Source organism: Lampetra planeri, chromosome 47 (assembly GCF_965212315.1).
Source record: "Lampetra planeri chromosome 47, kcLamPlan1.2.h2, whole genome shotgun sequence".
Lineage (NCBI taxonomy): Eukaryota > Metazoa > Chordata > Hyperoartia > Petromyzontiformes > Petromyzontidae > Lampetra > Lampetra planeri.
Window position 1 is genome coordinate 9,045,022 of NC_136153.1, and position 136,383 is coordinate 9,181,404.

General features: G+C 51.1%; 3 protein-coding genes across 8 annotated transcripts; all 3 read left to right on the forward strand.

The window, feature by feature from the left end:
* The first annotated feature begins 1,073 nt into the window (after positions 1–1,073).
* On the forward strand, positions 1,074–60,326 carry LOC144733589 (type 2 lactosamine alpha-2,3-sialyltransferase-like). Of its 5 annotated transcripts, XM_078615611.1 has the most exons (13): positions 1,074–1,266; positions 13,056–13,192; positions 22,217–22,321; positions 39,727–39,760; positions 41,829–41,903; positions 42,105–42,152; positions 45,186–45,328; positions 47,421–47,490; positions 48,112–48,207; positions 49,421–49,607; positions 51,573–51,710; positions 55,484–55,633; positions 58,045–60,326. In XM_078615611.1, the coding sequence occupies exons 3-13, from the start codon at positions 22,219–22,221 to the stop codon at positions 58,174–58,176; spliced, it is 1,176 nt and encodes a 391-aa protein (XP_078471737.1). In that variant the 5' UTR covers positions 1,074–1,266; positions 13,056–13,192; positions 22,217–22,218; the 3' UTR covers positions 58,177–60,326. The 5 variants fall into 5 exon arrangements, with proteins under 5 accessions (XP_078471737.1, XP_078471738.1, XP_078471740.1 ...); XM_078615612.1 differs by lacking the exon at positions 13,056–13,192; XM_078615614.1 differs by lacking the exon at positions 22,217–22,321 and having other exon boundaries at positions 1,075–1,266.
* Positions 60,327–62,444: 2,118 nt separating this feature from the next.
* Positions 62,445–88,057, forward strand: CENPI (centromere protein I). 2 transcript variants are annotated; one of them, XM_078615329.1, is made up of 21 exons: positions 62,445–62,913; positions 63,527–63,618; positions 64,735–64,863; positions 66,285–66,403; positions 67,543–67,650; positions 68,182–68,230; positions 68,657–68,703; positions 69,116–69,217; positions 70,092–70,220; positions 70,630–70,803; positions 71,893–72,013; positions 72,440–72,534; positions 75,401–75,518; positions 78,385–78,449; positions 79,806–79,915; positions 80,427–80,562; positions 81,705–81,829; positions 82,467–82,512; positions 82,789–83,028; positions 83,935–83,988; positions 85,056–88,057. In XM_078615329.1, the coding sequence occupies exons 2-21, from the start codon at positions 63,582–63,584 to the stop codon at positions 85,173–85,175; spliced, it is 2,124 nt and encodes a 707-aa protein (XP_078471455.1). In that variant the 5' UTR covers positions 62,445–62,913; positions 63,527–63,581; the 3' UTR covers positions 85,176–88,057. The 2 variants fall into 2 exon arrangements, with proteins under 2 accessions (XP_078471455.1, XP_078471454.1); XM_078615328.1 differs by having other exon boundaries at positions 62,446–62,913; positions 63,530–63,618.
* A 4,638-nt stretch (positions 88,058–92,695) lies between these two features.
* Positions 92,696–120,114, forward strand: LOC144733422 (transcription regulator protein BACH2-like). Its single transcript, XM_078615327.1, has 5 exons — positions 92,696–92,869; positions 111,873–112,116; positions 112,898–115,186; positions 117,160–117,366; positions 117,792–120,114. Exons 2-5 carry the CDS (start codon positions 111,889–111,891, stop codon positions 118,227–118,229), a joined length of 3,162 nt encoding a protein of 1,053 aa, XP_078471453.1. The 5' UTR covers positions 92,696–92,869; positions 111,873–111,888; the 3' UTR covers positions 118,230–120,114.
* Positions 120,115–136,383: the final 16,269 nt, after the last annotated feature.

Genomic DNA, 136,383 nt, shown 5'->3' on the forward strand with positions numbered 1-136,383 from the left:
ACCCCACCGCACGTGACCCCACCGCACGTGACCCCACCACACGTGACCCCACCGCACGTGACCCCACCGCGCGTTACCCCACCGCGCGTGACCCCACCACACGTGACCCCACCGCACGTGACCCCACCACGCGTTACCCCACCACGCGTCACCCACTCGTGACCCTACCACACGTGACTCCACCGCACGTGACCCCACCACACGTGACCCCACCGCACGTGACCCCACCGCGCGTTACCCCACCGCGCGTGACCCCACCACACGTGACCCCACCGCACGTGACCCCACCACGCGTTACCCCACCACGCGTCACCCACTCGTGACCCTACCACACGTGACTCCACCGCACGTGACCCCACCGCGCGTTACCCCTCCACGCGTTACCCCACCGCACGTGACCCCACCGCGCGTTACCCCACCACGCGTTACCCCACCACACATTACCCCACTGCAATGTGGCGCGTCACTCACTGACATTGCTGGCGGATCGAGGTGGTGGTGGTGGGGCCGGCGGGGAGCTGTGGGGGGGGGGGAGATTTACCAAACTTCCCCCCATTGTTGTCAACCGCCGCTCTGGGAGATCGAATCTGAAGCTTCGCGACCTCTGGACGGCAAGTCCAGCCAGCGTTCTCGTAACTCATCCCACTCAGCGTCATTAACTCAACGCATTCGTCAATGACGCTGACGTTTCTTAGCGGGGCCCGAGGCAAATCCCATTGGAAGTATTACATCTGACGATACTGTTACGTCAAAGCGCGTGCCCCCCCCCCTCCCCTAAAGCACGGGGCCCGGGGCAGTCGCCCAGATTCGGCGTGTACCCTAGGGGTGGCTCTCGTTCCATCACAAATCCACGCGCTTCACTCGCAACGTCGCCTCACTGCGACTCCGAGTCAGCTTCTCATCAGAAGGCATCGGCGGGGGGGGGGCTGCAACCTCTCGCTCCGCTAGGGGGCTCCACGTGGCGGCCCCAGCGAGGAGCCAGCGGCGACGTCACGGAGGACCGGAGAGCGGCGAGGGAGGAGGGCCGGGTGAGCGGTGGTGGTGGTGGTACGGGAGGGGGTGGGGGAGTCGTGCCTTTCTTTTGAAACAAAAGTAGGCTGTTCTTTTTGCAAGCTTGGAGGCATATATATACACGAAGAGCAAGCGAGTGCGCTGCGTTTTCGCTCAACACGGATCGAGTTGAGGGCTTTGCGTGGCTTTGTGCTGCCGCCGTGGGAGAGCGAAGAAGAAGAAGCCCGTCGTCGTGGTGCCCCCCTCGCCGTGCCGGTGAGTGAAGCCGCTGGCCGCGCGCTCCCTCCACTCCGAGTTGGGTCCATGCGGCTCCCCGCGCGCGGGTCCCGTTGGGCTGTCGGGTCGAGCCCAGAGCCGGACGGGCGGTCGGACGGAGGGTTTCAGAGAAAGGAGGCGAGTGGGGAAGACAGAGAGCGAGAGAGAGAGACAAAGAGGAGTTTGATAGACAGCTGCGGATAGACAAGAGGGAGGAGAGACGGGGGGGGGGAGTCGAGAGACGAGAGAGTTGCAGGGAGCTCGACACGCGGTGAGGGGGGGGGAGTTGGCACTCGCCAGAGAGCTGTGCAAAGGGACGGGAGGTTGGTGCTGGACGGGCGGGGGGGGGGTCCCCATCCTCGCCCGTCTGCGAGACGCCTCGGGGCTGCTCCTCGCGAGTGCAGCGCGGTCGTCTCGTGCCTGACCCCCGCACGCGGCTCCCCCCCCCCCCGTCTCGCCCCTTCGACGCCGTCTCGTCTCTCCCCATGCGAGCCCAACGTGGTCTCACACTTGTTGCTGGAGACTCGACACACAGTATCGTGTCTCCTCTGTAGACTCCACACGCAAATGTTCAGAGTGCGTGCTGTGTCTTGTGTGGTCATTGTCTCGCGCACACGGCAGCACCGCGCACGCACACTGCGTGCGCGGTGCTGTGTAAGAAACAAAGACACTGGGCTGCTGTGTCATCGTCCATTGAATAGGGCGATCCAGTTCGAGACACCCCAAAAGAACGATTTCCCGTGTAGACTTAACAGACTGTTGGGGCAAGTGCTGTTAGCGAGCAGCACCTATGAAGGCCGGCACGGCACACGAGGGGGTGGGTGGCCAGCACCACGCCCGGCCGCCTTCGTCTCCCCAGTGGCGATGTTTACACACCGCACCGGGTACTCATTTGAGGCTGAGTCGACCTAGGGGAGGCCCAGGACCGGTTCAGAGAATCGTCACCGGTGTTGGCCGTGAGCGGGAATCGAACTCGAGTACGCCGGGTTCGTAGCGCAGCGCCCTCCCCGCTACACTCCCGCGATACAACAATAATCACCACCACGGCACCTCCACCACCATCATCATCATCACCAATCACAGGCGTGATCGATCCAGCGCCGGACGAAGGGTTCCCACGAAGCTTCCCCGGCCCTCGCTGATCCCGGCGGCGGCGGCGGTGGTGGTGCGTCCTCGCGAGTGCACGTGGGCACACGCACACACACACACAGACACACACACACACACAGACACACACGCACACACACACAGACACACACGCACACACACAGACACACACGCACACACACACAGACACACACGCACACACACGCACACACAAACAAACACACACGCACAGACACACACGCACAGACACACACACAGACACACACGCACAGACACACGCAAACACACACGCACACACACACGCACAAACAAACACACACGCACAAACACACACAAACAAACACACACGCACAGACACACACACAGACACACACGCACACACACACGCAAACACAGACACACACGCACACACACGCACACACATACAAACACACAGACACACACGCACACACACGCAAACACACACACACGCACACACACGCACACACATACAAACACACACGCACAGACACACACACAGACACACACGCACACACACACGCAAACACACACACACGCACACGGACACAAACACACGCGGGCTGCTTCCATCGCTCCCTCTCCTGCCTCCCACAGGCATCATCCTCCGTCGCCTCTCACGCATCTTCATCGTCGCCGTGCGCATCGAGTGTGTGGAACATTCACCGTCGTGCTCATTCCCGTGGCGTGTCAACCCCCCGTGCGGGTTCACCCGTGTTCTTGTTCAGGGACATTTGAGTTTTCAGGTCCATACGGCGGACAGCGGTTTCAATATGGGAATGTTTCTGTCTATTTGTGTTGTGTTTCTCCCTTGTGATGGAACTTTGTAGGATGAGCGTTGAGAATCGTAAGGGGCACGGGGTGACCGATAGGGTATTGGTCTGTAATAAGGTGGGCACTGATAAGGGGTTGACAGCATTTTATTTTACTTTCTACGTGACTTTACCGAAAAAACCTAAGAAGATGATTCCTTGCAGTCACGAAAGCTTCAAATCTAGAATTAAGGGGTTGACAGGTTTGCATTCCAGCTTGTCCCATGCCCACAGTATGTTGTTGTACCTTCGCTAATTCACTGTAACGGCACTTTGGTTCAAGCGCTTCATGAATGTAATTAAGAGTGTGATTATAGAGGTAGAGCGTCGCCTTCTGCCTTATCTCCCACCCATCTCAAATCCACTCGCTACATCTTGGAACAACTCTGCTGATTTCACGCGTTTGTCCAACATTAGCACTGTGTGTTGGGACAAAGTGTTGGCAAGAGAGAGGGAGACAGAGAGGGGCGTTTAGACACGAGTGGGGCTACTGTGAATGGATCATTCCCGTGCGTTCCGATCGGCTCCGACGGTGTGGTGCACGGCGAGAGTGAAGTTACGTGGACATGAAGCGTAACACATTCGCAAATAACTAAAAGAAGAGTTTATAATCGGCGACCTTGGAGTGATGGCCCTTCTTCAGAGTGCGTAGAGACGGGCAGCAGAGAGAGGTATTTTACAGACCGTCCCCGACCTACAAACGGGTTCCATTCGTGAGACCCATTTCGTAAGTCGGACAACAATAACGTACCGTCCTGTAGTCACGAAAGCTTCAAATCGAAAAATAACGAACCGTATTTTGAATGCCCATACGGTCATTGATACAACTGTTCAACAACAACAAAATCAAGCATTGTTAAACTCACAAATTAAGAACAAATATTAATCATCTACATATAGCACTGTAAACAGTTCTGCGGTTCAGTTCGCGAGTGCGAGTTTACGCACGCAAGTCAGAGGGTTAAAACAATACATATCTTATGGAAGCTGGTTCGTAAGTCGGGCTACCGTGAGCGTTCGTAAGTCGGGGTTTATGCATTGGGCACGACTTTGATACTGCACTTTGCACCGAGAATGGTCACACTATTAGAGACTACTCGGAACTAACTATCCCTCCATGTACGTCCGTTTTAAGGCGACATGCCGCGTTATGGACGAAATGTTGTTCGAGTTCGTTGTCGTTGCTGCTGCTGTTCGTGCTTTGTGCACGACTGCCAGACCCATCAGCAACTGCTGTGCTACATAGAGACACACTTGGAAGATGCGTGATTCTTTGTTCCTTTGGTTACACCGTGTAGGCTAGTTAATTACATTATCACGAGCTATCTTCTGTCCACTGCTGGATGAAAGTTTCCCTGCCGCACTCCTTGTGCGACGGAGCTGATGAGTCTCATCTTGTCACCCCCCCCCCCCGCTGTGTTATAGCCGTGTTCGTGCACTATTGGAGTTGACGTAGCAAGCGCTGTCATGTTCGCGACGACATATTCAACAATCTGCTTCCGCGGTGCTGATATTGTGCACTGTACACCGGTAATTTATTTTTCATTAGAGCCATTTGTGGTCATTGCAAAAATAAAACAAATTTCCTGTACTCGTGATTATCCTCGTGTTCAACCAGGAAATCCTCACCGAGTCTCAAGGCTCATTTTCAGGAAGGTCCTGCTCAGGTTTTTGTAGTGGGCTGTGATGTAGCTACGTTTGTGTAATTCCCAATTTAATAACTTGCAGGTATATTTTCAGCATTGGGATGTTTGAACTCTGCAGACAAACTCTTGGGGCACATGCGTGGTATGCGAGCGCCTACGAAGGGCGGCACGATACACGCCTTTGTCTCCCCCGTGCTTATGTTTACACACCAGCTTCTCACTTAAGGCTGAGTCGACCTAGGGGGAGGTCCATTAATGGCTCAGATATTCATAACTCGTGACCGAGGTCGGAAATCTAATGGGTTCTCACACACGCGTGCTCATGGGAGCAGACTCACACACACACATCACTCGCCCCAAACTGCGCATGCAAAATAAAGTCGTGATCAGAATATTGCTACAGTTTTGCTACTTTAGGAGATGCAGGACTATGTTCTGCTGTGGCCCGTGGCCTACATGTGTGGGTGCAATGGTTCACTGCATGCCAAACAATTGACAAACCATTGGCAAACCATTGCCCATGCCAGCATTCTTTGTGAATGCGAATATTGTATTCACCCCCCTGGGGCATTTCGTGTGTGGCTCTCAATGTTGCTGATAATACCGTTCATTACTTGTGCTGAAGTGGCAGCTATGTGTTTTTGCTCAATATTGATTTGCCCAGGAAAGGCTTGCTGAAGTCTCAAGAATAGTTTCCAGGAGAGTCCTGCTCAGTTTCACGTTGCGGTTGACGTTGCTGTGCACTTTCCCGCCTATCGGTGTGATCTGCAGGTAATTTTGACAAATGGCCTATGCTTGTTTAGAATTATTTCCAGGGATCTTTAATATCTGCCCGTGAAGCAGAGAGTGTGTAATATTTAATGTTTAGTACACTCCTCAGTATTAACCAGGGCGACCGTCTGGTTTGAACCGCAAACCGCTGTCCCAGTAGCGTCCTTCGCGAGCCTCCTCCTCCACAGAGGACGATCTCGACATCGCTTGTACCGGTCATCGGCAAGTCCAATCAGCTCCACATCCTCCGTTACGGCACCACTCCATCTACCCAATCAATCAGAAGCTGCTTAGGTAATCGGTAGCTGAGCAGCTCAATGAGGTGGCTCACCATCGCGTGGACATTTATAGCAGCCAAATGTTCTAAACGCGTCACGTTGATTCGAATTGTGGAGGGGAAAACCCGGAGGACCCGGAGAAAAAGTCCCCGTGACCACGGGCAAATATACAGCAGGCGTCAGGGTCGGGATCGAACCCACGATCCCCTGTACACCAGGCGAGGTAGTCAACGTCTCACCACCGTTTGAGATGCGATGTAAGTTGCTCTGAGGACACCACAGCACGTGCCATGCCCCGGCCTTCATAGGTGCCCGCCAACAGGACTTGTCCCGATAGTCTGTTTAGAGGCTACCTGGGGTATCGTTGTCCGTGTTACCCGTCGGTGCTGAGCCTCACCTTGCCTTGGGCTCCGGCGTGAGCGAGTGGACCAGGACCGGATTGTGTTGTCGCAGACTCCACATGTGCAGCTTGTCATCGGAACACACGCTAACCAGCACTCCCTGAGACACACAACACAGATCCCCCGTATACCCTCAAGAGACTGTTGGGGCAAGTGCTGTTAGCGAGCAGCATCTTGAAGACCGGCACACGAGGGGGTGGGTCGCCAGGACCATGCCCGGCCGCCTTTATCTTCCTAGTGCTGATGTTTAAACAGTGCACCATGCTCCCAATTTTAAGGCTGAGGCGACCTTGGGGAATCCCACGCACTGGTTGAAGTGCTGTTTGTTCGTGAGCGGGCTTTGAACTCGGGTTCATAGCTCGGTTCGTCAGCGGCTACGCCAACACTCGCCACACACGCACATAGCTCGGTTGAAAACCCGTTTCTTTGGAACTGCTTTTTATGCTTATTTTTCTTCCTCCGCACCTACGATTAGCACGATGGGCTACGTACAGTGCGAAAGAAGCCCAACATACATAACAACAACAGCCACCAAATGGATATATATTCATTAATGTTTAGCAACTTGCTTAACTTTTCTCTACCCTGCACTTGTATCGTCGTGCGCGTTGTTTGTTGATGTAACTCGCTGACCCCCCCGTGTGCCCCGTACTGGACATCCATGAGAAAGAGCTTCATGGCTCATCGGATTCCTCCGCCAGGATAACTGCTGAAGATTCTGATTGTGAAATTGGCGGTGACGTCACCGCGGCGCCCGTGCCAGTCGAGGTGTACGTTGAGACCACGTGAAGCGTCGAAGGCTCGCGTTGACTGAAGGTCGCACAGTCTCACAAACAAAGACAAAGTCCCTGTGTGTGCACCTTACTCGCCATGAGCAGTGGGGCACCGTTGCAGGGAGTGTGAAAGGTCCCGCACCTGGCCGGCGTGCTCATGACTGGCTTCTCTATGGCGGGAGAGGCCTCGCTTAGAATCGGTTGAGCAGCATTATCTTTTCATCGGGTCGTCTCGGCCACGATCATTCCCTCCCTTCTCTATGCTTGCGAAACGTGGACCCCCCCCCCCCTAATGGAACATCTGCGCCGGTTATAAACATTCAGATTGTCATGCCTACTGTCCATCCGAGGTTTAACCAGGCTGGATTGTGTGAGGAGCTCACAAATCCTTGAAGGATCGAGACACAGTCCCATCGGTGAGCTCCTCCGGCAGGCAAGTCTGCGTTGGCTGTGCCATGTAGCCCGCATGCCCAGCCACCCAAACAGCTTTTGTTCGGCCAGATAGAGGGGACTAAACGGGCACGGCACAGGCTAGAGAAGAGATGGAATGATGTGGTACAAGAGGATATGGTGCTGAATGGACTTGCCAATGACGTACCAGCGGTGTCAAGATTGGCCTTTGTGGAGGAGGCTCGTGAAGGAGGCTGCTACTGGGCAGTTGTAGGCAGTCGCCCTCCAGCAATAATGGAGGGCAGAGGAACGACGCTCACAACAACGAGCGGAGCGCCGGGCGGCTAAAACACAGAAAGTTGGTACAGGGGGTGCATCGGCCACTCATCTCAGTCAGTCGACCCGTGGCACCTGCTGGGTCTGTCCCGTGACCTTCTGCCAGCGAGCGTTCGAAGCTTCACGTGGCCTTAATGTGCTCATAGCCTGGCAAAAACATCGTGATCGCCACTTAGTGGTGAATGGCGGTTGTTGTTGTTGTACCTACAACCTGTAAAATACCCAGCACTTGGCTGGGAACTTTATATCAGAAAATTTCCACTCTGTCAACTCTCCATGAGTAACGGGGCACCCTTGGAGAGAGTGAAAGAGTTCCCATACCTGGCCGGCGTGCTCATGACTGGCTTCAGTTTCGCGGCAGAGGCCTCGCTTAGAATCAGTTTAGCAGCATTATCTTTTCATCGGTTGCGTAATGCTGTGTGGAAGCTATCTGGCCAATCACTCCACACCATGCTCTCCCGGTGTTCTCAGCCACTGTTGTAGCCTCCCCTCTGCTTGTGAAACGTGAACCCCTCCTACAGAACATCTGCGCCGGTTTGAAACATTCAGGCTGACCTGCGTACGATCCATCCTGGGTTTTAACCAGACTGGATTTTGTGAGGAGCTCGCAGATACTTGAAAGATCTGGACAGGGTCCCATTGGTGACTTCCCCCGGCAGGCAAGGGCTGCATTGTTTGGGTCATGTAGTCTACATGCCCAAACAGCTTTTGTTCAGCCAGATTGACGGAGCTAAACGGGCGTGGCACGGGCTGGAGCAAAGGTGGGGTTGATGTGGTAAGAGGGAATGTGGAGCCGATTGGACTTGCCGATGAAAAGCTACCAGCGGTATCACAGTCTGTGGATGAGGCTTGTTAAAGAGGAGAACTCGTTGCTTTACCGTCAGTGAATGGAATACGGGGGGGGGGGGGAGGATGTACAGTTAGAACTCCTGTTATCCGTGATGATGTGTGGGAGAGGGGTGGGGATATCGTTGATCCTATTGTGAGGTAGTGCACGCATGTACTGGATCAGATGAAGACGAGAAGGGGCGAGAATGATGAGAGCTGTAGGGGGACTCACACCACGAGCGCGGCGTGCGGAGCAGCATCGCACTAACGACGCAAACAGAATTAGACATTTACACAATATTTACACAAGATTTACACAAGAGCAGTGCATGCTATGTTGTCGATTCAGCAGGCAGCAGCAGTGGAGAAATCCACAAATTTAAATGCAACGTGATTATATTTACGCGATCTAATCCAAAATAACTTCTATTATCAATAACATTGGTCGCGAAAGACGACGTTTTAAATAATTATAAATGTTTGATAATGTAACATGTACTAATAGGGTTTATCCCCTTTTTTCTGGCAACAAAACTGACACCTTTTTGCAAGGAATCATGCTTACATTAACCACAATACTTGCAGTCAAATGCAAACAAAAAACAATACTCTGATAATTTATGCATTGTCCTTGAAACTGATTGGTCCACACCAGAGACAGCTTTCTTTAGAGCCTAGTCTCATATGGTGTTCGACCAGATGACGCCAAAAGGCCTGTGGCCGGCCTGAAGAGTACGCAGGGCTCCCGTCATAGAAATGTGTGATCTCGGGGGGGGGGGGGGGAGTGTCACCTCGTCTTTTCGAAACAAGGGCGATCTGTGACCCGTTTCACCTGAATGGTGCTTTCTCCAGCGCAGAGCGGTCCGGCTTTGGCGTGCTTTACGCCGCTGCACACTGGACAACTTCCGTATCCCGAATCGAACCATCCATAAACTACCACCTGTTTACATTCTCGCAAACAAATATGTATGCAGTCAGACTTGCATTAGTAGGAGCACGTGGCCGTTTGCCAATGCACCGCCGCAGGCCGCGTTGGCTGAGCGCTGACACGGCACACACACAGAGAGAGAGAGAGCTGGGAGCCCTCGCCTCTCGCTTGGTGACGAGGCTCGCGGCTCATTGGTTTCCACCCCGGCGGCCGCCCTGGTCCAACACCAGCAGGGTCGCACGTCAATGGGAGTTCACGTGCCGCCCCGGTCCAACACCAGCGGGGTCGCACGTCAATGGGAGTTCACGTGCCGCCCTGGCCCAACACCAGCGGGGTCGCAAGTCAATGGGAGTTCACGTGCCGCCCCGGTCCAACACCAGCGGGGTCGCACGTCAATGGGAGTTCACGTGCCGCCCCGGTCCAACACCAGCGGGGTCGCACGTCAATGGGAGTTCACGTGCCGCCCCGCTTCGCAACGGGACGTTACATGTGCGCTCGTTGGGTGCAGACGAAGGCGGCCCGGGGGCATTGCCCTTGCTCTGGCCCACACCGCGTGCGGTGCCAGCCTGAGCAAACCGAGCACGAGGTTAGGCCCCCCCCCGCCGCCAAGCAGCTCAAGGGGCTTTTCTGGGCTCATAGAAAATTAAAGGGTCCCTCGATTATCAGCTCGAGGTTCAAACCTTGACAAACACGACGGGCCAATTGGCAGAACAAGGGCAGCGGCAATGGGAGGATATCCGCCAATACAAAAAGATCAACAGGGCAGGTCACATGCTACGTGAAGCAAGAAAAACATAAATACGCCGTGAGAAAAATTCAGGTTAAATACCTCCCCGCACCCCCAGGGGGTCGCGACGAGCCAATTCAACAATGCACGGTGCGACGCCCTCTGATCGTGTCTGAAACTCCCGTTTCTTGTCTCGCTACGGTGCCTAGGAGATGTTAACTACCTCGCCTGGTGTGCAGGAGGTTGTGGATTCGATTCTGACCCTGACCCCTGCTGCTGTTTATTTGGAGTTTGCGTGTCTCTCTCTCTCATCGCCATCATCACGGTGCCTAGGAGATGTTAACTACCTCGCCTGGTGTGCAGGAGGTCGTGGATTCGATTCTGACCCTGACGCCTGCTGCTGTATATTTGGAGTCTCTCTCTCCGGGTCTTCCGGTCCCCCCACTCCCCCTCACATTTATAATCGACATCCGTTTAGAGTATTTGACTGCTATACATTTCCACGTGATGGTAAGCTACTTCGTGAAGCTATCATTTGTGGCCAGGTCGCTTCTGACAAAGAACTGTATGGCTCAGTGAGCCTTCTTACTTGATAAAATAAAATTAAAATGTTAGTTTAGTTTTAATTGACCTCCACAGTTCATCTCTGTCCTCCCTCTCGGGATTCGATTGAAAGTGTGGGTAGACTCCCTCCCTCCCCCCACCCCAAATTGATATCTGCTTCGGGCCCCCAATGTGCCAGCACCTCCACTGTGAATCATCATCAGCCATGGTCAATCCACTGCTGGATGAGCGCCACCTCCTCTCACAACCCTGACGATGCGACGGCGCAATTCGGCGCCCGCACGGGGAGCGACGTCGTCACGGCCGACTGGTGGGACGCCCCGTCCCACCACCACGCGCTCCATTCCTCGGGCCGCCGCTGCCACGTCTTGTGTTCTTGTCCGGTCCGCCGTCGTGATCCCCGTCTGGAAAGCAAACAAACCCTTGCCCCTATCCGAGTGCCGTCGTGGTGATCGAGTGCGCGCACCGGGCCCGGGTTGGGATTGCATTGGCTCGGCCACGCGGTGTGTTTACATGCCCGCGGCAATGAGGGTCGCTTTCACAGGCAGCCCTGCGGTCAATTGCTCCCTGTCGACTTTGCAAGTGTAGTGTTGTAAAGGACGGACTTCTAAACTTCTTTATGGCACACACTGTTTATTATCTTAATACACAGTCCCTATCACACTAAGGAGGTATATGGTCCCCTCACCCGTTATCCTGAGGTGACACAGCCTCCGGACTTTGCAGGCTATCTAATCTCCCTGCTATCCCAGCGTCCGCTGGCTGGACCTAGGGGATCTCTCCCCGACCACTGGTTACACTGAGCCCTAGCCCTGATAAGGGCTGGAGGGCTTGGTCCAGGGTCCTAGATGTCTTCGGCCGACTTGGGTCTTTGTGTAGCAGAACTGGCCAAGAGCTCTCAGCGCTCTGGCTTTTATACCTGTTCGTGGCCGGGTTGTCCAATCCCCGGCCACCTTGTGGAACCCTCCGATTGGTCCTTCCCAATCTGGCGTTTGGATCCTACCTCACCCCATTTGACCCTGACCGTTTGATTGAGCGGGAAAACCTTGTTTACGATCTGCTCTCTAAGTTTGCGAACAGCGAGTAGGTAACACCACTACACAAGCGTTCAAAGGAAGAGTCAAAGCAACAGGGCAGAGAGGGCTCGTGTAGAGAACGCACCCGGGCTGTGGGCCCTGGGACACTGGACACGGGGAGGAATACGTGTTCATCATCATCATCGGTAGCAGGAGCAGCCATGGTCATTCCACTGCTGGATGAACGCCTCCCCAAGCTGCCGCAGTCACCGCCTCTCACGGTGACGGCGACGCGGCGATCCACAGGAACCGATGTCATCACTCCGCCTCCTCGGTGCACGTCCCTTCGGACGCATTAAGGGAGGCGCCGTCGTAAAGAAAGGCACCCAACTGTTGCGGTTTTTTAAAACTCGTTCGAAGACAGACTTGTGTAGCCTCTCGTGGAGATTGTGACGTCTTTACCTGCATCGCTTCGGATTTTAATCCACTTCTCGATTGAACATCTTGATCCATTATTTGGCAATATAATTACCAATGGCGGGTTTTTTAAATTGCGGATTATCTATCGCCGTTTTCACGCCGCGCTCGCGAAGTTCCCTCCTGCGAATGGCTGCGCACCAAGTGGACGCTCGTTGACGAGACCGCATTCGTGATGGGGATTTTTGTCGCGTGACAGGCACGGCCGGCGGTGACTCGGAGCGATGGGGGGGGGGGGTAAAACACCGGTGACGGTCGATTGAAAGTTTGGGGGGGGGGTTTCGTAATTTACGACAAGAACCCCCTCGAAGACGAGGCCAATCGAGTGGACTGCCATCGCCTTGTGATGGAAGATGTTTGGCACTTCGAAGCGAATAAAATATTTACTAAATCACTTAGAGGTGGAGTGGTGGCATAAGTGCGCACGCGTGAGGTGAGATCGATTGCTGCAGACGATGGCGATGATGACCCCATATAATGGTCTCTTAATTGTCCGGCACTGTCGACTCTTGGTGGCTGGATACCCGCGACAAATAAAATAACAACAACTCACCACCTGCTGAGTCACTGATGAAACTAATTGCCGACAAATGCAACACAAATTGATGGCGACGACGACTGCGCCGATGCCGTGCGCCGGCGTAAATTTCGTGCAACGCAGCGAGCGGACTAACGCCGTCACTGCCTCGCCCCCCCCCCGCCCCCTGTCGCTTGCAGTGGCGTGCTCCGCGCTGTTGGGTACACCGCCAGCTGCTAGGAGGGTTGGTAGAGATTACGGCGGGGAGGAGAGGCACGCGGCCAGAAGATAACGGAGCTTGGAGCCGCCCCACCCACCCACCACTGCATTATTCCAGGTGAGTGTAAACCGCTTTCCAGCGCGACACACCAACGTAACCGTTCCCCCCAATCGCCGTCGACTGGAGGCGCTCGAAGTAAAGACGTGACCTGACCCCGCGTCCGCTACGACGTTGCCTTGGGAACAACGTCTGCGGATGGAGCCCCTCCCACGAGGTGAACGTCCATCCCACGGCGTCACCCACCAGGTGAACGTCCATCCCACGGTGTGTCCCGCAAGGTGACCCGAGACGGCCTCGTCCCGAGTCGTTACGCATGGCCACGGCTGATTTGCGAGCATCGTGCCATCGCATCGTCGTTTATTTTCTGCCGTTTCGTGGATGGTGAGCGGGGGCTTATCGACCTCTCTTTGATGGTGTGGCTTTTATTTATTTTGTAGTTCAGTGGAATGTGACTCGCCTGTTGATCTCCTTGCATCGGCCATTGCCACTGTCCCTACTTTAACCCTGAGTTACGTCGTATTATTATTATACATTTTTATACTTAGAAAGAACACGTTGCCTGAATCCAAACCGGTGCTAGAAATGACGGGGGGGAGGGGGGTGTAACAACTCTCTGATGGTTAACCCGCGACGCTTCCACCGATGCCGGGTGCAGTACGGCATCGCATTCATTCACCCAAAAAAAATCCACGTCGGCGACAAAAATTTGCCTGCAGCAGAGACACAATGTCACCGTGGCACGAAGGCAAACTTCATTTTCAACATGCCTAGATCCACTTTTTTTTGCGTGTGCTGTGTGTACATGTGTGTGTGTTTGTAAGTGGGGAGCGGTAGTGTAGCGGTTAGCGCGCTGCGCTATGAACCCAGCGACACGAGTTAGATTCCCGCTCACGGCCAACACCAGTGACGATTATCTGAACCGGTCCCGGGCCTCCCCTAGGTCGACTCAGCCTCAAATGAGTACCTGGTGCGGTGTGTAAACATTGCCACTAGGGAGACAAAGGCGGTCGGGCGTGGTGCTGGCCACCCACTGCCTAGTGTGCCGTTCCGGCCTTCATAGGTGCTCGCTAACAGCACTTGCCCCTACAGTCTGTTAAGGCTATATGGGGGATCTTTGTTATCTTTGTGTTTGTAAGACAAAGATCTCCATAGGTGCTCACTCGCTAACAGCACTGCCACCAACAGTCTGTTAAGGCTACACGACACATCTTGGTTTTTTGGAATGTTTGTAAATACGACTGGGGCTGTCATCTGGAAGGTGTGGTAGCTACACGTGGTCTGCATAGTTCAAGTGTTTCAAAACTCCCTTCCCATGGAGTTTCCAGAAATGCCATACCAGAAGGCAGTAGCCATTTGTGCACTCAAAATAATCTGTCCATCCTGTGTAGGATAGAGCGTTGCCCCCTTGCACGCGCGACTTTTCAAGTTCCGGTTTCCTCCCACGTGTACGAACACTCAATAAACGGATCAACAAAAACATCTCAATGTGTAGGGGAAATCGCAGAGCCTCGGGCAATTGTTGGCACCGGCCCTCCGCCTGGCTGTTGTCTTCCGCTCGCGTGCGCTGCGTCGCATCCCTCGAGTCGTCCTGCCTCTCTTGTCAAGAGTGAGCCACCAGCGCCGTGTGCGCCGCTGCTGTTTTGTAGATGACGCGGTTGTCGCGAGTGCTGGGCGGGTGCGGTGTGCAACCTAATGAAATGATGATTGTTATCGTGAAAAAGGCCGGCGCAGCACACAATGGGCTGGGTGGCCACCACCAAGCCAAGTTGCCTCTCCCGAGTGCCGATGTTAACACACCCACCGTACCACGTGCTCGTTTATGCCCTCGGGGAGGCCCAGAACCGGCTGCCTGTGGGGGGAATATTTTTGTTATTAGTTTGTGAGCACGTGTGGTCGCGTGCGTTGGAACATTCAAGAATTTCTGATCAATCGGAAGCAGATATGTTGCACACTCCAAATGAAGGACGTGGGCAGGTTCTCCAAATCGAGGGCAAACACATTGATTGTGGTCAATCTGTAAGATGCAACATCACGTGTGTCACACACAGCAATCCTCAACTGAGTCGCCATTAACCACGTGACTGGTTAATCAATAACCCTGACAGCCCCCCACAGGCCCAACTCATCAATCGCATGCTGGTGTGCACTGATGTACCGCACAGCATATGATGACCATTGGAACCTCCTTTGCCAGTAGCAAAATATGCTAATTGGGTTTTGACCCTTTTATCTGGCAACAAAACTGACACCTGTTTTTTTACAAGGAGTCATGTTTGCATTGAGCACAATACCTGTGGTCGGAATTAAAAAAAAACACAACTCTGATTATGTATGCATTGTCCTTGAAATTAATTGGTCCACACCCGAGACAGCTTTTCTTAGAGCCCATTCTCACATGGTGTTGGACCAGGGCAAAGTAGTAAGTGCACTTCACCACAAACGTCGGTCACCTGAGTTTACTTTCCAACCATGACTAACATCAGTGAACAGCCGCAGACCCAATTCAATAGGGGCCACTCCAATAGGAACCACTTCAACAGGGACCACTTCAATAGGAACCACTTCAATAGAAACCACTTCAATAGGGACCACTTCAATAGGAACCACTTCGATAGGGGCCTCTTCAATAGGAACCACTCCAATAGGGACCACTCCAATAGGAACCACTCCAATAGGAACCACTCCAATAGGAACCACTCCAATAGGGACCACTCCAATAGGGGCCACTTCAACAGGAGCAACTTCAATAGGGACCACTACAAGCAGTGGATTGACAAAGGCATGGAAATTGAATGACTATGAAATCGACGCTTAACCATTTGGCCTAGTAAAGTCAACAGGAGCTGCCACTGCAGTTATCAATTAAATCCTTGTCTTTGCCATAGGGACGTGTAATCTACAGCCGTGAAACTCAACTCCAATACCTGCGAATGCCTCTGAGCTCGTGTGCAGGGTGACAGTGGAGTGTCCGCCACTGATCAGCTCCGCATCGGGTTTCACCACTGTGCCATACAGCGCCGCTGGCGTCTGATTCCGGGTCGTTGCCGGGTGCTGTTTCGGCGCGACGTCCGACGTTTTGCTCCACGTGCCGCGTTGGGAGCTTCTTCAGAAAGCGGGAGCAGCTTCACGAGGGAATTTCCCGGCACGGGGAGTGAAACGTCGGACAAGCGGAACGATCCTGAAAAGCCCAACGGGCAGCACTCGTGTTGTCCGCCAGCCTTCCCACCTCTGTCATTTCACACTGACGGGCAGAAACTCCTGTGCCCACAGGGGATCATGAGCCGTCAAGAGCACCCTTGGTCCCATGTTCTGCACTCTATGGCGGCGCGATGCCCCAGTAAACCCATGGTGTCGCTGGGCTGCAACATGCTCAGACCGGGAAGGAGGATTCTTCAGTCAAAACTGGCCCATTGTATGAGTAAGTTTCAACCGCACCTCCGATCGCCACGCTTGGCTTGGTACGGTGCGAGAGAAGTTCAGCATGCGTACGCACACGGGCGACGACAAAACTCTCCGCCGTGGGTTTCTGGTCGCCGATATTGAGATTCATAAACACATTTCTTGGCACGTAACGATCTGGAGGTTGAAAGTATTATAGCCGGCGTGGCATTATACGTTTACGCACGTGGCAATTGAATTTGTGTTGGCTGTGTCGGTCGGGTGGTGGAGGGGTTTCACGGCACAAATCTGACCAGATCATTATGCAGCAGCCTAACTGCCCAAAAAATCTCTTATGAATCTTAAATGACGGTGACTGGATTGAGTTTGGTTTGCTGGCATGCCCCCTTCCTCCTACGCGAATGACTCCGGCGAATCAAATTTGGGTTAATCGCGCAGCTTCGCGTGGCACTGCACGATGCCCAACGTTTCGCTCATGGGAGCTTCTTCAGGAGCCGGCAGTCACCGAGGCTGCGGTGCGCAGGGCCAGAGTAACGCCGCGGATTGAAGGGACCTCAGAGTCTACGGGTCCCTCCCAGAAGTATGCACACCGCATTTTATCAACGGTTTAACGCAATAATGTGGCACTAGGATAAATCCCCCTGGTGATTTGCCAATCGGAAGGCGTTGTACTTGTGTTACGACCGGCTAAGTGCCACGGTTAGACGGCAAGTGTTTTGTACCCAACGTTGATTTGGCTTTTTCCATTCGTGCATCGCGGCTTGATTTGAAAAGAAAAAAAAAACCCCGAGCTGAAATAGGCAAAAGTGAATGACGGTGATGAGATTGGCATCGAGGCGTGGGTGGGGATTAAATGGTACAAGGTGGGAATTGAACGAACGTACCAACAGGGCCCCTCCCCGCCGACCAATGAAAGAAGACAGTCGCGGGGCCCCCCTGGTAGTCAATCCGTCCTCGTGGGTGCTGCCAGCGGCGGTGGTGTTCCACGAGAGGGTGGTGAGCGGCGCGGCGGGCTTGAGGGCGCTGGGTCGATTCTGTCTCTCGGCGCGCGGTTGGGACGACGGTGCGAGTTTCTTAAATACACCCCCCACCGCCCCCCCCTCCCCCACCATCATACACATCACAATACATCATCATCAGCCATGATCGATCCACTGCTGGATGACGCCTCTCGCGATGGCGCGACGCGGCGATCCACAGGAACCGATGTCATCGCTCCGCCCTCCTCGGGTTGGACGTCCCCTCGGACGAGCAGCCGAATCCACCGCTCCATCTCCCCTGTGGCTGGGCGGCGTCCCCCTCGCTCCGCCGTCACCCCTTGTCGCGCTCGCCGCATGTCGTCGTTGCTCTCGACCCGTCGGCCATCGGCTCTTCCAGCCGTGACACGTCCGGTCACATATTGTCACGGCGCGCACGCGCGAAAAAAATAAATGTATTTTCAAGAAAAAATTCAGATAATTCTGCCGTGGTGCCTGTGGGCCAATTTGTCCTTTGCAAAGAGGCAACGCAGCCTTATTTTGAACGTCGCCTTGACCTTTGTAAGTTGCGTTCTTGCGAAAATTTTGCAGATGTTGCGAGGGTGGTGGCTAAGCGAATGGCGGTGAAGCGAGAGCAACACCTCCAGCTCGGAGCGACATGAACCTTGTGCGCTGTCACTCGTGTAAGGTGTGCGGTAATCGCACCTTCTTGTCTTGGCAAAAAAAGATGGTGATATCACGGACACTTGATGCTGCCCACGCGATTTAATCATTGAAAGTGACGAGAAATCTGGCGGCAGCAATTACGTTAATTTTTTAGTCCTTCGTAGCTGGTGGTCTGGATGAGGCTGAGAGACTGTGTACACGCAACGCCGCACAATCGCCGCATGTAGTCACATCTGCTCGTATGTAGTTTGTAAATAAATAGTCACAGAAAGTATTTATGGAGACAGGCGATGGAGGCTCACTTGCTTCAATGTTTCACCGGCCAAATCGTGTGCGGTGGGAAATCTTGTTGGCGGAGGGTGTCAAAAAGTGACGCCGCAGTCGCATTAACAATGAGGCCTCTAATGAACGTCGACAAAGTCATTGACGGGCACTGAGGTTATTTGACATCTAAATAGAGACGTTGCAAATGCACCGCTGTGCCGCGCGCCGGCAATGCTGCACGAGCCAGGGCAACATCCTTCCGGCTGCAAACGACTCAATTAGGCAATCATCGTCCCCTACTGGCAGGCTGATGCCCGCTTGCAGGCCCGGTGCTGAGTGACCTTGCGCCGCACAGAGACAGTTGCCACTGGGGGTGGGGTGCTTTGAGACGCCCGGGCGTATTGGGAAGGTGGCTCTATCAGAAACGAATTGTTGACGACGTTCCTCTTGCAAATGTGTGTGGGAGGTGTGTCCATCAGTGTACCCAACAGTGCGTCCCTCCGTCTCTCTGAGGATTGTTACACACAAACATTACAAAGCCTGAACCATTCGCCAAAGAAATGCTCCCCTCCGCTTACCAAGTGCGCTGCTCACGCATCTCTCTACTTTTACGGCAAGGTTGGCAGCAAACTGCTTTAAAAGAAAAAACGCATCGATCTGCGCCGAGTTAGCGTCAGGCTGTGAGAAAGAACAACGTGCTGCATTCCTATTGTTCTTGTTGTTTGATATTCTTAATAAGTGTAGCTGCTCGCGTGGCTATCTCGCGCTTACGCAGCTCACGGCGAGCGCCCGAGATGATCTCGCGTGGTGCACGGACACAATCGACGGGAAAACTGCAGCAGCAGCATCATCAGTAGCGAAACCGCCGCCTTCGAGTTCCCCCCCCCCCCCCCCCCCGCTAAGACGCGATCGCTCCCGTCGGCCGAATTAATTCTCCGCAGAAGAGATCCGGCCCGCTGTCCTACGCCGGCCGGATTCGTGGCAATTCCCCCCCACAGACTTCCAAGCCGTCGAGTTGACGGCAGCGGTTCGCCTACCGACGGTGGGTGGACCGTGCTGCTGTCGGGATGGAGGAGGAGGGGTGGACGCAGGGGGGAGGGAGGATTAAGAAACTCGCACCGGTGATTCGACCGCCGCGCCCGCGAGGTCGAACCGAAACGGACCGGATCGGACCGGCGACCTCGGGGATTGCGAATCGGGCGTGGGGCCACCCCGTGAACCCCGCTGCGGCACCGCGCCCTGTCGCGGTGCCTTCCGCGCCGCTCGGAGTGCCGCGTGTCCCCGCCGTGCTGCTGCGGTGCGGGTGGCTTGGGGTCCCGACTCCTCCTGTGCCATTGCGCCTTTCCCGCTCTGGTGTCGTGGGTGAGCTGTCGTGGGTGAGCTGTCGTGGGTGAGCTGTCGTGGGTGAGCTGTCGTGGGTGAGTTGTCGTGGGTGAGTTGTCGTGGTTGAGCTGTCGTGGGTGAGTTGTCGTGGTTGAGCTGTTCTGGGTGAGCTGTCGCGGGTGAGTTGTCGTGGTTGAGCTGTGCTGGGTGAGCTGTCGCGGGTGAGTTGTCGTGGTTGAGCTGTGCTGGGTGAGTTGTCGTGGTTGAGCTGTGCTGGGTGAGCTGTCGTGGGTGAGCTGTCGTGGGTGAGTTGTCGTGGGTGAGTTGTCGTGGTTGAGCTGTCGTGGGTGAGCTGTCGTGGGTGAGCTGTCGTGGGTGAGTTGTCGTGGGTGAGTTGTCGTGGTTGAGCTGTCGTGGGTGAGTTGTCGTGGTTGAGCTGTCGTGGGTGAGTTGTCGTGGTTGAGCTGTGCTGGGTGAGCTGTCGCGGGTGAGTTGTCGTGGTTGAGCTGTGCTGGGTGAGTTGTCGTGGTTGAGCTGTGCTGGGTGAGCTGTCGCGGGTGAGTTGTCGTGGTTGAGTTGTCGTGGTTGAGCTGTCGTGGGTGAGTTGTCGTGGTTGAGCTGTGCTGGGTGAGCTGTCGCTGTCTCACACCGCGTCGGGGTCGTGATCTTCTCGCGAGGCCTGCGAATGTTTGCGCGGCGGCGATGCTGTGGGGTGGGGGGGGACAACACACAACGCGCTTTATTAATGTAAAGAGGCCTGCATGGGTCTTTGGTGATTTGACACTCGATGGAAAATATTGTTGTGCTCATGCGTTTTAATCCGTTCGTTCACAGGGTGACCGAAAGTTGTGTGCGTAGCTTGGGGAGCAGTAGTGTAGCGGTTAACGCTACGCTGCGCTATGAACCCGGCGACCCGGGTTTGATTCCCGCTCACGGCCAACAGCAGTGACGATTATCTAAACCGGCCCTGGGCCTCCCCTAGGTCGACTCAGCATCAAATGATCACCTGGTGTAGTGTAAACATCGCCACTGGGGAGACAAAGGCGGCCGGGAGTGGTGTTGGCCACTTACCCCTCGTGTGCCGTGCCGGTCTTTATAGGTGTTCGCTAACAGCACTTGCCCCTACAGTCTGTTAAGGCTAAACCGGGGATCTCTGTCTTTGTAGACTGAATGAGCGAGCGAGTGAATGGGTGAACGAAAGAGGGTGAGTGCGTGTCCAGAGCCATACAAGTGAGTGAGTGAGAGCGAAAGACTGACAGTGGGTAAAAGGGTGAGTTGGAGAGCGGAGTGAGTGACTATGTCGATGAGTGAGATGGGCGAGCGGGTTCGAGTCAGCGCGTGAGGCGGAGAGCGAGTGGGAGAGTGCGAGCGAGTGAGTGACCGATGACAAGTATGATAAACATTGTGGATGTATTAGGAATGTATGCGCAGGAGCTTCGCTTCAGTGGGAGCTGCTCTCCGGGAGCCGAGCTCAGGAGGAGATTGTCCCACCTGAAGGGGGCTCAGAATAAACAACAACTCCGTGAGGAATACATCGCAAATTGACGCACGAACGAGCCGGGGTCGTGGGAGTGAGGGGTCGGCAGTGAGTGGCCCACGTGGGACGTGTCGATTGAGCCGTTCGGTTTGAAGAAGAAGAAGGAGGAGGAGGAGAGTCGCTCATGGGACGAGATCACCACTCCGATGTTAAGCGAGCCGGCGGAGGCGGGGGTGGGGTGGAGAGCCGACGGACGGACGAATGAATAATTGAGACGCGCGTGTGTGTGTGCGTGTGCACGTGCGTGTGTATGTGCGTGTGTGTGCGTGCGTGTGTATGTCCGTGTGGGTGTGCGTGTGTGTGCGTGTGTGTGTGCGTGTGAGTGTGTGCGTGAGTGCGCGTGTGTGCTCGTGCGTGTGTGTGCGTGAGTGCATGCTTGTGTGCGTGCGTATGTGTGCGTGAGTGTGTGCGTGAGTGCATGCTTGTGTGTGCGTGTGTGTGTGTGTTCGTGCGTGTGTGTGCGTGAGTGCATGCTTGTGTGTGTGTGCGTGCGCACAGACGATAGCGAACTCGGGAATCCCGGCGAGCGCGCGCCCGACTGCACTTTGCCCCATCTCCCGCCATCGGCCGCTCGGCTGCCTCTACGCCCCCCCCCGAGGCAACATTTTCCTGCCCCCTCACGAACAACAACAACAACGCGGCTTTGTGGCTTTCTCTCGTCGGCGCAGTGGCAGCGAGCGAGAGGTGGGGGGGGGGTGTAGTGGAGGGTCGTGGGATGGAGGGTAGTGGGGTGGAGGGTAGTGGAGGGTAGTGGGGTGGAGTGGGTGTAGTGGAGGGTAGTGGGGTGGAGGGTAGTGGAGGGTAGTGGGGTGGAGGCTGAGCGATGGTTTCAAAACGGACGCGGCGATCGACTGGAAGCCCCCTGGGTCCCGGCTGACGTTGCGGTGCCATCTCCACCCCCCTCCCCCCCCGCAGGGATGAAGATGAACAAGGCGGTGCGGGTCGGGGTTGTGGCGCTGGTGCTCGTGTGCCTTTACAACGTCTTCCAAGTCACCACGTGGCTGGGAGCCTGGGCCGAAGGTACGTGGCCGCGGCGGAATTCGTCGAGGTTGTCCATCGTCGTTAACTACCTCGCCTGGTGTGCGGGAGGTCGTGGGTTCGATCCCGACCTGACGCCTGCTGCTGTACATTTTGAGTTTGCGTGTCTCTCTCCCCGTGGTCACGTGGATTTTTCTCCGGGTCCTCTGGTTTTGCCCTCCGAATTTAGAATCGACATCGCGCGTTCAGAGTGTTTAGGCTATCATTTGTGGGCAGGTCGCTTCCGGGACTTACCCGGGTGGGTGGTGGGGCACGGGGTGGGTGGTGGGGCGCGGGGTGGGTGGTGGGGCACGGGGTGGTTGGTGGGGCACGGGGTGGGTGGTGGGGCACGGGGTGGGTGGTGGGGCACGGGGTGGGGCGCGGTGTGGGTGGAGCGGCACGGGGTGGGTGGTGGGGCACGGGGTGGGTGGTGGGGCACGGGGTGGGTGGTGGGGCACGAGGTGGGTGGAGGGGCACGGGGTGGGTGGAGGGGCACGGGGTGGGTGGTGGGGCGCGGGGTGGGTGGTGGGGCACGGGGTGGTTGGTGGGGCACGAGGTGGGTGGTGGGGCACGGGGTGGGTGGTGGGGCACGGGGTGGGGCGCGGTGTGGGTGGAGGGGCACGGGGTGGGTGGTGGGGCACGGGGTGGGTGGTGGGGCACGGGGTGGGTGGTGGGGCACGAGGTGGGTGGAGGGGCACGGGGTGGGTGGAGGGGCACGGGGTGGGTGGTGGGGCACGGGGTGGGTGGTGGGGCACGGGGTGGGTGGTGGGGCGCGGGGTGGGGCACGGGGTGGGTGGTGGGGCACGAGGTGGGTGGAGGGGCACGGGGTGGGTAGAGGGGCACGGGGTGGGTGGTGGGGCACGGGGTGGGTGGTGGGGCACGAGGTGGGTAGAGGGGCACGGGGTGGGTGGTGGGGCACGGGGTGGGTGGTGGGGCGCGGGGTGGAGGGGCACGGGGTGGGTGGAGGGGCACGGGGTGGGTGGTGGGGCGCGGGGTGGAGGGGCACGGGGTGGGTGGTGGGGCACGGGGTGGGTGGTGGGGCACGGGGTGGGTGGTGGGGCACGGGGTGGGTGGTGGGGCACGGGGTGGGTGGTGGGGCACGGGGTGGGTGGTGGGGCGCGGGGTGGGTGGTGGGGCGCGGGGTGGGTGGTGGGGCGCGGGGTGGTGGGGCACGGAGTGGGTGGTGGGGCACGGGGTGGGTGGTGGGGCACGGGGTGGGTGGTGGGGCACGGGGTGGGTGGTGGGGCACGGGGTGGGTGGTGGGGCACGGGGTGGGTGGTGGGGCACGGGGTGGGTGGTGGGGCACGGGGTGGGTGGTGGGGCACGGGGTGGGTGGTGGGGCGCGGGGTGGGTGGTGGGGCACGGGGTGGGTCGTGGGGCGCGGGGTGGGTGGTGGGGCACGGGGTGGGTGGTGGGGCACGGGGTGGGTGGTGGGGCACGGGGTGGGTGCTCCCAACTCTTCTGAGACGGCTGCCCACGTGAGGAGGCCACAATATCCGCGAGGGTGGTTCTCTGAAGCGCTCGCTCCAACGGTGGCTCGGACAGCAGTGGCGTGAGCTGAGCGATTGCAGCGCTGCGCCTCTGCCTCTTGTTGTACGCACGCTGACAGTGTGTAGCTGAGTTGAACTTGATCTTCGGTGCATGCTTGCGTGTGTGTGTAGCAACGCCAGGGGAGCGGTAGTGTCGCGGTTAGTGCTACGCTGCGCTACGAACTTGGCGACGCAAGTTCGATTTCCGCTCACGGCCAACACCGGTGACGATTATCTGAACCGGTTCTGAGCCTCTTCTAGGTGGACTTAGCCTCAAATGAGTACTCGGTGTGGTGTGCAAACATCGCCACCGGGGAGACAAAGGCGGCCGGGCGTGGTGCTGGCCACCCACCCCCTCGTGTGTCGTTCCGGCCTTCATAGGTGCTACTCGCTAACAGCACTTGCCGCAAAAGCCTGTTACAGGCTATACGGGGGATCTTTATCCTTGCATAACAACTTTCGTGTCTCGCAACGCATGCCACGGTGAATGTTGCGTTGTTGTTTTTAATTAACTAGAAGAAACACGACCCCCGAGAAGGTGTAAGCAGATGTTACAAACTGAGAGACGCGTGCTGATCTGACACAACAGAGCGCGGCCGTCAGACGACAATCCGCAGCGCCGCGTCTCGCGCTCCGCACGCGCTGGCGCGGGGCGGGGGGGGTCAACAAAGCGCTCGTTCGCGTTTCACTGTTTGTGCAGACGAGGCAATGATGGGTTAACGCTTCGCCTCTAAAGTCACCGAGGCGGCGGCGATGTCGGTGGCGCGTCCGTCGTGAACTCGTTTATCACCGTACGCGTTCGTGTGTCTGTGTTGATGCGCTTGCGCGTTGGCGCGGAGCGGTGGCGCGGCGGTTAGCGCCGCTGCGATACGAACTCCGGCGAGCCGAGTTCGATTCACGCTCAACGCCGGCGACGATTACCTGAGCCGGTCCTGAGCCTAGGTCGACTCAGCCTGAAATGAGCACCTGGTGTGGTGTGTAAACATCGCCACTGGGGAGACAAAGGCGGTCGGGAGTGGTGCTGGCCACGCACCCCCTCGAGTGCCGTGCCATGCATTCATCAGTGACACTGCGTGACCCTAAAAGGAGAAGTATATAAAATGTGACGTTTCGGGCAATGGGCCTTCTTCCCGACGCATACGGAGAGAGATGCCAGGGAGGTGGAGTGGACCGTTCGAGTTGGAGGCCTGTTGTTGTTTGTTTGTGCACTTCTTCCAGCGCAGTATCTCAAAATCGTTGACTTTGTCAGGTTAATGGATGATCTGGCAACTTGCGGAATTTGCTGCAGTCGCTCGCTCACCTGGGGCATGGTCAGTCGCCTCCTTGTCACTCTCCTGTCACTACTACGACAGTGACTCTCCCCGTGCACTTCAATTACTCCGCCAGACTACTTCGTCTCATCCATACACTGTGTTAAACCACATCACTCTGCGAGCCACAGCACACTCACCAACAACCCACTCACCCACTCACTCACCCACTCACCAACTCCCTCGCTCACCCACTCACTCACCAACTTCCTCGCCCACCCACTCACCCACTCACCAACTCCCTCGCCCACCCACTCACCCACTCACCAACTACCTCGCCCAGCCACCCACTCACCAACTCCCTCGCCCACCCACTCACCCACTCACCAACCCCCTCGCCCACTCACTCACCCACTCACCAACTCCCTCGCCCACCCACTCACCCACTCACTCACCCACTCACCAACTCCTCGCCCACCCACTCACTCACTCACCCACTCACCAACTCCTCGCCCACCCACTCACCCACCCACCCACCAACTCCCTCGCTCACCCACTCACCCACCCACCTGCCCACCCACTCATCACACTGCAGGTCACCTCACTCCTCTGTCTGCTTCTTCCCTCGCACTGCTCCACTCTGAAATCAACTCCCATCATCATCATCGTCGTCATCATCATCGTCTCACTGCAATAACCTCGTTCACTTCAAGAAACGCGTAAACTCTCGAGTCTACTGCAACTTCAAGAGTGCCGTTTGTTGCTGGCCGCTCGGCGTTTTGAGCCTTCCGGTCTGCGCTCAGCAAACTTGAGATTTTTTTTTCGTCTGTTAAACCCACCTCAACCGCCGGCAAAGTCACTGAAGAGGACGGGGCTTAAGAGATGTGCTCAAACATGACAGCGGTCGGCATGGAGACTGGCACCGCTGGCAAATCAATGCAATAAATATAATCCATTCCGCCCTCCGAAGCTCCCTCGAACGTCCACAGGGCCAACGTCGGGCAGGAGATGGCGGTTGTTCTGAGGGAGGAACGCAAGCTGCAGGTTGTTGTCGTCGTCGTCGTCGTGAAGATGGTCACCCCCGTATGCTGCAGGGGGAGTTGATTCCAGTGGAGGGGGGCAGCGCGAGAGCGAGACTGTGCGCAGCAGGGCGAGGGGGGGGGGCTTAGGGATGGGACAGTGGAGACCGGCAGCGTGGAGGACGGGGAGGGTGGTGAGAGACGAGAGACACGAGGCAGGGTCGGGCAAGTCCAAGCGTCGCCTGGCTTACAGTGGGCGACTAAGACCCCGTGACGTCGCTGGGAAAGCATCATCGGCTATTGCACGCCAATTCACTGACTTGCACCGCCAACGACTCGGTGGGGATCACAGCGGCAGCCACTGCAGGCGCCTGCAGGATCTCTGCCGACCGTGGAGCCTCGCAGCGCCCTCACCGTCGTGGTGATAGCCTTGCACTGTGACAACAACAACGACAACGGCGTGAACACCAAGAGTACTAATGGATCTTATTGAGACGCAGTGGAAGCGCCTTACATATAAATTATTGCTGGATCCCTGTCCTTCCATTCCACGTGTGGAGGCGGCGTGGGGCAGGACAATCGCAACACGTGGTCTGGCGTCAAAATTCCTCCCCTCGGCTTCCGCGAAACTCCAGGGTTGATATCTGCGTTGCGCTCCTGGCGTTTGGTCGTCTCTCGCGTGCCAAGAGGCGTGAGCTCAGAACCGGCCTGTCCCCATGCCATTGTCATTATTGCCCTGGAGATGCCTGAGTCTCAATGAGTCTTTTATGGAGGGTCCTGCACTGAGTTTGTTTGGCCATTTCTGGTCAGGTGTTTTAATTCATTAATTACATTTTTGAGGTCACATTTCGTCCTGCATTTTCCCACACGAGGGAACATCTCATTTTCAGGCGTGTCCAGGACAATGCACTTCTCAGTTATCCCAAGCTGCGTTCCTGTTGTCCAGGAACATCCGGCTCGCAATGCGGTGGCTGCAAGTTCACATCTTGGGCACTGTCACAGGGATTGGGAATTTCCACCGCTGGCTCGGAAATAAACTAAACTAAAACTAAACAATTTTAATGTTAGCAGGTAAGGCTCACTGGTCTACATAGCTCTTATTCAGAAACGACCTGGCCGCAACTGATAGCTCAACGAAGTATAATACTCTTAAAGCATGTTTCTAAATGTGGAGGGAAAAAACGGAGGACCCGGAGAGAATCCACACGACCAGGGAGAGAACATGCAAACTCCAAATAGACAGCAGCAGCAGGCATCGCCAAGGTTGAGTGTTGACACCGTGGCGACCGTGCTCACTTCCACGAATACCGTGGAAGTGAGCTTTGCCCGCCGCTCATTAAAACAGGGGATATTTACTTTGCCTCTGCACGATGTTTAAACCGAATTAGGCTAATTTCAGCTTTTCTATTGGGCCTCCAAACAATACTTTTCCATATCTCGCCCTCTATAAATACCCCGGGGTGACGTGGAGACGCCCACTGTGTATTGTGCTGTTAAACAGAATTTAGATGTATTATGTTCCGTCTCCCCAACATTGAACGTTTAATTACCATCGGCTAATTTTTTCGTCACATTTTAATCCCAGTAATTTTCAACTTTACAGTGCCTGGGAAAAGTGTTTGGCTGAGATTCACAGATGCAGCAGTTATGTAATACAGCAATAATATCCTCATGGGACCTTGCCTGCGAGTAATCAACAGGTTCCCTAAATTAAAACAAATTGCTCCGATTAGCACGGCTGGCTACGCACGATGCGAAAGAATTCAACATACACACAACTACCGCATGGATGCTGCCGCGACAGTGGTTTAATGGTTGGCGCAGGGAGGGGGGTCGGTGGGCTCGCGACCCAGCGTTCGCTGGTTCCGCTCCATGTGCCTGATGCGGCAGTTGGAACTTCGGTGCAAGTTCGTTTAGTTCCTCCGCTCCCGCCCTCCCCCCCGAGCGCCGTTTCTGTCGTCCCAACATCGATCGGTGAGTCCCATCGGAGGTCGTGGGTGGTGGGGAAGAAGTGTGCGGGGTTCTTCCATGTCTTCCAAGTCCTAATGGGGCCAGCGTAGAAGGAGATGAAGAAGTGGACATGCCCACGAAAGTGGCTCTCCTTGAATCGCTTTAGCAAAGGCCCTTTTTGGCGGCAGTGGCATGAGCAAGCGGTTGCAGGGCTGCGCCTTCACCTTTGTTGTTGTTGCCTCTGATGACGGTGTGACCAGGCGCTTCGAGACAACTGCCGCGGTCGCCACAAACGCCGTGCTTATTTATTTATTTACTTCTTATTGAGGCAATGTGCGGGCTCGATGCATCACGCTGTGACGCACGTACGCACATCGCCAGCGCAAGCCGAACAGGAGATAGAGAGAGATGGGGGGGGGGGGGGGGGCTCGCTGCCCCTTCACCGTGCCCGCTTTATCGGTGTGCGTACGTTGAACTTCTTTTGCACCGTACGTAGCCATCTGCGCCGATCGGAGGCGATGACGAGCTGAGATGTCCGCTCAGTTTGCGAATTGACCACAGTGTGACGGCCGGGGGTGGGGGCGGGGGGGTGGGCCGATTTTGTTACAATACAAATTTAAATTTTCGCTGAACGATGGAACGCGATGCGACTCGAACCCGTTAGCCAAGTGGGAACCATCCGCTGGGATGAATTACCTCTCGGCGAGATGGATCTTGTCTCTGTTTTTTACTTGTCAGGCCCGACTAAGCATTAAGTTTCATGAGTATAATTGTCGTGGCCCAGGGTTACAGAGTGACGTGGGCTGTGACATTTTTTGCACTGCAGTGAGGCATTGAATTGAGCAATACTCCCCAGTGATGCAAGGGCACACACACACACAACTCGTGCACGCACGCTCGACGCGGAATAGATCCCGCGTTGAGCCTTACAGACTGTCGAGGTAAGTGCTTTTAGCGGGCACCTGTTGGCAAGGGCGCACGTGCAGTGGCGTTGCCAGCACCGCGCCCGCCTTGCCTCTGTTGTCTCCCCCATTACTGATGTTCATCACCACCACACCAGGTATTCATGAGGTCACCTAGGGGAGGCCCGGGACTGGTTCAGAAGTCACTCACCACCGATGTTTTCCGTGGCCGGGAATTTAATCCGGGTAGCCGGGATCGCAGCACAGACGCACAAAGACAAAGATACGCCGCTCTGCGGCCTACGTGGACTTGGGGCAAGTGCTGTTCACGAGCGCCTGTTGAAATTGACACGGCACATGGACGGTGGTGTGGCCAGCACTACACCCGACCTCCTTTGCATCCCCATCGCCAATTATTATTATTATTATCTACACTCATCATGTCCTCATTTTAATACTGAGTTCCCCAAGGGGAGGCCCGGCATCAGTTCAGATGCTACGTTGATGTGGCCAGGGATCAAAAGAAGCAAGTCACCAGGTTCTGTGTTAGAATTGCACATAGCCCTGTGACAGACTAGGTGCACTTTGAGGCCAAGTGAAGTGTGGAAGACTCGCTGCTGGTATGTCATGGACAGACCCAGGTGCCGTGGGTTGACTGACAGAGATCACTGGCAGATGCACCACCTGTACTCCCCACCGTGCTAACTCGCTGCGTTTTATCCGCCCGGCGTTCCGCTCGTTGTTGTGCGCGTTGCTCCTCTGCCCTCTGTTGTTGCTGGAGGGCGACTGTCTCCAACTACCCAATAGCCTAAACGTGCCAAACCCATTTAGCCCCATCTATCTGGCCAAGCAGAAGCTGCTCGGGCATGCGATGGCTGGGCATGCGGGTTACATGACCAAGCCAAAACAGTCCTGCCCGCCAGAGGAGCTCACACAAAGACAAAACTACCCATGTAGCATTCACGGACTTTTTGAGCAAGTGCTGTTAGCGAGCACCGATTAAAGCTGGCACGGCACAATAGAGGGTGGGTGGCCAGTACCACGCCCGGCCACCTTTCTCTCCCAAGTGCTGATGTATATACACCGTAGATTGTACTAATTTAAGGCTTAGTAGACGCAGGGGAGGTCCACGAGCAGTTCAGATATTCATCACCGATGTTGGCTGTGGGCAGGAATCGAACTTGGGTCACCGAATTCATAGCGTAGTGCGTGGTGCTAGCCACCCCTCCCTCTCGTGCGCTGTGCCAGCACTTTCCCAAGCATTCTGTCGAAGGCTATATGGGGGATTTTTGTCTTCTTACACGCACAAAAGACGAAGACACACACATACATGCACTCGCCCGCACACGCACAGCCACAAACCATCACACTCGCTCATGCACACATGGCAAGGCAATACTTCATTCAAATGCAAGTCTAAGCAGGCCTTTACGCACGATTGGAAAGTGTTGCCCATGCAAGCACATCGAGCAAAAGCAACAAGGAGCCAAGTGAGAGATCCTCCACTCTGCAGCAGCAACAACAGCGCACACAGAGAGGCCGCCCGGCGCGGGCGGGGGACGTCGCGCGTGCAGAGGATGCTGGGAATTCCACGGCGAGACCGGGCAAAGCGACTTTTGTGAGTTTTTGGGTGCACAGCTTTTTTTGAGTGCCGCATTGTGGAAAGGCGAGAGCGGTTGTCTTATGAATAGATTGGCCTCGGCCATTGGAATGTGGAATTTTTTATAGCTCGCTTAGGGCTACCAAACAAAGATTAGTTGTTCACCCCACGGTTAAAGGTGCAGCCCTGAAATGTCTCTTTGCTCGTGCCACTGCTGGCAGAAGGGTCCTCTGCTACGTGGAACTTGAGCGAGCCTCTATAGAGGTGGGAAGATGTTAACTACCTCGGCTGATATACAGAAAGTCGTGTGTTCCATCCCGACCCAGACGCCGTTATATTTGGAGTTTCGATGTTCTCCCCGCAGTCGCGTGGATTTTTCTCCGGGTCCTCCGGATTTTCCCTCCACATTTATTATCAAAATGCATTTAGAGTATTTGGCTGCTATAACCTTCCACACCATAAGCCACTTCGTTGAGCTATCATTTGTGGCCAGGTCGCTTCTGAAAAAGAGCCACATAGCTGAGTGGGGCCTGGGCTGGTAATGAAGACGACAACAACAACAACAAAGAGTTCAGATCGTAGCGGCCTCTTCTTCCACAATGGCCAGGCGGCTTGCAAGGAGGTGGCAGTGCCCACAACTCTGCCCCCACCATTGTTGACCTGCCGATCGACTGAACTTAGGGTACCCATTCAACCTCCTGGGTGGACAGAGGCGGGAGGGTGGGAGATTTAATAAACTGTTCCCACTGTGTGTGTTTGATTGAAGGAGTGGGTGGGTGAGTGGGTGAGTTAATGAGTGTGTGAGCGTATGTTTGAATGAATGAGTGGTTGGGTGAGTGAGTTGGTGGGTGAGTAAATGAGTGAGTGTGGGAGTGGATGAGTGAATGGTTGAGCGGGTGTGTGAGTGGATGAGTCAATGGTTGAGTGGGTGAGTGTCTGAGTGAGTGGGTGAGTGAGTGGGTGAGTGTTTGAGTGAGTGGGTGAGTGTTTAAGTGAGTGGGTGAGTGAGTGGGTGAGTGAATGGTTGAGTGGGTGAGTGGATGAGTGAGTGTTTGGGAGTGTGGATGAGTGGATGGGTGGGTGAGTGAGTTGGTGAGTGAATGAGTATGTGAGGGGATGAATGGGTGGCTGAGTGGGTGTACTGGAGCGTCGGTTGTGTTTTGTCTTCTTGTCAGATCGTGTGTTTCCCCAAACCGGTTCTCAGTTCACAAACTTTCGCTTTTCGAGGAAGAATGTGAAGATTTTTTACAGAGTGTCTGTGTGTGCGTACTCTCGTCGTGTCTCCACGTGTATATCGTTTTAAATGGCCGTCTCTGTGTATACCTCTAAATCTGTCTCCCCATCTGTCTGCCTGTCTCTCTCCTCTGCGTCTCATTGCTGGACCGAGTTTGCCATCTGTCCCCTCGCTGCCCTCTCCCTGTGACTGCCCTTCGCTGCTTCTCTCTCGCCCCGCTCCTTGTCCGCCTCCGTCGCAACCGTCAACACCTCCACCACCGCACGCTGTCCCCTCGCTCCCCTCTCCGCCCGTTGCCACCGCTTTGGCAGTGCCGGATTACCGTCGTAGCTCAAGTAGCTACACAAGTAGCTACACATGTAGTAGCTACACATGTAGTAGCTACACATGTAGTAGCTGCACAAGTAGTAGCTACACATGTAGTAGCTACACATGTAGTAGCTGCACAAGTAGTAGCTGCACATGTAGTAGCTACGGGGGCCCCGCATCTTGAAGGGCCCCGCGCTAAATGCTTTCAAGCTATCAATTCCGGTGCAGTGATTCTGCACTTGCTCTATTACTATAGTACTATACCACCTTAAACTTTAACAAACGACTGGGTGTTTAAGGTTAGAGATTTGTCGTATTATCCGGCTGCATAGCAAATAAAAAAATACAATTACTTTACTGTGCAAGTTAAACGTTTGTGTTTTAATATTTACGTGTTTATTTATTTAGGGCCCCTTTATAACATCATATGCTACAGGCCCCGCGCTTGCTTCATCCGGCACTGGGCTTTGGCAGTGACCCAGAAACGAAGTGGAACTGCAGCGGCTCAGCAGAGTTAATGAGCAGGCGGTGGGGGGGGTCACGCGTGCCAGGCTCAAGGCGAGAGAACTCCCACGCAGCAGACACCGCGCGCCGTTTCGAAAGCGGTGAGGACAGAGGCTCGCGAGTGAAATCTCGTGGGGGGGGGGGGGGCGACCCTGGCTACAGCAGGCAGGCGGACAGGCTTCAGAAGTCCCGTGTGTGTGTGTGCGTTGTCTATCTGTGGGAGCGGTGGGGCAGCGTTTAGCGCTGCGCTGTGAACCCGGCGAGCCGAGTTCGATTTCCCGCTCGCGGTCACCAACACCAGTGACGATTGTCTGAACCGTTCTTGGGCCTACCCTGGGTCGACTCAGCCTCAAATGAGTACCTGGTGCGGTGTGTGGTAAACACCGCCACTGGGGAGACAAAGGCGGCCGGGCGTGGTGCTGGCCAACCCACCCTGCTCGTGTGCCGTGCCGGCCCTTCTCATTGCACCTTCTCTTCTCACCCTAAGTCTCGCCTCCTTGGCCTTCCCAAGGGTATTCGTAACTGTTCTATTGCCCAAGTGAGAAAATAGCAACTTCAATTATAACGCACATGAGCAGATCTAACGACACACAGAGGTGTGCTGCGCCGCATGTCCAAAGCGGTCTCAGCTTCATCCCGACCACCAGCTCTTATAAAAAAAGAACTGAACGTGTGGTCAATTTCGTCATTTAGACCACCAAAGCTCAGAATGTCTGCGAAACCGTGGCGACACCCACTTTGCTGTTGCTGCTCCGGTATTTCCTGGCTACGTCGCTGCCCCTTTGGGGTCTGGAGTGTACCAACTCACCACGGCTCTCGTAAACGGTGTCTCTGAGGCGCACATCCGTACTCCAAGCAAAAACTGCAAACTATAGTTTTTTATTTGACCAGCTAAGGGTCCACTTTTTCAGAAGCGACCACAAATGGCCACAAATTATTGCTTAAACGAAGTGGGCTAATCACGTGGAAATGTACAGATGGCAAATACTCTTAAACGCACGTTTCTAAACGTGGATGGAAAAAGCGGAGGACCCGCTGAAAGAACATGGAAACTCCAACTATCCAGGCGTGAGGCTCGGGATCTAACCCACGATCCCCTGCGTACCAGGCGAGGGAGTGAACGTCGAGCCACCGCGGCACCCCAAACAAACCATGAAACCACGGGGTAATTATGTGAAACGTTTGTGTCCTTCCTTATCTCATTAAAACAGCCTCTCCTAGGCTGGGGCAGCTGGAGAGATACGCAGGCTCGTTTAACGAGCTGGCTTGTCTGGCTCTCAGCATAACTGAGCCAGCTGCACGGGAGGAGATAGGGATCGTGAAAACGAGCCCGCGGACGTCACGGCCTGTTGTGTCGCAGGACATCTGGCTGTGGTCAGGGCTTCACAGGCGTAACTCGCCAACGACTTCCGCTGACCCAGCAGCAGCAGCTGCAACAACCGTTCAACGAGCATGGCCCTGCTGATGAGACTCAGAAGGTCAAAACCAACGCAGAGTTGTGTTGGTGTAAACAAATGCCCGCTGGGTAATATTAGTCTGGAAAGCCAACGGTCGGATGGGCTAAAGCCCATTTTTGTTTTACTTACGATGTGTGTGGAGAAATGCACGATTTGGAATTACACTGAGGGAGAGAAAGAGGAACTTTGTCGATTAGAGGGCACAGGCCCAGGCAAGCAACGCTGCTCGCACTCTCAGTCGACAGATACAAGTCGGACCCGGGCGGAGCGCCTAGCAGCTGGAACGGGGGGGGGCTGATCGAATCGTAATGCGCAGCCAGGAGGTGGAGCCATGAAATGGGCTCCTCGTGTGCAGGTGTGAGGCGGGTCACTGTGACGTTGTAAGCCCGTGTGAGAGGTAGCCCTCGTCCAGCAGTGGACGGACCATGGCTGATGATGACGATGATGTGGAGACAGAACACATTGCTGTTTATATTTTTAACCCCCCCCCCGCTGACCTATGATGGTCCATAACAAGGCATAATGAGATTACACACAGAGAGTAGATTCAAAGGTTGGGAAGAACGAGCGAGCGGTTGTCTGCCTGCCACGCTGCGAGACGCTCGGCACGAGTGGTGGGTGGCGCCTTCGAGGAGAGCCGTGGCTTCAGGCAGCGCTGAGCCCCGGCCTGGAGGCCTCCAGTGATCGGTGGCACACGCATAAAGGGGCCACGCTTATCGGAGGCCCTCATTAACTGGAACCGCATTTGGCAAACGCTGCGCCGTGCTCTTGCCAGCGACGCTGGCGACGCGACGGGGTGAGTGCGCGTGGCACCGGCAGGCGTTTGTGTGTTGCAGATAAGGGGAGACCGGTGGTCAAACGGTGCGTGAGTGATTGGACGACAATAAGAAATGAACATGCCCGTATTGTAAACTGGAGGCATTCATCCAGAAGCGGAATGGCCGTGGCTGATGGCGATAATGATGGTGATAGCGAGAACTCTATCCACCGTCATCGTCAGCCATGCAAACCCACCACTGGATGAGGGCCTCTACAAGCCGGCAGCCACCTCTCACCACTCCTTACGAAGCAACAATTCTCTCCGCACCGTCAACACGGGGGCTGATGAAGTTGTACGACCGTGTGAGAGGTGGCCATGGCTTGAGGAGGCCTTCATCCAGCAGTGGACGGATGATGATGATGATGATAATGTGGAGACGGAACACGTGTCCTTTTATATTTATCTCCCATCTCCCCCCCAGGGAGCGTTCCATTCTTCGGCGGCCGCTCCCGCTTTGAGAGTCTTTGGCTGCTGCTATGCATGTCCACGTGATGAAGAGCCGCCACTTCGTTGAGCTATCATTTGTGGCCAGGTCGCATAAAAAGCTGCATAGCAGCTCAGTGGGCACCTTCCGTGGTCAAATAAAACACAAAGTTTTTCGTTTTAATAGTTTTGCCGAGTCAACCTCGGGAAGAACCAGAGCAACTTTGTCGTGAACCCATCAGCGTGGACCCTCAAGTATCTCCTGTCCTACACGTGGGCTCTCTGCATCCTCTCCGGCCTCCTCCCGCACGCCAAAACTCTCTCCATCGGTATCATTCGCCAAACATCCCGAAGCAGCACCGCCTCCTTCTAGTTGAGTTTAATTTTAGTTGAGGCTTTGATGCAAACGCAAATGGAACGTTGAGCGCTCTGATGTCAGGACTGTGCGGCGTTTTGTCGGCGTGATGAAGAGATAGAGGCGCAGCCCCTGCAGTTCCTCGTCCATTCAAGCCACTGCTGGAAGGATGGGCCACCGCTCGAGAGAGATCTCTGGAGAGCTCCAGCGGAGGGTGATTGGCCTGCTCTTCCCTTTGGCGGGCCAAAGACATCCTTGGAGATGGTGTCAGTCGTCAACTGCGGGGGCGATCAGTGACACCGACGCGAGGTAGACGGGCGAGGCCGGTTGTGGAGGAGGGTCAGAAACCTGCGCCGTTTTGTTTTATCTGCCTGGCCGGGAGATTGAACCAAACTGGTGACTTCTGTGTGCGCTGCCTGTCACGCCAGCGTGGCGGCGCCCCGAATGCTTTCACGGCACTGCTCGATGTGGGTTTAGAAGCCGTGCAGCTGACACCGTTTTCGAATGTCGAGTTTTTATCCAGATTTGTCATCTCGCCGTATATCTCGCCGTGCGGCATCGTGACACCGATTGGCATTCTGCTGCCACCGCTGTCCCGAATGCAGGGCCGAGGAGCACTTGCGTTTTAATGAGCGGTTGAACAATCGGCAGACTTGAGAGATCGCATTGCCAGAGTGTCCTGGAAGCTGCCAGACATCTGCAGCTAAGTGCTCTCAGCAAATGGCAGCAATGAACCCATGTTCAGACAGGCAGTCAGCAATTTCTATTTGTGTCTTATTGATCTTGGAGGGGCAATGATTATAATAATGATTATTATTTAATACGCTTGCTTACCCAAAATACAGGAGGGTCCTCCCAAGTTTTCGCAGTGGAGGCGATGTTGCCGCTGTGTGGGATTCGCAGGTGACTTTGTCGGCATTGGGAGATTTTGTCCAACACCAGTTACGTTGTTTGTTTTTAAACTGTGGGAGAATACTGGACAACCCTTGAGGAAACCAATACAGAACAGGGGGAGAGAACATACAAACTCCACTCACTCATGACTTAAAGATTTCGTGACTGCAGGAATTCATATTCTTGGGTGTTTCGGGAAAGTCACGTCGATAGGTTCAAAGAAAATAACAAAGAATAACAAAAAACTATGATGTTTCGCTTGTCGGCGCTTCACGTTGCGAGCCAAACACAGAAGGCGTTCCGCGTCACCTGATCGTTTCCAGCTGCCTCGGTAGCGCCGTGCTGGGGCCACCGACGTGTTGACACAAGAGGAGGAGGAGGAGAGGCGTTTTGGGTTTTTCCCTCTTGCTTGCCCCTTGCAGGCCCACGCCACGTGGTGAAGCTTAGAGGCTGACACGTGGTTTATGTGTTACCGAAGAGAGCCGACGGAAGAACGGCGGCCCCCCCGCGCCCCCCCCCCCTTCTCTCCACTGTCCCGACGACAGTAGGGGGACCGCTCTCGACGACCACGTCCCAACGACGACGATGACGAGAAGGTGGAGGAGGCACAAGAAGTTGTGGGGTCGGGGTAGTGCGGTAGCTCCTCCATGAAATGGGATGACCAGGGAACTGCACCGCCACCAATGCGGTGAGGCGCAGACCATCAAGTGGATGTCACCGATCACTGCCCGGCTACAGCGCGCGTGGAGCGTGGAGCGAGTGCAAGGGCTCGAGCAAAACACGGAACGTACAAACTGGCGCCTGTTGCTTTATCTCAACGCCAAATGGAGGAAGCAGAAGAGTAAAGAAGCCCTTGTTAAGACGCTAATGCTCTCCCCGAACGCCCCAGCCTCGCCGTAAAGATTAGCATGGCGAAGATAAATAATGTCAGTTATTAATATTAATAAACACTATTGATAAATAATATTAGTAAATAATATTAATAAACACTATTGATAAATAATATTAGTAAATAATATTAAAAAATACTATTGATAAATAATATTAGTAAATAATATTAATAAATAATATTCAGGCTGCAAGAGAGGTGCCTGGGGCGGCTCGCCAGCGGTTGCCCCTGCAGCAATGAACATGGACATGGAGAGAGAATTCATCGCGGAGACTCGTGCTGGAGAGCAAATACAAACAAGAACGAGCCGAGGTGAAACGCGTTGAGAGTGCGGCCATCCCTTCAGGCGGTAGTGAAGGCGTGACCACAATAACAACAACAACCGCCACCGCCGCATTGGCACGAGGAACCACGAAAGAGCAGGGAAGGTGGCAGCAGCAGCAGCAGCCAGGCGACAAGCCGGCGCCGCCGACAATTTGCCAAAGCTTTGCGGTCCTCTACATAGAAAGGTGTCATCGGCCACTCGATGAGAGTTTCCGTGCGTGTAAGAAAGCCATGAAGAAAGCCATGAAGAGAGCCATGCGTGCGTGGGGGGGGGGCAGCACTCTGCTCCACGCCGGTGAAACGGGTGGCAACCAAATTCTGTCGGGCCGCGTTTTCCTGGTGACCCAGGGCAATAGCGGCTCCTCGACGCCAATGGGAAGGCAGTTTCACAGCCCATCTGTGTGAGATCCACCGACCCCCAACCCCCCAAAGTGCTGGCTTGCAGGCGTGGGTCACCGCCGCCCGGCTGGTGGTATCATCAATAATACAGCCACGTGTTCAGCTCTCTCGAGGTGGTGGTTTAGCCGAGGCAATGTGGTGGTCACAAGACATGCACACACGCAAGGCATGATGGGAGTTTGTGTCTTCCCTCTGTTTGTAAGCAGCGCACGTGTGCCTTGTTGTTGTTTCCACACCTGGCTCTGCTAATGAGGCTGAATGTTCGAAACCAGTCCAGAGTTTTCTCTTATGAACCCAGCGCTGCTGAACTAATGTTAGCTTAAGTATATCCACAAAGCTAAATCTGTCTGCAAAGTTGACACGGGACACATGAAGTGAAACTTTGAGTCATCCGATCTGTTTGTGGGGCATGTGCGGTCACCTGTTTGGAGTTACGCATCCACGATGTGGGATGTTGTGTCTGAGACGATTACTTTTGTCATCGCCGCAACCGAATGGAAGCTATTTCACAAAAACACACGAAAAAAGGTCAGGTTCAAACAAGGAGACGTTGAATGTCGAAACCGTCACAGGAGGTCTGCGTGTATTTGGGCGTTTCCCCCGTTGCACGGGGGCTGTCGATGCGGTCGAACGTCGCATAGAGCGTGACTCGCCGGTGATGGGAGGCATAAAATGGAATTTGTGAACATCCCGTAGTAAAAGTTCCTGCTGCACCACCACCAGGCACAAACACTGCGCTAAGTGTGGGCGGTTGATCGGTCGGGGCGGGAATGTGACGCTCGGATACGTGACGATCGGGTACGCGAATGCTCAGGTACGTGACGCTCGGTTAGGCGACGTTTTATTGCGTGCATTTTTTGTTTGGACTGCATTTAATAGTGCCAATTAAGTGGCTTATCATGTAGCCATTTCTCGCAGCCAAAAACTCTAAATGCTCGTTGATTGTAAATGTGGAGGGAAAAACTAGAGGAGGACCCGGAGAAAAATCCACGCGACCACGGGGAGAACACGCAGATTCCAAATAAACAGGCGTCAGGGTCGGGATGGAATCCACGACCTCCTGTATACCAGGCGAGGTAGTTAACATCTCGCCACCGTGGCGAGAGATGCGTGATAAGATGGAGAGATACGGTGCGATAAGAAAAGAGGGTTGCAGACAAGATCAGGGAGCATTGGACCGTGCATTTTGGAATTGGCTCGTCACAATTCTCTGCGGTTTCACTGGTGGTGTGGAAAGGTTTTTAACTGTAATTTTTTTTCACGGCGTATTGCTTTTTTTCTTACTCCACGTGGCATGTGACCTGCCCTGTTGATCTGTTTGTATTGGCGGATATCCTCCCGCTGCCCTTGTTCTGCCAATTGGCCCGTCGCCACCGTGGGTGCCCACGGTGGCGATGGACACCACGGAGGCGAGATGCTGGAAAGCTGGGAGGGTTGGGGGACAGGTGACGTGACCCCCGTTGGTGGATCTCCCCACCCACCTACCCCCATTAACGATGACGCTCTGCGGTTCGTGTGCTTTTTTTCTTTTTTATGGTGTTTGCTGGCAGGGCGAGGGTTCAGTCTGCAGGACCGCACACAAGAGTGAGTAGAGCACGTGGTGCCTAACACGCGCCGCACGCCACTTGCAATGCCGCGAGAGGGTTGGTGCGGTAGCCCCCCCCCCCGCACCCTCTCGGCGGTTGCAGCGGTTTAGAGTCGCACAATTCGCGATCGGAAAGGTCACATGACTCCCAATTCCTCGTTGGGATGGTGGGCGGGGGATCAACCCGGCCTCAATCGCCATCAACATCGATCCAGGCTTCATACATTGAGCACGGCATTGCGGGAAAGTCGAGAGTGGTTGTCCTGTGGAGAGACTGGCCCACCTATCACGGGAATGTGGAATTTTTAAGCATCCAGCTGAGGACCGCCAAGGGACGATGGGGGTCGTCGTGGTCTCCGGCAACTTTCGATCGCTGAGATACTGGACTTCGGTTTGACGCTAACAAAAAAAAAGAACGCAAAAGGTGTAGCCGTGCATTTGCTTTGCTCAACCGCACTGCTTGAGAAAAGGGCCCGCACCTGAAGGAAGCTCTCGAGAGCCTCTCCAGAGGGTACATTTTGGGCCAAACTCTTCCACGCCGACGAAGACGTCTTGGGAAGAGGCGGGAACGCCGAGCACTTTACAGCTGCACCGCGTGCGGTCTGCTAAAGTCGACTGTGGCGAGACCCATTTTTGTGGTGGGGGGGGAGAGGGTCAGTTCGAGAATCCCGCCACCGTCGTTTCGACCACCACGCCGGGAGATAGAATTGATAACCGGTGACCCAAGTGCGCTGACCGCTACACACGACCTAGACCGCACACACGCAGAGAAGCATCGGGAAGGTCACCTTCATATTCTGTGTACGTTCTGCTCCGCTGTGTGGCAGTGAACTCGGCTGCCCCCCCCAGCCTCATTATCCTAAGTTCAACACCAGTGCCAACAGGGATTGATCCTTAAGTCAACCTCATTCATACCCAGCAGTTTCCAGCAGGGATTAAGAGGCTTCGGCAGAAAGTAAAACCCATGGCATGTGACTTATAAACACACACACAGAGAACCATAGACAAATATCCCCCTGTGTAGCCTACGCAGACTGTTGGGGCAAGTGCTGTTAGCGAGCGCCTGTTAAAGGCTGCGTGGCGCACTAGGACTAGGTGTGGCCTTCATCGTGCCTGGCCGCCTTTGGGTCCCCCCCCCCGCCATGCCAATATTTACAGACTGCACCAGATACTCGTTTAAGTCCGAGTCGACCTAGATGGAGGCCTGGGACAGCTTCAGACACCGCATGCCCGTCATATGGTGTTGGGACTCGTGACCGGGAATCAAACCTAGGTCGCCGGGATAGTTGTGCAACTCTCCAAAAACAAATGTATAAAAGCCTCAGGTCGTCTGTGTAGCCTCCGTAGACTGTTGGGGTGTGTGGGTGGGGAGTGGGCAAGTGCTGTGAGCGAGCAGCCTGTGAAGGAGCGTGCGGCGCACTCGCACAAGGTGTGGCCAGAGCCGCGGCCCCGGCCCACTTCGCTTGCCGATGTATGTTACACCCCGCACCACCGGCTACCTATTTAAGGCTGAGTCGACCTAGGCAGGGGGAGGGGGCGGGGATGTCCATCCATAACGGTCGCTATAGGTTGGCCGCGGGCAGGAGAATCTCGAGTTATTTCGCCACGAAAGACAAAGACTTGCAGCAAGTGCTGATAGCGAGTAGCGCCTATGAAGGCCCTGATGACACACGAGGGGGGTGGGTTCACAGCACCACGCCCGACCGCCTTTGTCTCCCCAGTGGCGGCGTTTACCACACACCGCACAAGGTACTAATTTGAGGCTGAGTCGACCTAGGGGAGGTTCAGGACCGGTTCGGAGCAGCTAATGTTAATGTGAGTGGTGGGCAGCGAACGCGGCGGTGGTGGGTTTTCCACCAATCGAAGGGCTGCCAGGTAAAAAATGAACACACACACACGTACACACACACGTACACACACACACGCGTACACACACACACACACGTACACACACACGCGTACACACACACACACGTACACACGCGTTGCGTGCGAGCGGCCACCTGAGTTGTGTGAGCTGCGTGGTGCGTTCGCTGTGTAAACCCCCACGCCCCTTTTGTCGCCCAGGTTTGACAAGAGGATCGTCGTGCCCATGTGCGTGCCCAGTCACGTGCAGGAGAAGTTCAAGGCCTCACATCCTGGGTAATGATCATCATCATTTACATAAAGTTTTCGTGCAGTTCGGTATTTGCGCCGTTTGTTAGAGCGCAAAAACGCTTTGCCATTTCATATTTTTTGTCATTTCAACACCGGTATTTGTGCCAATCTTCACCTGTATTTGTGCCACATTTGTGCAATTTCAACACCGGTATTTGTGCCACCGGTATTTGTGTCATTTGTTAGAGCGCAAGATGCGCTGTCGCGAAGGAAGGCGCCGCTGCGTTACCATCGGCACGGTTTGCAGGATCTTCACGCAGTCATATGGGGGAGCGATGGTGCTATCCGCAGCCCTAATCGAGTTAACTTCTTGGAAGTGTTTTGTCTTTTTTAATTTGGAAAATTTGGACCGTGACAGCCGGCACACGACGGCCTACTCCACGTTTTCCTGAACGACGTCACAGGAACCTTTAACGTTCCGCTACGAAGAGGGTGGCGAGTCAAAACGTCAGTGGGCATTCTTCCCCAGCCGGCGGTGATGACCAAAGTCAACCGTTACAAATGCCATCTTCTAAGATGGCCAAGTCATCCTGTTGATGGACGTTTAAGCCCTGATAGGTGGCCACACAGACATACACACACTTTCCACAGACAGAATGGACGAGATTGACAGATACGCTTTTCACTGGATGTGTCCTTGTTGCCTTTGCGGATTTACTTAAAGCTGCATCGCTCAGATGGCGTCGCGCTCGAGTGAAACGCGCGCGTGTGTGCGTTCACCTGCGTGCGTTCATCCCTCTGTGTGTGCGTGTTCACCTGTGCTCGCTGCCACGCTGCACTCAATGACCCCGCACTCAGTGGCACCCACCGCATCGTTGCTCGCTGCCTTAAACCCACAAACGTCAACGGTTTGAACAGCGGGGAGCACAACCGGTGCATCTGCCAGTCGTCTCAGTCAGTCAACCCATCGCACTTGGGTCTGTCCCGTGGGCTTCTGTCAGCGTGCCTTCCGACACTTCGCGCGGCTTCAAAGTGGCACAAACGCCGTGGTGACGTCACCCGCCACTCAGTGGCGGACGGCGATTTGTTGTTGTGCTCGCGTGTGTGTGTGTGCTCGCGTGTGTGTGTGTGCTCGCGTGTGTGTGTGTGCTCGCGTGTGTGTGTGTGCTCGCGTGTGTGTGCGTGCTCGCGTGTGTGTGCGTGCTCGCGTGTGTGTGCGTGCTCGCGTGTGTGTGCGTGCTCGCGTGTGTGTGCGTGCTCGCGTGTGTGTGCGTGCTCGGGTGTGTGTGCGTGCTCGCGTGTGTGTGCGTGCTCGCGTGTGTGTGCGTGCTCGCGTGTGTGTGCGTGCTCGCGTGTGTGTGCGTGCTCGCGTGTGTGTGCGTGCTCGCGTGTGTGTGCGTGCTCGCGTGTGTGCGTGCTCGCGTGTGTGTGCGTGCTCGCGTGTGTGTGCGTGCTCGCGTGTGTGTGCGTGCTCGCGTGTGTGTGTGTGCTCGCGTGTGTGTGCGTGCTCGCGTGTGTGTGCGTGCTCGCGTGTGTGTGCGTGCTCGCGTGTGTGCGTGCTCGCGTGTGTGTGCGTGCTCGCGTGTGTGTGCGTGCTCGCGTGTGTGTGTGTGCTCGCGTGTGTGTGTGTGCTCGCGTGTGTGTTCGTGCTCGCGTGTGTGTGCGTGCTCGCGTGTGTGCGTGCTCGCGTGTGTGTGCGTGCTCGCGTGTGTGTGCGTGCTCGCGTGTGTGTGTGTGCTCGCGTGTGTGTGCGTGCTCGCGTGTGTGTGCGTGCTCGCGTGTGTGTGCGTGCTCGCGTGTGTGCGTGCTCGCGTGTGTGTGCGTGCTCGCGTGTGTGTGCGTGCTCGCGTGTGTGTGCGTGCTCGCGTGTGTGCGTGCTCGCGTGTGTGTGCGTGCTCGCGTGTGTGTGCGTGCTCGCGTGTGTGTGTGTGCTCGCGTGTGTGTGTGCTCGCGTGTGTGTTCGTGCTCGCGTGTGTGTGCGTGCTCGCGTGTGTGCGTGCTCGCGTGTGTGTGCGTGCTCGCGTGTGTGTGCGTGCTCGCGTGTGTGTGCGTGCTCGCGTGTGTGTGTGTGCTCGCGTGTGTGTGCGTGCTCGCGTGTGTGTGCGTGCTCGCGTGTGTGCGTGCTCGCGTGTGTGTGCGTGCTCGCGTGTGTGTGCGTGCTCGCGTGTGTGTGTGTGCTCGCGTGTGTGTGTGTGCTCGCGTGTGTGTTCGTGCATGCTTGTTCATCCCTACGTGTGTTCGTCCCAATGTGTGTTCACCCTGCGTATGTTCTTCTGTACGTGTTCGCATGTATGGGTGTGTTCAACCACATGAATGCACGTGCGTTTGTTCAAGTTCATCACACCACCCCATCACACACGTGGAATTCCAGCCTTAAGTAGGTGCTCGCTAACAGCACTTCCCTCAATATGAAAAATAAGAACAGGTTTTACCCTTTCTGGCAATAAAAAAGGATGTGTTAAGATGTTCAAACACCAAGTAGATACCTTTTGCGAGGCAGAAAGTCTGCATTAACCACACGTACTTGTGGTGAGCGTGTTTGAAGGCTCAAAAAGGGATATTTATATTGACGAGAGTGGCACAGTTCAGGGATGGGACGCGTCTGAGAGGACAAGGAGATGGAGTGATGAAATCGGCTCACGTGCAGCTGGATTTTTACACCGCCAGATAGTGAGAGATGGCAACTGCTGACGGAGGCCTTCATCAGCGGCAAAGTTTACAACGCAGTTACATAAAACGTTTGCATTGCCGCCAAATAAATGTGTGCAACATTTGACCACCGGTCTTCCCTTATCTGTAACACACAAACGCCTGCCGGTGCCACGCGCACTCACCCCGTTGCGTTGCCAGCGTCGCTGGCAAGAGCACGGCGCAGCGTTTGCCAAATGCGATTCCAGTTAATGAGGGCCCCGATAAGCGTGGCCCCTTTATGCGTGTGCCACCGATCGCTGGAGGGCTCCAGGCCGGGGCTCAGCTCTACCTGAAGCCCAGCGTCTCACCCACCGCTCTGCCGCGCGTCTCGCAGCGCGGCAGGCAGACAACTTCCTTTCTCAATCCGTACCGACTCCGGGCAGCTGACTGACAGAAGAGGCGGGCTGACCAAGCCAGACAAGCCAGCTCGTTCAAGGAAGCCCGTATTTCATCCTCCTCCCCCCGGGCTTTACGACCGGGATATTTGCCAAGATGTTGTTTGCTTTCACGCACTCCGATGTAAATGTTCACGGCAGAGACGTTTATCGCGACATCGGAGGCCCGGGCGCAGAGCCGGTGCCGTCGCTTCAGCCTTCTCGAGCGGCGGCGTCCGCGTGGCCGGTGCGACTTTTGCAGGGTGGACTTGAGCCAGGCCGGCGACCCGTTCCTGGGAGAAAAGGACATGGAGAGGTTTCGATACCAAAATCAGGACATTCGGCGCCACAGGAAGGCCTGGATCTACACAATGGAGCAGCTGCCCTACAAGATAAGAACCGTCTGTGAGTTTGTATTTATTCAGGGAAACCGCCGCAGTCCCAGGGCAGTTTGTTCATTATCGCTGGGAAGCACCACGGGTGGCGCAAGTTGTCAGAGTGCTTGGCGGTAACGATCGGAAGGTCGCCAGTTCAAATTTTGGTCATGGGCTGAATCGGCCAAATCATCATCGTCATCGGCATCAGTGTCATCATCATATGCATCATGATGCGTCCGTCATCTCGTCATTTGTAACGAGTTTGTGTACGGTATCGTTTTTTGCGTTGAACAGGGCACCGTAGTCTCTGTGGAGTGCTCTTGACAATAACATCTGGTAATTTATCTGCCTGGCCCAGACCCACGATGTTGTAACGGTTCTTGCGAAGTATGCTAGCTGCAAGCGAATTCGGCTCGACAACAATATCGGTTCGGAAGGCTAATCAACTCGGCCAATGTGGTTCAACAATGTTTTTCTTTCTACGTGGAGACAGAATTGAGTTAGGTCATCACCAAGTAGCTGCAGCCTTCCCCTCTGGTGCTGAATTATCGCCGATCGGCATTCCAGGCATACCTCCCTCTGCGCCGCACACAGCGGAGTCTTAACGTCCCGAGTGATTTATTGTTCTTGACGGCGTGACTCTCATGCAGCACGAAGTGAGGTGGGCACGTGGGGATATGGACGTTTTCCTTGCTCCTTGTCCAATTATCGCTCGCTTGTCGTAACTGCCCTGGTTAACTTTACTCACCCACCCACCGACACACTCACTCGCCCACCCAACTCACCCACCCAACTCACCCACTCACCAAATCTCTCTTCAATCACTACCACAATGGTCTCCATTCCCATGACCTTCCATCCACACTGTTCAACCTCCACCGAACTGCAGGTCCCAACAACTCACTCACTCACCCATTCACACAATCACTCACCCACACTCACCCATTCACACAGTCCAATCAGGTCGTTAAACTAGCAACTGCGATTTTTGAGGAAGTGAAACTTTTCGCTGAAAGTGAACCGCGCAGCTTTTCGCAACGCGATGATTCAATATGCATTTTGCGGTTAGGTCGCAATCACGACTTCACCAGCGGTTGTGTCACAGAAACCCTCCCGGCTGCCCGACGCGGCCAAACTAAAACAGAATCATCGCACGGCTGCGCAGGCGTGTAACAACGTGACGACAAAAAACAAGATTCAACTCGCCGCAAAGTCCGAGTGCAATTCTCACAGCCCAATTTTGTGCTAATTTCGCACGGACCACGAATGTCAGTGCGGAGCGCGAGTAATGCGTGGGGTGCATTCACCATCGCAATGCCGCACTCCGCCTGCTTCACGGTTGACGTTAAAGTGTTCCGTGACGTCGTTCAAACAAAAAAGTCGGCTTATTGTGCGCCGGCGTTTATGGTCCAAATTTGTTTTAAATCTTGGGTGAGCGGTTTACACAACACAGCAGTGTCACCCCTTCACCGCGACGCAGCTGTGGACTGCGCCTGCGAGAATCACGACCGCACCTTCCCGTATGATGGCCGCCCTGCCCTGGGAGCGAGGCACGAATGCCAAAGCGTACGAAGTATTTGAGTGGCTTCCGGGGGGGGGTGGGTGTAGGCAACTGTGGTTTAAGCGTCACCACCCCCCGCTCCCTCCACTCCCCGCCCATGACAAACGAGGTTATTATTTCCCCCCAAGGCCGTGGTTTTGTTGGAGTGGAAAGTAAAAGTGCGCCTAATTAAATGCCTCAACGTAAACAAAATTTCACCCCGTCCCTCCAATTTTAAATAAAGTCACAGAGCCCAGCCGGCTCCGTTCCTGAAACCTGAATATATTCGGAATATTCTGAGGGGTTTAACCAAGGGTTCACTATGGCCATATCGGGGCCCCACTGAGCTCATGCTTACGAGAATTGTATTTTTTCTGGGTTCAAGACCCGAGTCAGCACGACTGAAATGCTGGGCCTCAAGCTCTGGGTCTGGGCGTGTCTCTCTCTGTCTGCCCCAGGTGGTTAATAATGGCCATGTGGGGGCCCAACTTATTTAATATGATATCAGATGTGTTTTGAGTTGTATCACTTTAATATCTCACAGCTGTATAATCACTTCGTCAATGCCTTGTGATTTCAGCTGACAGCATGAACATGAGATCCCTTTTGCAACTCCTGAAACATCCACTTTCCGTGAACAAATTAACAAGGTGAGCAGAAAACACCGTGCGTGAGAAGTAAAGTTACGGACAACAGCTGACCCCTGCCACGGGAATGTGGAATATCCACCGGGCGCGTGTCCACGTGCTGGCAGCGAGCACCGTGCCGACGCTCGTCTCCGGCTCGTGCCGCGTGCCGGGAGGCTTCTTCAGGGACACCTGAATCGAATGCCAAAATGTTCACGTTAAAGTTGAATGGCCGCTCGTGGCCATGTTGGACGTCGTTCCGAGCGACGCGTGGCACGGAACCGCAGCGCGCCGGTCAGCCGCGACATCAGCACGACTGCGAAAGCAAACGAGGGTGGCGCTACGTGCAGCTTCCGCCGTGTTCGTGTTGCGTGCTCTGCTGCGGTTGTAATGATCGTAACAATTTGCCGCCTTCATCGGGAGAGCCGCACTGAGTTGCGGGACTCTTTTCTGGAGGGTTCTGGCACGTTGGGTTTTTATTTTAGAATGTGGTGTGGGTGCACTGTTTGTGGCGTGCGTGGTGTGGGTGGCGTGGGTGGTGTGGGTGGCGTTGGTGATGTGCGTGGTGTGGGTGGCGTGGGTGGTGTGGGTGGCGTGGGTGGAGTGGGTGCACTGTTTGTGACGTGCGTGCCGTGCGCTCCGCAGTGCGCAGTGCCGGCGCTGCGTCGTGGTGGGCAATGGGAACGTGCTCAAGGACAGCGGCCTGGGCAGCTGCATCGACTCCTACGACATCGTCATACGGTGAGACGACGACGATGATTATAATAATAGCAATACTGATTGTTAGAATCACGACGGTCAGAACGAATGGAATTTGCGCAAGGTGATCACCGGTGGGCGGGGGGAGGCGACACCGCTTTGTGGTACCCGGTCGATGAGACGCTCAACGTCGAGACCGGCTTTGCTCCTGCCAGCGTGCGTTCTGTTGCATTAAACGCTACTGGAAGTATGCAGAAGGATGTGCGGCTGACGGGATAGGTTTCACATCGTTATTTATTACGTGGAGGGGCAGATTTGGGAAGGAGGATGTGTGTATTGTGTGTATTGGCTGCTCTAAGGAAAGCTGTCTCGGGTGTGGACCAATCAACTTGAAGGACAGTGCATACATTATCAGAGTTATGTTTTTTGTTTGCATTATGACTGCAGGTATTGTGGTCTATGCAAACATGACTCCTTGTAAAAAAAGGTGTCAGTTTTGTTGCCAGATAGAAGGGTAAAAAACCAATTATCATATTTTTTTACTGGCAAATGAGGTTCCAATGGTGTAAATGCCGACCCCCGTTTGTTTGGCTCACGCAAGATATCTTTAACATCGACTGTGAAGCGGACAGGGGTCGTGGGGCGGCGAGACCAACTCGCTGCGGTTTAGCCGCCCGCCACGTCCGCCAGTTGTGAGCGTCACTCCTCAGCCTCAAAGTGCACGGCCCAGTTAGCATCTTCACGAGCCTCCTCCACTCGAGGCCAATCTTGATGCCGCTGACACCAAACCATCGACAAGTCCACTCGGCTCCAGATCCTGCTCTACCACACCAGCCCGCTCAGAGCTTCTTCAGCCTGTGCTGTGCCCGTTTAGCCCCCTCTATGTGGCCACACGCACACGGAGATCCCCCCCCCCCCCGTGTAGCCATGAACAGACTGTTGGGGCAAGTTCTTTTGCGAGCACCTAATCAGGCGGGCAAGGCACACGAGGGGCTGGGTAGGCCAACACGACGCTCAGTTGCCTTTATCTCCCAGTGCCGATGTTTACACACCGCATCGGGCACTCGTTTAAGGCTGAGTCAACCTAGAACAGACTCAGAACCAGTGTAAAATATTCGCCACTGTTATCGTTCACGAGCGAAGACTCGAACTCGGGCCGCCGCATTTGTAGCAGAGTGCACGAGCCGCTACACTACTGCGCACCACGCGCGCCACGCGCACGCACAAGCGCCAACGATCTTCTCGGTGCGTGCAGCATGAACGACGCGCCGCTGCGCGGGTTCTCCCGCGACGTGGGGAACCGCACGTCGCTGCGGCTCTGCTACCCGGAGTCGTTGCCGGACACGAGCGCCGAGCACGACCGCTCCTCCTTCCTCGTCTTCCTGCCCTTCAAGTCGCGCGACCTCCAGTGGCTGTTGGCCGTCCTGCGCAAGCAGCCCGTGGTGAGTGCCGCGTGATGGGGACGATGGTAGCGGCAGAGGGCGGGGGGGGGTAGTTGTTGGTAGGGTCCGCCCCCTTGTTCACGCCGGGGCATCTCGGAGCGATTTACTCACGGGATACGCGACTGGCATCGCGTCTCGTCGCAACGCCAGCATCTACGCTCAAAGCTGCCATAAGTCTGCCAGTAGTGGGCGATGATTGGCACGTGGTCTAGCCTAGGGGACCCCCAGTGACAGCTGTCCCTGTGTGGCACGAGGTGACTCGGCATCTGCATTTCAAGCTGCCATAAGTCTGCCAGTAGTGGGCGATGATTGGCATGTGGTCTAGCCTGCTCTGGTGGGGGATGCCGGCCTGCGCCGTAATGGATCGCCCACTGGACCTGCGCTCACAGCATGGCATTTGGTCTGGAATGTTTGGAATGTGCTGCCCCTTACCGCACTGACCCGCAGGTCAACTTATAGAGACCTCGGAGTTAGCTCCGTGGTGTCCGCTTCCCTGGGCCATTCTCCACTGCTCTGTGAGAGTTTCCGAATGGATCCTTCGCTTCTCGACGCGATGCTTATAGCACGACGGGATAACTTGGGGTGTATTTTATTGCGGACACGCAGTACTATAATCCATCACAGATTTTTGGGCTTGGCCACGTGACGATATGAGAAAATGTAGCAAGCATATAAGTATCTGTAATAGAGGTTATTTTTGGGTTGGATCGCGAAAATATGAATGTGTCGTTAAACCCGCCACCACCCGACAGCCAATTAGCAAGGTTTGTCACGTAAACAGAACGGGCCAATTCGTTACTAGTTCAGCACACCGGTGAATTGGAGAATGAACCCACAAAATGTACAATTGTATCTGATTATATACACATCTACAAAGTACCTAATTAGACAAGTATCTGATTAGATACATTCATTTGTGAGAATTCTTCAACTGAGCCGGCGAGTGAGCTGTTATGATAAAAAGTGATCACGCTGAACACTGTCACACGTGACAATTCAATGAGTTTCAGTCCTCGCGCAGTGCAGTGAAGGGGTACTTTAGAGACACGAATTTTCCCAGATCATTATGTGTCGTCTAATCCCGGAGGCGTTCAGTAACTCACAGCACGGGAGAGGATTGGATGAATATCGGAAATGAATAAATGTACAACGCCAAGAAATTACGGCCGAACAAAATACGCGCAGAAAGATGGACGCAATAGCTGTGAATGCTGAAACCAGCATGGCAATGTGTCGTGATGAGCGCAACACCCAGTCACCTTTGTCTCCCCCAGTGCTGACATTGCACCGCCCATGCTGTTTACCCACCAAAAGGTTGCGTTGACTCAAGGCAGTTCCTCCAGGCTGAGTTCGCAGCACGCGTCACCCATGTTTGTCCCGGCTGGGAGGGAGTGACTTTGGCCACTGGGAATACGGCTTATTGAACCAGCCGGAGCGCCACCACTCCCCGCTAATCACACGCATGCACAAAGATCCCCCCGTACAGCCTTTAACAGGCTGGTGGGGCAAATGCTGTGAGCGAGCGCAGATGAAAGCCGGCACGGCACATGAGGGGGCTGGTTTCCAGTGGCGATATTTACACAAAGAGCCACGGACTCATTTGAAGCTGAGTTGAACTTGAGGAGGTCCAGGACCGGTTGAGATCATTATAATCGACACTGGTGTTGGCAATGAGCATAAATCGAAGTTGGGTCGCCGGGCAGAGCGCGCAGGATGCTCATCACTGCGCCCCACAACCACCACCACCTAGTCACTACTCCACCACCACCAACACCACCATCACCACCACCACTGCTTAGTCACTACATCATCACCACCACCGCTGAGTCACTTACACCACCATCATTGCTACTATCACCACCGTCACCACTACCACCATCAGCGTAACACGAGTTGTTCGTGCGAAGGTCACCGACACGCTCCGACTGATCGCTACTGATCTCCGTCCGGCCTCGTTGTCCGTAGAGCACGCACGGGTTCTGGAAGACTCCGCCGAAGGCAACGTCGTTCGCGAGCGACCACATGAACATCATCAACCCCGATCTCATCAAAGTGGCCGGGCAGCACTTCGTCGGAATCTCTCCGGAGAATCTCATCTCAGCGGTAACGCCGGGCGTCTAGCACGCACGCACAGACACACTCACGCAAGCACGCACAGACACACGCACGCAAGCACGCACGCGCGGCGTGATGGAGAAACCTCCGCTCCGAAATCCCGCGAGGCATCGCGTTGGAGAGCGACCCCGTGCAGAGCTGCTCTTTGATTTCTCGAGTCCGAGGGCGCGTCTCCCCTTGCATTTCCCCCGCAACACAGTGTTTAGAGTCACACGAGCGGCGATCACACCGCAACGCTCAGTTCCCACAGCCGACGTTGAGACTGCATTGGTAACGATGGTGGATGGAGGGGGGCAGGGGGGGCGATTTTTTGCGTAGTCACCGTTGACCGGGATGATATCGTACGATACGAAATCCACAATGAATCCTCTAGTCCGCTTTCCTAAATCGGGATTATCGTTGTTGTTTTGTTTTATTTATTTCATTTATTTGCGTTAATTTCTCCCGACCAAATATTCACGAAATAAAAAAATCTAAATAATAAAATAGGAACAAACTCAACACGTGTGTCAATGACAACACCGCGTGTGCGTGCGTGTGTGTGCATGTGCGTGTGCGTGCGTGCGTGTGTATGATTGGGTGTCACGTTGCCTGTTGGACAAGGCAGCTTCGGGTGACGTGATTGTTCTGACTTCCTGGATTATGTCATGAGGATACTTGGCGCAGTTTCAAGAGAAGCGTCGCGTACCCACTTCGTACTTTTGTGAGGATTACTTTTCAGCTTACCGGTGAGCAAACCTTTCAACCCCTGATCAGTGCCCTTCCTTATTACAGACCAATTCAGACATTATCAGTCACCCCGTGTCATTTATAGATCTCAACGTTCATCCTACAAAGTCCCATCACAAGGGAGAAACACAAATATATTCGTTTTGTTGTTGCCTGTATTGAAACGGCTGTACGCCGTATGGACCTGAAAACTCAATTCCCCTGTACAGGAACACGGGTAAACCGTGTGGGTTGACAGCTATGATGGGTGACTGAGCTGAGTGATTAACAATCTGCGCACCGTGAAACGTTCGTTGTGCACCACGTGACAATGACGTGTATTTGGCCGCGTCTGGTGGTGGAGGGTTTTTCGTGGCCTAACCCCACAAATCAATTATGCATCACAATAAAGTTCTAATGAAATAGCTAATTGCCCTTGAAATTATGTGCTTTTTAAAATGTTTTCCACGGTGATTGGTGACATGATGTTGAACGTCTTTTGCCCGGAGCCAACCGTGCTAATCGGAGGTGATGTTTGTACGAATTTTTTTTTGTAGTTTCTTGTGAATGACATTAATGTATCTTTTAGGCCACCGGCTCCTCGCTGGGTGGCTGCTGCCCGCTTGTCTGTGGTTCCTCCTCCTGGCGGTGGCGCGTTCTGAGTTATTATCATCGTCACCGTCATCGTCACGCGTATCCAACAAAAGGGGGACCGTTGCGCCAGGTCGTGCGACCTCTTATGACGACACCGGCCGCGGAGGTTTTCTCTCGCTGCCCCTCGCGGCATCTCGCGGGCGACTTGTCTGCACCGCCCACTAAATTGAGGGCACGACCACGGGGGGAGGGGGGGTGGAATGGGGGCGCCGTTCCTGCGTGAGGTGGTAATCCGCTCCGCCGGGGGGGGGGGCTTCAGTGGATCGAGACGACGAGCAGTGGCGGTGCCCCGAATAACGACGGCCGCCCCCTTCGAAGTTGAGTAGCGGCACGCGCGCGGCGCTCTAAACGCGCCGTGGATCGCAAAGTCGCGACGATTAAACAGCTGCCGCTGCCTCAGACAATCAATCGCGCAAGTTGAACCTCGGGCTGGCGGTTGTGGTGGAGCATTTGTTAAGGGGTTGTGTTGTTTTTAACGATTGCCAGCGAACTTAATTTACACCCTCTCAGCCAGCAGACCGCAGACTTGGTGAGAAATGTCGCGCGACGGAATCGCTGAGCTCGCACCTGAGAGGTGGTGCCGCGCCTTTACCCCCCCCCCCCCCCGGGGCATGTCGCTCGACCGAATGCCCAACCCCAGCGCCCAGCGCTCAGCACTCAGCGCTTCTGTCAAACGCTGAGGGATGCGCTGGCCGCCCGCCAAATGTGGAACTTCTGGTTTTGGTCCTCGTGCCGAGTTGTTTGGACAGCCGCGTACGTACGTGTGAGCTATGAGTGTGTACGTACGTGTGAGTTATGAGTGTGTACGTACGTGAGAGCTATGCGTGTGTACGTACGTACGTGTGAGCTATGGGTGTGTACGTACGTACGTGTGAGCTATGGGTGTGTACGTGGGCAGTTCGAGCGCCGCGCGACGAATCCAGCGCTCGATTCCCGCTCACGGCCAACACCAGTGGTGACGATTATCTGAACCGGTCCTGAGCCTCCCCTAGGTCGACTCAGCATTAAATGAGTTCCTGGTGCGGTGTGTAAACATCGCCACTGGGGAGGCAAAGCATTCCCTGTCCACATCCATCAGCCATGCAGATTTCCACACGGCCCGTATCTGATGGGAGAGCCGTTCGACATCTGTCAAATTCACTGGGATTGGTTCAGGCCAGCCTCGGTCTCAGTGGCTCGTCAACCAGTTCCAGAGTTAACTTGTGTTGATCCCATGTGCTGCTGGCATGATGCACTCCCAGAAGGCCGTGTTGGCCGATGGGATGTGTATCAAAATAAACACAAAAACGTTTATGCGAAGAGACGGATACGGCGAGGAGGAATGTTTCCAGTTATTCGTACCACGGTCGTCTTTTTGTACTGCTTGTTGGTGTGACGTTCTTACCCACCACGTGTGTCGGGCCTCATTACAAATTCATACCTCCGCCCATTGTGGCAGTTATCGCATACTGGGGGCACATTCTGAAGGTTGAAAGTTCAAACACCGGTCAGGAATCGACTAAACACATTATACCTTCATGGTGGGACATACTAAGTATTAGATCATTTTGGTGCTATAAATGTCCAAATGATGGGCCACTTTGTTGAGCTATCATTTGTGTCCAGGTCGCTTCTGAAAGATAAGTTCGTACCTCAGTGGGCGTGGCCTGGTAGCATGGGGATGGTGTATTTTGTGTTTGTATCTGTGTTTGGGTGATTTGTTTACCTTTCTTGTACTTGGCACTGCTATCGTGTTGTTGTGCTCTTTGTTGTTGTAACCCGCCCCTACTGGACATCTGTGAAAATAACGAACTTTATAGCTCAACGGATTCCTCTGGTCTCGTCAATGTTATAATTCTGATGATCCCTGCACAACATGAGCGTGTGGCTCCCTCTTGTGGACGAACCCTGGTGCCGGCGCCGTTCGTCCTCCGTCGAGCGGAGCTTGTGAATCCTTTCTTCTGCCGGACTGTCGGTTCGATTCCTCGACCAATCGGACGACATGAAAGTAGCTCAAAGTCGTGTTTTTCTGGGTTAGATCGCGTAACTAAAAATGCGTCGTCAAACCCGCCACCATCCGACGCAGTCAGTTATCAAGGTTTGTCACCTAAACAGAACGTGCCAATTCGTTACAATTCCAGCACACCGGTGCGTTGGAGAGTAAACCCACAACATTTACATTTCGAGTACGACGTTTCGCCAGTAATTACAACCGGCATCATGATGGCTCTACTCTCCCACACACCGCTGTGCGTTTGTGTAAACATCGCCACTCGGGAGACAAAGGCGGCCGGGTGTTGTGTGGGCCACCCACCCCCTCGTGGGCAGTGCCGGCCTTGATCGGTGCCCGCGTACAGCGCTTGCCCCAACAGTCTGTTGAAGGCTACACGGGGGGGGGTCTTTTTGTTTTTATCTCACAGCCTCTGACTCCCACAACGGGCATCATCGCCATCACGATCGGGCTGCGTCTGTGCGACGAGCTGCACATCGCCGGCTTTGGCTACAACGCCAGTTCCCCGGACAACCCGGTGCATTACTACGGCAACGACACCATGTCCTTCATGAACAAGGTGCGCAGGCCCCAGCGTCCGCACTACGGGGCTCCCGTGTCCCTCTGCCCACCGGAGGGTTCATCGTCATCATCATCGTCGTCGTCGTCGCAATCATAATAATGATGCCAAACTATAACACGCCACCGTCGCCGCACAGCTCTCGCCCATCGCTCTCGTAGAGAGAGAGAGAGGACAGCTCAGAGGCGCGAGGAGGAACCGCATCACGTGGGGAAGGCAGCAGTGGCGGCCGGGCGGTTTGACCCGGCGCTACCAACAACTGCCCAAGCTCTGTGGTCCTTTGTAGAGTTGTTATTTGCCAATTGACGAGTGTTTACACGCAAGTCCCATACGGACGGAACTGGTGGAGTCCACATTTTTGCTGCACCACCTCCTCCTGGGAAGCCAGACTATGGCTCACCGACGCCCACGACAAGCTAGTTTTGTAAAAATGCGTGTGACCCACCAGCCTTCACCTCCACAGTGCTGGATTGCAGGCATGCGCCACCACCGCCCGGCTAAAGAATGTCTGTATCTAGTCACTGAGCCATCCTCACTGAGACCCTGGGTCTGAGTGCCTCTCTCTCTCTCTGTCAGAGGGTTCATAATCTCTGAGCCAGAACCACTGCATTCACCCTCTGACAGACAGAGAGAGAGAGAGACCTAGGGTCTCAGTGTTGCTGGCACAGTTACTGATATAGACATTATGAACCCTCTGACAGACATGGAGAGACACTCAGACCCAGGGTCTCAGTGTTGCTGGCACAGTTACTGATGTAGACATTATGAACCCTCTGACAGACAGAGAGAGACACTCAGACTCAGGGTCTCAGTGGGGCTGGCACAGTGTCTACATCAGTCACTGATCCAGCACCACTGAGACCCTGAGTCTGAGTGTCTCTCTCTGTCTGTCAGAGGGTTCATAATGTTTATATCAGTAACTGTGCCAGCACCACTGAGACCCTGGCTTCTAGACGTGGAGGAATGTCCCCGGCAAACCATGGCCCAAATAATCCCCATGATCGCACAACAAGGAGAGACCCCCCCCCCCCCATCCAGCTTTGGATTGATAAAACGGGGCTCTATTTGAAAGAATAGGTTTTATCCTTTCTGGCAATAAAACAGGCGTTAAGGTTAAAACATCAAACTGAAACCTTTCATAAGGAATCATGTCTGCATTAATCACATATACTTGTGCTGAACATGCAAAACAAAAACATGCTCTGATAGTATATGCATTGTGTTTTAAACTGATTGGTCCACACCAGAGACAGCTTTCTTTCGAGCCTAGTCTCACACAGTGTTAGACCAGAGGACACCTAAAGGTGAACAGCACAAAGACAATGCCACCATTAGGACATTGAGAGCTGGGGGTGAGCAGCTACATCATGGGGCCTCCTTTGCCAGTATCAAAATACAACAATAGGTTTTACCATTTCTGGCAATTAAACAGTTGTGTTAAGATGTTAAAACACCAAACTAAAAATGAAAACAAATTAAACATGCTCTGGTAGTACTCTGGTAGTGTATGCATTGTGTTTTGTTTGCATGTTCACCACAAGCAATGTGGTTAATGTAGACATGATTCCTTGCAGAATGTTTCAGTTTGGTGTTTTAACATCTTAACACCTGTTTTATTGCCAGAAAGGGTAAAACCTATTATTTTATTTTGATACGGCAAGGGAGGTCCCATGATGGGCTATATCTGTACTGTGATTATAGAATTACATAGTGATACGTAGAAATAATGATACTCGCATATATATATTGTGCGCATAACGTAACCAAACGTCTCAGAGCACGTTTTTTTTTTACCTGCGGAACTCCCTATGAGCAGCTCGTCCGGACGTGTGGCACAAAGGGAACAAAGCATCTTGCCTGTGAGTTGGCAATAATATACCGGTAGGGGGCGATCTTGCCATTCGTTATATCAATTGGTTAATTTCAGAGTGATTTTTTTGTCACATTAACATGACTATTATTCTGTTTGTTTACCCAGGAAAGCTTCACTGACTCTTCATGACTGTTTTTCAGGAGGATCCTGCAAAGGTTTTCACAGCAGGAGGGCGATGCTCACTGATATGTGTAATACCAAATTACTAAACTGCGGTGTAATATATCAAATTGAGCAAATTTGTCCAGTGACGCTGGCACACGATGGCCTACTCTTGCGAATGACATCACAGGGTCTTTGACGTCCCCTGTGAAGCAAGCGGAACATCTTATTTCATGCTTAACATACCCGCAGCATTAACCAGGGCGGCCGCTGTGGATCGAACCACGAACCTCTGCGACAAGCGACGAGGACATCCACTGCCACGGCTGGGCCGTGTCTCCGCCCCAGCGATCGTTCAGCATTTCCGCTTTGCAGCGAATGAACGAGAAAGGCATGTGAGCAGCTGTTGATCGCCGTGCCCTTCCTTGTCTTGCAGTCAACGACCCACAACATCACGGCGGAAGCAGCTTTCATTCACAATCTCGTGGAGGACCAAGTTATCCTGGACCTGACGAGGCGGAGCAACAACCACGATACTCGGAAGAATGAACTGTGCAAAACCACGTGACGTTATTTAACAAAAAAAATTACGCGATTTTTTTTAGCATAATATTGAAGTTTTTAAATGTATTACCAATTCACATTCCAACGATACTCCAATGACGACGACGATGGCGACGATGACAAGTCTGACTATGTCACGAGCTGATGAACGCGTTGTTTACGTAAGAAACCGCTCGACGCGAGCGGCACGGCAAATGAGAAAGTGGCCGTAGAAGACGATGTCATGGAACTAACTCTGAGGTCGCTTCAATTGGTGTCTAATCGACGCTGGACGGTGGAGCGTTCCACGTGCCGTGCGGCAGTCGGTAGCGGTGCTCGGCATAAAGCAAACCAAGCAAGAGGCCTCGGGGGCCCCACGTAGCTCAAGGGGACCCGGAATCATGACCCAGATTAATCCCATCTCCATATTGTCTACATCTCTCTTCTCTCATCTCACTGTGCCTATTTCATCTGTATCCCTCTTGTCATCTCACTACATCCCTACGTCATACTGCTTTGCACTGGCTTCGGGAAGCTAATGTGATTGAGCTTATTGGCTTGTGATTGGTCGATCGCACTTTCAAGCCAATTTTCTAAATGATGGTTTTCACACGAAAATAAAAGCTATCCACGTTTCCCCCCCCCCCCACCCCATTTTATTTAATTTTAGGAAGCTGTTGTCCATTTCATTTTTTCTTAGAACGGAAAAGAAAAGTGGAAAATTCGTTGGAATGTATGGAAATGAATGTGCCGTGTGGAAGACGGCATAATACCGCCGCTGCCTTATCTGTAGATGCTCAAGAAATGTCAGCGGTGAATGTCATGAAGAGTGACTGCAGTGTCATACGAACGACACTACCTGCAACAGAAAGTTGCGGGGTTTTTTTGTTTGTTAAATCGTCGTAGCAATTAAGTTTTATTGATTGTAAATAATGCAAACCTTAGACATATCACGTCACCACGTGGGTTTTCCACGGTTGTGCCGCCGTGTGGCTCCTCCGGTGTGGGTTTTTTTCGGGTTGTGTTGTTCGGAAAAAAACGATGTTTGACGTTTTTGCTCCCAGCAGTTTCTGAAGAAGCTCCCCAGCAGCGCTTGTAGCGAAACGTTGAGCACCGTGCAAAACTTGCCGGAACAATCCCACGGAGAACACAGCAGAGAGCCATGTCCTGTCATATAATTTAAACAACTATGGATTTTATTTTTACATCGAGACAAAAGTAGCTCTCTCCGCTGTGTTCTTGGGTCATACTGCGTGCTGTGTGAGCTGTTCTGCGTGATGTCCGACGTTTCGTTCCAGAGAGCATCTTCAACAACCGAACAACACGTGGGGGAGCTATGCGGCACAATCACGAAGAGCCCTCGTGGGCGTATCCAAGACTCATTTTACAGGGGGCTACTGCTTGGAATTGGGCGGCCAATTCCATTTAAGAGTTCAGACATTTCTGAAGTGATCACATACCTGTCAACCCCGTATCGGTGCCCTACCTTTATAAAAGACCAATTCAGACATTATTGGTCAACCCGTGCCCTTTACAAATCCCAACGTTTATCCTACAAAGTCCCATCACAAGGGAGAATCACAAATAAATAGACAAATATTTTTTGCCCGTATTGAAACGGCTGTACGCGGTATGGACCTGAAAACTCAATTACCCTGTACAAGAATACGGGTAACCCGTATGGGTTGACAGGTGTAATCTTATCCCTACTGAAACTAAAATAAACACATTACCAAAATAATGTGAAATACAGTACAACAATTTGAAAACATATCGTCAAAATGTCTACTTGTAGGAATCCGACATTATGGCAAGATAGTGAATTGGGCTGAGCCTGGTTGTGTTTGTATCAAGTGAATGATTAGGAGTGTCTCTTGTCATTAACTAAGGAAAACTAAAATGTGCGTATATATTGTCTGGTGTATTGCACATTTTTTACATTAATGTATTTTTTATTATTAGAATTATCGTCTCGCTTGTTTAAATGTCTAGTGCCTTAATATTATATAATGTGAAAACCACTGACAATGCTACTGTAAATCTGTTGGAAAGCTGAAGGGTTATTGAGCATAGTTTCATAACCCTTCGTTGTCTCTCTGTTTAGTCATTTTCTGCTGCTAAGAAAATTGTGTTGTTTTTACAATTTTAACAGATGATTAAACAGCACCGGCTTAATTGTTTGTCCTCAATCTTGATTTGAAGCTTTCGTGACTGCAGGAATTCATACTCTTTGGTTCTTTCGGTAAAGTCACGTAGGTAGAAAAATAAAATAAAATATCACGACGTTTCGATCGCAACACAAGCGGTCGTCCTCAGGCGGAAAAAACAATCCAGCAGTGGAACTGCTGAGCCAGCGAGAGAGCTGTTACAACAAAGAGGTTATAAATGTGGCGAAGGGTAAACAGGCGGGGTCTGAGCTGGAAAGGAATTCCATCCCCGGACGCAAGCATGTCAGTTGTGTTAATGGGGGAGATTAAAGACTGATTTTAAAGTCACACACGCACACACATGCTGGTCCAGGTGCAGGGCCGGATTATCGTAGTAGCACAAGTGTAGCTCCACATGTAGTAGCTACACATATAGTAGCTACACAAGTAGCTACTACACATGTAGTAGCTACGGGCCCCGCATTTTCAAGGGCCCCGCGCTAAATGCTTTCAAGCTATCAATTCCGGTTCAGTGATTCTGCACTTGCTCTATTACCATAGTACTATACCGCCTTCAACTTTTACGAACGACTGGGTGTTTAAGGTTAGCGATTTGTCGTATTATCTGGCTGTGTATCAATTACACAATCAATCTTTATTGAACGTGCCAATGTAGGCACCGGTGCACATTACAATGTAACGGGGGGGGGGGGGCATGAAGAAACAAGGAATGAATAAGGAATGAAAGGGGTAATCCATCACGCCCTCAGCGGCTAACATCGACTGAGCGAAGTAAGTTGCAACCGTGCGTAACGAATAACATTAAAAGGTAAAACGATAAATACATGCTTGGAATTGGGCGGCCAATTCCATTTTTGAAGTGATCACATACCTGTCAACAACGTATCAGTGCCCTACCTTATTACAGACCAATTCAGACATTATTGGTCAACCCGTGCCCTTTACAAATCCCAACGTTTATCCTACAAAGTCCCATCACAAGGGAGAATCACAAATAAATAGACAAATATTTTTTGCCCGTATTGAAACGGCTGTACGCGGTATGGACCTGAAAACTCAATTACCCTGTACAAGAATACGGGTAACCCGTATGGGTTGACAGATGTAATCTTATCCCTACTGAAACTAAAATAAACACATTACCAAAATAATGTGAAATACAGTACAACAATTTGAAAACATATCGTCAACACGTGGCGAGACACGTGCCCCCGAGATCGACAATCGCTGCTGCACATTGCCCACTGCTGATTGTATTTTTTTTATTTTCGCGCGGACTACGTTTCGTTCTAAGTCACATTTTTTTTATCCTCTTCAGTTTATGTTTCATCGTTCGTTGCTTGTGGTTATTCCGACTCGGCCGCCGATTTGCAGCGGCGGGCTTTTTAGTGCGCGTTGCCAGGACAAGGCGAGCTGTTGGCACCAATATACAATCCCAACCCCATGCCTCCCCGCAGCTTGCTGCCAATAACCCCGCGCTATTCGTCACCAAGTGGCGCTGACGTCCCACGGCGCCTGTGCCAGGCTAGGTGCACTTTGAGGCCGCGTGGAATGTCGAAGGCTCGCTGCTGACAGGTCTCGGGGCAGACCCAGCAGGTGGAACGGGTTGGTTGACTGAGATGACCGGTAGATGTACCACCAGCTGTACCCCCTTAATGTGCCGAGCTAGGTGCAGGAGGTCTCGGGACAGACACAGCAGGTGCCACGGGGCTGGCTGACTGAGATGACCGATAGATGCACCACCAGCTGTACCCCCTACTGTGCCAGGCTAGGTGCAGGAGGTCTTGGGGCAGACCCAGCAGGTGCCACGGGTTGGTTGACTGAGATGACCGGTAGATGTACCACCAGCTGTACCCCCTACTGTGCCAGGCTAGATGCAGGTCTCGGGACAGACACAGCAGGTGCCACGGGGGCTGGCTGACTGAGATGACCGGCAGATGCCCCACCACCAGCTGTACCCCCTTAACGTGACAAGCACTGCGGAAGCCGCACGCTGATTGGTGCGGCTCGCCGGCCAATCGCTCGCCACCTTAGTGGAGTAGCGGAGATGGAAGGGGCGGGGGGTGGGAGGAGGGTGAGCGGGGGGGGGTAAGACCTCATCAACCCCCCCGGAAGTGACGTGTAGAGGAACCACCTCGGCTCGACCAATGGGCTGCGAGGAAGGGTTCGTGTGTTTGAGCGCGAAAACGGCGGTTGGCGCTCGACTACTCCCGCGAGTTGCCATCAGCGACTTCACTGCGACCACCACCACCACCACACACCACTACACATCACCACACAATCATTACTAATTCCACTAACTACTACTACTGCTGTGCAAGAGACAGACACCCCACACCGTCTAGCCTGAAGAGACTTTCTCAGGGCAAGTGCTGTTGGCGAACACCCACGAAGGCCGTCACGGCACACGAGGGCGTGGGTGGGTGGGTGGTGAGCACCAACGCCCGGCCGCCTTTGTCTTCACCAGTGGCGATGTTTACACATCGCACCAGGTACTCATTTGAGGCCGAGTCGACCGAGGGGAAGCCCCTGGAGCGGTTCGGATAATCGTCACCGGTGTTGGCCGTGAGCGGGAATCGAACTCGGGTCGCCAGGTTCGTCGTGCAGCGCTCGTCACCGACTACGACTGTACACATCGCATCACTGCCACTCACCTTATCAATACAATACTTGCAATACACCTCATCAATGCACCTAATCAATACACCTCATCAATACCATACTTACAATACACCTCATCAATACACCTCATCAATACACCATCATTACTACGACTGTCTTTAGTGAAGGCCTATCAATATCTAAGACAATGCTAGAGCATTGTTTATTTGCATGTTCACCACAAGCACTGTATGCGCTTAATGCAGACTTGATTCCTTGCTAAAAGGGTATATTTTTGGCTTTTTAACAACTTAACCCCTGTTTTATTGCCAGAAATGGTAAACTTCTTATTTTGCATGCGATGTTATCGTCACTGTAGCCGGAGTTGGTCTCAGCGGTGGTCCGAATATGGCGCGCTTTGATCACAACAAACTCATGCGTAGGCATCTCTAAAATCCCTGCCAGAACATCGTGCACACACATTGCGTACTCATGGGAGACCTTGGGGTTGTGTACTATACAATAACATTTCAGGTTACAGTATATGGCATCCAAATACAACCGCACCTCACGTTGGGAAGAGTAATGTGTTTGTTTTTGTACAAGCAGGGTGTTTTGCAAGGAGTGCAAGGTGCTTCGGGAACAACGAACGAAATATCAGATGGCGGAGCTCGAGAAAGCGTTGGCTTATTTAAAAGGTGAGCCCTCGCCTAATCAAATCATTCCCTCCCCTTTGTGCCACTTTTCATGTCTACATTTGACTTTCGATTATCGGCTTTAATTACGGGGAAGATGGCTGCTGATAATCCAAAAATATCCATTTGCCGCCTATCTCAATGCCAAAACCCACTAGTATAGGTATAAATTACGTTTCAGGTAAAGTTTGCAGTAAATAAAAGACCGATTGATGCGCATGCTCGGTGACAGCAGCAGAGCCATGCCAGCCAACATTAAACTCCACCCACTGTTGTAAATATGTGCAACTACTGTACTGTAGAGGCGATCACGTGCGTTTTGGATTAACCGGAGCAACACATTTGTTCGGATTAAGCACATTACTTGTAATAAACATTTCCAAGAATAGCAATGTATAACGGTTTTTATATTTTTTTGGGCTGAAGGGAAAATCCACTAGTTATTAATTTATGGCAAATTCTCAGATGCGCGGTTAATCCACAAATCGGATAAACCGCACGTGAATAATCGAGAGTCTACTGTATAATGCTCTTTAAATCGCGGATGTGGGAGTTCATTGGTGGAATCTTAGCGATGGTTCATCTTTAATTAGCAATAATAATTTTTTCAGTAGATTTACTCATTTGTGGAGTTTGTCTAAGTTTAATACAACATTTAAGCAGCCTGGTTGGATATTTGTGTTGTGGGTTTTGCTCTTTTGACAGTGGAGTATATGTCACTATATGTATTATTTTCACTGTGCTGAGGAGCTGTGGAAATACTCAATATTATGCAGACTTCCTTAGTGGCCAGACTTCTGACTTGGTTTAGTCGATAGGGGTCTATCTATTCACCCTATTCTGAGTCACATTGTTGGGCGATGATTCGATTTATGTACCTGCATGTACTGGATGGGTTCACGTGAATCGATTTATATTTAACATATAGTAATCAAACATTGATGTGCAAGTCGACCGTTGTATCGTAAGATTAATCATTTATGTTAATCCATACATTAATGCATTGATACAGCCCGAATAGCCACTCGGTATTACTAACGGAAAGCCGCTGAGAATAAACTGAGAAGGGAAGGGAGGGTTGTGACTGCCACAGCTTGACAATGCGCTGCCCTTGTCCAGAACCTCAAGATAAGAACCGGATGCTGCTAAATTTCCATCTCGCCATTGTGGAAGCTGCAGCAAGACGGCATGGCCTGGAGCCTCACGATCTGCAGGAGCTGCTCATCACAGCCCTTTCTTCAAAATACAGTGAGTGGTGACACCCACAGAAGGCCGTCTACAACATTTTATTCATCGCACAGGGCTTCTCAGTCTGCATATGCACCATGTGACATGTTTTCACGTGTCCCACCATTTCTCGTTTATGCATGGAAACACTGGAATTTTTGGCCTTGTCTTTTCTTGCTTAATTCTACCTGCTTATGAGTGTTCAGCCACTGAGCGCCCATATTTTTGGTGCCTCACGCTGAATTAAGGCCATGAGCTGGCGAAAGTGTGATGCTCAATGTCAGGAGGTAAATGGTGCTTATGTTTAAAAGTGGATTAGAGCTGATCCCCAAGAGTTTTTACCAATCCATTTCAATATTAATAGCATTTCCAGTCCAAAGTCACTAAAAAATTCACATAACTGATGTTTCCTAAATCGGCTGTGCACTTGATGCTCTTAAAATGGATGTTTTTGCTGTATAACGCTTGGTCCAGTTTACGATGGCCCAATGGTTTCCGACGGTCCGATTTATGACGATCCACATTTTCGACATGTATATATGCCACCACTGATCAATTTACAACTGCAGCAACTTGATTTGCGTTGCATCTTCCAACATGACTTCCGGTGTGACTTGACTGTTATTTGTGGATTTTACCTTTTAAACCCTGCTAAATATGGCTGATAAAATAAAAAAAAATATCGGAAAGTGATGTTTCTACTCTTTCTACTGTCTGGAAAAATCGCGTCCGATTTACGACAATCCAATTTACATCATGGGACCTCCTTTGCCAGTACCAAAATATACTAATAGGGTTTTTCCCCTTTTTTGTACTGGCAAAGGAGGTCCCATGATGTAGCTTATCACCCCGAGCTCTCATTATTCTGATAGTGGGTTGTCTTTGAACTGTGCGCCTTTTGGCGTCATCTGGTCGAACACCATATGAGACTAGGCTCTAAAGAAAGCTGTCTCTGGTGTGGACCAATCAGTTTCAAGGACAATGCATAAATTATCAGAGTATTGTTTTTTGTTTGCATTTAACTGCAAGTATTGTGGTTAATGTAAGCATGATTCCTCGCAAAAGGTATCGGTTTTGTTGCCAGATAAAAGGGGGAAAACCCTATTAATAAATCCAATTTACGTCGGGGTTTTCAGGAACGTGTTGTCATAAGAGCGGGTACCCCCTGTCTTAGACCTTTAACTCTGCCTGTAATATATGCATCCTCTTTTCTTTTTACTGTGGTCTGTAACCTGTTTTATTGTGATTACACAGAGGGAGAGAGCGAATTGTCGTTTGAAACGTTATCCAGCAAAGGCAACGACATCTCTTCTCAATTCTTGATTGTACTGCTCAGCATTGCCGCCTTCGATTGTTACAGTAATGTGTCTCAGAAAACAATTGGATGGCCGTTAAAGTGCGTTGAATGTGATTCATTTATATGTACCGTTTGTGTTTTTTAGGTCTTCTAGTGAAATATAAGATGGTGAAATGTCTTATCCCGTCATCCGTGGTTTTGGGCAGCACACCAGCCATTATCATCTCATGGATGTGCACATTAAGCTCCACAAACCACGTGCAGGTGTGTTCTCTAATAAAGTACTCTCTCTGAGTTCTCAAGTACTTTTCAGAAAGTGACAACCATAAAATAAAGCTGAATATTATTGGTATAATTTTCCTAACAGCACAGTTAACGCAGCAATATCCTAATTGACTGTTTATTTTTACTTGAGCAACGACGCGTGTTATTAATATAGCAAGTTGCATATATTATTTTTTATAGAACTTTGCATCTTTTCTCTACATTTCAAAAGAAGAGTGGATGTCTAATGTTGAGAATTCAATTGCTTTAAATTCACACAATTAGGTACAATTAAAATACTGAATTTATCACCGCGAGAATTTGCACCAAATTTGTGAAGTGCCAACACCTGGAAGGCGTATGCACATAAAAAATTGAAGTAGAAATTGCGTGGCTTAGTTCGTGCCTCATATGCTAATTAGGTTGAGAAGTCACGGGATCACTGCTTTGTGCTCCGCACATTCCCAAGACGTGGAAAAGCACTTTTAGGCGCAAGGGCCGGGCAGTAGGGACACTTTTTTGAGCGAACAAAGCGTGTCACTCAAAAAAGGTGGAAAACAGCTTTGTATCTCAGATTTGAATTGTTTTCACTCCATAAATGTAATGATATCATACATTGCAAACGAGGTAGTTTTTTTTATTATCTTAGTCATTGCTAGCATAGGTTTTTATATTGACGATTTACGTATTTTTTCATGTGGTTTTTATTTTTTCCACATAACTTGTATTTGAGTAAACTACTGTTTAAAAAAAATTGTCTAGTAAGTTAAACTGTGTATTAGGGTGGTGTTCACGTTCAACTTTGGTGTAGAGAGTGTGCTGGAGGGTGCGTGTAACTGCGTGTGTGGGGAGCGGTAGTGGAGTGGTGAGCACGCTTCGCTACGAACCCCGGTGACCAAGTTCGATTTTCGCTCACAGCCAACACCTGTGACGATTATCTGAACCGGCACTGGGCCTCCCTTAGGTCTACTCGGCCTCAAATGAGTACCTGGTGCGTTGTGTAAACATCGCCACTAGTTAAACAAAGGCAGCCGGGCAAGGTGAGTTGTGCCGGCCTTCATAGGTGCTCGCTAACAGCACTTTCTCCAACAGTCTGTTAAGGCTATACGGGGGATCTTTGTATTTGTGCCCTTTTCTAGGCATGGCTACTGCGGTGGCTGGTCATGGTGTTTGACCTGATTGAGGAGAAGGAGACACTGCACCTCCTTTATGGGATGATATTCAACTTCGTGCGATACGAGAAGCTGGTGAGGAAGCCAAGCGCAGAGCATCTTTTTTTCATCTGTAGGCTTTCATGACCAGTATTAACATTCATCATTGGTTTATTTTGGGTTAGCGAGCATTTCCATTGTAGTAAGACATTTAATCTGTCCTTTAAGGTCAATATTTTGATCTCTCTTCACATCAAGTGTGAATTTAATTATTCTGTATCCATAATAGAGGGTTTTTGGTTAGAACGCTGAAATATATATGTTTCGTTTTCTAAAAATGTTACGGATCATGTGCTATTTTCCGAAAAAAACGTCGTACTCTAATTGTAAATGTTGCGGGTTTACTATCCAACACACCGCTGTGCTGTACCCGTAACGATTTGGCATGTTTTGTTTACGTGACAACCCTTACTAATTGGCAGTGTTGGGAGGTGGCGTGTTTAACGATACATTTATATTTACACGATCTAACACAAAAACCTCTATTATGAATAATGTTGGTCGTGAAAGCCTGCTACTGTTAAAGTGATTTTGAATCATGAATTGCTCTGCTTTTTGTGCTTTCAGAGCTCCTTTGCATGTCACCTACTGTACCTGCTGACACGCAGAGAAGATGGTGAGTGAGCTTAAAGGGAGGTTTTGACCCAAACAAACAGCTTTTATTTCACAAATTCGTAGGAGCCAGTCCTGTCCGACACATTTTAAGTGTCATTAATGAAGAAAATTAAGTGGCTGTCACCTTCAGGAGCACTACTCAACTGATGTAACTACCTGCCAAATGTTAAAATCGCACTGTGGGACATCCCGAGAACTCTAGTGACCCCCAGATACCATTTGTCTTTTTCTCACTAAGTTTCAAGTTTCTATCAGACAGCTGAGAACTCATGTATCTGCATGATAAGAGGAATTAGATTTTTTTATTGTGTGTTCCTTTAAACTGCCAACTAATTACTAAGTGGTCATTCTGATAAACACTACACCAGTTGCTGCTGAAAGCTGTGCCATTAATTTGATGTTCCATTTGTTCCCATGTGCTTTTTAGTGAAACTCTTTCGTGTTCAGTTGCTTCTGTCCATCCACACAAAAATGGTAAGCACTGCTGAGCACCCAAACCTAAGAGTTATAACAATTCAACTTAGTAGAGGTTACATTAACATTACATGTGATTTAATTATGGTTAGTAAAGAGTGTATACCCATGGATCAGCCTTTTAGCACAGAGCCAAAGGTTTAATTCACATTAAAGTTGCATAATGGCTTCTATTTTAAAAAATAACTAAAGAGCCATCTGCTGTGAAATGAATGTTAAACTGTGATATAATCTCTGGGGTTCATAAAATTAGTACTTTGCAGCAAATCAACAGCGGTCATTGAAAGACACCCAACCAGTGGAGATGAACATGGCCCCAATGCTTGTTTTGAGCAGGAAGACAATTTAGCGGTTTAAAAAAAAAGCTTAATCTAATTTTTTCTTGATCATTTGTGCTCTTGTTGTTTTCCAGGGCTTGAAGGACTCTCCGGCCCCTCACTTCCTGGGCCTCTTGTCTTTATTCAAGGCCTACTGTCCCACGCTCATGTCCCTCTCACTGCCAACTCGCAGCAGGGTATGTCAACGCACACACGAGACCAGATGGCATCAACCCCCAGCCATACCTTATGCTGTTCGGCTATAGTATGTGTCAGAGGCAAATGTGATGTGCATCAGAAATACATTTATATATGCCAGACAGATGAGTGGGTTTATCAGTCTGATCCAAGTCACATGGCATTGCCAGTGTGATTCCTACACCGCATGTGTAATGTCTACTTGCGGGAATGTTACAATTTGTAATGACCGAGGCAACAGACCACTTACCTGACAGGGTGTACATGCAAACGAACAGTCAGGAAGTCCATTAAGTCAATCAAGGCCTCTGATTGGTGCAAGGAGGCCTCAAAGATGATTGGTTAGGATAAGATATTCAAAGGGATTTGAGGAGAAATTCAAACGTGAAAGGTGGGAATGAGGGTTGCCTGTAGGTGAGACGGTTGGCAACCATTGGAGAAGGAGAAGGAGGATGGGGATTGGCTGAGGGAAATGTGGTGATGGAAGCTTTCAAAAAGGGGGCTCGGGGAATATAAAAGGGGATAGCGCAACGAGAGGGGACGCATGGAGAGAAGATGAAGTTCGTGCCTCAAAAACAGAAGTCCGGGCCGAGGAATATTGTTGTGTCCGTTGTTTTAACCTGCCCCTACTGGACATATGTGAAAATAACAAGCTTTCTATCTCAACGGATTCTTCCAGTATAAATACATATTCTGATTCTGAAGTAACACGTTTTCATAAAATCACCTGCAATCGCCTCGTAAAGAAACGCACCTCTTACTTAGCAATGTGATATATTTACTGCTGGCTCAGGAATGCCAATAGACATAAGCACCATACAATGCTTTGATGCTGTTGTTTGACTTTGTTCTCTCTGTTCTATTTATTGCCAGCAATATTTCCGTAGCGAAGACAAAAACTGGATCGCAAGCCTTAAGCTGGTGCAGAACAAAAACAAAACGACAGCCGCACACAGTGACTTCTCGACGGCTGGGCTGTACGGCAGTCCGCCCGCTCAGAAGGTGACCTTTGGTTGCTTTGATACCACATTGCACTCTACGACTGCCCAAGCTTTTTGCTTTTTCTTGGAACTGTTTTAAGAGTCCAGGCTTCTGCTGACTTCTGTCGTTTAACACGTTTGATTAGCAATGCTCTGCAATATTTGGTGAATAGGTTGAGATGATTACCTTGCCTCATTTGATCAAGGAGCTAATCCTGGTTGATGAACCCATTATCCCATTGCCGTGTTGTAGATACCAATGCCCTGCTCGTGTTTACTCTCCTATATGTATGTATGTTCAACTTCTTTAGTATGTAGCCAATTGTCCTAATCGGAGGTGTGTAATCGTGCCTGCTCTCCTTTGTCATTTCTGAGGAGGGAAAGTGGCATGAGCGGCGTATACCTTGATTTGTTGACCCTATGCTTTGCAGGCTGTGGGGAGGAAGCGTACTCGCACCGGAGTCATCCCTAATTTGGCCAGCTCAGAGCTCACCAGCACCAACAGATACCAGATGGATGACGGCACAAGTGCAGATAACGCCCCAACATCATGTCTGCTCATCAGGACCCTGCCGGACCTTCTCAACAACATTCACAATCTGGAGGTCAGCACCTATAGAAAACGACTATATTTTTTTTTTCTCCCATTGTATTGCAACGTTGAGAAAATAAAGTGGGCTTGGGTTGGGCTGATGGTCAAAAATAATGACGGATTGGCAGCCAAGGGGTGGAACGCTTCTGAGCTAACATCCACCAAGGAGATGACGCAATGAAATTGCTTTGTGTGATGGTGCTAGGTAGATTCTTACATTACAGGATCATGAGAGATGGTGGCAGCGAGGTGATGCTGTGGGTTGATCAAGGTTGATTATGATCCTCTAATACAAATCTGCTATTGGAACTCCCTTAAACTGCAAAGTCAAATGTTTGAAATTATCCAGAAGTTAAAATCCTGACATTTTCACTTCTGCATTATTTAAAGTATGTCAGGCCTGATATCCTCACAGGTTATATTTACCACATTTTTTACTCAATTAGGATGTTCTCATCTTTGAGTTATTTATTCTGCACAAATGTAGGCTACGTTACAATTTTAAAAAATATATATTATTTTTTTGTGAAATCTTAGGTGATCGGTTGAGGAGCATTTGCCAAACTTTATTACCTTGCCCATTCATTGGTGGTTGTCTCTACGGAGAGACTTGCTCCTGCCCAAAAGAATCTGGAATTTCCACCACTGATGAAGGGTCTCCATTGCAGAAAGCACGACCTCAGGAAATTCCTAATCAAGTCACTTTTGACTGACTTGAAATTTCCATAATATACATAAACATTTATTTGCCCCCTTTGTCAATGCACTGCCGAATTAAGGATCTTAAAGCTGTCTTGCTCATCTGCTTTGTTTGGCCTTACCTCACCACGCAGGTCCGTGTGGGTTAGTGAATAGGGAGGGGCATGTCTGATTCAGCCTTCTCTCACCACCGATCCTAACTTTGACCGTGAAACAAACTCAGGTCGACGGGTTCATAAAACAGTGTGATAACCACTGTGCCACCGCTTCTCGTTTGTAAAAAATATATGTATCCTTGCAACGGAGGAGATGTATGTTATAATTACGAACTCTTGCTATTGGCTTGTGGAGGCATTTTATCTTCTGTTGATGATCGTGTGACGGCTCGTCTCTCGTTCCACAGTTCCCAGCACAAATGGCCTCGGTGCTGTCGTCCCCCATTCTCATCTCCTTCCTGAGCTGTGCCATGGACCCCGTATCCCAGAACCGCATCGACTTCTGGCTCTCAAACACCCTGGAGGAAGGTATGGCTCCTGCGAGTAGCACTGCGCGACTGGGCGTGTGCCTTCAACTCATCTCCACCGCGAAAGCACAACCGCTTACGTTGTCCTCACCTGAAGAAGGATGCTTGTGTTGCGGCCCGAAACGTCGTGATTTAATTTAGTTTTCATTTATTTTATTTTTTACCTACGTGACTTTACCGAAAAAAAGAGTATGAATTATTGCAATCACGAAAGCTTCAAATCTAGATGTAATCTTTGTTTGCCAAATCATGTCTCGGAGTAATTCGAGATAGGTTATTTTTTCTTTGTTGATGTTTTGCTGAAATAACCGAATGGAAGTGATTGTTGGACATTGTGAGATTCAATCCCAGTCATTGATGCCCCTGAAATTAATTTTTTTACACGTTTCAAAGGATTCACGATTAAATTATTGTGTACTCATGGCAGAGTTTCTCTACTGCGAGGAGGAGGACACAGAGGACACCCTGCAGCGCAAGGCAGCATTCCTGAACCGCATAGTTCACACGCAGGAGATGCTTAAGGTACACGTCTCGCAGGCCTCTCCAGTCCCTCACCATGCCCCTGCTACAGCGCCTAACTGTTCTTGGGCTAAAGGAGAATCACACTCCATACACAGTAATGGTGGCAAAGACTTACACCAAGGTAAACATCCCCATGTAGAAAGCACAGAGATGAGTGGAACGGCCTTGGAAACGTGAAAGGTTGGGGTACAAATATCAAAATTCGAAGGATCTCTCCCCCCCCCCCCCTTTCTTTGGGGAGACCATTTGAGTTCCTGAAGAAGCTGTCGGCACGTGGAGTGAAACATCCGACATCAAGCTGAACAACGCGCGGTACAGCCCGAAACACACCTGAGAAATATACAACAGCACAGCCGCGAAAACTTATGCAGGAGGTCACTTTTATCTCTCGAAATATCTTGCACAGTCTGAGAAACCCACTTGCTGTCTATAGGGAAATTTCAGTCTGTGAAAAACCCACTTGCTCTCAACTTCCTGCAGGCATTGGTTTTCCCAGCAGCCTGATGCAAATGAAGGCTCCAATGGTGGAGCCAGGATTTTTAGGTAGGGGGAGCAACCCCTCCAGCAATGAAAAATGATAAGAGTTGTTAGTAAGTAAGGACTTGTCCCTTGCTTTTTATTATTCGTCGCGTGTGCGGCGATGGCGCAGCCATCGATCGAGGGTTGAAATCGAACCGTGTGTGATTGGCATCGCGCTCGCTGAAGGTATTCCTTCAGCAAAGTCGTGTACTGTATACGCAACTGCGCACAATTCTGTGAGTCACTTATAACTGCTTTGCCGTTACTTATTGCCAATTATGGACTCAGACTATCGTCCTATCATCTCATAGAGTCCCTGGCAGGTAATAATATGCTACACAGTGGCAGTGGGGGTCGCAAAATTCCGATTTATTACTAACTAGCTTCACTACCCGGCTTCACCCGAGACTTGGATTCTTGTATTGGATTAATACACGGCCTACGCGGAGGGTTGGGGGGATGCGTGACGTCAGCAGGCACACTGCGTGACGCTGCCACATGCGGGTGACATCACAGATGTAACGTCACCGCTCACTTGCCGTACAAAATATATCCATTATTGCGCCCCCCCCCCCCAAAAATACAAAAGTCTCTTTTTATACTTTTTGTATTGTGTACAGTCCGGAAGCTGCCCACATGCCAAATTTCAAGTTTGTTGCATATTGGGAAGTACGCTAAACATTTCGAACAGACACACATTCACAAATTTCCATTTTATATATATATATAAACCCCAATGATCCGATCGAAATTAGGGATTTCGATCGGATCATTGGAGGGGCACGTGCCACCCCCCCACCAGTGGAAGGCTCCATCTTGTGACCCATTAACTCCTCTTACATGTTGCTGGATTCCAGAGTCTACGAAATCCTGCCCGTCTAGTGGAGTAACCAATGCATAAAACATTAAGGCTATACAGGGCTGCCCCAATGTGTATCACATATACTACTTAAATAAGGGATATATTGGGTATCATTCTGCAATATTATGTAGTTATTATATCGTATTTTTATTATAGATTTGGAAAATATTGATACAGTAAAACCTTGAATTGCGAGCATAATTCGTTCCAGAAACGTGTTTGTAATCCAAAGCACTCGTATAAATTTAACCGTGGCTGGTGTGAGGGAGATGAGAGAGAGGAGGAGGAGGGTTATTGTGTAGGACGACTGTCACTAACGGAATCACTGCCATTTGTTGGCTCACTGGAATCTTTTTCTTTTTGTGCGACTTTAACAAGGAACCTATCCAATGACACTTGCTTTTGCCTCCTTTTGAGGAGGCAAAAAGCATTGTTGCAATACCGTTACTAAAGAACAGTCACTACAATTGGACACAAAATAAAAAAATGCTTTACGCACACATGTGGTCACAACACTATAGTAAACAGTATACGCTCGCACGGATGTTGACTATACGAGTGAGGCACGCTGACTGAGACCGAGCATGGGAGATGATTACCCACAATTCCGCAGCGAGAGAGAGAGAAGAACCATCGGCTCAGTTGTGATCACGTGATGCTCGGCAGACAAAGCGTATACGTACTACTCGTATTGCAAGACCTCGCTCGTTTATCAAGTTAGAATTGATTTAAAAAATTTGCTCGTCTTGCAAAACACTCGCAGACCACGTTACTCGCAATCCAAGATTTTACTGTATTTATAAAGCCAGACTCAAGGAGACAAAGCATCTGACACATTACGTGCTTCTAATAAGAAAAAGAAAGCAGTTATTTTCATCCCACCAAGTTGAAGATGTGCTAAGATATTTACATTAGTTTGTTGTTCCCATGTTCACTTTGGTTTAATGAAGGTATGATGGACAATAATACCTATTTTGGCATCACCTATAACTTTCTAAAACTCGCAACTCCTTACGGTCCAGCCTCCATGTTTACCATCCATCAGATACCAGTACCATCTGGCCACTTTGATGTTGAATGGAAGAGATTGGTAAACTTTGGATATGAGTAATAGAGTTTAAAAAACACGGACCTATAATATGAAGCTCTTTTTTTTTACATACTGGGATTTAAAAAACTTGCAGCTCTGATGCGCTAAGATGCCCTTGCGTGTTAAGCATTTCTGGTCTGTGCATTGTATTTAAGGTAAGTCTGCTCAGCTTACCTTATTTGTCAAGTAAGTTCGTACCAAGTGAGTTATTGTAATTGTGATATGTTTTGTGACTTCTGCAAATGCAGTTTCTTGTGCCTCAAGATTATTAGATTATGTATTTGCTACTTCTGGATTAATCTGAAACATCCACTGCTGTGTGTGTCAGGATCTTTATTTAGACTTCGTATGTACAGGGCCATATCTGCTCTCACAAGTGCTGTCTTCCTGCGCAGGAGGGTTTCTCGAGTGTCTCCTACTTCCTGACATCGTGGCTGTCGGTCTGGGACGGTGAGACTTTACAGCCACAGACGTTAAAACTTCTCACCCGTCTGAACCTGCAGGACAGCAGTGGTACGGTAACAACAATACAATTTGTAAAGCACACAATTGTTCACAGGCAAATTACTAACTGAGGTGCGGAGCCAAACTCGGTGTCACTCGAAAGCTAAGCGGAAGAGTTGGGCCATTTAGATAGGTGGGCCCGTAAGAGTCTCTTAAAAGTAATGAGGATGGCTGCGGATAATTCAAAATCCCGGATAATCCAAGAAATATCTATTTTCCGCGGATCTCTGCCAAAAACCACTAATATCGGTTTAATTATGTTTAAGTTAAAATAGAGTTTGTTCATGAACAAAAAAAAAAATTGTAGTCAAGAATGTATTGTGCTCAGTCATGGCACTTTCCTGCTCCCATGCAGAAGGCTCGGCTCACTAAGTGGATAGCAGCCACGCCAATCAACATCAATCAAACTCTGCCCACTGTTGTAAAGATATACAACAACTGTACTGTAGAGGCAATCACGTGGATTTTGGATTAACCGGAGCACATATTTGTTTGGTTTAAGCACGTGACATGTAATACACATTTACAAGAATAACAATGTATAATTGTTTTTAGATGATTAATTTGGGCCTATGGGGAAATCTATTAGTTGTTAATTTATATCAACCTAGTCCGCAAATCTTATACCACACGCGAATAATCGAGAGTCTACTGTAGGTGTTGATTGAATGTTGCTGCAAATGTGTAGCAGGATGGCATTCCAGATTGCAGAGGCTGCCACAGAGAAATGAGATCCAGCAGTGACAGAGTCCTTGTCCTTCCTATAAGTCACCTGTGCTCGCACTTTAGCTATGTAACTAAGCCTTCAACTAACCACGTGTTCAGGAATTGAAAAAGCTCCCCAGAGCGTGAAGCAAAATGTCACATGCTGAACAACATGCTGTACAACCCGAAAACACATCGGAGAGCTGTACAGCACAACTGCGAAAACCTACGCGGTATTATCCCTTAAACTGCATCCTGAGTGATAATTATCAGGCTTAGGGGAGAGTACTAGTGTAGGGGTGTTACGGAGGGGGTGTTATACAGTGTGTCGGACGGTAAACAAACACACTGGGTGTGGCTATGTCTGTGCACGGGGAGGTGCTCACAGCGACGTCCGCACCGTTCAGCCTGGGGGGCTGACACGGAGCTGGGATTCCCCGCGGCCCCACCCCTCAACGGGGGAGGGATATATAAAGGGGTGAGCCGGAGGGCTCGGGGCAGTATGTATTAAGCTTAAACCAGTGAAGAAGGAAGATCCACTAGATAGAGCCCTGGGACTCCCCTGGATCGCCGCCCTTCTCAGGGCCGACCAGGACCGAGCCAGTGGCGTGGCCCCGAGAACCAGAGCCGATGCTCTTGTCAGGGCCGGTCTGAGGACTCCGGGCGCCGTAATCCCAGCTTAACCAGGGCTGGGTTAGCTAGCCTCCCCTAGCCCGATAGTGGAGGACCTAGAGGTAGGCTAGGTGTAGCCTAGAGCGTGACTTCCCAGTTAGACGGGTGAAGGGGCCGACACCCCTTCCAGTGCTGTACGTCCCGGTCTGTGTTGTACCTTGTACTGAATAAATAAGTGTGCCTCCAACCCCGGCGTCCAAGTCCTCCTGAACATTATTACACTAGTGCTATGATGAATTGTAAAAAAACACTTTTTGAATTAGTAAGTAATCCGCAAGTTTTTAATTTTGCTGAAATTCTTGGAATGTTCAGCTTTAGTCGGTCAAAGTGTCTTCCAAACAAGCATTCTGGTGCTGCCAGCTCTTTGGTTTGCCCTGAGCCAGTGGCGCAATTTGTATATTTACAAGCTAGAGGCCATTTTCTCCATGGAATGAAAAATGGTTAAGTCTTTACAAAGTCGTATTAATGTTATTGTGCATAGAATTGATAGACCCATTCGACCCCTGGACATAATACAAATTTGCAACTTTTTAGGTTTAAGTCGAGCACTTTGACCACAGCGCCACCCAAAAAGGACAGGGTGACTTGGGTTAAATTGGATTTTGTTAGATACTACAACCAATGGAATTATTAAACTAATAATCTATTGATTCATTAACAAGATGGGTAACTGTTTCATGTAGAAAATGAAATTATATGCTTGGCATTGACACTTTTTATACACAACTTAAAAGCTAGTGGAGTTGGCAGAGCTGGGTGGACTTTTGTTTTCATAATAGACTGGTTCAAACTGAATCCCAAGGAAAAATCTGGAGATGCTTCTCCCATTAGAAATATGAATGAAAATGTCTGTTGATCATATAAGGACATTGAAAGTTTTACCGGTGTATGTAACCCTAACTCATCGCATCAATTTTCAGGAAAGCGTTCAATGGGGCAGAGCACTCTGCCATCAGTGGGGTGGGTGTTAGGATGCTGAAAGCCTTGCCAGTAGTGAGGCATGTGACGCACCCACTCAGTTAATGAGTACGGGTGCCAGTGCCTTGCACCCCTAAACTTGAGAGTTCACAGGAAGGTATGGCGCCTCCGATTGCCAGCTCCTCAGATCGTTAGCTCTGTCATGATGCGCCTGGGCTAACGGATCGTTCAATAGAAGTGTTCCGGGGCCCTCTGCCCCTTGAAAGTATCCCAGGTGTGTCGCAGTACACTGAAGTTTGGTGGCTTGGGGTTGTTGAACCATACATAGATGTGTGTACGTTTGTTCAACTTTTTTTGCACCGTACGTATCCAACTGCTAATCAGAGGCGCGATAGATGGAGCCAATGTATGTGTGTGCGAATGCCTCTGCTGCGAATGAAGAGGCATACAACGGGGAGTATGACATGTTTTCTTGCCTGTCTGTGTGAGGCAGCATTGTTGTGTTTCATGTACAATTGTTTCTGCATCTGAGTGATTTTTTTGGCGCATGACCACATGTTTGTTTTTATTGTGCACTTAGAGCTGTTAGAGTGTTTCCTGAAGCCTCTGACCCTGACATTCATCTCTTCATGTGTCTACTTCAAGGTAGGTTTATAGCCATTGCTGTATTACACTGTCAGCCACACATTTACACGTGTGTGTATGGCTTAGTCCAGCATATTATTAGTCTCACCACAGTAAAAAAAAAAATTAAGAAAACGACATTAGGAATCTTGACACGTTATTCAGCAAGCAGGACCCTCACGGAAATGATTAACGCGTATCTAAAACGTTCCCAGATAAATAAAATACATTAGAGTTATTTCTACTAAAATCCTGTATAATATGGCTTCGTAGACTATTTATGAACAGAAATTTCACATAAAATGTGCTCGGCACCGAAGTCCCATTTATGTGGAAAATCAAATTGGCTGCCAAGTACAATGTTAATAATCTACTAATCTTTCCATTGATGTTATTCTGCTGCAAGAATGAGTGGAGAGTGCTGCCTGGCAGCTACTTTAATAAGTTCCATCAACACACGGTTGGCTATAAATCACAACATCAGCCAAGTTCTGGGAAGCATGTTTTATTTAAGCTCCTGATGTCTTGGGGAAAAAAAGCATGAATGTTCAAAGCAAATACCCATTACAATATTTATTCACAAAACTCTGTGGCGAGTATTATTTAATAATACAATGCTCTGCCATAATTTACAACCTATTCATTCTTACATTTCTGAGTCGAGGTTATGGGAATTAGAACTCCAGTAAGGGTTGTCAGAGTTTCCCGGTTTTTGTTTTAATTGACCATGGTTACTTATCTTCCTCAGTGGGTAAATGTGTGCATTCAAATTGCTGCCAGAGACAGGTTTTGAGATTGGAGTGTAGATTACTTGGGAGTGGGGCAAGCCAGAGGATGTCATTTAACACATAGGCTTTCGTGACCAATATTAGCCATAATCGAGGGTTTTGGGTTAGATCGCGTAAATATAAATGTATCGTTAAACCCGTCACCACCCGACACAGCCAATTAGTAAGCACACTGGTGTGTTGGAGAGTAAACTCACAACATTTACAATTCAAGTACTGTGACGTTTTGTCAGTAATTACAACCAGCATCGTCATGCGACAGCCAGAGTTGTGCAGAAGTTTCGGAGGATACCACATGATCTGTAACATTTTTAGAAAGCCTCTGACGCAAAACTAATTTAGTCGTTAATTACCATAAAAATAAAAATATATTCGTAAGCAGTTTATTAATTTAAACACACAATCGGGTAGAGGATACTTGTATTTTGCTGTGGCTAAGACCAACTTATAAGTGGTGGCAAACAAACGCGATTTCTTTACACACAGAGTTTGTAAACAGCTCGAGTTGGCTCTTGCTGGATGCGCGGTTCACTGCTGACCAGTGAGTGAGGCACTGGGCGAGTGATGAGTTGCCACCGTTTCCCTGCAGTGCGCCATCATAGAGAGCCTTCACCGGCTGCTCATCAATCTGCTGATGGTCAAGCAGACGCAAGCGGAGACGGAGGTCAATGCTGTTGGCCCGACAGAGCAGCCTACCTTGTGAGCCTTATTTGCAGTTTACCACACTTACAGACACTTAATTTTTGTTGAGAACCTTTTTGTAGCAAAATTGGTGACAATAGTAATTATGAGAACTTCAGCGTATCTGCGTTGCATGTATACTGCATACCAGTGTGGTACACATGTAAGGGATGAGATAAATGCTGTGCTTAATTGAGAGAAAAGTACTGCTATGCCGTCTCAAAGAATTGTGGTTTATATAGCCAGCTCTCCCAGGTCAGGTCACACTTTGTCAAAAAAACAAACTTGTCATTTTACAAGGGTTTTTTTCAGTTTAGATTTTTCACGTATTGCTTATCTTTACATGACTACTTTTGTTTTTGAGTCATATGTGGAATGAACAGACATCTCTATTCGGCCAATAAGATTATGCCCTAGTTCTCATAATTTCAGATCATAAACCCTTGATGGCACATGTTTGTGCACTTTTGTAGAGGGCATTTAGAGGGATACGTGGCAATAAATCATGCATTCTTGCCTCACTCTCCAGGGCCAATGGTGAATTTAACACCAGGCATGCCATCCACCAGCTGGTGAATTTCATCAATGAACTGGCCACAGCTGCCCTCCAGCAGGAGATGTACAACTGCCTGCTCATGCACTGCATTCTCGACTTCTACCAGACGGTATGTCAATGTGTCAAGAGCTTAATTTTGAGTCAAGTGGGGTCCCACTGAGACAACAAGTTTCGTTCCGGGAAAATATGTGGCGAGTTGCTGATGTACCTTGGGCGTAACACTTAGTTTGTAATTTAAAGCAGTGTAAATTGAGGGTAAATTCACCTTTGGTGTATTATGTAACTGACCACTGGGAGAGTATTTTTGCTGATAAAGAATGGAAAGCCGTCTGTAGCATACAGTATTTGAATGTCCACTTGACAAGTTTCGTGAATTAAACTTGCCCATTCTTCTGAGCAACCCTATTCTTAAGCCATTGCTAAGGACAAGGGTGTTAAACCCAGTGCTCACTGGGTAAGCCAATTATAATGGGCAAGAGACATCCACAAACAATGCTGTGCCAAAATTATGTGCTGGCTGTACTGTAAACGAACCAGCACTTCTAGGATACCATTGATCCCTTAAGGTGTGCTGTTAAATTGATGAAATGTTACTTTAAATGCCATTATTTCTATTTCCCACATTATGTATTCTTTAAAGTCATTATAATGTTCCAACCTTTGCGTAGCACACTGGCAGAATACTCACATTCAGAAGTTGCTCCAAGAAATGTCACTTTGTGGATGAAAGTACTGGCCTCTGAGCATTGTGGAATTTTCACTGCTGGAATGGGGTCATGAATGGACATGAATATTGCCGTGTCCTCATTTGGCGCTTTACTTGACGTGCATAACGATGGTAATGTTGTTATTGGCGGTAATTTGACCACGAGCCCATTGTAGTGTCGGAGTGTAGTACAGCATAGCACTTATACCCTGCATACTGGGCTTGTGTTGTCACTAGTGGTCAACGGTACAGTAAATTACAGGTTAGTTGAAAATAATTTACGTTTTTATTGTCACTGAAGAGAATATCTCGACGTTGCAGTCAACTGTTGGCTGAAATATTTTCTCATTGTCATAGAAACAGCGACTTTTTAACCTTATGGTAGAAGTTATCCCTCCACCCATAATGCGGCCAATATCAGCCAGTGTTTATGTTGGGTGTCGCGGTGTGTCCGTGGCCTTGCGAGTCACGGCGTGTTGTTGAATGCCGTGTCGCAGCGTCGCGGCGTGGATGTGTTGTGATGTCTTGGTTTGTCACCCTTGAAGGTGGTGAAGGTTTACAGCATCGGCAATCTGCCCGTGGTGCTGGTGGCGCCTCAGGCCGTGGTTTACTCTGCCTTCCTGAGCACGGACCATTCCACTCTGGATCGCCTTTGCCAACTCCTCTGCAGGTATGTAACAACTCAGAGTCCCCTCTGGGAATTCCATTACAGTTCACGTCAACATGTGCTCGGGAGCCTTAATGCTGTGCCATTCGGAGCTCTGAGCCAGAAACTCTAAGGTGCTGGGTTCATATACAGGCATCTGAATGAGATTAATCCAGTTGTCATTGGTGAAGTGGGTTTAGGATTTCAGCTCAGTTGCCAATGACTTAATTTGGTATGTCTTGTTCCAATGCTTGTATATCAGATAGAGATTGTGGTAAGATAGGTATCTGAAGGCAAATGCCCCTGATATTGTTTCTAAGTAATTTTACAATTTGAATTACATACATTTGTGTGTAGAGAATTCTAGAAAAGAAACATTGCTCTGAATTTTATGGAAGACTTCTAACATATCTATGAATAATGTAAAGAACTTGTCCATGCGAAATTTGTTGGTAAATTTACATTAATTGCTGATATTTAAAAGCGTACATCTTTGGGGTCAAGAGAATACTTTTAATGCAAGGGAAACCAGGAGTACAGAGAATAAATACAACAAACCGCAAAAACAAGAAGAAAATGTCCTGATATGAACTGAAAGTGAAAACTAAAACGAAGGTTTAATACAGTACCGTAATAAACTTGGCTTGGTTGTTTTTGACAGTTATCGGGAAGTCATCACAGAGCTCAAGACAGTAAAGTCATTGACGGTAATTATGTCCGTGTTGTTTTTGTTTCATCCTGGGAATAATTATGAACCAATTGATGGTACCACTTTCCCCACGAATACAGTTATATAGCCACGTGCTTGAAATTAAACACGGGCAAAATACTCATTGCCTTATACCTCGTCCACCACATACACTTACGCCGACATCCTGACTCTTGCGTCTGTTGCCACGGACTAAAGGGGCGAGGGGGTGTTTGGTGCTGCACGGGTGCCATTGTTGTTTGCCCCCTCTTATGCCCCCCCCTCTCCTACACAGAGGCAGGACTTCATCTGGAAAAAGGAGAGCATCAAGGCGTACAACGAATACGTGACGTGCATCATCAGCTGCCTCTGGAAGAGCTGTGCCTTTTCGGGCGACAGCACGTTTGGTAGGTTTGTGAACAAGAGCCATTTCGAGGACGAGCCCAGTTACATCGGCGAGCCCGGTCACAACAGCGGCTACAGCCTGATCTACCACCCCGCGCTGCTGGGCATGGCTCTACGCTTTATCACACAGGTGGGTGTGACTTGAGAGACTGCAGCCGAGTTAGAAATTAACGATGCTGTGACTGCACACTACCTTGACTGTTGGAATGTTACAAAAATCATTCATTCTTTAATAATTCATGAAAGTAATGACAGCCCATCATCCATTCCCCGCTGTATGAAGGCCTCGCCACTCTGTGCTGCCCGCTGGGGTTGTTTGACCATTCTATACTACGCCTGCTAAGTGGGGGTTGGTGAAGGAAGGGCCCGAGGACCCAGTTGGGTATCTACACAAATAAACTTTTTGTGCACTTCTACTCTTAGCACTTGACAATAATGACAATCGTCTGTATATTACTTGCACAATGCGATATTTTGTGTACCACTGGGCAGTCTTTTTATTACAGCATTGCGTTGATTAGTTTAATTGATGTGTATGTCATTCATTTAACTATTTGCAGGAGATCTGCGTGGCTGTGGCTACACAGCAGATGTTTTGTTCTCTATTCACCTTTTCCTTTTTGGGGTTTGGACATCAATCATATTGTGAATGATGTGCCAGGGACTTTAATATCCACGTTATAGCGATAAGTAGGACGCTTTGGTGATTCCATGCAGATGCCATGGCAGTATTAGAATGGTTGAGGGGTCATACAACATTGCGATTAAAATATTAAAAGAGCACACCATAGGGTACACGCTTTACTATCCTCTCTCTCCCTCCTTGGACAGAGCTCATTGAAATGTTTAACCTCGGATAAAAAAAACTTTAATCAACATTTCAATGCATTGAGAAACATACACTAGACTTCGCCTCCCTCCCGCTTATTGTGAAGTTCATACTCGTCAACCGGGTGAAATACACTGGGGGCTGCGAGCCACACGGATGCCAGAGTGCTGTGTGATACTGTGAATTAATTAAATGTTTTCTTCACAGAATGAGATGCTTGTGGACCCATCTGCTCTTATTCAGAGACTCCACAAGATTAAAGTGAGCAGTTCCACGGCATGCACTCTTGATCCCTCTCTCAATAAACCTCAGTACTTTATACTCATCGCTTTGGTCTTTCCACTCGCGTCAAATGACGCATGTTGAAATGTGAAAAATATATTGAGCCACGCTGTATTTTGATGAAATCCATGCTGCCATTAAATGTGTCAAAAAACAACAATAAATATAAAATGTCTCAATGTGACAGGATGCAAAAGAAATACAGCCCACAGTGGGCCAAGACATTTTATACAGTTTCAACAATCGGCCTTGTAATGTCAAATAACTCTTTCGGGCAGGACCAATTTGTGTTTTCATAGAAATATAATAAAGAGCATGTGTATGCTTAAAACAGCCTGTTTGAGCTGGATGCATAAATAAGCAAAGCGTGGTCTCCCAAGGTGTTGTGGTGGCAGACCAATGTGGCAGCAGCTCGGTCTCCGTGTCACTCTTGAGAGATCTTCAGCACAGTGTCGTCTAGCTGCTCCACTTATCCAAATAATGGCTCAAGGCATCTTCTGCAGCTGTTCACTGACGTCGTACAAGAGGGCATCCCTTACTCACCTTATGACGTGGCCCACAAATTGGATCACATTTGGTGAAACAAATTGAAATGTTTCATAATCTTTACTTGGTAAAGCCCGAGTGAATTCTCATACTCTTAGTGGGAAGAGTCTTCCTTGGCATTTTGCTAAAATTAAATCTTCCACTAGAATTCATGGTGAGATATAGAGTTCTGGTTTTCTTTCTTTTTCTTGCATTTCCATTTGTGCTCTTGTTATGTCATAAATCAAAGACATGTTTTATCTATGGGGCCCTTTTCCAGTATGAAGATATTGCTTGATAAAAACGATTTTTCCTTTCTGGCATACATACAGGAGGTGTTAAGATGTTAAAACACCAAACATATACCTATTAGATGGCGTGAAGTCTGCATTAACCGCACATACTTGTGGTTAAAAATGCAAACAAACATGCTTTGATAATAATGTATTCATTGTTCCCGAAACTGATTGGCCGACATCAGGGCTCACAACACTGGTTTTCTCTGCTGTGTCATGTTGCAGGGAGCTGCCTGGGAGAACTACGTGGATTTTCTCTGCACCCTGTACATGAAGGGCCTGAAGAATCTCATTCAGTGCAGTGTCAAACGGGAGGGTCATATTTGGCCATCAGGAGCACATTAAACGAATAAGTAACTCACGTACAGCTTTACAAGGAAGAGTTCGCAGAAACAAAAAAACAATGATTCATGCAATATCTGGATATTACACTGGAACTCCAAATTTGCAACACTTGCTAATTTTCTATCTGTGCCAAAATCACTTGTTCCCGTTATTATCCTCGTGCCAATGCAGAGTAAAATCTGAATGCGTTGAGTTCATGGTCCCAGAGTTGCTCCCATCAAGGCGTTTTCACCGAACCTGAAGTGACGGATCAACGTCCATGTTCCATCTTGACTCTTAAGGGACAGAGGCATCATTAGTAACATCTGATAAAGAACAAGGGTCCCACACGGTCTCCGTAGCATCACTCACATTCTCTGAAACAAACCTCTACTTCTGTACACTTTGATCTTCCAATCTCTAGAGTAACAACAACCACTTCTGTACACTGTTCCATGTGATAGGATCGTCAAAAGGTGCACAAAGATGCAAGGAGTCTACAGAGACAAAAAGTAGGTTCCATGCCTGAGGGGGCCTCCGTCCCTTGGTGTCTTCGTGTATTAATACCCAAACGAATTGTTCTGACAGAAGAGGTGAGCTTGAATGCTGAACACACTCTCCCATTATACGCCATGCCAGCTTGAGCTGTTCACAAGCAGCACTGCCATTTAGCCTCGTGGGCTGTTGCGGCAACATTTCTATGTTTGTTTATATACAATATGTAGTAGACAGTATGAGAACACATACAGGAGTTATGAGAGCCTCATCCCTTAAGTGAGTATTTCACCTGCTTGCATTACCTACACTATGTTTTCCATTCGCCTGTTGGCAAAACACCACCCATCTCTTTATATCCACCTAATGTCTTTGTTTAAAATTGTATTAAGTAACATGCCTGTTGCCTAAATGATGATTGCATGGTGATGTAATGATGATGTGGAATATAGATAGTACTTAATGTGAGAAAATGGGAAAATATCTGTAAATATGTACAGGACCTGTATTTTTCTATAAATATAAAAAAGTATGATCTGCTAGTAGATTCCTTTTATTTTCCACATGTGAATAATATTATTTAATTGATATTAATATTTGGTCATTCATGTTTTTCACAGTGCCACTTAACATTCATCAGGCAGTGGGTCCGATTGCTCATTAATGTTTGTTGTTGCTCATGTCAGTTGGCAGCCCTGAGTCAGAAAAAACATGGTATGAACCAGTACCTGTAAGAACTAATCTGATCGACCGTGGAGAGATAATGAACTAGGCTACTTGCGACTGGGGATTATAATTAACCTTCATTTAATCACGTGCTCTGTTAAAGCAGCAAATGCCACTCGCTGTGTTAAATTCTGGTTTTACGACCTTGTAAAGAGTACTCTTGCCGCACTGATGTGCAAAGTGAACGGGACCACGTTTTCTGAGTTCACGTTTGGTTTTAATTAGAATACAAATATTCCAGAGCAACCTATCCGGCCATAAGTGGGTGGTATTAAGACAACCCTGCTGAGGTCCTGGGTAACAATTTAATTTCAAAATGGATATTACTTCTTCTTCGTAGCGTTGTTCCCGCTGTGGCGCAGGGACCGCTTTTCGGCATTGTCTTCTCCATTTGGCTCGGTCCAGGGCATCTTCAGGGGATGCGTTGACCGTCTTCATGTCTTCCTTTATTCGATCCATCCATCGCTTCTTCGGACGTCCGCGTGGACGGCGGCCCTCTGGCTCAATACGCACGGCAGTCTTGGCCACATTTTGTTGAAAAAGATGTACAAATGTAGGAAATGTCTCGGTAATGGAGTTACAAGCCCAATCCAGACATACCTACTAGCAGCCAGTTGTATGGCACATTAAATACTTAAATGCCAAACAACATCCGTGCAGGTGGCACTGGCAGAGTGCCTGATTCACATTGGCAAGGGATTAACGCTAGCCATCTAAGCTCTGCGATTCAGTATCTGTGTTCAATCAACACAGCTTCCCTCTTTGCAGACGGATTCCTGCCAAAGAAATGTGGAATTTACACGACTGGCTCAAGACTGCCGGATGGTGTTGAGCGTCACTGAATTGTCATTTGAGCAAAGAGATACCTGGACCCCAAAACACTGAATGACAACTCAAATTTCGATATATTCTGCAAGTTTATTTTTATTGGGACTACTTATTAATACTTGCATTTATATGTACCGTGTAGGAATTTATGCATGTTTTATGTAAAAACGTGTATCATGAGAACCCGTAGTGGAAAACCATATTGTACAGAACCTCACCAAGCGTTTGTAATAAATTGAATCGTGTTCCGTTATGTATTTCCACAATAAAATGGTAGCCTATTGGACTTCCATATTTAAATACGTTAATTGTGGACCCGTTAGCCATCGACAGCAGCAGTTCCGTGTGTTAATAGGGTGTTGATGGTTTACCAGATGGTATTGGTAGATGCACTATTTCTCAACAGTTTGTTTTAAAAAGTATTGCATTAGACCTCATTAGCGCTTGGTCAGGTGATGTTCCCCACAAGAGAGAAACTGGTCCAGGGTTCACATGTTTGCCAATAGGAATGTAGATTTTGGAAATAACATCTGATAAACTGGTCATAATTGTTTGATAGCACGGCTGACTGCTGACGAACTGGGTAATGCAATTCTAGAATGCTAATAGGCCAATGGACATGTTTTATTGTTGTGGATATACGTAATGGAAAAATGTTAGCTGAATACCTATTTTTTATTACTTTTAGTTCATATTTTATCAATGGCACCTTAACATTTAGTTTTTGATGTACAAAGTTTTTATATCCCTTCCTTAGAGCTGCATATTCTCAAGTGTTAACGTTTCGTTTTTTGTGTCTGTTAATAAATAACACAGTCGTGTACATCTACAGGGCTTTGTCAACCCACTCCAAATGCATATGTATATACGTGGTGACCACTTGCTTAATCTAATTAAACATGTACATATGTAATATCTTCAATATTGGCGGGAGACGAGTTGACGGGGCAGCACTCTTTATTCACAACGGTTGCACACGTAACAGTCCCAACCGAGATAACACCTATGTCACACGTGCCTGATTCGGCCACGTACTCCGTCTTCCCCGTGGGGTATGCGCACCTATCTCTGCCTCGACTCAGGCTCTCCGGCTACGCTCTCCCCACGAGAAGCTATCAGACCCCTACACACACCCGGCTCGGGTCGTACTCCGTCTCTCCCGTAGGGTACGCGTGCCTACCTCTGCCTAGACTCAGGCTCTCCGGCTACGCTCTCCCTACGGGGAGCTATCAGACCCCTCTTGTCAGACTACGGGTCTCGACCACTGGGCTACACAGCCCGAGCCCTTACAAGGGCGTCGGACCGTGAATCCCAAGGCCTCGCCTCTGAGCCTCAGAACCCGGCCCTTACAAGGGCAGCGGGGCTAGGGGTCCCAGGGCCTATATCTTCCTCCGTCTTCTGTCTTCACTGGTTACCAACTCCCCGAGTGCCATCGCGCATCGCCTTACATAGCCCTCCGCTCCCGAGGGGGCGGAGCCTATGCGGACCGCGATGTGAGCACCCACTCGATGTAACCAATCACCACGCGCTGCCTCACGATCCCTCCTGCCAGCGCGTATCACCACTACACATACAGGCAGTCATCGATTTACGAACATCCGACTTACGAACACCTGCACGTACGAACCAGCTTCCATGAATATATTTTTTTAAACGTTGAATTAAAACGCGAACTCTCACTTGCAAATTAAACCGCTGCACTATTTTGTTCAGCTGAGCGATCCTCCTCGAGATGTAATTGAGTCGCTCGTGCTGGGAGCGAGTGTTTGTGCATTTAAATACAGTAGATTACTGTGTTCTGGCTTACGAACCGTTTTACTTACGAACGGGCCCCACGAACTAATTTTGTTCGTAAGTAGATGACTGCTAATACTGCTTATTACAAAAGTTATTGAATTAATTTGAATGAGTCGTCGCAGGTTGCATTGCAGAAGATGGCCCAAAAGTTATGCAACGTTTACTGCTTTAGCCAAAGATGTTAACTGACGTGGGACTAATTTTACCAATACAAAATAACGGACACCAGACTTTTCCGATTTAAGAGCGTTATATTTATGGGTAATCAGGTAGTGTTATTTAAACATAAATTATGGTCTTATTTAAGTTGAGACCACCACACTTGCAGGTCTGTAATGGAACTAAAACTGCCTTAAACCCCAGTGGCTGAACACATGTTATCAGATAAAATACGCTCCAATTTGACATGCAAGGTGGAAACTGGGAGGTGCGAGACAGATTTATTTCGGGGTTCCTCAGCTGGTAGTGTGCCAAGTGACTAGAGAATATCGTATGGCGTCTATTTTTAATAATGGAGAGAAACATGAGTCTGGAAAGCACGGACGTGTTTAGCTTTGCATCAATCACTGCAGTTATTAGAAAGCATTCTGCATGCCTCGTTATGCAAGTTTGCAGAGCCACAGTTAACCAGGCTCAACATCATAGGCAGTTAACTTGCAGTCTTGTGTAACGCATCTGGTTATTGAGTTTGTGCTGTTATATTTTTTTACCCGAACTCTCAGCGCAATTTGAAGCAATGGTCAGAACATATACGATCACTGCTTTATAAGGCAATTCACGGCCAATGGTGTAAGCATTGTATACCATTAGAAAATGTAGAGTATATTGCGTGTTTAAAATAGGTGCTTACACGAATGTTAAACAATGCAAGCAATGATACTGGGCAATGGCAGGTGAATGTGACCCATGCAGTAGGCATGTCGGATTTAGACACCGCAATCCATGTCGCTCCCACACACGGAGGTGGTGTAGGGCTCCCGCTTCTATTCCGCCACGTAATTTATTTAGAGCTGCTCTTTGTGTGTTAGTTTGTTGTCCTCCCGTACCTCCGATTGGCACGGTGAGCTACGTACGGTGCGAAAGAAGTTCAACACAGTACACGCACCTTGCCGTGCGAGTCCACAGTTCCAGGTCCTTTGTGGTTCCTCACTCCTGTGGAAGAACACGGGTTGCTAGGGTGCAAGGGCACACGACTCGTGCAGAAAAAGGCCCTTTGGTGTACGACGACTGTGGCCTCCCACGCCAGGGCAGGGCACAGACGTGTCGGGGGGGGGGAAACCGAGTCGTTTTGTTACCAGGACGTCTGGTCAGCCACCAGCGAGCTGAGCCGGACACCAGGGTCGCGTGTGGCGAAGCTGGCGATCCCCGACAAAGGCGAGTCGCGTTGCCATCCGAAAAAGCACGACTTGAGTGCAGTGCCGGATTAAGCTCGTGTGGTGCCTGTAGAATGTGTTATAAAGGGGCCCTAAATACAAAAAAAGAACATTAAAAATGTATTTGTATAATAAAGTAATTGTATTTTTTCATTTGCTATACAGCCAGATAATACGACATCGCTTAACCTTAAACACAGTCGTTTTTAAAAGATGAAGGCGGTATAGTACTATTGTAATAGAGCAAGCGCAGAATCACTGAACCGGAATTAATAGCTTGAAAGCATTTAGCGCGGGGGCCCTTGAAAGTGCGGGTCCCGTAGCTACACGTGTAGCAGCTGCTACACGTGTATTACATGTGTAGTAGCTACTTGTGCTACTGGGATAGTCCGGCACTGCTTGAGTGTCACCGAGCGAGAGTAATGCAGTGGCTAAGAGTTCTGGAAACGGGCAGGGGGTCCGCAGTGATTGCATCTCGCAGTGGTTATCCTTTTGGCTGTGGGGCGGGTACGGGGGGACAGCGCCCCCCAAACTGGACAGCTTTATTAATTTATTTTCAGAAATTTACAATTAAGATAAATTAATTACATGCACCCGCCATTCCGAATGTGGGACAAAGTGAACCCCCCCACCCCCTGCTGAAAATATCGAAGTCAAAACTCCGCCAATGCCTCTTGGATATACAGGACAGTATTCCCACCTTCGGCTGCCACTATTGTACAGGGTTGGTGGACCACCACGGGATCGGGGTTGGTGAATCAGAATACTTATTCACACTGGGGAATCCGATAAGCTCCATAGCTCTTTTTCACATGTCCAGTAGGGGGTGGGTAAGAACATTACAACAAGCGGTACATAAACATGATACCAGTGCAAAGTACAAGAAAGGTAAACCACCCAAACGCATGCAAATAAAACTAAACCATGCCCATCCTACCAGGCATAGCCCACTGAGGTATTCACTTATTTTTCAAAAGCGACCTGGTCACAAATGACAGCTCAGCAAAATGTCCCATCATTTGGACATTTCTAGCACCAAACCACTCAATCTCAATGCATGCTTCGAAATGTGGATCAGCGGTGGCAACAGCGTCGTCATTGTGACCATGCTATTCATCTATCGTTACCATCAATCGACACAATCTTCATTGATCAGTTCAAGCACTTGTCCCGCACTAACATCGTCTTCATCATTGCCGCATGCATGCAAGCCGCGGACGTGCGAGGGAGAATCTCGGTTTAAAAGAATGTCACAGGACTTCACTATTATTACAAACCTGCCACCCCCTTATCAGTGCCCTACCTTATTACAGACCAATTCAGACACTATTGGTAACCCCGTGGCCTTATAAATATCAACCTTCATCCTACAAATTCCCATCACAAGGGAGAAACACAAATAAACAAAACATTTTTTTCCCCATATTGAGACGTCCGTACACCGAATGAACCTAAAAATTCACTTTTCCTGGACAAGAACACGGGTACACCGTATGGGTGACGGGTGTGCTATTGTTAGCACGCTTGTTTAGCTAGAAAAGTCACAACTGTTCATCAGGAGGGTCCTGCCAAGCTGTCACGGTATGGAGGCGATGCTGCTGCTGCTGTAATCCGATTGCAAGCCGCTACCAGCCGAATGTCGGGTGCTGTTGTTGTTGTGTTCACTGGCTGCTTGCCATCTTCCTTGAGCCAGTCGTGGAAATGCCACGTTCTTATGCCCATAGCTGTCAACCCACACGGTTCACCCGTGTTCTTATACAGGGACGTTGAGTTTGCAGGTCCATACAGCGGAGACGTTGCAATGCGGGAATGTTTTGTGTCTATTGCTGTGCTTCTCCCTTGTGATGGGGCTTTGTAGGATGAACGTTGAGATGTATAAGGGCGCGGGGGTCACCAATGAGGTCTGAACTGGTCTGTAACAAGCGAGGATGCCGACGAGGGGTTGACGGCTTTGTCTGTGGAGCGTGTGCGGTGACATCACCCGCACGCCAGCCAGCCAGCCAGCCAGCAAAACTTTGCATATCGTATATGTTCAGTGGGGAAAACAGATTTGTGTGACAACGAGCAGCAACATTGATCACGGTAGAGCGATTCCACGGCGGTATTATCAGATATTAGTGATGTTGAACACGCGCGAGGCGTGACGTCACGTTGCGTCCCGATGCGGGTCACAAAGCGCCCGGCCGTGACGTCACTCTCGCTCCCACTTGGCCGTGACATTGGTGAAGTGACGTCATCCGAGCGCGATCTCGAGCAACATTGAAGCTGGCAGGAACGTCACGGCGAGGGGGGCGGGGCCGGCTTTGCGCGCGTGACGTCATGCTGGGGGAGGGGCCGTGATGGCGGGACGCGGTGGCTCCGCGCTCCGCTGCTGCTGCAGGCAGGAGGAGGAGACCCACCCCGAGTGCACGGGAGCCACCGTCTCGCTCTGACGCCGCCGCGGCTGCACTCGCCTTGGCGTTGTGGCGCGGCGCATGGGCGGGGAGCGCGGCTGAGGTGAGGGGCGCGGGGCGAGTGGGGGGGCCCGCGCTGTCCGAGGTCGCGGCTTAACCATCGCCGCGGCGGCCCCACCGCGCCGTGCCTCTGATTGGCTGAGGCACGTCACGTGGCGCCGTGGTGGGACAAACTAAGCGGCGATGTTGAGGGGGGGGGGGACGAGGGGCGCGAGTTCGGCTCGGCGGCCCACGCGGCCTTGGCCGCTGCTCGGGGTCTGCGCTGATTGGGCGCCGCGCTCCGCCAATCGCTGCGCTCGGCGACGTCGCCACCTGGCGCCAGTCGCGCATCGGCCGCTCCGAAAAACGTGCGCCCGTCGACGCGATTGCCGGTCACGTGACAGACACATCTGCCCTGACCACGTGGTGTATGGGGGGGGTGGAGGGAGAGGTCGGGGGTGGGGGGGGTCACGTGATTCACGGTGAGGCCGACCTGGCGACACCACGTGGTGCTGCTGACACTGCAGGCGGAGCCGGGCCTCGGGACATGCGCCGGGACCCCGAGTAGAGGTCACCAGCAAGTCACCCAGCTGTGGTGGGGTGGTGGGGTGGGTGGCCTGGCCAGGTGAGTTGTGATGGGTGCTGCGAGCTTCTGCTGGCCAGAGGGGTGGTGGGTGTGGGGGGTGCTGTGATTGTTACCCTGGCCAGGTGCGGATGTGCACAAGGTGAAGGGGGGTTGCGCTGAACGAGACGACTGTTGCAGGGTTGAGCAGCTGTGATATCAGGCGAGTGTGTATGTAGGATAGATGGTGGTCCTGGCTAGGTGTGTGTGTGTGGGGAGGGCATAGCCGGTGCATCTGCCATTCATCTCAGTCAATCAACCCATGGCACCTGGTCTCAACCCTGACCTGTCAGCGAGCCTTAGACACTTCACGTGGCTTCGGAGGGCACCTGGCCTCGTACAAACGCAGTGGTAACGTCACCGCCACTTAGTGGCGAATGGTAGCGGATGTTGTGTGGGGGGTAGAGGCAGAGTGGTCCAGAGGCGAGGTTGGTGGTTGCTTTGGCCAGGTGGTTGCTGCTGGATGGATGGATGTGTGATGTGGGTATTGTTTGTGCTGACTCACCATGTGGGTTCTTCACAGTGCTGGGCACCCGTTTGCCCGGTCCAATGCCTCGCGTTCTTTTTCCAGGGTTCCATCGGGGTGGGTCCATGTCTCTCTGGCTGCTGCACATCCTCAACGTGCACGGGGGACACAGCACGTGGTGCTTCAAGGCAGGGAGAGAGAAATCCTCTCGGCAGCAGTCGTGGAGGGGGGGGGAGCCCGACATGCTCGGGGAGGAGGCAGGGGGGGAGACCTCGGCACAGTCGATCATCGATTATCGATTATCGATTATCGATCATCGAATTATCGATGATCGGGCGGGGAAGGGGACGCCGGGTTTTCAAAAACGCCGAATAATCGCTCCTAATCATTAGTTAAAATTTGTTTTTTTTTGTACGTTCTTGCATCACGTGTTTTTAGGTGTTGTTTCTGTGTTTTTTTTTTATAGTTTACTGTGTGAAATTGGTATAAATAAACATACGAATATGCAACAAAAAATAACCGGCTGTGAAAAGGTACTGTATTTACTGGACCACTCCATTCTCCAATACTCTGCACGGGGTGCAGAGTATTGGAGAATGGTGCAGTGTTTTAAGTTGTATGTAGTGTATAATATACTGTATATAATATTTAACACTGAAATAAAACATAGCTATGCGGTGCCGGTCACAGCCTTTGGGGTGGTTTTGCCGGATCGGCCCGGGACTGCCGGATAATGTTGGAAGCCAGATAATCGATGATCGACTGCAGTTCCAAGGCGCACGTGACAGATGCGTACCGCGTTCACCTATTTCTTATTTGTGTAATTCGTGTTTGGTTGACAGCTTGATTTCAGGCACGATGGGGAGAGAGTGAGGGCGGTCGGTTGGGTCTGAAAACATCAGCAGGAGTTGGCACTTGGCTCTCACGGCGATGTCTTTACCAGCGGACGCTCTGCGTTGCCTTTGCTGGGATTCGCCTATGACCGCGTTCCCCCACTACTTGGACGTTTGTGAGATAAACAGGAAGTTTGTGAGATAAACAGGAAGTTTGTGAGATAAACAGGAAGTTTGTGAGATAAACAGGAAGTTTGTGAGATAAACAGGAAGTTTGTGAGATAAACAGGAAGTTTGTGAGATAAACAGGAAGTTAGATAAACAGGAGTTTGTGAGATAAACAAGAAGTTAGATAAACGGGGAGTTTGTGAGATAAACACGGAGTTAGATAAACGGGGAGTTTGTGAGATAAACGGGAAGTTTGTGAGATAAACAGGAAGTTTGTGAGATAAACGGGAAGTTTGTGAGATAAACGGGGAGTTTGTGAGATAAACAGGGAGTTTGTGAGATAAACAGGAAGTTTGTGAGCTAAACAGGCAGAGGACTGCCTGAACACAATGACATTCTCGTCCGTAAAACCTCAGGGCTATCTTGCTTTGGATAGAATCCAGTGGTCTTCTCTCCAAGGCCTTTTTGCCAAGAGCGCATTGCTGGTGAATGGCGTCAACGCTTTGACACGGCCCTTTTCTCTACAACGTAGCAGTCTTGTTGACGTTCCCGTGCCGTCGGGAGACGTTTGTCAAGGCGTTGTGCCCTCCTCTGCAGATGCGTCTGCTGTGCTCTACCTTCGGCTGAGAGAGAGAGTTTACGAGCCGCAATTCCGCGTGGTTTTATGCAGCCGCGTCACGGAGTGGCGGACAGATATCCAGCGACACTGCACAGTCATGGCAGGGCAATAGATCACGGGGGGCGGGGAACAAGCGGATATTTCTCAAAGTATGCGAGTGCCGTACTGTACTGAACACCACAGTGTCATGTTCGCTTGTTTCAAGTCATGGGGGGTGGTGCCCATCCCTTGCCTGCGGTCCTTAGTGGTGAAGATTCCACATTCCTGCGGTGAGGAGCAATTTCTCCTTGAAGGAAGACACAAACCCAGTGAGAATTGGGGTTTTATTTGTTTCCAGAAACGCACCGAGCCATGGCGGTGCAGCAGCGTGGATCTCCTCCTCCTGCTGCTGCTGCTGCTGGGGGAAGGAATCTGCCCATTCACCTGTCAGACGGCGTCCGAGCGGCGCTGCAATTGACTGCCCCCCCCCCCAGCCAGTACTCACTGCCGCCTCCCAGCAGGCACCAACGCGTTGTGACGTGGCTGTCCTGCCGGCTCCCACACTGCAACAGCTATTTTGCTCTGGAAATTGCCCGTCATCTCCCACAAGTGGAGTGTTTTTTGTTCTGTTTGGCAGTGTGATGAGAAGTCAAGAGGCCGGGCGATAGTCTCATTGCAACAGTGACCTGCCGCGTTGTCTTCCTATGTGCGCATCGTGTCGGCGCACCCAAACACTTTTTCCTTCTTCACGAAGATTCAAACTACCGTGTTCCACAGCCAGAGACGCTCATTGTGTGTGGTTGCAAAACAATTTAGGAATCGCCAGGCTGTGGATCACCGTAGCCCATAGCCCTGAGTGTACCACAGCCTAGCAGTGAAAGTGTGTTGGTGCACATCTTCCGAGATATGGGTGGCTCTTTCTGCTTTGGTTTGGGCTCCGTAGCAGCATATTTTTTCACGTGAATCCCGCGTCACGCCTGAAACTGCACTGAATAGGAACTTGTGTTTTGAGTTGAGTCTTCCTTTTGCATAACGACAAGGACGGGGGGGGGGGTCACTACATTTTCTCTGTGTTCATGTGCTGTATATGGGCAGGAAGCATTTATTGAGATGCGGATAGACGATGCCGAATATATCCTATTTGCTTGTTTTTTTTCCTAGCGGTTTGCAGCCATGACTCTCATTAAGTGTATATTAGTGTCTGAACCTTGCCTTAAGTTCAATACTTTTCATTGAATGCATGCTTCTGCATCACAGCACCTTCCGATTAGCACAGTTGGCTTCGTACAGTGCGAAGGAAGTTCAACGTACACGCAGACGGCATCAGAACTGGGGAGACAAAGGTGACTGCGCTCGCTGCGAGGTGGCCAGATGGCAGTGTTGTCATCCTGTCTCATGCGTGGACTTTCTCTGGGTACTCCCATTTCCTGCCGCTTTTAAAGAGCTCAACAATGGCATTGGCCAACATCCCCAATGTAGAAACCCTCCTGAAACAAGTCTTCAGACTAAGTGAGGCTGTCCTGAGTAAGTAATTGACATGATGATGATCATTTTTAGTGACATTCACATCTGATAGGTGATCGCTTGACATTGTTTCTCCCAATAGTATTGAGGCTTACGTTGAGGATCTGAGTGTGTATGAATACACGATCAGCTGTTTAAGGTGACAGGCTGAGAGCTTTAATGTGGTTTAAGTTACAATTTTATGAACGGTGTAAATTGGTTAGTGACAGGTAATTGGTCCTCGCTTAGGTGATTCTGACGCAGTTGATCACTCGCTTCATCAGTTTATTGGGCTGCTCTTGGGACCATTAGTGCCACACGGGTCGTGGCGATGGTGAATACAATGGGACTGCATGTGGCCTCTGAGTTCGCCATTCTCTGGGCTGTGTGACATGTAGAGCCGAGCACACTGGCTACCTGAGGAATGTGCGGCCGATAACCGTAGACTGAGGTGGAATGCACGGAGCCAGACTACGGCGCTGTGTGCGCAGCATCTGCGCAATCGTGCAGAGCCGTTGCAGCAGCAGCAGCAGTTGTTGAGTGGCTGCGCTGGAAAATAAAACCCAAGGCCGCCTCCCTCGCGCCCCAGGGCTTGCGGAGATGTGTCTCGGCATGTCCATGATTTGGCTCATTCTTCAGGTTTTTAGATTTGTATTTTCACCTTTGGATGGTTATCATCCAACTGCCCACGGACTCTCAGTCACGGTCAAGTAATCAAATGTTTTGCTCTTCTATTGACTTGGCTGAATTGCCTTGTGTTCATCTTTTTTATATTGGAACACCATCCCAACTGTGAGGCATCCGTTACTTATTATCTTCTTCATTTTCCCACCGGTGATATATTATCCAAGCGGTTTCCATCTCAAAGTTTTTAGGGGGAAAATAAATCACGTTCTGTTCTTGAATCTTTTTCTAAGCGCTCTTAACCATTCTCCCCACCCTTCCAAGCAGTATCCTGTCTCATTCCATGAATTTCTTCGACAGCTCAAGAGCTCAAATTCATCTGTGTGTAATGTTTATGTTATTCTTATTCAATGCGCTTGATTCTAACCCTCTGACAACCAATCGGCCGTGTTGTCACTTGCTAAGAGCGGTTGCAGTGAGATTGACACGACTTTGGTAGAGGTGTCGCGATGCATCGGTTCATCAGTTGGTATTGATTCTTGAGCTCGTGATGCATGCATCGAAATGAAGGTTTCACAATCGATCTTGTTTATTTGATATACCCCAATATCATTGGTTCTTAAGGCCTCTCCAGCCATTCGTGGCTGCTACGTTTACCACCGTTACAAGCATAATAGATTTCTGACTTCAGTCAATTCGAGGCTGTTCCCTAACGGATAGTTCCCGCCACTGGTCATATTTTATTTGCCATCACCAGTCTGCACTTTCCATCCTAGGATCCAAATGCGCAGTGCATGAGAAGCAGGAAATAAAAACAGAACCAGAGCAACCGACCAAACTCAAGAGGGAAGGCCACTTTAAACGAGATGGGTTTTCAAAGCAGACTTGAATCTATCAACCTATTATCCCAACCCATTTGCCCCTTGACGGCAGACGCCCGTCTGCGTGGCAATAACCGTCCAATTAATTCAACTTGCACTGAACTATTGTGAATTTCATGGGTGTGAGATTCGTTGTTATGATTTTAATATTTTCCCGTGAAATTCTTACTGAATCTCAAGGCCTTCTTCAACGAGGGTTCCCACCTTGCGTAATTTGCGTGTTTTTTTACACACGTGATTGCCGAAAGCCTGCTAGCCTGCTTGTTGACGTAGGTGGTGATGTGCGATATCTCCCCTGTAGGCACCTTGTGCTGCAACGCGTGGGTCGGTGTTTCGCCCAACGTCTTTCTCCCATCCCAGCATAATCCGCCCAACCTCAGCCAATCACGTTTGTTGGATCGAAGTTTCGCATGCGCTACCACCATTACCCCCCCCCTGCTCTCTGGGTTATTAATGCGCAATCAATATGAGAGCTCCTTTAGAGCTGAGGCCTGCGAGTGCGAGGCGTCATTTGATGTGCTCTCTTGCGGTGCTTGTGTCCGCGCATCGCACATAGCCGCGTACGTCCACATGTGCGTGTTGTACACGTGTGTTGTACACACGTGTTGCTCACATGTGCATTGTGCCTTGATTTAATGCAGGAGTGGGTCGGTGTCTTGCGCGCCTTCTTCTCTCTTTACCATGATCATCCAGAAACCTGGCGTGAACATCACCGGATTTAAATGACACGCCAGCTCACCTCGTCGTTAATGTGCATTCACCAGTGCAGCGTGTGCGTGCGCGACTGTGTGTGCAGTGTGCATGTGCAGCGTGTGCGGCGTGTGCAGTTTGTGCAGCGTGTGCATGTGCAGCGTGTGCAGCATGTGCAGCATGTGCAGTGTGTGCGTGTGCAGCGTGTGCGTGTGCAGCATGTGCAGCATGTGCAGTGTGTGCGTGTGCAGCATGTGCAGTGTGTGCGTGTGCAGCATGTGCAGCGTGTGCAGCGTGTGCAGCGTGTGCGTGTGCAGCATGTGCAGTGTGTGCGTGTGCAGCATGTGCAGCGTGTGCAGCGTGTGCAGCGTGTGCAGCGTGTGCAGCATGTGCAGCTCGTGACTCTTAATTGTGCCCTGGTTGAACCTGCTCGTAATTCCGGGGTTCTCCTGCGTGCAGAAATTCTTGCGCCTGAAACTCTCACGAGGCCTGCGGGTTCTTGTGAATGTTACGGCGAGAGGTCAGAGGCGAGCGGCCTCTCGGCCTGCGGCTTGATGGGAGTTTTCCCGCGGCGGGGTCAGGGGGCCGCTGCGGGAGTTGAACCAGCGCCCCCCCCTCCCCCCGCGGCACCGCTAGGCTCCCCGGGGCGCGTGAAGGCGACCACCACTTCCCCGTTCTCAACAAGAGCCCCGTTTCCTTTTTTTTTCTTTTACAAAACTCGCACGCCCTCTAATTCGAGGGAGATCCGCGTTTGCCAAATCTACAGCGCGTGCGTACCGCATAGCGCATGGACATCTGCTGCGGAAAACCTCCCCAAAATCCTCTGCCTCGTGCATGCCCCCCCCGGCCCCCTCCCGCCCACTCCCGCGCCCCACTAACCCCACCTCCCGCCCCCGGAGCGGCGTGAACCTAGCGGGGCCCTGGCTCGTGATGTGGCCCTGCCTCGTCCCAGGGTTGTTGAGGTGGCCAAGTCGTGCAATTAAAGCTCACCCGATACTCGCCCTGGCAGGAGCAAGAGAGAGGGGAGAGTGAGACAGAGAAGCTTGCGGGAGTCTTTGCGAACTCGCGCTCCCCCTGGACCGTCCGATGAGAGGGGGGGGGGGCAGCTCTCTCTGCGGTTGGCTCGGCTTTTCATCTGAGCGGTCAAGTCCCAAGTATGCTAATTCCCACCACGCTAGGTTTGGCAGCGCAAGTGTAACATTGCAGAACGCTTCATTTCCGTCGAGTTCCTTCACCAGAATATATCCATCTCGGCCTTCTTTGCGATTGGCCGAGACAGAGGTCGTCGAGAGTTTGACCTTTGCCTGTGCATTGTCAGCCGTTGTCACCCGCTCACCCGGAACACTTGAGCGGGTCACCGGTGGTGGTGACGTTGCAGTCATGGCAGTTTGTTGGTTGGATGGTGGCTGGTGTGGGAGAGGCGGGGGGGCAGGGGATCCCTTGAGAGGGGACTAAACGGTGAAATTTCACGTGCGAAGGTCTCGTTACCTCTTGCATTGCTCGCAAAGGGCGCAGCTGTCGCGGGGAGATTTTCCAGATCAGCAGATGATGAATTTCGTCCCGTGGCCTGGAGCATGCCCATTGCAAACGGTGGCCACCACATGCACCTCGCACCCTTCAGATTGACAGAAGGTATACGATTTGAGCCGTCGTATAAATATAGCCTTTCAGATTCCTTCTCACTTGCCTCTAAACACTCCCTGCCTCTCTCGCCGAAGTGGCAGCCTATGGGTTGCATTGAAGGATTTGATCTTTAGACCCGGTAAGTACCGGGTGCTCTGTTCACACGTGTCCCTCGCAAGACCCCACGGTGCTACAACCCCACTGGCTTGGTGTGGGCTCTGTGGTGACTCGGTACCGACTCAATGATGACTCGGTACCGGCTCAATGATGACTCGGCACTGGTTCAGCGCTGGCTCGGCACTGGCTCAGTGCTGGCTCGGCGCTGGCTCCCTGGGCCGCCGCCCCGGTCATCTCGCTGTCATGTCTTGCTGCTTCAGCGATGCAGTTTGCGGCTCGTGCGTCATTCACCTTCAACGTTCGCACACTCGCACCTGTCCTGGCAGCCGAAGCGCCTGTGCGAGTCGGGCTGAACGTGTGGCTCCCTCACAAATGATTCCGAGAGGGCACGCGGCGTTTACTCACTCGTGGCTTGTTCACCTTGGCCCTGAGACGGTCCTCTACGATGCATCTCAACATGATGTATCCCACACACACAGAGGCCTGTGTCTCCAATGCGACCTTAACATACATCTAAACGGTACCCTTTGCTAATTGGTGCTTAAGAACAGCAAGGCATTTCTAACTTTATTTCCAAATGTCACTCCCTAGCGTCTGTTTACCATTAAAGACAGTAAGTGGTCTTGGGCAGGACAGTGTTGTAGAGGGAATGATGGATAGTAGAAGAGTCTGGTGATAGAGCAGCAGCCAAGTGAGAGCACGTGGGTGCGCCCGAGAGCACGAATCGGAATCTTGATTCGTACTTGAGGAATGCAATGAGCTCTAAAGCTGTCCAGTACATAAGTGGATAGATCGTGGCTGATGGAAATGAACGTTATTTTTTTTATATCTTCGGAACAATTTATTCTAAATGTGTTCCTCTGTTGTGCGATTTCGATGTTATTGTTGTCACTTTGTCATTCTCGGTTAAGGCTCGATATGAATGACGTTACGATGAGAAGGGATTTTCACTTTTCACAGGGACGTTGTTTAAAATCTAAAGCTACAGTGTTAAAAGTCTGTGGATGTGGTAGACGCTACGTGAACAAGTGCTGGCTCATGTTGAGGGAATGAAGGTGAGGAGGGGACCAAGAAGGAGTGGAAACGGTTCAGCTGCTTCCCACGAGGGATCCCCTCCAGCTGCCGTGCCCTGGGCGTGGTCACAACGCCGCTTTGTGTCCGTCACTCGCCAGAGAGGAGCTGTGGGAGCTGGTGCGGCGAGCCAGTCCGCAACCACGAACTCGCTTTGAGCCACGCTCCCGCGCGCGGGCCACGCAGGTGTGCCCGTGTTGTGCGATTTGGATCGTGTTGTTGTTCGGTTTGTCATTCGCGGTCAAGGTGCGATATGAACTACGTCAAGATAATATTTTCACAGGAACATTATTCGACTTGTTGACTGCAGCGTTATGTCCGTGGACGTCGCATTCGCTACGTTAACAAGTGCAGGCCGACGTTGAGGCGGCGCGACAAAGTCGGGCTGCCCCGTCTTCTTTTGCCACACCGCCTTCTCGCTCTCTCCCCCGTGCGTGTGGGGTTCCTCCAGACACGCGCAGGTCTCCGTACCGCACGCTCGCTCGGACAGGGGTCGGTCGGACGTCCCGACGTGACGCCCTACTCAAAAGAACACGGCCTAGAATTCTCTGTAAAGCTCGCCTTGATAAACCAAGAAGTTGCTATCAATACTTGGGTACAGTATTCTACTTTATGGTTTATGCTTGTATTGCCTACCCTCCACTTTGGGCTTGTTTTATTTTATCCAACATACAAACCTGTGGGCTATCCATGCAACAGCACAACAAAATAGTTATAATAATTCTGTAGATGTGCACATCTGGCGAGGTGGTGCTGTGGCAGGCTGCTTCACAATGGGGTCACAGATTCAAAAGCTGGCTAACTCAGTCGGATCGGCCGATCATCTCTGCAGGATTAATTGAGCGAGGAACACTTTTGTGTCAAATCGCCAGCAGTTGCTGAGCGCGTGCGCGCGTGCGTGCATGCGTGCAAGCGTGCGTGCGTGCGTGCAAGCGGCTGCCCTCCCAGTCAAAGTGGAATGTCACCCCCAGCTTGTGCTCGCCAAACACGGAGCAGCACCGCGCGTCTCTGGGCTGTGCGCGGAGCGGAGAGACGCGCGGGGGGCGCGCGCGCGGCGTTTCTCCGTCCCCCCCCCCTCGGACGGTGGAGGGGTGGTGGGGGGCCCCGCTCTGGCCGGGAGCCGCGCGGGGGAAGGGGGAGGCTCGGAGCGGCCCGGCGGGCACGCTGCCTCCTTCCCCCGTGACTCACTTCCTGCCGCTCCGTGCCAGGTGTCTGGTGGGGTGTCGCCGTGGCTCGCGCCTGACCCCACTGTACGGCGCCGCGCTCTCCGCCGCTTCCGATCCATGGGGCGCTGCTCAGGAAAAACTCCACTGGCGGGGACCGACTGCTCTGGGTTCATAGGTTAGAGAGTGCGGTGCGTGCGTTTAAAAGGCAAAAAAAACAATATTATCCATAACAGAGGTTTACGTGTTAAAAAAACAATATTGGTTTGGAGTCTTAAACAGGGGGTTGATGTTGGTCGTGTTGAATTAATTCACTCTCACGAGTTGAAGTGTTGCCACAAACACGGGACGTGTTCCGTGGAGACTAAGCATTTTATCTGGTTGATGTTTCTCGTGTCCCCCTTTGTTTTCAAAGTCTCCCCCAAGGTCTCGTACCTCTCTGACCTCACCCAATATACTTATCCTCACCCTCCCTCTCCACTCCAAAATCTATTAGCTCGTGGATTCCCAAATGCGCCCACTACTAAAACAGGCCCAGTCCTCGCAAAATTGTTGGATAATCTCCCACACCACTCAGGGGCTGTTGCTTGAAAGAAGTACACGTTTTAGTTTAGCTTTAAGTGAAACTATTTTAAACGAATAAAAATGAATATCTGTGTATGTGATTATGAAGTGTGGGTTGTTTTGTTCAGGCCATCACCTTGGATTAGCAAGGTTGGCTATGTACGGTGCAAAAGAAGTTCAACATACAGACATCAAGCGGATGTGTTTTCGGGTCCTGTTTGGTTTAACACGAAAACCGACTGAAGCGATTACGGTTGGTTCAGTTCCACGTAACCGTTCGCTAACAGGACACCACAAGCTTCTGCTCCAGCTGAAATCCAAACTCGGAATCCCCCCCCGCACTTGTCCAGTGCTTCTGGCCGAACCCCTCAACCGTGTTCCCGTTTTCTCATCGCATTTCTCCTTGGACAAAGAAACAATGCTCAGCCTGCGTTCTGTTCATGATTAGCGCCCGCCCTTTTTTCGTTGGCACCGTTGGTCGAGGGACGTCTGGTGGAACGCACGTGTGGCCTGCATCCGTTACCGTTGTGTGGCTGCCGAAGTGCAGCGAATGTTTGTAACGTAGGGGACGGCGCATTGTAAGTGGTGGTGGTGGTGGTGATGCGCTGGGAGGGTTGTGCCTAACAGTGCTGTGGTGTTGTGCTGGACACAAAGAGCGGTTCTGTTGCGTTCGCCAGTTCCCCGCGCTCTTGGGACAGTGCGCGCAGGCTTGAGGGCTCCGTATTACATGATAGGGAAACTTGAGCAAAGTTGTTGCTGCCATTGATGTTCCTTGATAACTGGGTGGAAAAAATGAAATCATCGGTTTTGGAACTGAATTCCACAGCTTTGGGAAGTGGAGTATGGGCAACGGCAGGCAGCACGAACTTCTATAGCTCTCCCTCGACGAGGAAAACTGCCCCCTTAGGATTGTCGAGGCACGTCGCACGTCTGCAGTACAGCAGCAGAACGTGAAGAGAATACAGAAAAGGGGTTTTAATGTCTCCCAGTGGGGTGGGGGGGTGTGGGATGCGACTTTCTGAAGCGCCTGTCTGGGTGAATGGTCACGCTCCCAGCTGCTTAACTTGCAGTGCCACCAACATTCGCAGTGTGCCAACATGCCTGTGCCTGAAGTTACCTTTGCAGTGCTCTGCAGTCAGTCCCCTTCGTCACCTGACCGACCCAGCCGGTGATGTGCAAAACAGCTCGGGGGGGGGGGGGGCATGATGGGGCGGGGGGCGCACAGCCTTGTGTGCTCTGCCGTTTACAGCCCCCCCACCGGGAGATGGTCGTCGCACTCGCAGCAGAGCGACTTTGGTGTCGTGTGAACAGTTCAGTTCCCAGAGCTTTTTGGTAATCTTTGCCAGATATTGCCAAAGCTGCGAAGTGGAAATGCGAGAGTCCGTTATGCCATTCAGGGCTGCAGGAGTGTGGTGTGGCGGTGGAGGAGGTAACAATCTAAGAGATAAAATGTAAAAGCAAATGGATATCTCTGCTCGAATGACGATGCGGCACGTGCGTATGTCATGTTGAACTTCATCCGCACCGTACGTAGCCAATCGTGCTAATCGGAGGTGCCACGTGGCTCATCTTTATTGGAGAGTAAACCCACAACATTTACAATTTGAATTGTCCAATTCTAATTACTAGTACTCGAATTGTAAATGTTGTGGGTTTACTCTCCAACACACTGGTGTGCTGAACTAGTAACTAATTTTCACGTTTTTTTACGTGACAAACCTTACTAATTGGTCTGTGTCGGGTGTTGGCGGTTTTAACAACACGTTTATATTCACACGATCTAACCCAGAAAACCTCTTATACATATATTGGTCGCGAAAGCCTACGTGTTATTTATTTTGCAGATGATGTATGGCGTATCTGAAAAACTACTCGACAAATTGGGATGCCTTCAACATGTGTGCAGGTGCGTGAGACGTCGTGAACAGGAGGTTGAACGCGTCTTTCGTGGAGTTGTTGTGGCTGGGTCCAGTTACAGCTGCAGTGATTTATCCGATAGGGCCAACCTGCGATTGCAATTTGTATCGGGTGCTCGTAGTGAGATAAACAAAAAACACGCAAGCACTCACGAGAGAAGCCCCTGCTGCCTTGGAAGTCACCACCCACACACGCTCGGCCGAAAAACAAATTCTGCCTTGGAGCACTTTTCTTTTACCACTCTGTTATGGCTGTGGATTGAGGTCCCCTCGGTTAATCACAAACTGGCAGCAGGATATAGTCTAGCGGTCGGCGGCGTGCTGACCACCGAGTCGCTGGTTTATTTTTCTGCCGAGAGTCACCAAAGCTGTTGTTGCTGCTGCTGCACAGTGGGTGCTATACACTCTGTGGTGAGGTCTTCAGTGACTAATTAGCTGATTAGAGACACTGGTATCAAAGTTGCTGACTGGGACGGTGCTGTAAGTCCGCTTGTATCCACAAAGTGGCTGGACACCCTGGGATATTGAAACCGCAGACGATTAATCGTGCAGAAGCTGCATTTCCACTCGGCCATTAGCTCTGGGCCTGACCTTTTATCGTCTGCGTTGACCTGTGCAGAATTAAACATAAAAGCAGCGTCGACCATTTTGATTCTTCGTTAATAAACGGTGTTGACCAAATGTTTGTCTTGATGTAGACTCGGTAGACTTGGCGAAGCCCCACCCATTTCATCCCGGGTGGCAAGGGAGATGATGTCAATAGGGACCGGTTCTGCTCGGACCTTGATCTGCTTTCGTTTCCTCCGAATTTGTTCGGAACTCCTTTTCAAACCCGGCTTCTGGCTCGATCGTACAATCCATGCAGAATATAAAAAAACTCTGCTCTTCCGACTCTGGGTAGATATCCATAGTGACTGATGCTAGGCTCAGATGGGCGCACACCTGTGACCTACATCTCACGAGTAAGAGAATTGTCAACCTCAAACTAAGGAATGAAGTGCTCATTAGTTATGGCCTTGCGAGGAACAAAACCTACAGCCTTTTATAAAATTATGGCAGGAAGAGCCACCTGGAGATAGCTACATACTCTGAAAAGGACAGGCAGGCAAGAGAGAGAGAACACACGTGGCAGAAGAAGATTTACAAGACGACAGAGTCATGGTTGCTGTCAGCATGGGAAGGCTTCCAGTGGGTATAGCCGTACCAAGTAGTTGTGCGTAAGACAAGCAGGCGGTTCTTTGTCTTTCAAGAACGGGTGGTACTACTGTTAGTTCCACGTAGCTTGCTCATTGAGAACCGAGCCGTTGAGAATGAAGGTACCGGCAGGGCAGAGGGGTACATCGGAACACAGGCGTCACTTCAGCACGGCCGTCACGAGAGAGCCTTGCGCAGGCTCCGCGCGCGTACCCAGCCGTACGTTTGCCTGCATGCCCGGGCCTGCCGAGGCAGCCGGCTTGCCAACATTTTCTCTGCAAAACACAGGATCGTGTGTCGAGCCGTTTGGCGTGCATCGTCACGATTCGCTCCCCTAGAGCCCCTAGGAGGACTGTGGGGCGGAGAGAGCACGGGCGCACAGATTAATTGGACCAAGGGCCTCACAGTTTAGGAATTCTTTGGCCTTTCCTCGAAACCCTTTGAGGAGACGCCATTCCTGATGAGCGCACGGTTCCAAATGGCAGCGGACCCTGGGATGCCAGGAATGTCAATCCGCCTGCACAGAATCGTTGTCGCCGCCCTCCTGACTGTGCCCGGCGAGTTGGAGGGGAGCGCGAGCCATTGAAGTCACCTTCCACCCGTCTGGGTCGTCGTGGTGGTTTTTGCCGCAAGGGATGGGAAAGAGGCCGAAGGACGTTCTCGGTCTACGGCAACCGGTGGCGCCGGGTGGGAGCCGGCGTGGACGACGTTTGCCATAATCCACATCCGTACAAGAGGATCGTGGAAGAAGACATCGCGTTGCCGCTGCGTGTTAACCTGCCTGGCACGCTGAGTTAATGGAAGATAACGGTTGGGTGCTATTTTATTACAGTGGGTGAGATGGAGCGATGAAACGAGCTCCAGTGCGTGCAGTAGGGAAGATCGTCATGGTGCAGGATAGCGATGGATGTCGCAAACTTATCGAGGCCTATATCCAGCAGCGGTTTGGTCATGGCCGATGATAATGATGGAAACTTTAAGTTCTCCTTTCAAATCCCAGCTGCAGGACAGAATGCCACTATTAGGATTTCAAACGCCCACTAGGGCTCCCACACCTCGGTATAGCCTGACCATATTCTATCCCCCACACCTGCAACCTAAAACACTTGGCAAGCTCTCGAGGTCACCGATTTAAGTACAGCTGACCAGGCTGAAACGCTGCTTAGCTTCCGAGATCCACGTAAACGGCGGTCCGGGTGTAAGGGAGTGCACGCATCCCACTATATGCAGCCTCTTGGCACGCGGCTACGTTTAGATGCTACGTAGAGCTACGCTGTGTTGTAACCGCCGCATGAGCACGGTTTGTTGTTACATTCGGCCACTGATTCTCGAGTGCACGCGGTACAAATTGAGTTTGCTCAGATGCTGTGTTGCCTGTGGGGGTTACGGCCACAGCAGGCCAATTGGATGCGTCATTTTCCCAACATGTGTAAAGTAGCCTTGAACGGGCGTGTAGATAACACCACGTACCATATTTCCTCTCTGGGTCAAAGTGTTGTTGTGATATCATGAAACAAAGGTAGCCTGTGTGTGTGTGTGTGTCGGCTGTGTACAACTGCGATGAGTGATGGGGGTGCAGGAGAGAATGGTGACCGGGCAGCTTTGCATGACGCCTGCATTTTTCACATAGCTTGGGCCCTGCTGTACAACTCGGACGATGCTCACGGTCGTTACGACTGTTTAGCAAACGGCCTTCGGGGCGCGTCGTGATTGACGCGCCATCTTATTTTACGCCTTGCCGTTTTCCAAATCGTTTTAGCGGACTGATGACGACGCACGGGTCCGGCGTACACCGCTAATGTTTTGCCACTGGGGGAAAAGTGTGTTGTGAAGAGGCTTCTCACAACCATGTCTGACACAACAGCAACGTTGTCGTCCTGTGCACGGGCAAAACCGCGCCCGGTCTCGTATACCTGTCAACCCATACGGTTCACCCGTATTCTTGTACAGGGAAATTGAATAAAAACAACTCATATTTGTTTGTGTTTCTCCCTTGTGATGGGACTTTGTAGGATGAACGTTGATATTTACAAGGGCGCGGGGTGACCAATAAGGTCTGAGTTGGTCTGTAATAAGGTCGGCACTGATAAGGGGTTGACAGGTTTGTAATAACAGTGAAGGTATGGTCTCGACGCTGTCCCACGGGGGTGTTCGGTGGGATGCTCCGTCGGTTCTGAGCGTTTTCGCACCTGGGAAGAAATCTGGAGTGTCGGCGGGAAAAACCCCGTCCAAAACGCCACCGCACATGTCTCGTCAGAAAGCCACGTGCTGCGATGCACTCGTGCGGGCACCCTCGCTGGCAACAGGCGGGAGCCTCTGATGTGACGCGCTTCTTGTTGCAATGGGCAATTAAGGGCACACGTCCTTTCGTGATCATCAACTGCCAATTGCTGGATTTCGTGTTGTTTTGCAGGTGGTTATTGGAAATATCGCCACAAGCATGAAATCATTATCCATAATCGAGTTTTTGGCTTAGATCATGTAAATATACATTTATAAGTGGGTTTACTCTCCCAACACACCGGTGTGCTGTACTAGTAACAAATTGTCATGTTGCATTTACCTGGACAAACCTTACTCATTGGCTGTGTCGGGTGGTGACATATATATTTACGCGATCTAACCCAAAAACCTCTCTTTTGGATAATATTGTTAGAGAAAGCCTACTACTACTACGTATTAAAATAAAATCATTACCCAATGCACTAAATTGAGCTGCTGGCAGAAGAGGTTGCCCTCCCGCTTGATATAACGACACAAAGCCTTTATAATATGCCAAGGGCCCTCAATAATTTTAGACGATTTAGGTGTATGCGCTGGGTTCTGTGTAAGGCAAGCACATGAAGTGCTTTTGAATTGCATATGTAACCAGTGGCGTATATTAACCCACAAATGTGTAAGCACGAAGATTCTTGTGTTTACAGTTCTTCAAGGGACTGGTTTCTACAAAGTGTTAAGCCACCCGCATTTCATTTTAATTCCTTATTAGTCCACGTTGAACTCCAATGCAAACCCCTGTGAGCAGACGGCATGTTAAGAATTCACTTTTTACATTTGGGAATTTCTACATCGTCGTGATTTATCCAAGTAATTAAACAGGCCGTGTGAGGCATTGAACCAGGGTCCCAGTGCCACCGGTGGCTCAATTTGACAACACCGTTGTGGGCGTTTGTAGTGAGGAAGGCGTCGGTCCCGAGACTCGTGATGACGACGACGTCCACTCTGGGGTGTTTGCCGCGTTTGCCACCCAGCGGGAAGCACCCTGCTTTGAGGGAAAACAGATAGGCGGGGAGATGACACTCAAATGCTCTCCACGTTTCAATGCAGTAGAACCCTTAACGACCAACCCTGGAAACGACTAATCGCTTAACAACGGGCCTCCATAGAGCCCAATGTGTAGTGTATAGTGTAGTGTATATTATTGTAGTGTATAGTGTAATCTAGAGTAGTGGAGAGTAGAACCCCTCTTAACGACCACCGCTGTAAACGACAACTCGCTTCAAGACGGGCCTCCATAGAGCCCAATTTGTTAATTTACCGACCATTCCTCTGTTAACGATGGTCTGCAGTAGGTAGACTAAATATGAATTAATGCATTTATTAACCATGTTTATTTTAATATTACGTGTTTATTATGTTGTTAGTATCTTTATGTATTAATATCCATTTTTTTAATATTATAAAGTACGTTTTTTGGGTGAAAAAGGGTAACTTTTCATGCCATTGGAAAGAACGAATCCTTTAATGTGTTTCTTATACTCACTTCATGACCAGTTCCGTGGAACCAATGACCGTTGTTTAGAGGGGTTCTCCTGTATGGGACGAGCACGGTGGTTGTCAGTTGTATTGCACACAAATGGATCTAAGAGTGGACGCCACGTTGGCTAGGAGATGTTAACAACCTCGCCAGGTACACAGGAAGTCGTGGGTCCAATCCCGACCCTGATGCCTGCTGTATATTTCGAGTCTGCGTGTCTCTCTCCCCGTGGTCGCGTGGATTTTTCTCCGGGTCCTCCGGTTTTTCCCTCCACATTTAGAATCAACACCACCACGCGTTTAGAGTATTTGGCTGCCATCAATTTCCACATGACGGAATCGCTTCGTTGAGCTATCATTTGTGATAGCCAGGTCGCTTCTGTTAAAGAGCTACATAGCAGCTCAGTGGGCCTTACCTCGTAAAATAAAAAAAAAACAGTTTATAGCAAATGCCGCACCGGTAGGGCAGAAACCTTCCTGCTGCACTGCCTCCTGCAGGCTTGAATTCTGCGCAACCCATGAACAGACATGCGTCACTGCAACACCCTCCAGCATGTCTACAATGTCGAGCGTCTTCAGCACTCGTTCAGAAACCGCCTCGGCTGCCGCGAGGCGCTCTGCGCTCGACGCGACCCCTTCTCCCGTTCCTCAGGGCTTTGCAGTCGACTTTACTGGCTCCCAATTCCACAGCGCACCCTGTACAAAGTCGGCGTCGTCTGTTACAAAGCACACGTGCTGGGTCCACCCGTCCTGGTCAGCCTCCGCTTGTTCCATCCAGCAACCTCGGATCCGCTTCAAGTGACGGCCTCCCTTGTCAAATCCCATTCCTTCGAACCAGACGATCTAAGTTCAATTTGTATGCCTTACAAGTTCTATCAGTAAGACTTGCGCAACTCGCGGAGCCCTTAAGCCACCGTGGCCACGTCATCGTCCGGGGGCGAATGCCACCCTGCGATCGACATCGCATCACGTTTGGCGAGCCTGTGGCGTTAAAGCGCCCTGGCGAGTGAGCGATGGGGGGGACACGTGGTGTGCTTGAGCAAACAAGGGCGTGCCACGGTCGGCACGCGCTCCACCTTTCTTCCACGCACCACCCGGGCTCCCTTGGATTGTGCCCGCACGGCGCAGTCCCGCGGGTTCCGCTGACGTATTTCGGCGGTAGAACGATCGCACCGAGTCGGGCGCGCCGCCCTCCGCGTTATGACGTCATCGCGCGTACGCGCACTGCGCGCCCGTTCTCATCGGCGCGCGCGCGCGTGTGTCCGTCCCGCCCCGCAGTCTCGCCACGGGAGAGATGAGCGATCCGGGCGGCTTCGTGTTCGAGTCCGCGGAGCACGGCGCCGGCGTGCTGCGGCGGCTCGACGCACAGCGGGAGCGCGAGCTGCTGTGCGACGTCACGGTGCGCGCGGGCGAGCGGCGGTTCCCAGCGCACCGCGCCGTGCTGGCCGCGTGCAGCGACTACTTCCTGTCGGCGCTCGGCTGCCAGCCCGAGCCGCGGCCCACGCTGTCCCTGCCCGCCGAGGTCGGTCGCCTCCACCTCCGCCGACGCACCGGGCCTAACGTCGTCACCCCCCCCCTCCCCTTCCCCGCGCGGCCTGACCGGCCCGGTGACAAACGGCCGTCCTCTTAGTTAACCCTCATTTCTAAAGACAAAACCACGTCCATTGCCTCCAAAATAAGACTTCCAAGCAACTTAAATAGAAAATAATTGATTGTTACACGTGCACAAAGCAAGAATGTAAACCTCAATTTTAATCGGTGAATCGTTTCACGTCCAGTAAAGGATTTTTACCCGAGCTTAAAACACAACATCCCACTTAAAATTTGCAATATAACAGCTGTCCCCATGTGTGCTAATCAAGTATTTACGAGCTAACAATTACGCATAACTTACGTGTTGAATACTGGGAAGTGTAATGAAGTGGGACCGACTCAATCCACCATGGTAACATGGAATTTCCATGGCTGCTTCGGCAGGGCTGCCGACAGCACTTATCGCCGTTTTACGCCTCCCTCTACAGGGCAACCTCCGGTTGCTTTGCATCACCAAGCGGGGCTCATTTTACTGATGCCAGAGGGATTATGGTGATCGAGGGCGATGTGGAGGATAGGGCCGAGATAACTTTGGCAATTGGAAACCCTGCTGCTCTATCATCGTTAGCCCATTCCGCCCCGTACGGGTTGATAATGTTCAATGGGGCACGGCATTGCAGGGACACGTGCGTACACACAAAGAGGTCCAGAACTGGGATGAATTTCACGGCGAAGTGCGGGTCTGAAGGATTGGCCGTGCTCCCCCACAGGTCACGGCGGCTGGGTTCGACCCCCTCCTGCAGTTCGCCTACACGGGGAAGCTGTTCCTGAGCCGCGACAACTTTGCGGACGTGTCCCGCTGCGCGTCGCTCCTGCGCGTCCACGACCTCGAGGAGGCCTGCTTCGAGTTCCTCGCCTCCAAGCTCGCGGGCCCTCGCCATGGCCCCACCACTCCCACCGGCGGCGCCCCGTCCACCTGCCCCCTCCCCCTCTCGGACCGCGTGCGCTACCAGCAGGCCGCGGCGCGGGCGTGGGACGGCCGAGGCGACGAGCGGGGGGACGGCGGCGCCGCGCGCTCGCCGGCGGCGCCCTACCGACCCGCGTCGGCCTGCGGCCCGGTCCTGTGCGGCGCGGCCGGCAGCCGCGCGGAGGCCGCCCCGGGCGGGCCGACGCAGCGGTGCGAGCGGAGGCCCCGCAGCCCCAATAGCCCCGAGTCGAGCTGCGAGCGCGAGGAGACGCTCGCCGAGGACGAGCGCCCGGATGCCAGGCTGGCGTTGGCGACGCCACGTTTCCAGAACTCCCAGAGGTGCGGCCTGACCCCGCGGGCCGCGCAATGCCAGCGCCAGCCTCAATGTCCGGGCGACGTCGGTCAGGAGGATCTGGCCAGCGGCTTCGCTAATTCATCGCCGTGCTCGCAAACGGACGCGGCCAAGGCCAGCATCATCACCTGCCCGCAGGCCTCCGCCCGAAGGTTCTGCGGTTCCCGGGAGCCCCGGTTCTCCCCGCAGAGGAGTACGGGGACTCCCGAGTACGGAGGGGAGAATGCGCACGAGGGGGGAGTGGGTTCGACGGCGCCCGAAAAACCCTGCGGGCCGCCGCCCGTGATGTGCCCGCTGCGGGACCCCGACGCCTCCGTCACGGTCATCGTCAGCTCCCCGAGAACCGGCATCAAGTTTCAGGCCGGCGTGCGCGAGCCCACCGGAGACGCCCAGGGCACGGAATTTCCTCCCCCTGTGTGCCCCCGGTCGGAACGGCACCCCGTGGACTTGTGCCCCGCGTCGAGATCCGTGAAGACGGAGCCGCAGCAGCGGGGCGAGCACGGCGCGCCGGGGGGCGGCCGCGAGGTGGCGCGGGAGGAGGACTCGACGTACCCGAGGCTCGTCGACCGCCACGTGGGCGCCGCCGCCCGTGACGCCCCCGGCAGGGACGTGACGCGGATACGCTGCTCGAGGAATGACGCGGGCGACGCGCTCTCCCTCTCCAACCTGTGCCCCAAGTACCGCAGGTTCCAAGAGGCCTGCCGGCAGGAGCACAGCTTCGGAGGCTCGCTTCGCCTCGAGGCGGCGTCCCCGGAGTGGTGGACGGGCTCCTCGAAGGAACGCTACGGCGACCCCGCTTCGGCACCTTCCAAGCACGAGTCCAACGCCTCTCAGGCGGCCACCGACGAGGCTCGGCACGTGACGAACTTTGGCGTCAAGGAGCAGGTTTCGCCGGAGGGGATGGACCTGGAACACACCGTGTCGCAAGAACCTTCGATACCTACTACCTCTCGATTACCACCTCAGATGGACCCCAGGAAAAGCTTCCTGTGCGGCCAAGCAACCTACAGTTTGCAATCGTCTTGCCAGCCAGGTGCCCGGAGCCCTCAGTACCCACTTACCTCAGGCTACAGCCCCTCGGCTGTCGTGTGTCCGCTCAGGGGCCGCACCGTGGATATCACTTGGGAGGCCGTCGGGGATTTCTCTCTCCCTCCGGCACGCCGCCGCTCCTCGGACACTCCGGCCACGGAGACGGAATCCAGGCGGGGGAGCGCGGGCGAGGAAGCGGCTTGCTACGCGCGCGCGAGGAGGCACGGCGGGCTCGCCGGGGAGGACGACGACGACGACGACGAGGAGGAAGAGGAGGACGAGGAGGACGAGTACGAGGAGGAGGAGGAAGATGCGGCGGCGGTGCTTGCGGAGCGGGGCCTGTGCGGCGGGGAGAGCAGAGGGTCCGGCGCGGGGCCCTCGCCCATCAACCTCTCCCTGCCAAGCCACGAGGCGCCGCCACCGCCGACGTGCCGGCTGCCCCCGCTGTCCTCTGCCGTGCAGTTCGAGCTGTGCCCGGTGCTGCGGCGCTGGGAGCCGGGCCCCGTGTGGCACGGGGACGACGCCCCGGGGCCTCGCCTCTGCTCCCCCCCGCCGGCTCAGCAGTGCCCAGCCTCCGCCGCCGCTTCCTGCGTGTCATGCACCAGATACCCAGCGCTGTCCACCAGCCACTCCGGGGACGAGTCGGACTCGTTCTCGGACGACGAGAGTGAACTTTACACGTCGCAGGAGCAGGACATGTGCAAGAAGGAGGTGAGCCCGTGTCATTTGACTGTAAGCAGTCGGGGAACGGTACGACAACTGCCCTGGTGTACAAATCCCTTCTTGGTCTTGCCCCACCGAATCTTGCCCCGCTTGTATCTTTCTACGTCGCCGCCTCCCCCTCTACGTTCTCTATCTTTGCCGTCTCTCTCTGTTCCACCTCCTTGTGCTCAATCTACGCTTTTGCACGCTTTCTCTTCTTGTCCTCCTTCACTGGAACAAACTTCCCCCTCCACATCAAACACTCACCTTCGCTCACTCACTTCCGCTCTTCACTCAGAACTCGCTCATTGTTCCCTTGCTCACTCCACCACCCCTTAATCTCTCCCCCTCATGACCGCCCCCATTTTCTTCTTCGTATTTTATGGCTATCACTCATTTAACCCCCATTCATTGAATCCATGCATAATAATTTACTGTCATAAATTTCGCTTTCACTGAATTCAGGTATCGCAGATTTGCCCCCCATTGCTTCCTCACCTCATCTCCACCGTTACATTCACACGTTGTTACCGGTAAGGCGCTATTTCAATTCCTGGGACCTTTCTTGCCAGTATCAAAGTCTACGAACAGGTTTTACTCTTTCTGGCAATGAAGCAGGAGGTGTTAAAGATGTTCAAACACCAAACAGAAACCTTTCGCAAGGAACCAAGCCCGCATTGACCACACACAGGACTTGTGGTGAACATGCAAACAAAAACACGCTCTGGTGATATATGCCTTGTCTTTGATACTGATTGGTCTACGCCAGAGACAGCCTTCTTTATGGCCGTGTCTCAAGCAGTGTTAGACCAGAGAACGCCAAAAGACAATGCACTATCAGGGCATTTATATCTCGGGGTGAGCAGCTACAACATGGGACCTTACAAAAGGTTTCTGTTTGGTGTTTGACCATCTTAACACCTGTGTTATTGCGAGAAAGGGTGAAACCTATGCTTATATACATTCCGTTAAGACGAGATAATATTCTTAAATAACATTTGTTCCTATTGTGCCCTCACTTTCGGTTGGTGGTGAGAGAGAGCGAGAGAGAGGACGTCTCTTGTAGTCGGCCGTTGGGGCGTACAGCTGTAACCCAGAGCTTTGTAGAAGAGAGGTCGGTGTAGTGGATTTTATTGTAGGTCTATTGGGGGTCACGAGGCGAGCAGAACACACGAGTTGGTGAAGCCATTTGCACAGACCACTGCGTTGCACTGCCCCACGCGTGAGCCACGAAAAACACTCGTCAACAAATGTCTTGGCCAGACATCGAGATGTAGAGCACCCTGCTCAACAGAGTATCCAGACACTTGGGCTCTCGTCGATTAGCCCTACGGGTGTTTTCACAGCAGCTGAGCACAGGGACCCAAAGCCGAGAAACACAGCGGGCCATCAACAAAACGGCACTAATACTAGGGGTTTTCCCCTTTTTTCTGGCAACAAAACTGAGACCTTTTTTTTTTACAACAATTCATGTCTGCATTAACCACAATACAGTACTTGCAGTCAAAATGCAAAAAAAAATACACTCTGATAATTTATGCACTGTTAGAGGTGCAATAGATGAGAGCTGATTGTGCTCCCTGGCTCGTTTCAGAGAGACCCCTCTGCACCTTGCCCATTGCACCGACCACCTTGCCATCGTTTCCCCGCGTGGCCTCGTGTTCCTGTGCTCGTGCGGCCACCAGAGGGGGGTCCGGGGTACTTCAGCACGCACGATGCCACGCTCACTCCGCTCACCATCATATCATCATCGTCAGCAGCAGCAGCAAGGCCCTCTCTATCATCATCGTCAGCAGCAGCAAGGCCCTCTCTATCATCATCATCAGCAGCATGGTCTTAAAAAAGAGGCCTGACGCTCGGTGAGGTTTTCCTGGGTACGTCAACGACGTACGTTGCATTAAACCACCGGTTTACGGTCGGGCGCAGCCGCGCGGGCGCCGCCTCACCCTCGGCCGCTTGCGCCCGCGAACGTTGTGCTGCAGATGAAGCTGCCCTTCCCCATGGAGAAGATCTCGCGGCTCCCGCGGAGCGAATTCCAGGAGCTGCTCAAGATGCACGCGCTCACCCCCGAGCAGCTCGACTTCATCCACGACATGCGCCGCCGCAGCAAGAACCGCCTGGCGGCGCAGCGCTGCCGCAAGCGCAAGCTGGACTGCATCCACAACCTGGAGACGGAGATCCACAAGCTGGTACCCCGCACGGCGCCACGGCGCTCCGCACGCCGCGTCTCACCCGCCGGTTTTATCACCTGGGAGCCGGCTCGCAAACGTGGCGCAAGCGTGTTCGTAGTCGTCATCATTGGCCGTCGTCGGTCCACTGCTTTTGAAGGCCTTCCCAATCCGCCGCCTCTCATTAAAGCGTTATTATCGCGGCATGCACGGTTAACATCCGTCCGTCCATCCGCGTCGGCTACGGGTTCGGAGGTCGGCGGTCAGTTGCACGCTGGCACTTTCGGAACAAATTTTCGCGCGACTCGTCGCGGCGTTCGCCGCGTTCGCTCGTCGTTGTCGCGCGCTCGCCTCCGGTTCACGTGTGCCGTCGGCCTCGGTGGCGCCGGCTCGCTAACCGTGCGTTCTCACCCGCGCTGTGCTCGTGGCCACGGTGGCGATTGCAGTGCAAGGAGAAGGACCGCCTGCTGGTGGAGCGCGAGCACCTCCGCGTGTGCATGGACGAGCTCTACCACAGCTTCACGGGGCTATGCCGGGAGCTCTGCCAGGGCGTGCAGAACAACCCGGCGCACATGCAGCTCTTGGGCCAGTACATGTCTCCCGGGGGGCGGCCCCCCGAGCCCCCCCCCGCCGCCCGCCACCTACAGCAGCCGTCCGCGCCTCCGGTCGCGCGTCGCGGTCTCGGCGGCGCGAGGCCGCGTCGTCCCACGGGCGCCGCCGCTATGGAGGAGGGCGGGGAGGGCGGGGATGGCGGGGATGGGGGCGCTCGCGAGGCCGAGGTGGGAGGGGCGGTGTCGGAAGCACCGGCCCGCGACGCCGATAGCCGCGAGGACGGCGGAGGAGGAGGAGGAGGAGCTCTGGGGAGGAACGACGGTGCCGGGTAGCCCCGGGCAGGGCACGTTTGTGAATCAGTGCCGGTGGGGGGGGGGGGGAGCCACGTCAGGCGTGAGGTGGCGATTCCCCCTCCCTTGAAACGAAAGCAACGCGTAAAAGCAAAACCCCCGGCGGTTTGCTTCTTTTTTTTCCGTGTGAAACGGTGGCGGTGGTGCATTTTACCGGTGGGGGAAAGAAAAATCGATGCTGAATGAGCACCACGTGTGGTCACACGGTCGGTGCTACTCTTCTCACCAGCATATCTCAAGGGGGGCCATCCCAGCAGCCTCGCACACTTTTAAAGGGCTCTGCCGTCGGGGAAGGCCTTGTCAATCCGGGAGCCTTCACCAAGTGATGTTTCGTCCAGGAGAAAGGATGCGTCGTTCGCGCGGCCTTTTTCTTCCTACGTGAAAACTGCCCGCAGTTCCATCGAAAGTCACGAGCGATGATGTTGCTGTTAAGATTATTAACAGTTACCGGGTCCACAGAGCGCTTCTTGCCAGTTGTACTCACATAATGGGACACATTTTCCTGTCATGTATCAACATCTGTTTCAGTAATGAGCCATTTTTTTCTTTTCCATGGGCCAGGCCTTAGCGGACTGCTGTAAATCCCGACCTCACCTGGTGATTTTTACGGGCGACTCGCGACAATATCGAGATTCAGGCATCTTTGGGTTGCGCTTGCAACCCTCAAGTGTCTGGCGAGTCTGCAGATCCAACGGTATGAAAAACCTAACGGTACGTCACTAAATTCCTGTGACGTCACCTTCTGAAAGAGATCCGTCGCAGGTCGCAGGCGTTCGTGGTTCTAGCCCAGCGGCCGCCCCTATTAATACTGCGGGTGGATTAACCACGAATGCGCGCCGTCTGCTTCACAGTGGACGTTAAAGATCCCCCCCCCCTCCCCCCGTGACGTTCATTTAAAATACGAGGCAACGTCGTCACTGTGCAGGTAGCAACATTACTGGCACGTTACTTAACTGGGAGCAACCACCCACCAACATCAACCCAGACTTATGCCCTTTTGTAGGCCGGCACTGCAGTGCACCATTTTGCCGCCGAGTCGGGTAGAGCTGCCACCGGGGGAGGGGGGGTGGTCTCCGTGGCAAGCCCCTGGCAGCAGGGCATTGAAATGAGATGCGACGTGATGCAAGGTGCTTTTGGGTTTTCCGAGGCATCGACGTGCACTACAAAATGCAAAATCCGTATCCTTTAAAAGCCATCGCCAGTTGGCCACCAAGCGGTTTGAAGAGCGGGCGTGGAGGGGGGGGGATGTGTGGACGACGGAGTAGGCGGCGGTCTTGGCAGGTCGCCCGCGCCAGGGAGACTTGGCGTGACTCTTTGGGTGGGAATGGCCACTGTGACAGGGCTGGAGTGGGAGACACGATGTTTGCCGCATCTGTTGGGCCGCCTGAACCCCCCCCCCCCTTTTTTTACTGCGAAATAACGATGGCGAGGATCGCCCGGTGGTATTGTTTGTCGGGCTCCGAGGGATATTAAGGTTCTTGTCAACGGATGCGCAACAACCTCGACAATTTGTTGCCGATTCCCGTCGAAAGAAGATATTTTTTTATATATTTGTTTGCTTACGAAGCGAGTTGTGTACAACACACAAATGCCATTTAAAATTTGCTTTCCCGAAAGCAAATTCCCTCGAAAAACTAAAAAGATCAAACATTTTGAAGTAAAAAAAGGGGATGGAAAAGAAAAAGTGTGTACGTGCATGGAAAACATTTTACGAGTTCAGGTTTTTTTACATTGTTATCATGTCGCTTTTTTTTTTAAGAATGTAACTTTTTGCAAGCCCTGTGCGCAAAGCACGCACACACACACAGTCATTATCGAGGCGATTTAGCATTTCAGGGTTCTTGCGTTTTTATTCACAACGCGGGTGGAGCGGTGGGGCCTGTGCTTGCGTCTGGCGGGGAGGGTATCGTCGGGGCGTCCGCAGTCTCGCAGCGCGTGCGCACGTGACCCGGGCTCCGAGTCGACGTGCGCACGTGACCCGGGCTCGGAGCCGGGTGGCGTGTGCACGTCGACTCGGAGCCCGGGTCACGTGGGCACGTCGACTCGGAGCCGGGTGGCGTGTGCACGTCGACTCGGAGCCCGGGTCACGTGGGCACGTCGACTCGGAGCCGGGTGGCGTGCGCCGCCAGTGCTGGCTGCGGATGGAGGCGCCCATCTTTCCAGACATCGCCCCCCTTCCCACAGTGCCGGACTCGGGTTGCCGACGGGATATTTAAGCACGACGAAAATGGGATTTTGTGTCTGTCGCACACCCCTGCAATCCCAGCGTCTTGGGAGCCCAGGGTTGGCGGATCACGCGGAGATGGAGTCATTGTGTGTGTGACGCCCCCGTCTGCTCGTAGGCAGCGGTGAAGCCGTGTTTGGAGGTTTTAATCCTCTGTCCTATATTCTCCTGGCACTCCGGCTTTTCATAAAAATGCGAAAATAAATAAAACATCGTTGGCCGAATGTCCTCAACTATAGATAGGGTTTTTTTTCTAAAAGGCTTGTCAAACAGCTGTGTTTGTAAAACATTGCAAAAGGCTCAGAAAGCACTTGGCTCTGCCAACTCACCTCACCTCAACAATTAGCTCCTCCAGACATAACACTTAATATTCCTGTCATTTCTGGAGCAATTTATAAAGGAGTAATTGATAAATGGCTGTGTTGCTGTATATAAATAAAATACTAAGCCTTACTAACTTTATAGTTTTTTCACAAAAAAGCAAAAAAATTATTTACATTTCACAAAAATACAACTTCTTAAATCCAAGCAACTGGAAGTCTTGCCACAACTGCCTCGTATGTAAAGATTGTCTCTCATTTTGAAGGCGTCATTACACCTTCATTAAAACGTTTTGGGAAGGTTTAAATTAAATTCAAATACCCTCGCGATTTTGTCGCAACAAGACGTGTTAAAGAGTTTGTTCACTTGATCACCACGGGTCCCTCAATCGGTTTGCTCTCCGCGATTACGTTTGCTCAGAGTTTGGCGCACGCGCGAGGCGCCCGAGAGGAGTTCTCGCGGCGCTGGCCCAACGCCGAGCGCACGGCGTTGGGCGTCCGTCGGACTGCAGACCCGACACAGACGGGTGTGGCATGTGTTTTGCGCGCCCAGGTCGTGAACGCAAAAGTAACGGAACTCATTTGTGGCTTCACTGTTGCTTGATAAACCACGCCGGCAAAGCTGGGTGAGGAGAAGTGCCCTTTTTGCAGACTCCCCTTGACAATGTCTGTGGGCCTCCCCCCGTCTATGGCTACGTCGTCCCCGAAGTCTTTTGTACTCATTTCTTGTTTTACTTGTGGATCTTAAGAACCGTTTGATAAAGAGACCGTGGAGCAGACCCTCAGCGCCATTCACGCGGCGGGGGAAATAGTTGCGCCCGTTGGCTGTTGTTCTGCTGGAAATTGGCAGTCAATTTCCTCTTCAGCAACATTAATCGCCCCCCAACCCGCCGCGTCTGCGGGGCCAGGTGTTGAATGGTCGATTTAAAATGCTACAAATTCTGTCAGAGAGGCTTGTCACATTTAAAGTTTACCCTTTGTTTGGTTATGTAAATGTTCCTTGGGATGTCATCAACAGTGAGCCTTCGGTTCTCGGGCAGTAATGCTCTCAGGTTATCAATTCGTTACCAAATGTTAATGGTCACACGGTTTGTTTGTGGTTTCCATTGGTGCGGATTCTCTTTTCTTTACAGTGTAACAGACTCCTAAGTCTAAAACATTTGCTATTACTCCACCCGGGCAGGCTTTTATCACACGGGCAAAACCAGCGTCGCCCTTGTCACTGCAAACAATTACAATCGAAGCAGACAAACTTTCGTTTTCTGCTTCTCAACAATTTGTGACTCCGCGTGTTTTTCCCGTCTTATCTGCCCGCCGGCCACCTGCCTAAGAAAAAAGGAAAGGATAACAACAACAAAAAGGGGCTCGAATAAAATTCGTTGGGAGCCGCGTGCCCCCGAGGCGCCGCAGTGAAACTGCTCTGCCGCTTCGCTCGTGCTGCCCCCCCACCCTCTCCTCTCGCCACTTTCCGACCTGCGCGTCGCGGTCATTCCCATTGGGCAGTTTGACGGGCGTTGTTGGTGTGTGCAGGAGGAATCGTTGGCCGAATATATATGTTTTGGTGGATGCACACTTCTGGAAAGAATGTGTTCCGGAGTGCTGGCTAAATGACATAAAGGATCATTGGCACATTGAGTGCAAAATAAGGATAGAGAAGAGGACGAGACGTTGTGGTAGCGATGACGTTGCCTCCCACGTGGTAACTTGGAGGTCAAGTGGAGGGTTCACACAGGGAATGGAATCCTAAATCGCCAGTCCTCGTGAGAGTTTGACGTTGCGAGATGCCCACCTGGGAACATGATGAAGGAGGTAGTACAGCAAGTAGGTTCGCTTTGCAGTCATTCTCCAGAACTCAAGAGATTTGTCCAGGCCCTTCGGTTTCCTTATTAGTCTTTCGATTGAAAGGTCCTAAGACTCGGGTCTTGCCGGGTGAAGATGTTAATCGTTCGTAAACATTGTCGAGGATTTGCTCAAGTGCTCGTTGGGGGCGTGTGAGTGTCACCTGCACTCGCCCCCCTCGCATTGGCAGACATCCGTACACTCGCCAACAGCACCAATATCAGGGTGCATCACAGGCAGCTCGGGTTATCCACAATACCCCTTTTTAAGAGTTCTTTACTTTCACTTTTCAAGTTCGCTTGTAGCCGCAGTGTGAGAAGTGCGTGTTTGATTTCCTACATTGTCACAACATGGCAGCTGGGCTGGCTAGAAAGCCCCCTTCCACCGCACGGCGACCCGGGTGTGATTCCCGCTCACGGCCAATACCGGTGGAGATTATTTGAACCGGTCCTGGGCCTCCCCTAGGTCGACTCAGCCTTAAATGAGTACCTGGTGCGATGTGTAAACATCGCCACTGGGGAGACAAAGGCGGTCGTGCGTGGTGCTGGCCACCCACCCCCTCGTGTACCGTTCCGGCCTTCATAGGTGCTCGCTAACAGCACTTACCCCTACAGTCTGTTAAGGCTATACAGGGCATCTTTGTCTTTTTGTAGTAGGTCCTCTACGTTGCTGTACTGCGTGATACAGATCGCCACATTTCCTGGCCCTTGATGGGGCCCCCATCCGAACACTGCTTGATGGTCCACGCGAGTGGTTTGCCCCCCCCCCCCCCCCGTGGCTTTCCTCCCATCGTCGCTGCAGCACTGCGGGAGTGATGAGCACGCTGGGCAGCAGCAGCTGCAGCAGCAGCAGCAAACCTGGCACTGCCATCTCGTGGACAGATTCTCCGTCAAAACGCGCATCGCTGTTTGACAGCTGCACATTTTAAATGGGCAAAGGCAACATTTGCTTTGATACAAAACACATTTTAATTGTCAAATGTCTTCGTGTTTGCAAGTTGAGACCAACAAATAAGGATGATCAAAGGTCTCTCTAAATATTAAATATCCAAGTACGGTTGAAGTGCATCTGTTCACTGGTAAACTATCTTCAATGGGGCATTGTCTTATCAAGCAGTGTGAACAGGTCTGCCAGTCAACACGACAAAACACTTTACCCACTCGTACGTGCCATTTGTGAGCTCTGCCCCTTGCACTTGGGCATTGCAGGCTGCACGGCCACACGGGGCCTGCACACATTCGGCACTCGCGACGAATTGCGATGGGTGAAGTCACTCGTGAACTCCTCTCCGTGGTTGGGTCGACCGAAATCCCACGGCGTTTCCACAACACCGACTTTGTTTCTCCGCCAACCCACGAACTTTCTCCACGTTTATTCTTGAGGTGTCTTTTGTGGACCCCCGCCACGTTGCAACATTCTGCGAGTAAGTCGGCGAGCAGCGAAGCGGGTTTAGATTTGGTGCCGGAACGTGTTTGGAGAAGCGCAGGATTCGGTCAGTGCCCCCCGCCCCCCCCCCCCCGGTTCTGTTCGCCAACCACATTGGTGGGTTCTTTTTCATTTGAGTCCTTTTTAAATTGAGTCCTTTTTAAATTGAGTCCTTTTTCATTTGAGTCGAGCCTGAAGCGGGGGGGACGGCACTCCCTTCCTAAACGCCACTCGTACCTCGGCGTCGTCATGAATCGCCGTGCGGCCTGCGACGTGTGGGGATCATCTCTTTCCCGGATGCGGACCCTTCGTCGTGTATCTCGTTCTTTTGTTTAACAACAACAACAATGTTGTCGTTGTTGTTTAACAACAATGTTGTAGTCCGTGCTTACGACTGGGTTTGTTTCTGGCAGCCCACGGTATTCCAGTTTGAAACCCGCTCATTTCACTCGCCAGGAGGTGTGGAGGCTTCCACGAGTGGCTGCAACAGGGCTGCGTGGTCTGCACGTCGTATTCATACCCCAGTGTTCCTCGCAAGAGATGTGTGCTGGCTCTCGCCTGGGTTGAGTAAAACGACAATTTCTACCTTCAGAGTCTCTAAACAGACGCCCCTCCCCCCCCCCCCCGAGAGTTGAGCATCGACTCGTATTGGAGAGCGGAACGTTTATCTCATATGAGTTTCTAACTGTCTGTCGGTGGCTTTGTACGCACAGCTTCTTGTTTCAGTGTTATGATGGCATGCAGCTTTTCCACAAATTTGTAAAAAATTCAACAACAAAAAACCAAAGGCACTAACTACAAAGTAACACTAAGGTATTGAAAAGCAAAAACTATATATTGCACATGTAAATATCACTTGCGATTGAATGCATTGAAGAAGTGCATTTAAGCATCCTCGTCCCTGACTCTGCGGTGGCTCAACGTGTCGTCTTGATGCTCCTGTGGTGTGCGCTGTTGATTCCACTGTCCCTCCGAAGCAAAGTATAACAGCTTCATTATCGTCATTGTATTCAAATTCCGAACTAATTTCTGCCCCCCCCCCCCCCCTAATGTTTACAAGTTAGCACCTTAAATGGAAGAGCCGCTATGCTTGATTGCAATTATAAAGGTCACATCATAATTGGTAACTTATCATCCTGTGAAACAAGGAAATGTAATTATGGCACTGAGCAAATGTAACATTACATTTATTAATATATGTAATAGTTTTTGTATGTGTTTCTAAACACAAATAATTTGTTATGTTATCCTTTTGAAGTGTATATGCTTCAAGCCTTTACAAGGCATTTCTCACCTTGGACGATAGCACGTGCTCTGGCTGCTTTGAGGCGCCTTTCTCTCCTGGAACCGACGTTTCCGTTCTTGTGCCGCGGTAGCGACCGCGTTTGTACCGTGGCCCCAAAAGCATCACGGTGGCTGTGAGATGTTAACCACTTCCCCTGGTATGCAGGAGGCCGTGGGTTCGATCCCGACCCTGACGCCTGCTGCTGTATATTGGGAGTTTGCTTCTCTCTCCCCGTGAGTGCGTGGATTTTTTTCGAGTCCCCCGGTTTTTCCCTCCACATTTAGAAACATGCGTCTCGAGTATTTGACTGCGATACATTTCCACACGATGATAAGCCACTTCGTTGAGGAGCTGTCGTTTATAATCAGTTCGCTTCTGAAAAAGAGCTAAATGTAGCTGAGTGCGTCTTAAGCTGGTCAAAGAAAAAATAGTTTTAGTTTAGCTGTGGCCAGAAGCCTTTCTGTGAAAACTCGTCCAATCAGAGATCGCCTGATTGCGGAAAAGGAACCTCCCCCCTCCTCCACTTATTTGTCTTAGAAACTAAGTCTGGCCCACACTGTTACCATCGGGGAAACCTGGCGGTGTGACGACGTAGTTCTAATACCCGACTCACTGTTCACAGCCAGTGGAGTCGAGTGGGCCGTGGCCACAGACGCCCTGGGACTTGGGGCTGCCTCGTGCTCGCTTTGCCACGCGGAGAGATTCCTGACAAACCACTCGGCGAGCGCGTTCAGAACCGACACCGCTGTCGGATCAGGCCCGTTTTAATATCAACACAGCAAGCGGCCTTTCAACGTAGCCTCTTGAGTGTTTGAACGCCCGCTAATGGCTGCTGTGCTTGGTGGAGGACGAAGGCATTGCTTTGCGCAAGCCACGACAAGCGATGACTATGATCGACCGATCCCAGACCTTTGGTAGGTTCGTCCTGTCGCCTCGTTCTGATTCTCAGAACATGAAATGCGTTCCTTCCGTCCTTCCGTGGGGCGAAGAGTGGCAGCCCTTATAAGTCGCAAACAGAGCAGCCCCCCCACTCCGTCTTCCATTGCAAATATTCCCTGTCACTGAACACTTGCGGTGCTTGTTAGGACAGAATATAAACTGTGGAGTCCCACGAGAGAAAGCAAGTGTTTGTAAAGTCTGTGACATCTCGAACGTAATTATAACTGCTTTAAATCTGTGGGATTTTTCGGTGATTGTGGCAAATTTTCGGAAATTATCGTACAAAACACGGCTCCGGTCATTCGTGATGCGTCTCGGAGCCCGCGGCCCGTGCTCGTTAATGCGTCCGCGTTACCACGACATCAGAATCTGAATGGAGGAATCCGATGAGCTATATAGCTCTTGTTCACAGATGTCCAGTCTGAGCGAGTAAGAACGTTACAACAACAAACAGAACAAACACACGATAGCAGTGCCAAGTACAAGCAAGGTAAACAAATCACCCAAACACTTGCAGATACAACTCAACCATCCCCATCTTCCCAAACAAAGCCCACTGAGGTATGAAATTATTTCTAAAATGCGACCTGGCCACAAATGATAGCGCAGGAACGTGTCTTGTCATTTGGACATTTGTCGCAGCAAAATTATCTGAAACGCATGTTTCTAAATGTGGAGGGAAACCCCGGACCACCCAGAGAGAGAAAAAAAACCACGTCAGGGTCGGGATCGAACCCACGATCTCCTGTATACCAGGCGAGGTAGTTAACATCTCCTAGCCACCGTGGCGGCGGCCCTTATATACATGAAGTATACAAGTTCAAATTGCATCAAGTCCCAAGCGTCCGCGTTACCCCGACAGCGTTAAAGAGCCAACACACACCGCGTCCCCCTGTGTTGCCGCTTGACTGCAGACCCCACAACACACGAAGCGCGCACGTGCGTTCCCAAGAGATGCTGTCAATGCAGGACCCTCTGCCGCTTTTTAATTGCAACACAGACCATCGTGAATATCCTGCCTTTGAATAACTTCCTTCGCAGGGGTGTGGTACTTAATCGAACGACAATGTGTTACGTTATTTTGCGTCGTAACACGCGTTTGTGCATTAAGGTTGTGGAATGAGATACGCAGGCGAACGCAGTTGTCACGTGGCACACCAAGCTCCTGCTCTTCCGGTTGATCCGTTTGTGATGCTGCGTTGGTTTGGCTGTTCATCATTGGCCGCCGTTTCTTCGACTGTAACACTTGGGGCTTGGGGTTTTGCCTCTTCCCAACAAAGGCCATCAGAATAGAATCGTCACAGTGCCTGTGTATACGTATACACAGGAGGCAGTCCATTGTCATCCGGTAGTGAGATGTTAGAAATTTGCGCCAACCTATCGGGCACAATTTGAAGCCCCGTTTAGTGTCGGAATGTATCATCACTGTGGGGAGTAGTCTGAGGATACGAATTCACCCCCGTACTGAGCAAATGAATTGTCACAATTTGGGCACACATGGATTCCCAACTCCCCCCCCCTCAAATGTTACTGTCCTGTTTGTATAGTTAATTCTGTATGATTTGTCGTTTTTCCCACTCCACTCACCTCATAATTTGCATAAAATGTGCAGAAATAATGGGCGATCGCCTGTGAAATGCACGATTTGATCGTTAGTGTAAGAATTGGTTTTACCAGTTCAATCGATGGCATCCTTGTATGCCTGGAACCGTATGTGTCACTGAAAAAGTGGGCGAGTTTTACAAAAAGATGTTGGGTCCTATTTACTAAACATTTTGACTGCCTCGTGTATATTTGTCCACATAATGCCGTGTGACATTGAATTACATAAAGTCAACGAAACATAGTTTGTCGTGTGACTGTCTACATACTTTTAACATTTCATCCTCAACATTTTTCATTGGTCACTTTTTAGACATATCGTGATGGATACATGGTCGTGATACAGCTCGGCTGCTAAAGCAGCAGGGTTTCCACTTGTGCAGTCCTCGACAAGGTTATCTCAGCCATGTCCTCCACATCGCCCTCAATCATCCCCTGGGAATCAGTAAAATGAGCTGGGTGATGGGAAGTCAACGGACGTTGTCCGTGAGAGAGAGGCAGCCCTGCCCGAGCAGTGATGGAAATTGCCAAGTCAACATCGTGAGGCCAGTCGATTGAATTGTTGTAAGGAAATGCCAATTGACTGGAGAGGTGATGAGTTGAGTCGGTCCCACGTTATTACTCGATCGGTGGAAACGCAGTCTAAATGCATCTTATACGTAACGTTTAACTTACACTATATGCAGTATACACATTCTCAGGGGCAATCGAAAAGCCATGAGAACGGGCTATTAAAAGTATTCACAGGCTAAAACTGTACGCATTTGTTCAACTACTCGGTGTACTGACATGTGATGCTTTAAAAGAAGCCAAACTCTGTTATTGGAAAAACTCTTTCGTATGTCCTCAACAAGGCATTGAGCGGCCTTCATGCATATCGCATCCACTAAAAACAATCGTAGTCAAAGAATAAAGTGGATGCGAGGCTGAGAGGAACAACTGTCACATTGTGACAAGAACGGGGTGCTGTGTGTGCGTGTGTGATCTGTACACCAGGAGCCTCGTGCTCGATTTCCATGCACTGCTCAACGACCCCATGCTTGAAACTGTGGTTGTTTAAATCGTGTTTGAATTAACAAAAAAGACCAATCAGTCGTGCGCGCACCGTGTGGTTTGAACGATTCCACTGGAATTGGACCCATTCCTGACTCTCGGAATTGGTCCAATTCCTCACGTTTTATGCCATGGGCAGCACGGCTTATAAAGTCATGGGGGGGGGGGGGATTCAAGGTCCTGCCAATGTCTCCAGCCTGGCTTTGCTTACGACTGGGCATGGGAAACAATGCCTCACTTTCTCCAGGTATAGCCGTGGGTTGTGTACAAAGTTGCAATGGTAACTTCCGTCTTGTAGACTTCGCTTTGTTTTTGCCAAACCGAACTGTAAAACATCTCTTTATAAAAAAAAGTATTGCATCAAAAGCATTTTGTGTAAATGTATGTTTTATGCCTTTATCAACACGACACATCTACTTCTCTGACAGACTATGGAAATATGGCTATTGTTTATGTATCCAGGCTTGTGCCTGGGGTCATCTGGAGCATTTCACATCTCAGGAACCTTTAATCGGGTCGTTAAACATAGACGGTTTTATTTGCCGAGAACATTTGTGCAAGCATTGGCATTTTGAAAGTTAATTTTGTTTATTTGCATCCATAACATTCGACAATGTCAAGAATGAACAAAAGCAATTCCTGAACGAGAAGGGGGTGAAAAAAGCACTTGGAAAATTATTTAACATTCATATTTTTACAACACTCGGTTACTTGTTACGAGAATTCTCGATTTTTGCATAAATGTCGTTCTCTCTTTGTCGCACTTCAAATGACAGGCTGGTGAATATTAAGCATGCATGCCATTTCCTTTTCCGTAAACGATGCCATGTTAAACGTTTAACCTTTTACAAGCTGTTTAAAATGTAACCTTTAAAAAAATGAGTTTCATTGTAAAAAAATTGAATTTCCATTTTCTTACAGATAGCCTAGTACTCTGCATAACCGACTCAAACATAACGCATTAACCCCTTAATCTGCCGCTTGTACTTTGTAAAGGGAAGCCCTTGTGGTATGTCCCTGTTCGTCATGAGTCTGCTGAACACCGCTGGCTTAACAGGAACACGACGTGTGACTCCTTCCGCGACCTGTCGGGTTGTTGCAGCTCGCATTGCCATGCGGGACTGGAGCTGATTGTAAAATAAATGCTGCCAACTCGGCTGACCATGAACTCGCGGAAAGGCACATCATTGCCTTGGATGTGCTCCGGTCATTTTCATAATATTTTTAACAAAGATTGTGCTACATTTGTTCTAAGGAGTACCTACATTTCAGATGTTAAATTGTATTAAATATGAATTTCATTTTTCATGGAGTAATCTTTTATTTAAATTTACATTTTTATATACGAACGTGAAATTATGTGAAAGCATTTTCACTATCTGTGGAATGTAAAACACAATTTAAATGTATGCCGTATGTTTAAATTGTGTGTGCCATGTTCTTTTTTTCAAGAATATTTATCAACACCCCTGCAAAACTTACGGGATGGATAATGGGTTGATGCTTGGTCACATGAATAAACCTTGGACACGTTTAACACCGAGGTTTCCAGTTCAGTTGGCGTTGACTGAAGAACCTTCCTGGAACGTTGTACAGTTGGGATACAATTACGTGTGCAGACACATTAACCCAGCCATGATGCGGAGAGGCTTTTGGCTCGGAGTTCCAATTTATCGCTGTAGAATAAGGAGGCTATTTTTTATATCAGCAGTTAACAATGTAGATATTCACTGCTTTTTTTGTGCAAACATCCACCCTGATGCACGTGTTTATGCATCGGGCCAAAGCAAAGCGTCGATAAGGGGTACCGATTTGATTATGGAATCAATTGAAGTGAAATATTTGACGTGTTCTTTTTATATTACATGATCCTGTTAATCATGACAATGAATAATACACAATAAACTCATTCCCCCCTGAATTTGGTTGCAAGAAAATAATTGTATGAACCAGTGGATGATGCTGTCAGTGTACTTTGGCCGACAGTATTCGGGATTGACAGGTGAGTTAAATGTTCGTTTTGGTGTTGGGTTTTATATTTAATATCTGAACAATAATTACAAGGGAATATCTCACCAAGAGAATGCGTTTCCAACTGTAGAAATGTCATCTCTGGAAATGTCCATAGCCAACCCTGAAACCATTCATTTCCGGCAGTGCACGTGCCAGTTCTAGTCGACTGCTCATGAGGTCTTCATGATGCGCATGCTATCGTCTTCTGCAGAGAATACTAACTTAGTAGTCACGCTGACTTCATGACTATTCCCTGCCAGGAATAAGATGGAAGAGAACTCCAGATGCACCGAACAAGAGAGGAGAGGTTTGGTAGGGGGTGGAGGAGGATTAGTCCTTGAAATGTTAAAATACGGGGGGTGGGGGCATTCACCAAGGGAACTACAGTAAAGGTAAACAATATAAAAATAAATCACAATTCGTGAACAATGAAAGTTATAACAGTTGCGTTTTTAAAAATACAAAATATGTCAAAGACCGAAATTAAGCCGAAAAGTATTCGGGGAAAAAGATACACGTGAAGCTCATCCCGAGGCTGTAATTATAACAATTTGCCAATTGAGAGTTTTCATCCGGAAATCTGCGCTGGAACCTCGTGCTGCACCACGTTGGCGAGATGTTAACTACCTCACCTGGTATACAGGAGGTCGTGAGTTCCAACCCGTCCCTGACGCCTTTTTATTTGGAGTTTGCATGTTTCTCTCTCCGTGGCCGTGTGGTTTTTCACTCCGCATTTAGGCTCAACACGCGTTTAGAGTATTTGGCTGATATCAATTTCCACGTGATAAGCCACTTCGTTGAGCTATCATGTGTGGCCAGGTCGCTTCTGAAAAAGAGCTGTATAATATCTCAGAGGGCCTTACCTGGTAAGATCTTAAAATAGTTTTTTGTTTGTTTCTAAAAATGCCCTTTAAGTTGTTGAGGAAAGTGGCCGGCGTGCCTGGAGAGAAGCTCCAGCACTAGAGCGGTGGCTTTGTCAGAAACAGGTGTTCATTGCAGATGTTAGCCGTCTTCTAAGCGTTAGCGAGCTTGTCATGCGTCAGCTCTGTTCTCTCTAAGCCTGTGATGGGAAGTCCCTTTCTTTAGCATAACGGGCCAAAGAATGGGACCGCTGTTGACTTCTCACCTTCGTGTTACCAATTGTATCGACCGCAGGAGGAATGAATGATGGGCGGAGTATAACGCAGGTGTCGGGTGGCACCATAGCGCCCCCTGCCAGGCTATGTCGCTCGGAGATAGTACTATTAGGGGGGGGTCTCGTTTAGCGAATAAAGCCAGACTGGTATCGTTCCGAATGCCATTCACCCTGGCCCGGCGATGTCTCCTGGGGGATGGGGGGCGCTCGTCGTCCTGCCATAGTCGGGAGAAAAGGTCCCCAACTTGAACTTGTGTCGAGGCAGATTTCGTCCCATTTTTTGTGTTTGCAGACGAAACAAAATGTGGGAAGCAATCAGTGTGGAGCCCCGCGAGGAACCACCTCCCCACCACCCCTCCCCCGAGTGAGGAAAGGAGCTCGCATCTTGCGCAGATTACAAACGTCTCGCACGCGGGAGCCGAGACAGACTCTTGAGAGCGAGTGGTGGGTCCCTGGGCTGCAAGGTACTGTGAGCCCCCCAGTAATACTTTCAAAAGGAAAACAAAGTTAAAGAAAAATCCAATTTATTTTTACACGGCTAACAACAAATAAAATTCAGCATTCACAAAATAAAACAACTTTTCACTTCATCCCTGGAGGCCCTCCAGCTGGTGGAGGGCCCCCCTGTGCTTGCTGCCCCTGAGGCCCCGTGCCCTCATCCGGCCCTGGTCACGGCAGGAGCGACGACTCCGCCCATGAAGTGATGGGGGGGGGGCTTGAACACAACCCCTCCACGCGTGCTCGCCCGCCAGGGGAAGCAAGCCACGTGGATCTCCTCCTCGGGTGGCCGGCAAGCAAGCGCTGCCTTACAACTCCTCGAGATGTGTCAATGTCCACTTCTGTTTCAACTTTAACAGAAAAACCCGCGCGGTTAACGAAACAAATTTTTTATTTAATGTCAGTTTTGACACCAGACGAGACGGCTGTGTTGATTCGCTATGCAAACAAATGTCTTTGATGCCTCTACATGTGTTTATCATAGCTAAGTGTAAGGTGTATGCTGATGCCCGCTTTTATTTCAACTTTAAAACTCGCAGTTAATGGAGCAAAAGGGGTTTTTTCCCCATGAGGTTTAATGTCAGTCTGTTCTAACACTAGAGACAAATATGTTGATTCGCTGTGCAAAAGTTTTTATGCCTTTAAAAAAGTTAAAAAATTTCGGATGTTATTAAGCTACGTTTGTGTATTATGATGCTGTATTTCTTTTTTTGATTCTGTGAAGTGTCAGATCTTATATTAAACTTTCAATAGAGCACTCACGACTGTTGTCCCGATGTCTTATTTCGTTTTGACTCGATTGTTTTTGTGTAATACTTTATCCAGTGGCTGAAGCAAGGCCGATGTTATCATAGCTGCGGATGAGTGTGTTCATGTCCTATTTAACTTTAAACATCTTTCTTTCAATGTCCGATCTTGTACACACCTTGATTCAGTGCACACAAGCCCATTGTGTTGTGATGTCCTTTTCCTTCTTCAGCTTGATACTTCGAGTGTTTACACATTAAAATAAAAATGCAGTCAGTGCATGCCATACCATTGTATTCAGATGTGAACTTTTTATTGTCAATTTTTCCACGCTTTTATTTAACTCACTCTGTTGTTGTTCTTGTTGTCGTATCCTCAAATATTGTAACTCAATGTTTACCCACTTCCCAATGTGGTATCGACTGCAAACTTGGTATACCTGTCATACTGATGCCACTACTATATTATATCATTAAAACATATATTTAAAAACATTATTTATGTTATGTTTCGGCTTGGGTCACGCTCAACTAACGTTGGCTGTAAATCACCAGGGTCCCTTACGTCATGGCAAGCTTCGGAGCCACTTCCTGGAGTCGTGGAGTTCTTCCATTACTAGTACGGTACATTTCATTAAAGCGTGTTTTTTAAAAAGTGTTTTTAAATATTACTTATTCATAGTAAACTTGATTATTTGAGTATATACAAAATATTGCATTCTGATGTCTTATTTTAGATTAAACTTTATTCTTTAAGTGCACCATTTGTATGTTTGATAAAACCACACGAGTCCTATATAAAGTGTAGGGGTTTGTATTTCCCAAACTGTATGAAAACTTTCCATTTTGTAATTAATTTTAGAAGTCCGCATGGTGACCCATGTATACATTATGGTTTACCTAATTTGCTTCAGCAAATATAAAAAGAGGGATGCAAAACTCGCATTTTTTTTCATTTCATCGACACAAAATTACATGCCACTGTAAATGCAAACAGTCGGACACATAAAAGGAAGATGTGAGCAGCACCTCAAACAGTTGCACACCTGAGACGCACAACCACAAAGGCATAAAACCAAAACATCATTCACGCCTATGGTCCCATTTAATCCTGACACACGCACACGGTCCACAGAGTCCTTGTTCGCGAAACGCATCTTCTCCGACGACCTTCAGTGTGAGGTCATCACTCAAGCTTCACTTGGATGTCCTGCTGAGGGTGGAGATGGCTGGGCTGCATCCTGGCTTCTGCGGCTGTCCCCGTCCAGGAGTTCTGCTGCTTTTTTTCTGATGGTGCGCGCCATGTGATGGTGCGCGCCATGTGATGGTGCGCGCCATGTGATGGTGCGCGCCATGTGATGGTGCGCGCCATGTGATGGTGCGCGCCATGTGATGGTGCGCGCCATGTGATGGTGCGCGCCATGTGATGGTGCGCGCCATGTGATGGTGCGCGCCATGTGATGGTGCGCGCCATGTGATGGTGCGCGCCATCAGAAAAAAGGCAAGAGGGAGGAAACTGCACTTATGTTACTTGAACAAATTTTAATCACTGCAGTGAAATAGCTGAACATTGTGAAGTAAACATGAACTGTAGGTTTTCTGTACTTACAGCTCGCTCCAGTGTCCAGCTTACTGCTGCTGTAGCTGTCAGTTCTGTCGCTGCAGTTGTTGATTCTGCTGATGCTGTATTTCCCATGTGCTTTTCCATGTCATGAGGTTGGCTCACCCACCACCGGTGGATACGCACAAACTCACCCACCGTGTGTGTATCCACCGGTGGGTGAGCCAACCTCACCCACCGTGTGCGTACCCACCGGTGGGTGAGCCAACCTCACCACCCACCGTGGGTGCTGAATCTGCCCCACCGATGCGTGCGCTGCCACGCGCGCGATTCAGCAGGTGCCGCTCTTCCCCGGAGTGACCCCTAACCCCGCAGCAGCAGGATGTTTAAGGTGCCCTGAGTGCTGATTAAGTCTAGGAAGGCAAACCCAGTTGCGGAGTTTGCTCGTATAAATTAACCCCCGTGATGTCCTTGGTCTGGAACACCGATAATGATAGTACAGTAGTACATGGTGTCCTCGCAGCCTGCAGGGACGTGACCGTCGTCCGTCCAGCCAGCCAGCAAACCCTGTTTCTAATCGATAACCCGTTGCTTTACAACGGGAGGGGGATTATTGATAGCTGTCATCAGCGCCTTGCGACCTCTGGGTGAAAAGTGTACATTATGATTTTCATACTCTTCACAAAACTGTATTTGGAGCACTTCAGCTTACCGGTGAGAATGAAGAGGGCTTCTCGATCCTGTTTTACGTGGCCGAACAATCACCCACCCACAAACAACAATCCCTGCCACAACAAGCCCAGCCACAGCAATCTCACCAACAACAATCCCACCCACAACAATCGCACCCACCCACAACAATCCCGCCACCACCCTAGCGGGATCGCAGACCCCCCCCCCCCAGCACCACGACCAGCACCAGCGCCACGACCACCACCAGCACCACCAGCACCACGACCAGCACCAGCACCAGCACCACCAGCACCACGACCAGCACCACGACCACCACGACCAGCACCAGCACCACGACCACCACCACCAGCACCACGACCAGCACCAGCACCACGACCACCAGCACCAGCACCACGACCACCACCACCAGCGCCACGACCACCACCAGCGCCACGACCACCACCACCAGCACCACCACCAGCACCACCAGCACCACGACCACCACCACCAGCACCACGACCACCACCACCAGCACCACCAGCACCACGACCAGCACCAGCACCACGACCACCACCACCAGCACCACGACCAGCACCAGTACCACGACCACCACCACCAGCACCACGACCAGCACCAGCGCCACGACCACCACCACCAGCACCACGACCAGCACCAGCGCCACGACCACCACCACCAGCACCACCAGCACCACGACCAGCACCAGCACCACAACCACCACCACCAGCACCACCAGCGCCACGACCACCACCAGCGCCACGACCACCACCAGCGCCACGACCACCACCACCACCAGCACCACGACC

Bases quoted from the DNA above. Each gene is read 5' to 3' on its own strand.
- LOC144733589 (XM_078615611.1), top strand. From the start codon at position 22,219: ATGAAGATGAACAAGGCGGTGCGGGTCGGGGTTGTGGCGCTGGTGCTC. The intron at 42,153-45,185 runs GCACGGTTTGCA...CGACTTTTGCAG, and splicing joins GCGCCGCTGCGTTACCATCG to GGTGGACTTGAGCCAGGCCG. The intron at 51,711-55,483 runs GTAACGCCGGGC...TTTATCTCACAG, and splicing joins CGGAGAATCTCATCTCAGCG to CCTCTGACTCCCACAACGGG.
- CENPI (XM_078615329.1), top strand. From the start codon at position 63,582: ATGGCGGAGCTCGAGAAAGCGTTGGCTTATTTAAAAG. The intron at 66,404-67,542 runs GTGTGTTCTCTA...GCCCTTTTCTAG, and splicing joins GCTCCACAAACCACGTGCAG to GCATGGCTACTGCGGTGGCT. The intron at 69,218-70,091 runs GTATGTCAACGC...ATTTATTGCCAG, and splicing joins CACTGCCAACTCGCAGCAGG to CAATATTTCCGTAGCGAAGA.
- LOC144733422 (XM_078615327.1), top strand. From the start codon at position 111,889: ATGAGCGATCCGGGCGGCTTCGTGTTCGAGTCCGCGGAGCACGGCGCC. The intron at 112,117-112,897 runs GTCGGTCGCCTC...GCTCCCCCACAG, and splicing joins CGCTGTCCCTGCCCGCCGAG to GTCACGGCGGCTGGGTTCGA. The intron at 115,187-117,159 runs GTGAGCCCGTGT...GTTGTGCTGCAG, and splicing joins AGGACATGTGCAAGAAGGAG to ATGAAGCTGCCCTTCCCCAT.